Here is a 144,179-nt window from a genome sequence, read left to right on the forward strand (position 1 = left end):
TGCCAAAAAAAATCTATTCTTTGAGTTCTTTGTCCCATTCAATATAGTTCTATAAAATCTTCGCAGGAATGGGAACATTTTTTAAGCTTCATCTGACCATTCATCCATGGACAAATTGCATGTGCATAGCTGGAATTAGCATGCTAATTTCTGAAGATAAGATAAAAAGATGTTTTAATCACACAAAACCTATCTAATGTCACTTTTAAACCTTTGAAATAATAATTGCACAGATACTGCTGACTGGAGAAGCAGAAACAGAATTATGCCTCAAAATTCCCAGGTTTTTCATTTAAGTGCTAAAAACTTATTACAAAAAAATCATTCAGTTTTTTCAGTTACTGCATTGAAAAAAAGTTTCTGTTCTCTATTTATTAAAGTGACATACAAGTATTTCTAGAAACTGAAGAACTTATTACGAGGGTAAAATTATCTGATTCCATGATATAGGATCAAGTATCTGGAGATGAAATTGGACCTTAGGGCATTTTGAAAATCCTCATCTAAGACAACATATAGCTGCTTGTGTGAAAATAATGAAAAATATGCAAAAATCAATAGGGAAAAAAAGATTATGATTAGGCTGGCATGGAACTGGACATTATGACTTCACCACTATGAGAGATACACAGAAGAAACTCCAATAATTTGCATTCTTTCTTTTTTTTTTATGGTTTCTATTCCCTTCTGCCTCATCTATATCTCACAGTTCCCTAAAGTTTGTCAGCTCACTCTGCAACATTGCTGTTACCCCTCTAATTTAGTTTTCAAGTAATAGACTGAAGGATATTATCTCCAAGGAAAAGCATTTCATGAATAATTTAAAAACTCTGACTCCTTGGAATGCTTCAGTTTCTAAAGGGTCACGTCAGTGAGAACCCAACACCTGCCCCTGAACTGAGAGTTAGTCCTCAAAAGTAAGTCAAGCTGTAAAGCACATCCTGGAATAGAAAATCATTTCAGCTTCTTCCCCTTTCAAATAAATTAAAAAGGATTTTGTCTGCAGCTGAGAATGTCATTATCATCAAAGTCTTATTCTGTCACAGCAGAACAAGATCAATTTCTTAGAGACACTGCAGTAGGTTGGCTGCTGTATGTGGTTCTCCTTTTCCCTAAAGCTGCAAGCAACCCTTGACAAATTCACTTTGCTTGCTTATGAGTTAAAAATCAGGGAGGCTGCATGCTACAGCAGAGCAATATTTAAATGCACCGCTAGAATTTAGCCTCAAGAATGAAAGGAGGCTTTCTCTAGCAATCACTGAGGAGAAAGAGGGCCTAAATCCCACAGACTTTAAAAGAGGGAAGGAAGACAAAAAGAGAGGAGAAAGGAGAGCAAGATTCTTTCTTTACAGATGTGAGTTTAAGTATGAGCACAAATGCAAATGCAGATTTGTGTTTGGAGCTTTGCGGCTCGTAGGGGATGAAAAGAAAAAATTTTTTTTATGTGTATTTTTTTCTTTTTAATATGTCAGGAGTGTAACATTTCATCAGCTTTAAAATAATTATCTGATATTCTGGATACTGGAGGCTTCTTTAGCTAGAAGCCTTCTGAATGATTTCTCATGTATTACTTGAGGGGAATTATTTTCAATAAATCATTGTAAATCATTGCATTCCATGAAAACCTTTAATTTTGTAGGATGTTGAACATATGTTTGAAATATTAGTCCACATTGTTTATGCTTTAAGCTGGGATTTTCAGAAAAGACTTAAGTAGTTTGGTTACCCAAATCCTACTAAAACTCTAGACCTTAAGTTAAAATTTTCACCATGTCTAGAGAAGGGTCGTCCAACTTTCCTAAAGGATAGCTATGTATCAAAATGGTAGATGGGAAATTTAGTTGAAAAGCTTCGTCTCTCAAAAACTGAGGTTAGGCATGTTTCTGGCAGTAACTCAGAGAGAGAGAAGTGGCTCCCTGGGGACTGCACGACTCCCCTGCGGGGCAGCACTGCACGGGATATGTCGCGGGGTTGCTCAACAGGCTGGTTGCACCAATTTCAGCAGCCCTTGCTGTCTAGCATCCTCTCACATTACCAGCACAATCCCAAATGATCCATGCAGTACAATATTCAACATCCTCTGTCTAATGATTTCTGAATCTAAGTCTAGTTTTTGGAAAAGCTTATGTCGGTTAAAAAACAGTTAAGTCACTGATAGGCTATGGTGTTCTGTAATTGTTTGTTCGTCATAGGTGATTCAATGCTGCCAAATTGTCCCAAAGTGTCAGGTTCTTGTACTACAGATTTTGCAAGGCATTTTTAGAAGACTGCAGTGATTTTAAATAATCAAATATGAGGTGACCGGCTTGGGATATGAAATATGTGCCGCATGTGCCGCCGCTTTGTTCTAACAAGTGATGTGATCCAGGCCATTTGCTAGAGGTAAGCCATGCAAACACCCCCACATTTGTCTTTTTTAGAATTAGTGGTGAATTTTACCCTTATGAATGATGCAAACCAGAGATTTTGTCACTGTATGTCTACAAAAGATTTTTCTTTGATTGTCTGGACCGTCCTCTAAAATGGTACGTTGCTGAAGATATGCTCATAGATTAAAAAAAAATCAGCAAAGCAAATTTATTGTATTAAAATGGGGAGCCACCCATATGCCTCAGAATAATTATAGTAAGTTTTGATATTCCATTAAAAGAAGCTAATATGGGGAAGAATAAGAAGTAGAATGAACATGTTTCCATACAAGCCTATTCGTTGTTTGGCAGGATACATGATTCACACTACTTGCAAATTCTGATGCTTTGACTTTCATTTCTTATGTGGAATGTATTTTAAATTATTAAGATGTTATTACATTCCTGGCAGTGGCAGTTACATTTTATTATGTGTTGGGCCTTCAACCACTTGATATTGTAATGTGTAGTAGTTAATTAAGTCTGAAGAGTACATATTTGGTTAATGACATTTGTAGTTGCTGAATCAAGCTCCCTTCTCTTTTTCTGATTGGTAAGACCTATTCAGCTAAGAATTTAAGGCCATGCTAGTGAAACTCTGTCTGAATAATTGCTAATGCATATATAAATATATATATGAACAAAAGTATATATATAACATGTCATATATATATATGACAGAGTAGCTTATTGAGAATCATCTCCCCCCACTCCTCGCCCCTGAAACAATAATTAGGATTTGCACAGCAAGTCCTTTTTCATATGGTACAAACAGGGCTAGTACAAAAATTAAGATTCCTTCCTGCAAAAGAAATTTTGCTTAGACCTAGGCACTGCCTCCAGTCTTTTACCCTCGGCAGGACTCATTAACTTAAACATCATACTGTCTTAATACGACTTCAAGTTTACAGCTGGATCTGGAAAGCTCAGAATAGCTCAGAGAGAACTTATTTGTACCAGGCTGAAAACCAGTGAAATGAGATGAATACATTCTTTGGCTGCTCAGCAGTTTCCTCTGATGTCTCCCTGTGCAAGTTACCATTCCTGGAATGGGAAAAATGCATTTCATTTCTTTGGGGTTTTCGTGTGTTTATATTGAGTCTTTTTGTGTCCCTGCTTTCATGCTTGACTATTAGAATAAAGTGATTATGCTATGTTGTGCTGAAAGAGTTGACATTTTAAAACCTTTTTTTTTTTTTGATAAGGTAAATGCAGAGCAGAAATATTATTTGTAGTTCTGAAAAACAGATTTTATGACTTTCTTCTGTTGAAAGTGTTGAATGTTGACAAATGTACAAGATACAGGTTGATAAATTTTCAGATGATGCATGGGAGTTATATTACTTGTAACTATATTAAATAAAAAGTTTTCTATGAAATATGTTAGAAATATCAGACCTGAGAAAGGGATGTATTTCACAAACTATTGGAATAGCTTACTTATCACAGTCTAGAAAAAAGTTGTGACTACAGAATGTTCTTGGAAGCGCACTGCAATGATTTCAAATATCTATACTTCACAGGAATTTTGACATTAATAAACCATTGCATATCAGTTTCAAATTTCTGAAACAGGAGTTTGATTTGAAGTATAATTTTTTTGTCTGTATGTATATACACATGTATATTCTTATTTAAATCATTTACGGGCTTTAGAAATATTTTGGCAAGGTGATCTTACATCTAGGAAATTCATCTGTACTCCATTCCATTTCTTGATTTCACAGTTCTATGCTGATGCAGAGACAATATGTAGTTTCCAGGTTATTATACTGACACACTCTTAAAACAGTGGCATTGTTTTTAGCTCTGGATGAGTCACAGATGTATGTATTAATAATGAATAGAGGATGACCCGCACAAAAAAAAAAAAAAAAAAAGAAAAAGAAAAAAAAAGAAAAAGAAAAGAAAAAGGTAAGTTTTAGTAAATAGGAAGGAGATAGTCGGTGGTTTTGACATCCAGAAGGTGAGACATCTTGTCTGCTGGGTGCAACACATTGTCTGGAATTTATTTTAAAATAATCAGCCATGAAATAGTAACATGGCATTTTCATGTTTTTATATGAAGGCTACTGGTGTGTATAAAAACTTAACTTTTAAAGCTACTGTCCTATAGACATTCTAGGTTGTAGGGAATGGTATTATTAGAAGATTCTTAGAAAAGCAGGTTGAGTAAGTGTTTGTGCTTCTGGTGTCTCAGGTTAAAAAATGTTCATCTGTTCTGTTAAATATAACCTGATTTCAGAGAGACTTTTGCACAAGAGAAAAGGTAGACATTTTACCCTGAGTTAAATACTTTATGTTCATTTTACACTACAAGTCAAAAGAACAGGAACATCCCAATGATAATTCAGTAAATTCTAGAATAGCACATTTAAGCTTCACTGAAAAAAATTGCACCCCGGAATTGCTTATTCTTCTTGGTACACTATAGAGGAATCTTACAATGGCGAGTTTAGGCTCAGGTGTCTGTCACAGAGGAATCGGCGGTCAGGTGGACACAGTACTCAGTGATGTATAATCTAAAATTTCTTTATTAAGCACGATGGGGTGAGTGGGCAGATAGCACTTTCAGTTCTAGAATTCCTATTTTACAACACACGCACACACACACACACACCCCACACAAACCTCAGACCCCCATCCCTTCCAATCCATTTTTGACCGATGTCTTAGATGCCGGGCTATGGGGCAGCCTCTGTGGCCAGGTGACACAACAGGTCCTGTCTGGGGTCCTGGCTCCAAGTGTGGTTTCCACCTCAGGCTCAGCTTTCCACATGGTGTCAGACATCCAGTGATGACTTCCACTACCATCCCAAGAGACCACTGTTTTAACCATTTATTGCTTTCTAAATTAGACTGCTTGCATAAATGCCCAATGGTCTTGCTGATCACAAGCCCGTCTTTCAGACTTTCTTCATATCTAAGGCCAGCCCAGCTGGGATGACCTGGTGGTTGCCTGCCCCAAATGTGTTACGAAAGTGTGATGTTAGAAACAGCTACCTAACAATGTTCATCTATCGCTTCTTTGTTTTCCAGCTCATACCAAGTAGATTTATTTAGTTAGAGCTGCAGTCAAGATCTTATTCATTTGGGAATGCTCTTGGGCTTCACCCTATAATAAGTGTCTAATTAATACTGCTAATAATTAATATTTAGTAAGTTTAGTATTTAGTTGATATGAACCCACTAGTACTGTCATAAAACATAATAACATTAAAAAAAAAGCAAAAGCAGTAGAAAGTGAATGGATGAAACAGTTTACAGTAATACTTTTAGTGGAATATATGGATTAAATAAATACATATGTAAGTAGATGACAAACTCGAATCAATGCAGCTTTAGGTACTAAAAGGTGCTGCTAAGGAGTGCACATCTCCCTGAAGTCCTGCATTAAGCCTTTGCCTTGCGGATATCACAGAAAGCAGTACTCTGTCATGCTGGATGTTGCTTCAAATCACATTACTAACTAGTCATTATGCAAATGAGAAAAGTCTCAGATCACCACTAATGAGAGCTTACATACTCAGCTCACGTGTACACAATAATACTTGGATGCCTAAGTTTAGGTGTCTGATGAAAAGCTCTCCCTACAGCTTAGAATTATACCTTCCTACTTTTTAGTATTTAAATTTGCTCGAACACCTAACTTATAAATGTTCATACCTTATTGAAAATGTTTTCTATTTCCACATTATCTTTTCATTAATAATGAATTAACAAATTTAATTACAATAGCTAAATATGACTATAAATATAATGTATAGTATTTCACTGTCATTTTTGGTACTTACTTTAAATCTCTCTGCATACTGGGAGTATCTCAGAGTGTCTTTGCTGTTTATATATGGCATTTTTTTCACAATTAAAACTTAATCAATGATCCCTTTTTCTTAAATAGGAAGTTTTTCTGCCTTTAATACTGTTGTTTACATTCTTTTCTTATATAGTAAAACAGAATAAAGTAATTTCAGAAGTCTTTATAATACCATCAGATCAGAAGACAGGTGGTAAGAATACATTGTTTTAGATAAAAATTGCTTATCCATGTTAAAAAATTGCAGAAATACTATAAAGATAATTAACAAGATAAGGCCTTTCCCTTTATATCAGAGTTTGCTAGTAACATTGCAATATTGCCCATGAATTGAATATACTGCAATGCATTGCTGTAATGCAGCTGCCTCTATGCCCTCCTCTCATGGAGGTCTTCCTTTTCTGAATTCCTCAATTTTTCTGAAATTCATATGGAATTATGGATGGCAAGTCAAAATGACTAAAAAAATAAAAATAAATTAACACCTTTCTCCTTCCCCATAATTTTTTGCTCGTCTTCTGTAACTTTTCTGTCTTTCTCATATTAGTTTTTACATCTCATATATATCTCTCTATACGTTTTATAAGACTACACAGTCTGCTGTTTTTGCATTTTTTTGTTAGAAGTATTGCATAAGTTTAACCACGCACAGCTATGATTAAATATCAAGTAAAATATGGCTTTAAATAATAAGGAACTGACTGTATTAGAAAATTCTACTGTTTTCTATATAAAAGAAGTGCTTTTTCCTTCCCCTTCTCCTCCTGTGGAACACACAAACACAGACATAGACACTGCATAATTAAGCTTATTTCCATAAAAGAAGAGAATGGCAATGCTGACATAAATCACCCTTATATTTGTCTAATTACAACATCAGTATGACTTTCAGTGGTACAAGAAATCTAACCCAACCAAAATAGTCACTTCAATAAAGTTTTAAGTGAAGACCTGACCTAACACTTTCACTGAATCATCTTAGGAATGTTAACTGTGTAGTACTTCACAAAGATATGATTTACATATGAATTGTCTATATTTAACTGAATACTTACTACTAATTGCTAGCCTACTTTCCTGAAGCACTTATAATAACTGATGAAATATGACACTATTTATTTTCTAACTGCTTCACTGTGTTCTGCTGTTACTAAATCCTTATCATTTGCTCTATACATTGCATTATTTAAAAGGTTCTTTGACATATCTAATCCTCAAAGAACTAATTCACAAACAAATTTGCTTTTAACATGCTGCTATATATATAAAAAAATACTTCAGTTATTTACTGTCTGCATTTCTGTGTTCTGTCTCATAGACGGCTGCATAAGAAGTTCACAAATCTGGTTATACGACACTCATCTCTTCTGCTCTGGGGTATTGACATTTCTTGGTGGACTGACAGCAAATTGTAACTCCCTAAGCTTCTCATTAACTTTTAGAAGTTGATGATGTAAGAAATTAACTTACAAATTAGGGCTGTCTTGGTGGGCCATGAATTCAACTGATGAATACTACAGTATATAAGAAAAGTACTCAGACTTGCACAGAAAAGACTGTGCTAGATGTTACTTCAAACATTAACTGTGGCTAACATGAATAATAAACACCAGCGTTAGTGTTTTCAGTAGATATGGCATCCACATGACACTTTAGAGACTTTAGAAGTCAGTCTATTTTTCATACTGTATGAATTATATTTTCATTTGAGGCAATGCCATTATTAGACCTGTGGGCAACCATCAATCACTTTTTGATCTCCAAGTCATGGATCACTGCTATTAAGAACTTACTAGATTAGTAAAGAAAAACACAGAACTTCCATGGAGGAGATGAGATTTTACCTGGAGACAGCAATAAATGGACAAAGAATAAACATTTGAAACAAAAAAATCTATCAGAATACAAAACTCATGTAAACAATGCAAACTATTGGTTGCTGCTGCTCATTTACTTACTATTTTATTTATTTTTTCCTGCTTAGCTCATAAGCTTTCAAAGGTTTTAACACATAGGAGGATTAAACCTTCTGTTATTTCCTATCTTTTACTGTTAGTGAATTTAGCAATATCTCTTTTCATGATTAAAAATAACAAGAATAATTCATTTATCTTTATTACTGCTTTGGAATACTTATGTGTGGACAGCTGACTAAATGACTAGAAACTAAGTAATGCATAAATTAATATTCTATTATTTCATTAATTTTCTTCTTTAAAATGTTGTGATAAAGCATACATCTAAGAAGGGTTTATAATATTAGGACATTATTATATGCCTTGTATTTTAAAGGATTCATTACTTTTCATCAGTTGCATAACCTGGAACTAGCAAATCTGTATCAGAAAACAAATCTTGGTTTGAAATGTTTTCTTTCCCCTCTTTTTTTTGTATCTTCTGCCCCCTTCTCCCAAATAAAAAATGCTATTCTAAAAAGCTGTTTCACAAGGCTTAGAATGAACCACCAAAGATGAAATATGAAATAAAAACACAGGATAAACACTATAAAGTTACTTTCTCTGCAGTTTACATTGCATTTTCACTATATAATTAAACTTATTAAAATACATTTTTTTTCAGATATATGGTCTTTTTTCCATACTTCTGTATTTTTTCTCTTTACCTATTCTACTAGAAGCTATGTTGTTCTTTGAGCTCTCATTTGTGACACAATATTTGAATTCTCATCTGTGCTCGAATAAACTTTTTCTCATTCCTTCTTTTCTCGGTAACATTAGAACTGACTGAATGTGGTCAGGAGAAGCTAATGAAATTGTTGGGGAGACATGAGAAGAAAGGGACCTGGTAAATATTGGATCACTGCTCCAATTGTGTGGTTACACAGTCCTATTTTGAGCAGCGAACCGATATTTTAATCAAAAGAGTTAAACTTGTATTACTGCTGATGTTGATATAGCCTTTTTCTCTGGCCTTCCCACGGAAGAATAAATTAAATTGATATAAAATTACCAAGGTATTAACACAGACATATGATAATGCAATCTCCACTGTAATATAACACTCTGTTGAAGACAAAACCTCAGTTCTAAAATACTATGACACTCCAGTTGCCTTTCTCTTAATCTCCCTCTACTTCCTGAAGTATGGCTTAAGCTACGTACTCATTTAGGAAGCTTTTCTATCGGTTACATGATCAACAGCCAGGGACCATTTAACAACAGAACTGTTTTTTTACAGTATGAGTACCAAGTTCTTCATGGGATTCCTCTCATGAAACATTAGATGTCTACCATGGGCACATCTATATATGAACTAGTCACCCTTGGCTCCCTTTATAAATATTAGGGAAAAATAAATATTTCTTGAGCATAATCCCTAAGCTGTCTAAAGGAGGTCAGAGAAATCATGCCCTTAAAGCCTTATTTCTCTCTAATGGCTATAAAGGGAGCCTGAAATAACTAATTTAGATCTGGATATCTATGTTTGTTAGGATGAGACCCCTATAAAAGGCTGTCTTCACTGACTCTCTTCTGCAATAGGAACAATACTACCGAGCTTTCAGAGGAAAAATACCATTTATTTTACTATCTCGAAATGGGAAAAGTGTCTATCCCAGTTCTAAATTAACTATAAACAGCTGAATGATGAAAAATGGTGATTATTTTAAAGGGAAAATGTTGAGAGATGGCTGTCTTGTGGATAAGTGGCACTTTTTCTAACTCTGTGGAGAGAAAATATTTGATTGGAGGTTGGCAGAACATTAAAAAAATAAAGATTATCTTCAAAAATAATATTTAAAAATTTTGGTAATGTTTGGAAAAGAGAAAAATGGTATTTTAAGTCAAATTTCCACAGAAGAAAGACTTTTCTGTGAATTTTGAATATGTTTACAATTAAAAAATAGAACAGCTTTTACGTTGCATATAATCCTACCTAAATGTGGTCAGAGAAACAAATGTCAGCTTTGAATAGCAAAAAAAGAAATGCAAAAACAAAAACAAAAATTTTAACATTTGTGTCTTGAAGTGTCCTTATGTGCATAGTTTTAGTTCTTATCTTTGGAATAGCTTGTCCTTCTTGGGTAAGAAAAAAATCAGCTAGTCCCTATAGTTATTGTTATTCTTGCATCAATCTTATAAACATGAACAAGAACAGTTCTTATTGTCTTTATCGGATTATTTATATTAATGAAACTCACATTTAAAATTTCAAGATCTAAAAGTTTTTTTTTTCTCTCTCTCTCATTTCATTCACCTGAAATAGTATTATTAAAACTAAATCATCAAACATGTACATCTTCTCCAGCTATGGTTGTTTGGAGTCATATGTGAAGTAGCAGATCAGTTAATATACCCTCATAGATTTATTTTGACTGAAGACATGAAGGTGAAAAAACACATGTGTTTAATCTCTAAAGCATGTCATGTACATACCAGTACACGCTGGGTTCCAACTGGCTGGAAAGCAGCTTTCCAAGGCGGACACCAAGTTGAACATGGGCCAGCAGTGTGTCCTCATGCAAAGGCCAACAGATCCTGGGCCACATTAGGCAGAACGTTGCCAGCAGATGGAGGGAGGTGATCCTGCCCCTCTGCTCAGCCTTGGTGAGGCCACATCTGGAGTACTGTGTCCAGTGCTGGGCTCCCCAAAACAAGAGAGACATGGACTTACTGGGGCGAGTCCAGCGAAAGGGCACAGAGAAAATTAAGGAGTTGGAGCATCTGACATATGAAGAGAGGCTGAGACAGCTGGGACTGTTCAGCCTAGAGAAGAAAGTGTGTATAAATATCTGATGGGGAGAGTATAAATCAGTGTGTATAAATATCCGTGTGTATAAATACCTGATTGGGGAAGTAGAGAAGAGAGAGCCAGAGTCTTCTCAGCAGTGCCCCATGAACAGACCAGAGGTAAAGGGCACAAACTGAAAAACAAGATATTCTGTTAATATATAATAAAAAACTTTGTGGTTGTTGTTGTTTATTTATTGTGAGGGTGAGCAAGCACTGAAACAGGCTTCCCAGAGAGATTGTGGAGTCTCTGTCCCGCAGATGTTCAACACCTGACCAGACAGAGCCCTCAGCAACCTGCTCCCGTGGACCCTGCTCTGAGGAGGGGGATTGGATTAGACGATCTCCCTTCCAACCTCAATGACTCTGCAGCTCTGTACTAGAGTTTAACACTGGGAAAGCTGCTTCATAATGAATTTTTGGATTTAAAAAAACATATATTTCTCTCAGTGAAGATTAAATCTTGGATTTGTTTTTGTTTTTGTTTTGCTTTCTATTTTCTTTAAATCATTCTGTTTAACAATACTGCAACACTAATCAATCCTGATTTATTCAGCTACCGTCATAACTTTACAGCACTCATATCAAAAGGAATCACCAAAGAATGCATTTAATAATGGATAGAGATCAGGTGCTTTTATTATTAGATCCATTAACTGTCATCAGTCCTGCTGATCTTTACAGCATGATCTGTATGTAACTATGAGCTATTAATCTTTCTGAAGAGCTATCAGACGTGGGGTGGCTCTTCATGGTAGTTTCTCTCTCCTCAAGCTCAACACATATCTAGGGCTACTTGGAATAATGAGACGTGTTGTTTTCATCCCTAGACTAAAGTGTGTCTATACTAAAGTGTGTTAAGATCATAAATAGACTTGATTTTGCTGAGACTCCAGTCAGTCTAAACCGGGAAGGGAGAGTGGATTTGAGGAAAAATCTGGGAATAATATTTGCCTTTGATTCAGAACTATTTGTTAAGTGGTCTTAAATAACTTGACTGGAATGGTACAGATGTAACTCAGACAACGTACCCAGAAAGTATGGTATGAATCCTCTCCCATGCTAACATTTACTTGGAATTTAGACTGCTGCATTGTACTTTTTATTTGATTTCAGTTTAAAACAAAACTAGAGACAGAAACTAATACACAGAATACTCCTTTAAAAGCCATGTTGCTGGGAAAGTGATTCCAGTAATATTCATTTTGTTCTAGTTGTCTGTTGGTCTCTGAGTGAATTTCATAATTAGTAGCATTGCATAATAATTTTTTGGCTAATTTAGGAGGTAATAATCTGCTTTACATGTCAGATTTACCACATTTCTGATGCCTGCACCAAAATGGAATAGGTGGTTAATAGGAACTCCCCCACCTCTGAAAAAGGTGAACTTGGAGGCACAAAAGAAAAAATAACTGCATTATCTGGAAAACTTCCCTTTTGATATGAAAGTGGAAACAGTTTCTAAAGATGTCTGCCTGTCTGAATTTTTATATACATGATTAGACTTAATGTTGCTGGGATTTTATTATAATCTCTTACGAATGATGCTGGAGGACCTAGGTTTATTTACAGACAAACCATTATGATCTTAATTTGAAAATTAATACTTTTTTACAATTTCTCATACACTATACAAAATTAAAACCTAATAATATTATTATTAATAATAATAAGCCCTTTCCTCAATCTTCTTGGTGTCTTTTGAAGAAAAAGGAGATGGGTTTTCAACTACCAGATCTAGTCTCAGAGCTATTGTTGCTTTTGCAAAAAAAAAAGGGGGGGGGGAGGGGGGAGGGGAAGAAAAACCTCTTTCTTATGATAGTAATAACAGCAAAATAGCTATACTAATGATTTGACATTCATCATCAGTTTGCAGCATCTGCTGTGGTAGTTGGCAGTCCACTTAAAATGAATCCCAGGAGGCCAGCGGTGCTGGACTCACAGACAGTTAGTCATGGATATTAAACGATCACGAGAATCTCAGTGCTGCATAACTCTGGGGGTCATTGCTTGCTCTTGTACAGGTGCATGTTCTAGCACTGAATGCTACTTATACATAAAGAAGTTGAACTTTGGTATATTTAGACCTTAGAAAGCATTTCTGCCTGTTTTTAAGCAAATGGATTCGAGTATGCACAGGTAGGAGTAGGGAAGGGGTTATGGCTGCTGAAAATGAAACAATGCTGGATTTCATAAACTGAAAGAAGGCAGCAATTTGGAAATCTTTTGCCTTAAACAGGTAATCCATGTTGATATTAAAAACATAAGGGTATTTTATGGGATTTTGTAAAATGAGGACTATTGAAAAGGAGACAAAAAGGTGTGAAAGTAATTTTTTAGTATGCATATCTCTACCCTCCCCCCTTCCTCCCACAAGCACAAACTCCTCTTCTTTCTTTCTCTAAAAGAAAAATAGGTCATAATTATGTAAAAAAATATGTAATTATGTATTTGAAAGAGGTATATGGCTATAATAATGATAATCCAGGCAGAGAGAAATCTAATAAGGAAAAAAAAATAAAGAAAAAGCAGACTATGTAGCATGCTGTAAGCACACTTTAACAATACTGAATACCATTACTTTAAAGATCTGTTATATATATTATGCATGAGCTGTCAATTGTATTTTGGAATTAAGCTATATTTTCAACATAAATTCATGTTCATAAATTCATTCATTCATTTCATGTTGAAACCTGCTTATTTGTTAACAAATCCCCAAATATTTGGGTTTTCTTCCAAATATTTTGAGTTTGAGGAAAATATTATGGATCTGTATTTTTGGTTTTAAATCATTAATAACTTGGGAAAATGTTGTGTAAAGAAATTTGTTGTTTATTTTTCATTTTAGAATTTTAATTGCTAGTATTAAATTTTAGATGAGCTTTTTGTTTATATCTTGGAAGTGATCAAAATGATCAGACCCAAAAGAGGAAGAATTTCAGCATGCTTCATATCTCTGTCAAATAGCATCCCTTTTGTATAATTAAGGTAAATATAAGTCTAATATATATCATAAAAAGGAGATTCTAGGGAGTCTCAATCACACCACCTTTTATTTTAACACTATGTTCAGGATGATTAAATTTCCCATTTTCAGTTCTTGAAGGGAGTTGAAAAGGGGAGGTATTTTTATTCCCAGTTACATCCCTTGCTTGTAAAATTACAGATGGCTGATTTTCAAAGAAAATAAGAAATGTCCACTTAAACAATCAATCTGCAGCCTCAGACTATTATGATGATATTGGATAATAAGGGAGATTCAATTGTAATGCATTATTTTGTTTACATATTTGTTTCCTTTTATTGCTTGTCTTAAATTAGAAATATTGAGCCATTCCAAATTTTTAAAATAACTGTATTCTGTTTCAGTCTCCACCCTTTTACCCTGACCTACATTTTGATTACCAAACTTCATTGAATAAATAATTATCTAAGTAGAGACACAATTTAATATCAAACCCTGAGCACTGTAGTCTTCATAGAAAATCAATTCAAGTTTCAAAATTAATTTTGAAATTAAATATTGGGCTGTTCCACACCCTGGGCTACATTCCCACTCAGGAATATCATTTAACATTTGTGATATCCAACTAAAATACATCAGTGTTAGAGAAAAGGAGGGTCCTGGCACTGGGAACTTTTAAAGGAGTTTGGTGAGTTGGAATATAGAAAGTTCTGGAAATAGGTACGACAACTAATGATTTGTCTTTCTGCCATGCCAAATAGCTTGTGTTTCTTCATTCTTTGTTGAATTTTATCTTTATAAAGAATTTATTCGGTCTTATCTCAGTTTAGCCATCTGAAAGCTAGGCTTCTTGCCTAAGCTAATCAGGTTATTTCCATATTTCTAGTCTACGTTTGGGGAGAATTAGGCACTTCCATGATGTGGCTCAGCCCCTTCTGTGATGACATGCTAAGGCAGACAGGTCGAACTGCATTCTAAGGTACCTTTCTCTCTGCACCAAATGCAGACAGAAAATACCAGTCTTCAGTAAACAACTTTTAACCAAAAGTCGCCGTAACAGAAATCAAGCTCAACTTTCTTTTCTTCCAGTATAAAATCAAAAGCTCCACGAATATTTTTTGCTAGTGTAAAACATGTTCACATACTTTGGAAAAAGAACATGAAAGATTATTGGATATGTTCACACAGCTGTCTTGAGGTCTAGGGAAAATAGGTAGCTAGAGCATTACTGACTCTAAAACTTGCTTGCGACACTCTGTAAGTGCTTGGAAATGTGGCTTACATTGAACTCCATTTTGCTAATACCTTTCAGTGCTGAATGTGGCCATTTTATCAGTTATTAATGAATTAACACATTTGAACTATGTAACAGAAAGCATCATCCTCCCTTATAATTACAACAGAGAAACATCACATGTAATAGGATAAATCTGATGTCAGACTTATCCTATTACACATGCAAAGTACTAGGTATGTATATGGGTGCACATGCACAAAGAGCAGTAGGAGCATTGGAAAGAGAGTCTAAAAAGTGTAACTTAATATACCTCTGTATCTACGGAAAGAATAATTTTATTACTTTACCCTCAAGTTTAGAAATAGCAGCCAATGTAAGGCAGCTAATTAATATATGGCCTCAGGTTCCCACCATTGATCTGTGGGCCAGTTAGAAAGGTTTCCCACATTCCCCCTCTCCATTTTAAAATGACATTGATTATCTTCCTCAAGGCCAGAATCTTGTCTCTGACAAATGTAAAACATTAATAAAAAATTGTTCTTTGCTAGTTATTGAAGAGTGTGTTCTCTGTTTGATTCACACACATTAGTCTTATTAATAGTAGCAGCATTATGAGCAAGAGTATATGTCATAAAATACTTAAAAATAACAATGCCTGCAAATTTAAGAAAAGCCTGACTTTCCTCTTAAAAAGAAAAGATGCTATTTTACTCTTATCTCTCCATAGAGGTCAAGAGATGTTATACCCTTCTGTAGGGTAAGTGGGCAGAGAGGGAACTCATTGTAGTATATATATTCTTATTTGATATGTGAATTGCAATTCTGCATGCACTGAAATAAATTCAGGGTTGATGGACTTTGACCAGTAAAGGACTCATGCGATTGACTGCAGCTTTAGAAGCTATTGCAGAGCAAAGCTGGAACACAAATTTGCTTTTTTAAGAGTGAAATCACATTTTAGCACCCATCAAAACAAGGACATTACTCTGTACATGGAATTAGTTGTATCACAGAAGAAGAAAAAAAGTTTTCATTTTATCTTGGGGCTTTGTTAGTTACTTGCAGTATGCTTATAAATGGGGACTGCACTGCTACTTTGAAAACATTTTAAGAAAAATTGGAGTGAACTTGTAAAATTCTGTCACTAATGGAATCCATTTACTTTATTTTTAAACTAGTAAAAGCCTCTATCTGAATACTTTGAATCATGATAAAATTGTTAGCATAATGCTTAGCATTCATTATTATTGCTATTGTCATCTTTATTGATGTGGAAGCATCAAGATGCTGATCTAGCTATGGCATTAAAGCGCTATGAGTTGTGCATACATATAATCCCACCCCCGAAGATCTAGGGCATTCACTCTTTTCTGAATTCACAGGCTGCTTAGGCAATCGCTGAATAAAAGGGACATAATGCAAAAAAGTGGGAACCAGAACTAAAGCTCTATCTGTTGACAGTCCTGCAGCATCATGCTCTTCTTGGTTGACAGTCTCCGTGACTCTTGAATTCTTTGCCGCAGTATCACGGCTCCAACAGAAGCAAGGGGCAATTTTTGTTCCAAAAATGTCTTACTTTATTCCACATCAAGGAGTGATATAAACTATGGAGCATGTGACTGAGTATCTAATTCAACATCCCGGATTCAGAATGGAGTCTGGATTGTAGTTCTGAGACAAGTGCTTAAATCCATTCAGGAAACAGCTCTAACTGATGCAGTGGTTGTTACAGATCCCAGTTTTTAAGTCTAACTGTCCCTCATTTCAGAAATTGCAGGGTGTGAACTTGGACAACTACTCAACCTTGTGAAAGCCACTTCCAGAACTTCACACTTAAATTTTCCCTTCTGCAGCCAACAAAAAAACAACTACTCTTCGATGCTTGTAACATCTTCAAGGTCTTCAAAGACGGGAGATGGCTCAGGACTACAAACCGGTAGCTGACAAGCACTTTTCAAAATGCACTTGGGAAAAACTCAGACTAATGTTCTCAAGCATCTTTGAGCACAACAAGAGGACTTCAGGAGAATATATGAAGAGAATGCTTAGTTCCATATATTTCAAGCAGCACCTTCTTTTTCTAACTAATTTAAATGTTACTGTAGTTAAAAGAAACAGGTATCTGAATCTGGAGAAATTTTAAATAATAAACCTGCAAAAACACTAGTATTTTGGCAACTCTTTCTGTACTCAGTAAAAGTGTAGTGTATTTATAGCTTGAACCATAAATAGTAGCAGGCAATCAGAGTTTAGTGAGGGACCTGACATCACTAACTACTCAAAAATATCAGCACATCATTACTACAATGGAAATTGAAGATTCAGCAGAGAGACCAGGGCTGCTCCAATGATTTTGTAAAGGAAAGAAAGATTAACAGGTTTGGGTGAAGTAAATCTAAAGTTCACTTCATTAGCAAATGAAAATATTTTGGCATGAACCATCAAAGATGTACAGTTTGTTATGAAGTTTAGCTGGGAGTTATATTTATAGTGGTTACATCTTATGTTTGTTTTTAAGATCAATATTTGAAAATTAGTGGCTTGACTAGCATTATCTGCAATAGAACTATTCCAAATTTTTTACCATGTTAAAGATTCAACAGTATTTTTCCTCCTCCTTCTTTCTGTTTTGAAGTTGCATTTCCAATATGTTTTATTAGATTATCTATTATTATCATTTCTACTATTATACATTATCTCTATTCTCATATGACTTCCATTTACTGAGGTGGACAATGTAGAGTCTATGGATGTAAAATCTGAATTGCCTTCTCAGTTTTCTCAAGAAACTAAACTATTGCAATATATGAGAGACAGGATGCTTACTTAAAACATCTATTTTCTATCTCATTCAAAGATTGTAGAAACCTAATTCACCAAACAGACAGCAAAGAGAAGTAGGTGCCTTTGAATGTCTCCAGAAAGAAAAAAAAAAAAAAAGTCTGCTTTAATATAATATTTAAGATGGATGCTTAAATTTGGCAAACTAGACTCCTAAGAGAAAAAAATAAAAAAGGTAATAATGCTGATGGAAAATGTGATGACTTTAACTGGAAAACTAACAGGGGACGTTCCCTGGGAAAATCTTGCTAACTTGCACAATTACAGGAAGGTAGGCAGAATATTCAGGGTTTTTTCATTTGTTTTGTTTTGATTTGTTTTTTACTTTCAATCATATATACTATTCTAAAATATTGAGTTATTACTTCCATGAGGCAAGCAAACAATCCTTCCAAAGGTATTAACTGAAACCAACTTTAGGGAGTATTCATGTGAGAAGCACTTATACACAGAACTAGGCTTTCAGCCAAGTCTTTCTAAAATAGAGTCTTAGCATAAATTTCAGTGGGTGATAGATGCGACTACTATTGTGTCTTATTTAGACTGTCCCAGCTAAATAGACCCATTCAAATATTTGAATTTGCACTAGCTGCAGTGAGGTTCATTCAAACCTGGAGTAAAAGCAAAAAAGAAAAGAAAATCAAGCCATTTAAAGTAATTAAAAAAGAAGAATATATTTCAAACGAGACATGTTGTTCTCTGGGCCAGATTCTAACCCAGTAAAATTGAACAGATGCCACACAAAAAAAATAGATGTTCATTTTTGGTGATTCATATGGAATGTTCTTCACTTTGTTTTTATTGAAAGAGTTATGTCAAGTAAGTGACATTATATCATCACTGTGTAAGTTCAAGCATCCCATAGGTTGCAGTACATAGTGCTCCTTCATGCTGAAGGATAAAGTCAATTTACTAAGGCTGACAAAAAAGCTGTCAAAGCTATAAATCCTCAGTGGCTTAAACAGTTGAATTGCTTTTATTCCACATCTGTAGATGTGATCTAAAATTCATGACTGTTCCATTTTCTCCTCCAGCACTGGTACTGTAATCCCAATGAGCTTTCACTTTGAAAATGATAAATTCATATAATTTTCTTCATAGGAAGAAGAGTTCTTTCTCTCACCAAATACACTTACAAAGTTTCTGCATCAACCTTGTGCCTTGTGCCACAGCTTACTAAAAGACTTCAGCCCAGACTTGCCAAGAAACTTAGGTTTTGAGGTATCGCATTTTATAACACCAGTCTTTTAAACACATTTCTACTGACAAACCGTTGCCTTTACTTTCTCCTTCCTCTATTACATGTTAGTCATGTATACTTTTAGCAACATGTGGAGTCTAACCAATAATGAGATTAAACATGTCTGAATTGGATGGGAGCACATAAAGCTAGAAAACAGGAAATACCAAGGAGAGAATTGAAATATCTGAAACATAAGGGTTTTCCTCATGACAAGAATGTGTAAATCACTCTTCAGTCAAGACTTACAGTCTGGGACACACTACTTAATACAGATACTTATGCCCTTTCTCTCAAAACAGAACCATGATGAGAACTTAAAGTTGCATGACAAATTTAGCTGCTCAAAGACAAACTTTAATCTAGGTGATTTTTTTCAGGTACTTTTGACAGGGGAAAATCTTGTTGACAGCCCCAGAGAAGATCAAAGTGACATCCTCATCTCTGATTTAGATGGAATTTTATCTAACAGAGAAGATGGCTATGTAGGGAGGATTCAAAAAGACATGATCTCTGTTCCTGAGCAGAAAGACAAGTTCAAGCTTTTCAAAGCAACATACAGTATGCATTTGATTCCTGTTCATCAGTTCCTACCTCCATTTAGGTACTGCATGTCTATCTAGCTCCCTTGCTTTAAACTTATGATGGCAAGAACATATTTCTAAACTGCGTGGCATTTTAGTATTAGATTAGATTTTTGGCAGCTTTATATATAAACCCACCAGAAAGAATTTGGATTTATTACAAAAAATTCCATCAGCTGTGAGATGACTCTGCCACTCAAATTAAATCTCTGCTAACCAGCTTTATAGGTCTTTCAATAAGTATAATATATTGTTATTTCCAAAAGAAACTTCCAAGCATTTTTTTTTCTGGTTAGCCCCAAAGTGTGTTCTTTCTACATTTATAACTTGTAAGAAGATACAACAGCATTAAGTGTAGTTTTTACAAAATATTAAGGCAGAAGACCCCCAGGTGGTAGGGTGATTTATAAAAAACATTTCTGTTTTCTAAGTTTCTGTGAATCTGTGAAATGTTTTGTTATGAAAGCAAGAAAAGGAATTTGTAATTCAAATTCAAATTCATGCTAACTGTATCTTTTTAATTTTTAAGCAACCTCTGTTATATTTAGCTAAAAGATATGCAGCAGTTACTGTAGTCTCCTTGGCAACTAATGGATCTGAAAAGAAGAAGAAAAGAAGTACAAAACATATTATTTTATACATGAAAGCCTCTGGTTTCTGTTTATTGGCTAACTCTGTGGGAACCTGAAAGTGATCTTCAAGAGTTTTATCCTCAAGAAATATGTAGGATAAAACTTTCTTAAACTTCAATCCTAGCACAAAGATTTGGAAGCCTTTATTGGACTTCTTTTTATTCTACTGGAGTGCCTGCTAATGAAAATCTAAAAATTATGCAAATGCCTTAACCTTGACTATCCAGAAGAGGAAAAGTGCATGCTAGAAAAAAACAAAAAAACAAAATCCAAGAACCAATTGAAAACTTAGAAGATAAAAAGAAAGCATTTCAGTTAGTGTGGTGTAAAGGTTCAGAGAAAGATACGCAAATGGTGAGATTCTCAGGTATTGTAATTTCTATCTATTGAGATTCTGGACAGTGCGTGGAAATTCTCTGTTGCTACTTTTTCAGTTGCAAGCAGCTTTTATATTTTGATTGAATATTAAAAAAAAGAAAATTAAACAGCAAATTAAGTTTTTCACTGAGACCCCCCAGATCAAAAAGCCTATTGTGTGGCTTTCGCTGCCTTCAGTGCAGTTTGGCCGATGCCCTCAATGGCAGCTATCCACATCACAGATACTGTGAGACTGGTCTAGAGCTGGGTGCTCAGAAAACACTCGGTATGTCTACATGAAGGGGTGCGGAGTGGCACAGTTTGCTCTGCCCACACTCCAGCCTGGCTGCAAGTGTGCCAGCCATAACCCAGAAGCCAGAGGCTGCCTCTGTGCAGCACTGCGCCTCTTGGCAGGAACGGTTTATTAGTTGGGATAAAATGCTGCATACTTTGCCCGCACTCATGCACATAAATGTGTCTTCTCTTCTGCTCTGTGGCATTCCCATAACCCTTACTCCTCAACATATTTATGCACTGAGCAGACTTCTACACTTAGTTGACTTCTCAGGAAGCTTAGTAGCTAAATGACGCTAAATTGCAAAGCAATGACATGCAAAACCTGGCAGTGGAGCTGCTGTTAAGAGCTATCAGTCAGCTGCAGAGGTCATCACACAATTTATGTCTGAACAAAGCTTTATGTATGCTCACCAGCACTTACAATCAATAGCTGGGCTATTCAGAAAACAAACAAACAAACAAACAAACACAAGACAGCAAACCTACCGGTGTTCTTTACTCATATTTCCTGACATTGCTGCTGCTACATTTATAACAGTGCAGTTTCAACACAGCATATAAATTTTTATACTTTAGCAGTTACGAGCAGATAGATCCTCCTCTTATTACTTCATCAGGATGACTTCTCAGTTTCTCTTGTAGCCTCAAAATGTATCTATGCATGTCATCTGGCTTCTCTAGAGCCCTAGGAGAAAGGCAGAATCTTAGGCTGTTTCTTTTCTTTTCTTTTTTTTTCCCCTAAGTGACTCAGAATTTCATCAGTAAAAGCAAGTCAGAGGATCCTAACAGCTAGTAGCAGTTATAGTCCCCAGGCTAATAAATTTTCTTTTTCTTTTTTTCTTTTACTTCATGGTCTCTATCGTAATTTAAAATCTGTAACCTGTATGCAAAGTAGGCTGAGTATTTGGGACACAATCCTCAGAGCAGGCACATCTCCAGATTCTGCTTTGATTGACCTATATACACACAGGTATCCATCCTGCCACAACATATACAACCTTCATCCCATGATCTCCATCTGATTCTCAGATAATCATGGTATGCAATCCACCAAAATAGTTAGTCCAAAAAAAACCTATGTGTAGGTTTAAAAGATACCCTGAATGTCTAGTAATTATTGCCCCTGTCCTTTTAGCTACATCTGGACCATCCAGACTGAGTTTCTCTTTTTTGTTCTTCCTTCATGATTGTGCATGTCCAGAGCACTTGACTGCAATTTATGGACTTCAGAGAAACTATAGGCAAGAATGTACTTTTATTGTAGCATTGCATTGCTTACTTTTTTAGGTTGTTCCTGTTACTTTTGCAGGGTGCACCTTTTATACACCCATCACAGTATCTATTCCACCAATAGTATGCTTTGTCTGTGATGCTGGTAAGGGAATTGAGCATTTGCAGGCTCAAATTCAAACTCAGTCTCATTCCTATTTTAGTAAATACACATAAAAAATGGCTTGGCCTACTCTATGAGCCAAATAGTTTCTTCAGTTTGCTTTCAACTGCTCACAATTTAATATGGGACAACACATGCTGTTTAATTTAGGGCAACACATGGTAATGTGTGCTAAAAATGTTGAATAAAAAGAAGTAGCTGTTTGGGTTGTCTTTTTTTTTTTTTTGGTTGATTTGGTTTTGGTTTTCCACTTTCATGAGTATTGGATATTGAGCATACTTCCAAACAAATCCTTTCTGATCTAGCTTCATAGCTTTTCTTAACCTTATTTTTTTAAATTTGTTTTGATAAATTAATTATTTCACTATAACAAACTTATCTACCTGTCCAACAACAGTTGATGATCTTTTTAGTTCATGTGCATAAGTCATCAAGTGATTTTTTTTTCCAAGTAAAGAATACTAAGGCATAAATTTAAACATACGTTAACTGATTATTGATATATTATATAAAATCATAGCAATGAATGACATCTACCATTGATGTAATTAATATTTTTAAATAATTTTAGACATTTTTCTTGATGGAACTGTGTGTGGGTGAGGAAATTTGTTTACAGGAGTACCATTATACTTTGGAAGTAAAATTGTCCACCTATATAATTTCCAGAATATAATAAGCAATTTACTTTTTAGGAATAAGTATGTGTATCTGAAAACACTGCTAATATACTAGTTCTGAGGTAGATAAAGCCCTTCTTCTTCCCCCAGTGCAAAGATATCTACTAAAATGTAACGCTTTAAATGCAGGCTAAATAAAACAATAACAAAGGTCTATATGTAATATGCCAAAATGCCAAAAAGATGCACAAAGAAGCAAACAGAAATTAGTCTAATCCATGATTAAAAAAATAAAATAATCTTTTTAAAATCTTCATGTATACCTTTTTTTTCAGAAAAGACAGACAAAATCACCCTAGAATAGCAAATAATCTGAGAAAACATCTTTCACTTAGGAGAACCAAGTTCATGTCAAGAGAGATTTTGCTCTAACTGCCCCAAAGTCCAAGTGCCTGACAGACTACTGATAAACCTTTTACCAGGAAAATGTAGGACAGTGGAAAGAGATGAGTTTGTTTAAATAAAACACTATCCATGGATTCGCGAGGTCTGTAAGAGATCTGGAGCTGGTTACTGAAACATAATCACATAATGAAACATATTAAATATAGTCCTTCCCCCCCCCCCCGCCCCCAAAAAGTAAATAATCATGATGATTACTGGGAAATTTGGAATGTTAACATTTGCTTTTAGAAGCAAAGAGTTTGAGAACTATAGGATCAACACTGCACAGCTGGACAGCTTTGCACTTGTGAAGTGTTTATTTCCTTCAGGACATTAGATTTTGACCCCTGATAAAATGAAGACAGATGAATGGATCACCACTGGTAACACAGACTGCTGTTCTGAAAGATTTTTCTGAATACGGTATTTAAGCAACCAAAATGAGTGAGTATGTGTCGTGGCCCGAAAGGAGTCGTTCAGGATGACCTCCCTCCCCTTGGGACCAATGACAAAGTTCGTGATGCCCTTGGACTGAATTAAGGTGAAACAACACCAGCCAACCAGTTTTAAGATTTATTAAGGCATGTGGTCAAATAGGATCAACTAGCTAGACACGTCCCGTGTCACACGTTTCAAACAGATTCAACAAAGGAGAGGAAAAAAGAGAGAAAAAAGGGGAAAAGAGAGAGAGAGAGAGAGATCACCACCCGTGGATCCAGCGTTGTCCCGTTGGTCCTCTTCCTTTGGGAGTCTCGGTGGTGGGGGAGCTGAGAGGGGGGGCTTCCGTCTGGTTGTAGGTGGGTCCACTCCGAGTCTGATGATGTTCCGCTAACTCAGCTCAACATCCCCCGTCGTTGCAAACAAGCCCCACCCCCATTTACCCAGTCTGCAGTTTTTATAGGTTCTTGCCCCGCCTCTGGGAGGTGCTGCCTCACTTCCCATGCAGATTAGCTGTCATGCGCAGTCCGCCTTCTCAGAACCTTCCAGAAACGGGCTGGGGGCATCTGGGGGTCTCCTGCTCATGTGCAGATGGCAAATGAGTACGTGTGGTTCATGCCAGACATGCTGTTCCCCTAGAGGTGACCTTCTGCCCTTTTTCGCGCCCTTTTTCCCCCGTGCAGGTGCACGAGGTTGTTTACCTCGCGGATGGCTTGTGGGGACGCCAGCGCGGCATTGCCCGACGTGCCTTGGCAGCGGCGGCTCTGCAGCAGCAGCAGCAATGTCGAGACAAAACCACATTTAGTACCGGTTCTCTACAGTATGTTTTCGAACTACTCAAATACTTTATTTATTATGCTTTGAAAAACATTTTTATCAGTAAATATTCCACCATACAGATCATCAACACTTAATTAGGTTTATTTCATTTAGCTTTCCTTTATACTGTCCACCTCTAGAATTATCTTTTCTTAGGTCTATACTTCTAATTCTTCATAGGTAAATACTGTTTAAATGAATAAGAATATTTTTCCAGGATGTAATTTTGAAAATTACTGTAGCAGTACTTCAGACTTCATGTCAAAGTGCCTTTAATTTTCCTTAACAATGCTTCAGTCTTATCTCTGTAATGCAAATACATATCATGAAAGAGAATTTCAAACAATTAAATGACCATAACTACTAATCTCTTAGTTAAGGATGGCTTTTTAACCTCTGCTCTCGTAACCCCAGCATTGGTTGAGTAAAATATTTTCATACATTGTGTGTGTGTGTGTGTGTGTGTGTGTGTGTGTGTGTGTGTGTGTGTCCATCCTTTTCATTGCCTCAAGGCTGATTTTCTGAATGTCTCCATTTCAAACTAGGGATTTATGTCATATTAATACCACAGCTGCATCACACAATCCAGACTGAAATGTGAGTGTTGGATGGAAAAAAGTATGAAATGAATCTACTGAAACGGCTGAGCCATAGTTTGCAGACTTTCTTATCTTTCTCATGGATGTTTTTTTTTGAAACAAATACTCGTCTTGCTGGAGACATTTATTGTCTTGCCATCTTCCTCTGGCACCTCTCCATGCTCCTTATTACCCTGCAGGTTTTGAGGAATAATGTAGATTGAATAATGAGGTGTGAAGCTAAAAACAAACTTTAGTGGACATTCCCTGTCTACCTTCCCAAAGAGCAGTAATGTTGCTAATCAGCACTTTCAGAGTCTGAAACACTGGAGCGCACTCGGAGATGACGAAGCCCACAATGGAAACCATCGGGTCTAGGTAGGCTGGGCTTTAGAGCTAGGAAGAGCTGAGAAGAGAAAGGGAAGAAGAAAAGAAAAGAAGAAAACTAGACAAAGTGAGGTGGAGGCTGGTTGGTGTGCAGGTTACAGAAGTAGTGGTTGGTAAGGAAGTATCAATAGATGAGAGCTGTGAAAAGGAGAAAGCCATGGCATTGACGCTCAGTTAAAAGCAGGTAGGGGCCTCCACTCATCTCACTCTTGTCCAAGGGACTGTGAGGTTCATAAGAAATAATTTAATTACTTAGCAACTGCCGCCATTGTTTGTTTGGCTGAGATTTACAGCAGTCGTATTTTATGTTGGAAGTGAAAAGCACCTTGCCACAGAGCTGAGTGATCTGATATTATACAGGTTTTAAAATATGCGAATGGATATAACCATGTTAGGTTATTTATGCATGCATATATTGTTTGATGTGAATGAAGTGATGCAGGAAAAATACTCAAGGGCTCATGAATTTCAACTTCACATACTGTATATACATAGATATGTAAACTTAGGACATTAAATTAGTTTTGAAATTATAGTTTATATAGACTTGCAAGAAAGAGAAGACTCATATTTGGAAAATAATCTCTATTTCATCATGTTTGGAATAATTTCATCTTGTTTTTCTGGAATTATTAGAATCTGCTTTATTAATGTGGATATTTATAAAGAGAAGATGATAAGTACAATTGTGTACATTTTTCCCACTTGGAATAGTCATATCAGCCAAAATTCACAGAAATGTGAATTCTAAACTCTAGATTTATTTGTTAAACTCATGAGTGTTTTGATCCATAAAAGAAAATGTCCAGTGCAAAGACACAAACTACAGAGGATATTTAACTGCACAAAGAGAAAGTAATCACCTCATTTCATTCAATTTACTTACATATTATTGCTGCTTTTTTTTTTTTTGATGATGATGATTTTTGAAAATAAAAAACACAACAAAAAGTATGTGTCATAAATTCAGTTTCATGGAGCAAACTCAATATTGCATAAATTAATTAAAAAAAAACCCGCAGTATTAATTGTGAACTGTAAACTCATATCATCTTCAAATCAACTACAAAGTAAAGGAAAGGTTTTCAGAACTTGTCAGACTTCCGGTAGAAAACTTTCCAAAAGAAAATAATTTGAATTACCTGTGAATCATTGTCATTTATCTCTTATTAATGAGGGCTCTCAGCATCAAAAATGACTGTCATGCATACAGTATTTTAGTGATGCTGGTTTATATATGCATTTGGTTATTCATCATGCTCCTTCTACTGACTTTGTTCCTTTTTTTGTGTGTGTATATGTGTGTGTGTGTGCGCGCGCATATATATATATATATATATATAAATGTATATATTATATATTATATATATATAAGAGGTTGAATAGAACAAGGAATATTTATATATATCCATATATATAATCTCATACACATATATATATACACACACATACATATATATATATATTCTTTGTTCTATTTGAGCTGGTATTTCCAAGTGTATAACTGGAAATCAAATCCACTGAGTGACAGTTATGATTGCCTTAAGGGACCTACAAGATCACTGTTCCAACCAAGTGGAAAGGATTTGTGAGTCTACTCCACTACTGCTGCAGGACCAAATAAAATCTTAGGCTTCTTCATATTTTGTATTGGTACTTAAATGAAATGAATCTGTTTTTCTTCTATTGTCACTTCTTTTGACAATAGTTTGGGTACTAGAAAGTTCTTCATTACTTTATAATTCATGTAAAATGTGTTTTTTGCTTCTCAGACTTCTTTTCCTCCTACCAGGACGTATGACTTAAAAATTATAGCTTGGTTAGAAATGATGTATGGACAGAAGAGAAAGCAAAATGTGCAGCATGAAATGGAAATGTCAGGTAAAAACTACCAAACATCTCTTAGCATCGCTTGTGTTTAACTAGAAAGAGATATTTAGCAATTAGCATGTCACAATCTGTCATTTTTATTTGTGGCTCCGTAACTGTACTTTCTGTCTTCACACTAGAAGTTGCTCATTTTCTCTTATTTTATATGTCATTGCAGTACAGATACGTCACTGGCTAGAACTCTGTTTATGTTGGACATAGTTTGTTTTTCTGTGAAAGTATTGGCATGCAGCTTGGTGAGAAATGATGTGTGATCATTTCAAATTGATCATAAAACATTTCACACTAAGCTCACTTTAAAAAAATGACAGAAAGAAGAGTTCAAATCCATGCTAATCTTTTTTATGCACATGGCTGTCAGTTTGTGAATATTAAATGTTTCTGCAAAATAGCATAACTGTGAATAGAATTTTCTGGAAAACACTTTTCTCAGAACATTTTATAGTCACATTTGTTTAAATTATTTATTAAGTGATAATATTAAATTTTGTACCATTGCAAAATTAAATAAGGTATGTAATGCGAAGCATACCTTTCCAATGAGAGAAGGAGAAATAAATCTTACCAGCAATTTTCCTGAGTATAAAATCAGGACCTGGACTTCACCTGACCTGAGAGAGAGAGGAAGAGAGAAAGGTAAGAAGGGAATGGAGAAGAAGGGGAAGGGAGGATGGCAGGACAGGGCAGGGCAGAGCAGGGCAAGGCAAGGAACGCTGCAAATCCTACGTCTCAGAACAGAAAAGCTAATAGAAATTCTGAAAAATTAGCTAGTTTACTTTGCATTGCTACATTAGGAAAGAGTGGCCTTGTCCATGTCAGACATCGGACTAAATAGTACTATCTTCCTTAGCATCACTCTTACTACTTTGAAGTGTTTTGAAGAATAGTGGCTAATCAGCTAGTCTGGTTTGGGGGATTTTACAATTCAGATTTTGTTCCTTTAAAACTTTTTCCATGACTTTGAAAATTTATTTCAGAGATAGACGGACAGAAAGACTTGAACAGTCCTTAACTGTCACTGTCGGCATCTAGGACCCAAATGTAAAACCTCAGTTGCTAACCAATATTAAGGGGTACCTGAGTTTCAGGAATAACATATCTTTCTAGAAAGTGTTTTGTGTCTAGAGGCAGAATTCCTCAGACTGAAGTTTAGACATCTAAAAGCTAATTACCTCTCTAGTCAGCAAAGATCCATAGGTGAGATGAGCTGAAATTATAAAGGTGCTTGTTTGGATACCTATCTTAGGATGGGATATACTAATTTTGCAGATGCATATCTCTTTTCCCACTTAATATAAATATATATATATATAAAAAAGATAACTGACTGAGAGTAGGAATAAAAACAAAAAAATAACAAAAAAACCCCACTTCTGTTGCCTCTGTTGCTCAGATCCATATAACCATTATCAAAATATATCCTGATACGTTCTGTCTAAGTATTGGCATGCAGATTGGTGAGAAATGATGTGTGATTATTTCAAATTGATCATAAAACATTTCACACTAATCTCACTTTAAAAAATGACAGAAAGAAGAATTTGAAGAGTTCAAAGAGATCAGGTCATGCCTGAAATATACCAAGGAAGTATTGAAACCAAAATGCAGCTAAAAAGAAGAGAAGGTGATACTCCTTTTTTCACTAAATAACCTATAGCTTTCTTTATCAGATTCATGGTAAAATCACTTCTCTGCTAGAAGGGATTTCAAACTATTTTTCCTCTCTACTAGAAAATTGCAATGATGACTACCTTTCACTATGTTAAAGACTATCAGGGTGACCAGTAAAGTCTTGTATCAATAATTAAATATCGTTCATGCTCTTTACTAGATTTAGCCCACAGCCTAGTTGTTATGTATGTTTGCATATTATCGGATCATGGTAACTTTATGCTTATTTAGTGAATTTATAGCAAAGTGATCAATCGTTCCTCATAGATTTGAAAATGCATACTGAAAGTATCCAAATACCTAAAAGGAATATAAGAAATACCTTTATAGCCATATTGTACCTAGATTGTGCCTAGGTATACAGGGCAGGAGAAGAGATCTTAATGTATTCTTTTTTTTTTCTGCATCCACTTTGCCTTTTATGGCCCCTGGAAGTTTTGCTGCATGCATCCAGAGATTTCTAAGGACATCTTGGCTGCCATCATTCACAAATATAAGATGTCCACTATCAAAACCCTCACACACTATCAAAAATTTCCTACACAGGACCTTTTTGTCTTATGACGCTTTAAGAGTAGGTAAGATGCACAGTGGAAGCTGGCAGCACAGATGGTGTGCATTGGAGCTATGCTAAAGGAGTATGGTTCTCCTCTTTCTTTTCCATATTCAAAAAGAATACCTGAACAGAAGTCTGAACATGGACTTGAGTACCTCAGCACAGACATAAAATAAACTAAAAAACAAATATAAGCATAGTTTTGACAAACAGCATAGACAATCCTTGCTTTGCAAAGCTCTCTTCAGCTTTCAGACATATGGATCACCTTTGTTTTTCTTCATTTATTTTTGGTTTATTTTTAAAAGTGATCACAAATTGTTGTTATTTATTTTTAATTTCTAATTGAATGCCACAGTTAAGAGCTGTGATGCTTTCCAGCCTTAAGTCACATATGACTTTATTCAGCACTCACTCATGTGTGATCCAGCAACACTGTGCAGAGCTAAAAGTAGAGGCTAGCTAATGTGTAAGGATGCTGGAGCTATGCATGTTTGGTCAGACAGTGCTTGACAGTGTGTGCTATGGTTTTCAAAAGAGCCAGGTATGGAATTAGCTCAGCTTGTAGATCAGTTCAGGAGAATCTGATGTTCAATATGAATGCTGCAGAGGATTCTGTGCCTTCAAAATACAGGTCGGTAGTGAAATTCCAGAGCTGAGGGGTATAATTAACCATTATATAATAAAAAATATGCACATGTTAACACATCATTATTGTGAATACCATAGCATAGTAGCATAATAATAAAATCATTGAATCACTGGAGGAACCAGGCTGCAAAGATATCAGCACAGCAGTGCTCTGAGACAATTGGTTATCACTGCACATAGACTCCATTGAATGCATAATTTAGTCACTAATGCTAATTACCTTCCATTTTGGACTGTGTACACTATTTCACATACCCAACAAGGAAACTAGTTAATTATGGGATTTTGGAAAAGAAACATTTTTAGCTGAATTCAGCATAGACTTACAGGCTTTTTTTTTTTTCCCCAGGACATGAACGAATTTTAGCTCTGACAGACAAAACTGTCCTCCCTACAATTTAGAAAGCCAGTGAAGATAACATAAATATGTACACACCACAGCAAAGCAGAAAGAAATCCACTATTTAAAGTTGACTATAAATATTTCTGCCTTTGCAAACAACTTGTGTATATACAAGCATGCAGAATCCTCTGGTAACTGTATCAAAGCAAATGAAAAGAATGGTTTTGTTTTTCTGACATCTGAGTGGACTAAATGAATGAGTTTTGTATCCACCCAGCTGCATTTTGGACACAGGCATAGCAAAACTCCTAAACTCAATGGAAAACGTTTTGCCTTCTTTTATTCTGTGGACTGTTAACGAGGGAAAATGCATGAACTTTCAATATATTGAAATTGCATAAAATACTTCAAGATTCCCACTGACATAATTTAGGGATAAATAGATAAAATCAGATGAAGCTTAACAGTGTAATTGTCTAAGTTCATCATTAGGAAATATTTTCTGAAGAGTGAAAAAGATAGATTTCCTGTGAAATAGCAGAAATTACAGTAACACGCCTTTGTAGGCCTGAGGTATTATAGTGTATTAGTATCTTCCTTTGGTACTAAATATGAATTTGAAAAGAGCAAGCTGTTACATACAGGTAGAAAGCATATTCTTAGCTAATGGTTTCAGTATTGTTGGCTTAATTCTTTAACTGTATTTATGCCAATGCTGTTCTTTCTTTTTATTTCATTCTCTTTTCACCGTTTTTTGATTTAATTACATGCTCCTAGAAATAATAAGATCCTCTAGTCAGGCTGAATAGCACATGCTGTTTAGAAATCAATCTTTCTAAATAAATCTATAAATTTATCATTTTAAATATTCTATTTAAATGCAGATTATTTTTAAAACAATATTACTTCTTACTGCAGGAAATTGTTGGACCTCACGTTGTGCATTAAAACATAGAGCTATCAACAGTAATTTCAAATCAAAGGCAATGTGTTATCACAGTCCTACAGAAATAGCATCATCAGTACATATAGACTAGCGTAGTTACAGTAGTGCTTAATTGTAATAGCTTCATGACAAAAGTATTACGATTATGAGAAAGGAATTGCTTCATTTGCTTGGTCAACTGCACTGTGTTAATATTTCAAGTGGTGCAAATGTACCACTTCTGGAGTTACTGTATTTCATTTAAAAAAAAGTGTCTCCGTACAAGTAGAAATCAGCATTTTATTTTGAAAACAGACAGAATAAACTCAATCGTCATAGATAATGTTTAGTTACTTGCCTCAGGAACTCCTGACATGGTTGTTCTGATATTTCTGTTTGTTAAAAAGGTGGAAAAATGTACTTGTCAAATATGATATGAAATCAATAATGTTATTGAAATAAATACCAGCTGAGAAACTGTCAGCAAATAGGTAAAATATGAAAAACATTGTAGGATCTTCCCTCCATTTAAAAATCTTTGAGCTTAAATACAAGTGGGAGAGAACAAAAGGTTTTTCATATTTCTGGTCCACTTAGTTCCTCTGGACACAGGTGTATATCAATAATATAAATAATTATATATATAATAATAACATAATATTATAAATAATTTATATAGAATTTTACCGTGCCCTGTCCACAGACTACTGTAGATCATTTACACTATACCTTGTATAATCCAGCATCTGGAACACTTAGTTATGATTATTCATGCAAAGGAATTAGCCAATATTTTGTTTTTAAACATATTAAAAAGAAAGAATTTATGCTCTACTATTTATCTTAGGGAACTCATCCATGATCTATTCAAATAGAGAATTTTGAACTCATGTCTTCTAGCTCACCAGAAAGCACTCTAACTTCCAGCCTCTAAGGAGGAGAGGAGGAAGAAGGAGAAGAGGCACATTCCAACTGTCTGCTAAACCAACAATAATCAGAGAATGCAAGATTCATGAAGACTGAATAAAATTAAGAGCATGATTTTCTGTCTTAGTATCCATGTGGGCAAAGACTCCTAGAGTTCTGATCTTGCTGTTATGACTTTCTATTCATTTTAATTTAGGCAGAAAACAAACAAAAGAAATAACTTCATTTTTGCAATTAGGTTTTTTTATTCTTCTCAAATCTTATTTTATGCGTCTCCATGTTTTTTCAGCTACAACCTTAAGTAATAGAATTATTACCGTAAAGTACTCTATCTTTATGTTAAACATGCATAGCCAAACCTAGTATTGCAAGAGAATATTCTGCGGTTAGAAAATATTTTGCAATACTGGATCAGATAAAACAGTGAATTTAAAATGAAGTGCTAACTTCTTTAAAATCATGATAATTCGGATTTGCACAGAGGTGACTACAACAGACTTCATGTGACATTCTAAACCTAGTAAAATCGATAGTTTTGAAACTAAGTTCAAAGATTTTAGGATTTCATCTTGGACCTTTGTAGAGTATGAGCACTGTATCTTGAAAGCTCCCTCATGTCTTCTGCTGTGAGGTTGTGATGCTATTAAACTAAATACTCTTAGAACAGGTTCCCAAGTACTGAGGCTAGCTGGCACAGCACTATCAATGTTTATGCCAGTAAGTAATTTTTGTCTTCAAAACAGGGTGGCTGCATGAAAAAAATCTGTTGTGAACTGTCCTTGGGATTGTCTAAGTCCTAAAGTGTGCCTGAGAGAGAGCTTGCTTAGCACTCTTCCCATCCCAATACAGATACTGATTTAAAAATAGATAATTGTAAACAAGTTGTTAACTACGTGAAAAAAATGTTGTCAAGTCTAGCACCTGCAAGCAGCTAAACATCTGGATACTTCGGCTTTTATGATTAAACAGCTCTTTGATTTACTTTCTCTTTGTTTTTTAGCTGTGCAACACATCTAACTTAAAGTGGTTCTGTTTTATAGATTCATATATTTTGTAAAATATTTTATAATCTTTAATTTCTTAATTTCTGCTTGGTTCTGTTGAAATGGAGAAAAGTTCTCTCTATCAGACTTTCATTTTGGCAGAAATAGTCTTCTCACTGTTCTGGATATCAGAGATCTGCATTATTAATTAAAACAATCATTAATAATTTAGCTCATATATTGCAGGGAAAAACTGCTCAGTTCACGTGGCTTAAAAGAAATCAGGACTGAAGTGGTTTATTGATTTACTAACAACATGTAATTAACTGGCAATCAGTGAACTGTACATTCAGGCCTAATACCCTAAAAACCCTTCTACAAGTAGTCACAGGAAGTTCTAATCCCTGACCCACCCTCACAGAGTTGTGTGCACTCACACACACACACCCCCCCACACACACACCCACATCCCTCATACACCCCTGGCAGTGCCGATCCCCCAACCTGCACACCCTTCCTCTGGAAGACGTAGGTGCACCAGCATTGTATGCACCCCTGCTGATCCTTACACACAGCTAATGCTCAGGCCAGTGGGAAAACAACCCCTGAGGCCACAGGTGTACACCCAAGTGTATGGGTCCCCATGTGCTGCACCCATGCACAGTCACTCCACTCGCTGGAGCACAGCTGCTCATGGCATCTTATGGGGAGGCTGCTGTGCCTGCCCTGGGCAGGGGTCGTGATGCCAGGGAGGTGTCCCCTGGAAGTGTCAAGCCAGGTTTTGAGCTTCTTCACACTCCAAGATCTCTTGCCCTACCACAAATTATCATGCCTATTTTATACTTCCTTTCAAGCTGACTCCTTTTCTTAGCGGTCTGCTACTAAAGTCCTGGTTACTGTTTCATCCAGCTGATGGTCACCTTAAGCAAACCTTGTTATTGTAAATTTCTCTGCAGTGTTATCAGTTTGGGGGCAAAAATCCTCTCAGGCAGTTTTGGATATTCCATTCACACAGAGCTTACACTCACTTTCCTGTTATATCAGCATGTCACATCAGCAGGCTAAGTTACCAAAAGAGGGCCATGTACATCCTCTGACACTCATATATTGAGCTTTCCTCAAGTGAAGACCAACAGTAGCCTTGGTGTTCCACAGTGCTTCTTGGTAACGAGGATGATATTTGATATTTGAAAAACACAAAGAAATGAGACATGAACAAGCTACAGAAGATATGATTCTGTGCAGCCTTACCCTCAGGTTCTGTAGCAGATAATATTTCTAGCTCTAGGGATGAGATATGTTTTATCTAACTTTAGATGTCTACACTGTAGATACATAGATCAGAGCGAAATTTCCTATGTTGCCTTATGATCAAATAGTTCACTTTTAGGGTATGATTCATCTGACCTATTTTAGATGTAAACTTTAGGATGAGATGAATCCTGCTATAGCAGCATCCATTTCACTTTACTGAGTACAAAGAGATTGTCTGTGACTGCCTCTGGTGTAGTGGCTAAATTATTTCTTTTCCTGGATATCTCTATACAGTCCCCAATCCCAGCCAAACTAACCTCCCAAGCAAAGATGATAATGACATATCTATTATTTGTCCTGTTTAAACACTATTCAGTTTATTTTAAACAACTATTCAGTTTATTTAAACAACTAACCTAGTTTATTGATAACATATTGAGACAAGCAGTTCTGAAGACCGCAAGAGCGAGGGAAAATGGAAAGTGGGAATTCCCTGTCTGCAGCAGACATGAGGAAGGCCCTCACTGGAGAGAAGAAATTAGTTCCGCCTAGCAAGAGGAATTTATTTAATGAATGACTGATGGGGTAGGGGAGACGAGAGAATAAAACAATAGAAAAGAAGGTCACCAAAGATCAGTACTTGGACTCTCTTATAGCAAGACATAAAATATGGTCAGATGTCACTTACCTATGTCTTTGATCTGATGTATCCTGAACTTGTTGATAATAAAGAAACCCCTGGTGTAAGGGTTCCCTTGTCCTCCTCTTTGAAGGACCAACTGGTGGATGAACTGAAGGTGACCCCTCCATTGGCTGGCCATCTCATTGAATGGCAACAGCCATCTGGTGCAGTGCAACAATTTGATTCAGTTGTCTACATACAGACAGGCACCTTGATCTTGCCTGGTGGCCCAAACATAGGTGCTCAGTTCTATTTCAGATGCCCTAGAGTATCTGAAACATTCACAGAATCACAGAATTACAGAATCACAGAATGGTTGAAGTTGGAAGGGACCTCCAGAGATCATCTAGTCTAACCCCCCTGCTTAAGCAGGGTCACCTTCAGCAGGTTGCCCAGGACCGTGTCCAGATGGCTTTTGAATATCTCCAAGGATGGGGAGCCCACAACCTCTCTGGGCAACTGTTCCACTGCTCAGTCATCCTCACAGTGTAGATGATTTTCCTCATGTTCAGATGGAGCTTCCTGAGTTTCAGTTTGTGCCCGTTGCCTTTTGTCCTGTCACTGGGCACCACTGAGAAGAGTCTAGCCCCAACCTCTTTACAGTCTCCCTTCAGATACTTATAAACATTGATAGGCATCTGAAGGGAGGGTGTAAACAGGATGGGCTGGCCAACACAACAACAAAGTTTCTGGAATCTATTTGGGATAATGGTACTAAATACCTACATTTGTGCAACTGACCTGAGACTATAATGACTAGCTAGCTGAATCATTTTCTAGGCTTCTTTGACTCTACTAATTAGACCTCTATTGGCTATGATGGGAAATTAGACAACCAGTTTATAGGCTGCAAATGTAGGTGTCTTTATCTCTAAATGAACTAGAGTCCTTAGAGACATGAATCATTTGTTTAAAACTAGATGTTTAGCACTATATGAGATATCCTTTGGTATCAATCACATCTAGATAGCTACTTTTAAAATATTATATCAAACATACGGGAGACCCATATGTTTCTGGAGTGAAGTTGGAGGACAGATAAGAAACACTGAAGTATCTAAATGACTCTAATAGCCTCTGTTTTGGCAGCTGAATTGTCCCTTGAGTGATCATTTCTCCTCATTGATTCTTAGGGGATTCTGCTTGATTAGTGCTACATTTGATCAGACAAATCCTAGTAACATAATTTTCCTTGTAGTGTTATATTTTTGCACTTTAAAAGGACAAGACTTTGAAGTTTAAAATCTTTTCTAAATACCCATCCTGAGAGGGAATAGACACAACAGTGCCTCATGGAGCACTACATGTTGCATGACAAATAGAGCTAGTGAGAGATTTATAAACACATGTTTTTGTTTTGTTTTGTTTTTTTCTGATTTGATGAAAAAAATCTCTGTCATTCTGTAAATATGTTACAATAATCTTTATATTTGCAGACTGCTCCTTGGTCTGGCTGCTCAGAATTTTCATTTAGAGACATAGAGTTATCTGGTTATTAGGATCAAATTTCCATGCTACTTCTGAAAGGGACCTTACATCCACCGTAGCTTCTGTCCTTGCCAGACAAAGGCCTGGTCCAAATTTTGAGTAACACTGGCTCCATTTGTGCTTCTGAGAGTGATCCCTTTTCCCCAGGCCAAGTGGTGCAGAGGTACTAGGGCACATACCACTTGGAGTTATTCTTCTCTGGAAAAGAATGAACTTATCCCTGTGATACAGAAATTAATCTGAGTACTCTGGTATCTTAAGAATATTATTTTGTATTAGGGTTTTTTCTGTTATTGTTCAAAGTGTCTGAAATACTATGGAGTTTATGTTGCAACCCACCAGAGCGGCAGTTTCATAATATGAAACTGAAAGATAATACTACTTCTTTCTGTGTGTGATGTTAGAGCGTGTGTAAGTATCTGATAGAGCTAGGATAGTGTTGGAGGACTGGGTAGGGTGGAAGGAATGAGCCATTCTTGTCCATACTGCATACTGGAGCAGTCCCTGAAATGAACTGCCCCATAATTGAGGCTGATTTTTATTTTGGAGAAAACTAGTTAGTTCATTTAAAGGAGCAACTTAAGAATTAGATAGTATTTGTAAAAGGCAGTTGATCAGAAAAGCAGGACTCAGAAGTTAACTTCAAAGCTAAATAGAGGAGACTATGGTAAACAATATCTTCTTATACATATTCTGCTCCCTTCCCCCCACCCCCCCAAAAAAGGTGTCTTACAATTGTATCTTGTATTACAGAAGCAATTCTTTGCGCTCAGAGAAGATCCAGGGCCAATGGGTTGATGGACACATCTGTGCCAACAGGCATAGGCAATCTTATTCAGTGTGCCTCTACTTAAACGGAGTGGAGAGAAGTCGAGAGAAGCCACCTAACAATGGAGAGAAGCCAGCTTTAGGCTCCACATACATATGCTTTTTTATATTATTATTTAGCAGCATCAGCAAAACCATTAAGGGTCTTTTGTTGCAGTTTAGCTGCCTGTGTTCACAGCCAGCTCTTTCTGATATGGTGTAGCTCTGTGGCCTTGGATCAGATGCGAAAAGAGCTGTGCAAGAAGGTGCTGTGAGAAACCTGGTCCTGGGGCTCCCTTCCCTTGGAAGGCAGTTTTAAGGTGAGGCACTTGCTCTTGGTCCATGCCTGAGCTATGCTGCAGCCCTGCCTGTGCTCCCCTCAGATACTGCACTGACAGACACCCTTAGAGAGATGCTTAGTCATACCTTGGACCTGGCCCATCAGTTACTGACCTGACAACCTCTGAGCCATTGGCTGACCCTGGCTACCATGACCAGACTTGCTCTGCTGACCTTGTTCAGGTACCATGGGTCTGCGTGCCCTGGGGCTGTGAGCACAGCCCCCGACGGGCTTGCTGTCACCCTTGGCTGACGGCTCCCCACCTCTTCGGGAGCAGCCGCTGTCGCTGCTCCCTCACTTCCTGCCACAGAGTGATTTGCAAGTTTGAAAGTTGCACAGTAAAGACACAGATCACAACCTGTATTTATTAGATCAGTTATTAATTGATCTGTTATTAATTTAATCAATCTGTTATTATTAATAGCAGTAACTGTTAACACAGTACATCCAATTATTCCCTCTCACAGCTTAGACACAAACATGCACTCTTACTCATACGTCTGGACCCTCAGTTGACAGGCCAAGCAGTTTACTCAGGAGTAGTGAGGGTCATACAGATGTACCAGTGGCTTCTTGGTAAGCGTTCAGAAAGTCCCTCACTGAGTGCTATGTTTCCTCAGGTGCATATATACAATCCTGTAGTCTTTGTCTGCACATAGCAGCCCAACTTCTTGCAGAGTTACAAAATCTTCTGTTGATGCTAGTGTGTGCTGGTGGCCTTGGACAGGTTCAGAAGATTACTAGTGTCCTGAGTTTATCAGTTCTTGCAAATTTGAAAGGACTGCTAGTTTGTGTTAGCTAATCAGTTCCTGTGAGACTTTCACACATTACCCCTAAGCACATAACTTTCCTTTCTTCATACTGTTGTTTTCTGGTAACTATTTCTCCATCAACACTCATAGGCACTTACAGAACACATTCACACAGATTGGTACCAAAGGAGTCTTAATGATGACATGGTAGTGATAGACATTTTAAAACAGTCATTTTGAATACTGTAACATCCTGGTGTCTTGTAATTCAACAGGGGATGCATATTCTTCTGTATATTCACTCACATAATTAACAGATCTTTAGCCTATATGATCTAACTAGTCAGAATGTTTCTCTGGCATGCCCCTAGATGATTAAGTGTCTGCAGTGACTGCAGAGCAGACACCCATTGTCAAGGAAGAAAATTGGGAAATGTAAACAAAAGCCAAACAGCTTTTTCTTGAACACGTCTGATGATCAAGGAAATCATCTCTGTATCTAATATACTGCAAAAATTGTTGAGGCATTAGAGTTAAAAGAGAATGTTACTTTTATGATGCTGAAAAGGTCACTGACATGCCTGCTGCTTGAATGCTGCCCTGACAAATATGACCTCCTTAGGGCAAGAGTTTAATTTTTGGAAAATGTTTGCATTCATTCATTTATAAAATCATCATTCTTTGTGCAGTGTGTTTCTGGTTTATCCCTTTCATCTCACTCTTGGTCCACTTTTTTGCTAAACTGCCCTGTTACTTCCTATTTCCTGCCCAGCCATGAGAAATAATGGATTAGACAAAGATTTCAGTGTAGGAACTTGAATACTATTTCTAGTCACAATTTGGTTGTCATGCTTAGCTGAGCTACTGTTTTCAATTCTTTAACACCAAATGTAAACAAAGAGATGATACCGTAAAGAGCCAATGAACAATTTTCTTCTTGTGAGACGTTATATCATATCATATATTTAAAATGCATCTGCATTGATTAAGACATGCTTTTCTTTGGAACATTTATAGAAGTAAAAGTTACTGAAGAGGGAGTAGTACTCATCTTATTACCACTCTTTGTTCTTGTGGGTATCATGAGAAAGAGGAGCATACGAATAAGGGAACAGTGATTTCCTACAGACTTCAGAAACATCACTTTCTTCATTATGTACTGTCCAATAGCAAGGTCACTTTCTTTGACCACAATCACAGCATGACAGTTTTCCATGCAGGAATAGCACTAGTGTTGAAAATCCTACTATGTGAGTCTGAGTTTCTTCATTTTTTTATTGATTTTTTTTCCATAGGTCAGAGTCAGCCTCTATCTATTACTTTGGAACACCCGCAAGTAACACTTGTATTACAACAAGTTGCCTGATAGACATAGTTATGCATTTTCTGTCCTGCTTTTCATCCTGGATAATTTGATCACTGCAGGGCATGTCTAAGTTGTGCATAATTCTACAAGCTTTGAACAACGAAATTTACATGACAGAAAGCAATTTTGCCTTAAAAAAAAGTATTAAGAAAAAATAATATGCAGTAACAAGACATTCCCAGATGATTGTTTATTAAAGGACAGTGAAGCAAATCAAAAGAGGAAGAATTTATGTATTTAGGTGGAGGTACCTTCCTCAGTTAGTTACTTTCAGTTATGGTAAAGTGAGACCCAGTCAGTGCCCACTGCTTACTCACTTTCATGTGTCAGGTAGAACATAGCGGGGGGTGAAATGAATTCATCTTTCTGTCTTCAAGTAAACTAAAAGCAGTTTTAGTCTTCCCATGTGGTCATTTGAGGTGCTTGTCATGTTCAAGCTAATGATATCAGGCACCCTCAGGTTGTTTAAGTATTCATGAAGTAATTAAATTCTCATTAACATATAAATAAAAGAAAACTGAAAACAAGTTTAGGAGGCACCTAACATCTGTTCTAATGCTTTTAGGTATTAAAATGTGCCACATACAGAAGGAAAAGTGCATTCTGTTCAGGGAAGTATTTTGCATAGATTATTTATAGAAACTGTAATTAAACTGATTTGGCATATTAAGTACAGTTAACAGCAAAGCATTATTTAGGTAGTTCATGTGTCTCTGCCACCTAAATAGGAAATTAAAATTAGGAAAGGGAGAAGTAAAATTAATTTTTGTTTGTTCTGAGATCCCGATAAAATTACCAGAACAATTGAAACAGCACTTCTTTAGAATTGGATAAATGCAAAATCTCACACCACAGGCATACTTCCAACTTCTCATTCAAAATACATTCTTTTTTGAACAATAAAATATTACTGAAATTAAAAAAAATCTACAAAATAATTCCTACATTACCCTGACATCTCTTAAAATTCTGAGTCTTAATGCAGAATTAAATTGCATGACTTGAGACTTTAGTTCAGACACAACCTTGCATTCTAGAATCAATTTATCCTTCTAACATTATTTTTTCCATTCTATTTTTTCTGCCTTTAGCATAAAATAATTTGTCTATTATATAAAATATATTATTCTAAAAATATTAGGACAAATACATTTCTTTTACCAGCAACATGTGTCTCTATTGTTCCATATCATGCCACTTCAGCTTTTTCTATGATAAAAGTAGCCAAATAAACTTTAATAATCTTGTACCATGGGCTGAGATAGATAGGCTGACAAGCAGCAAACGAGAGAGAAAAAAACCCTCAGAATAAGTTAAAGTAGTCATTCCATCAAACAGAGGCAGTTGTGGAAGAATGTATTTCTGAAAAGTAAATCTTTCAAAATACAGCTTTCCAAGTGCAATATACAGAATCAGCTGCATTCTTTCTTCTTGGTAATAACCTTTTTCATGTTTTTTCTGTAACCTATATTAAAATGTACTATGCAGTGGTATTAATTCATGGTGCCCTTATTGATATAGTAAAAGACACATAAGATGTATGCTTATGTTGCCCTTACTTTTAAAGGAGGGGGATGTACACTGAGAAATTTAAATTTCCTTATTGTTTCTTTTTTTCCCATTTAATTTAAAAAGCACTATTTTGTGACTCATTCAAATTCTGCATGCTTACCATAGCTTCTCCACACTGTGATGCCTACTGAGGGAAACATATGCCAATTACACAATGTGCTTGGTGCATGCTGAAAAGGATGCACTGCAAAAAAGAGCACATAGACCTTCCTGAAAGAACAAGATAAACATATTTTTTCTCTTTTTAACTGTGGCAGACAAAAGGCAAGCAACTCAAAAAGAGCTGCAGCCAGTTATCATTATACTCATAGGAAACTATTATTCATTTATGAAGAGTGCTATTCACCACTGGTAGCAACAGTTAAAAGCAATACGTGAAAATATTATCTTTTTTATTATGTTCAAAACTTGTTGGCCAATCAGGACCACAAGACTTCTCTAATTAGCAGAAAATATTTTTTTCTTAAGCATTATAACTGTCAAAAGAAACTATCTTCTAATCAAATATAGAAAACATCTATATGCTCCTATTTGTCCAAAACCCATACTGTAATGAAGACACTAAAAGAAGTCCAGATGATTGCTATCCTTTACTGGTAAAAAAATTAGTTTGGCCATCTCTAAAGCAGAAATGAGGACTGAGCTTCTACCTGCCTCTAGGACAAGGAAATTAGGCATTCCAAGGCTGGCTTCAGAGAATATGTGCCCCTGAGCAATTATCTGTGCTTGTCTAGGTATCTCTACTGATCTTAGATTATCTCATAAAACACACAGAGAGATACTGGATAAATGTTCTCTAATCTTTTTAGGTACCTGAAGATGGAGAGGAAGCTGACAAAGTCTACATCTGTATGAATATAAAGCATAAATACGGGCATAATCTCATCTACGTGTGGATGTGTGTTGAACATGTTGTTGCATGTAGTCCTGGTTCTAAATTCCAGCTTATCTTTTATTAATATCAGTTATGGCACTATTTTATTAATATCAGTTACAGCTCTATTTTATTACAGCAATATTCATGAATAGGCTTTCATTCAAAACTAAGGAATGGTGATTCCAGGGTACATTTTTGTTGCAGTTGACTTAGTACTTGTCAACCACATCAGTTAAGTTTCATAAAAATGCTACCAGTATCATTCAATGTATACATGCTGGTATCGAAAGAAATTGGCTTTAGTCTTATGGTTGTCCAGGAATACACAAGAGTCTACAGGATTTACAGCTCTCTTCACAACTGACAACAAATATTCTCAGTGGAGGTTGAGGTTAAAGACTCATCTGTCTCTTCAGTGCATCCTCTACTGCCAGACACAGTTACACTGAACTTTGCCTTGATCAAGAGAGTAAGTCATCGGTAGATCAAAATATACATTCAATGGGCACATCTACTTTGCTAAATAAAAAAGAGCCAGCAACTGAGCTCAAACATATATACTTGTTAGCTCACACCCTCACCTTGCTTTGGACTACTCCAGATCTCTCTGAGATAAATCATTTCTAGAGGGGTCAGCTTAAATAGTGTGAATGAAGTTAGTTCACACCACCTGGCTTCAAAGCCAAGACTGGTTTGTTTTTTTTTTTTTTTTTTTTTTTTTTTTTTAACCTTGATGAAATTATACAACTTTTTCATTCCAAAATGGAACAAGATATGACAGGGCATAAAAATATTTCAACATCTCTCCTTGACCTGCATGCCTGGACCAATTCTGAGCACATCAGTTTCATATAAACAATAGTCAGTTTATTGTTTCAAGCAGAAAACATACAGATATCAGATATCAAACATTTCAGCTCACTTTTCTGTGAGTTTAAATGCTTGGCTTAAATTTAGATTCAAAGCATATTCAACTTGCATGAACTCTCATAAGCTAAAAAATAAAAAAAGATTATACATTGTGCAACTGTACGGTAGAACTACTTAGCTGCATATAGTTTCATTAATATTTGTTGTTCCTCATGTCAAAAAATTGAAAAGGGAGGAGAATTAGGTTCTGGCTTCTGAATCTCAAAGCCGTGATACCAATTACTGATGAAACAACCATCACTTTAGAGATATTCAGAAGTGCACTAATTTGCTTTCCTACTGTCTAATGGAGCTACAGAGCAAATTAGAATAAAGCAGAAAAAATGTACAGAAGGCAATGATGGATGGCATTTGCATTATGCTTAAGCACAGGATCTGTTCAGATAGTAGTAATGACAGTCGTTATAGTCTGATAACTTTCACAAAATTCCCCTGGTCATGTGGAAGGTAGCACAAGACAATGCAATAAAATTTTTTTTCCCCCATCTTGAGCAATAATAGCATTTCCTAAGGATAACTGGGAATATGAAACAGACGTAGCTTTTATTCTTTTTTCCTGAGTGTCCTAGTTATTATCCAGATGGCATGTTATCATTTATTTACTATTTGAAAATGTTATCAACAGAATAACAATTTTAGAATTGTTACCATCACTGTTATTATAAAAGACCGAGAGTGATCAGCTGTGCTTATGCTTCTTGGGAAAACAAAACCAGTAAGAATAACAAGCAGATATGAGTCTACATATTGATTCTTCATTCCTGCAGAGAATCTGCTTAGAAATATGTTTCTACCTGCTCTCACCAAAAAATAAGAACAGTTCAGGCATTTTCACGTTTAAAATTTTTCTACATCAAAATTTTCCAATCTGTGCTGCAAAAGAAGTAAAGAAAACCCAGCTATAGAGCATCATATGTTTTCCTTCAATTGGCAGGCTATAACACCTTTCTAGTCCCAAGGAATGGTATCATTGGACACTTTGTACTGGACTATTTTCACATAATTTCTGATGGTAAAGTTTTGGCATCCAAATCTCTAGCATTGGGAAGAATCTGGTGCCTCCACTGGATGATTCAAAGGAGGTAGTTTGGATGCATAGCCTAGGATAAAATAAACCAGTCTCTGGTGGTGTGCATGTTTTTATTTTCTATAAACTTCAAGATATCTAAGTTAGGATGGATGGGTCTGATCACTGTGTGTCCAACCTGAGACAGCCAATTTACCACAGTTCATTTTCAGTGTTAATTTCTATGTTGGGAGACTGACAGATTTTGTATCAAAACTAGGTAAACACAATCGATCAATGAAAGAATTTGGAGCTTTCCTTCTAAATTCAAGAAACAAATTATGTCCTTCTCTCCAGTGGCTCTTCTGTCATAATTCTCACTGCTTTTCCCTTTCTCATCCTGAAAATGAGCAGACTGCTTCAAAGTAACAAGTTCTCTGTTTCTCCTAGTTTATTGGGTGATAGGGAGCACACATTTTTCCTTTCACTACATCAAAGACTCTTTTTCTCTCTCTTTTTTTTTTAATCGCAGGCCTTCTAGTCCCCTGAAGCCCACTGAAGAGTGCCAAAACCAAGCCATGACTATGATTATGTTAATCTAGACAATAAAGTTCTCAGCTTCCCTGAAGTGCCTTCATTTTCCTTGTGCCCACATATGAAAGCCCTTATTTCATGTTTATTAGTTTTAGGGCTGCTGCTCTGGGCTGTCAGGCCATTTCAGCAAGAGCTGTGAGGTGTAGTCTTGGCAAACTGAGACAAATGTGGGAGAGGAGTTAGGTGTAAGCATTGCCCCCAAATCCACCTTTTTTCTAACCATTATTAGTAAATCTTTCTCAGCTTGCTTTCTGAAGTTTTTTTTTTTTAGAGTTCTGCTGAACTCTGAAACTTCCAATCTGTCTTTTCCAAATTTTAGACCATATCACAATTTTTCCTTTTTACCTTCCTATTAAAGCTCAAACCTAATAATTCAATTTTCTTTAATTCTTTTGCCAAGAATAGCTTGTAAATGAAAGTTTTTGCTTACTCAATAAAGCATCATAGTATACCAAACAAAATGGAGAAAGGACTGGTAGCAGAACAGCATACATGGGAGGAAGAAACATGTAGGTGTTGACATCACTGGAAGTGCTAGACAGAATGAGTAAGCAGCAGCCACAGAAGAGCACAAAAAATGAAATTGTCATAACTGTTAAACTTTAGAAGGCTTTAGAAACCACTCTGAGAACAAATGCATATATATAAAGTATAACATATTTTCTCTTTATTTGTTTGCTTCTCTTTGTTTTTCTTAAACACACAAAGTACTTAGAGTTTTGGAGTAACAGACTTAAAAAAATTAAAAAAAACTGTAAGCAAGATTATTTTTAATGAGAAAGAGTTATTTTTTGTTTGTAGAATGTTTAGGTTAACAAATCAAAAACAAATAGATGTAGCTTAGTTGACCTTTATAATAGCAATAAAATGGCTAAAATTCAAAATGAACATTAGAGAATGACCCATCAGTTGAACAGATTCACAAAAATTTTCTTATTCGATTTTAAATAATTAATGCATTTTGTACCAAATACTAAATGAATGGTGGATTATTCCTCTATCAAAATCTTCAGGTCATGACTAGATGCCTTTTTGGAAGGGATTTTAAGCTCAAACACAAAGTGTGGTGATAAATACTAGAGTAAGTGGAGGAAATTCTGTGACCCATCTTATATAGGCGGTTGGACTAAAGGATTTAATATTCCCTTTTGGCCTTAGAATCTATTAGACTGTGGAAATATGCAAAAATCAAAGTTCCTTCATGAATTATTTCCAAAATTTAAGAAAGAAACAGATAATTAAATAAGTACATAAGATTATTAAATTATATCAACTAATTTCTCTCCATTCACCAGACTGACAAAGACTTAGGATGCTAGATTTCCTCACATTTTCAAATATACTGTTTTCTCTTCTCTAGTTTGAGAAAGAGAGAAGAGTTTAAACATTCAATATTTTTGCAAGACATGAACACCTTCATCATTAACATAACAAGCCATTAAAGAATAAAACAAATTGATTCTTTAAAAATTGTTAATCTTCACAGTAGCTTGTTTAGTTTTCCCTTCTTACACCATCTTAGTACTTAGAGAGTTATTGTATTTTAAGGTATATCGAAAATTTTTTAACCCAAAGTAGCCCATAAAGCATAGGGGAAAAAAAAAAAAGAGAGAGAGAAAACTAGATAAAAAATAGATAATAAAATAATCTAAATGATGAGCAATAGTACTTTATCTGATTTTTTTAATAGAAACAATAATTTCTAGCTTATCAGAAAAGTTGAAGGAAAAGATGATAAAGTAAAATTGGTGAGAACTAAATGAATCTTTACTTATAATTTGTTTATATTTCTTCAAGAGATTTCATAAATAAATTTGCTGACTTTTGTCCCCAGGTCCATAGTTATCCACAAACTACTCCTAAGGAGTCCATGTAAAGAAAAGCAAGAATGACTCAAGAAAAGTAAGCCTGATATCCATAAGTATGCATTTACTATGAAAGAGTGAGCTTTCACTAGGAGGGATCCACAAATTCAAAAGGAAAAGAAATTAAAAGTTACAGTTCTTACAGAATATGTGTAGAAGTAAAGGGTGACTGATAACTGGAGTTTATTCTTTCAAATGACATTTATTAATGCAATTCATTAAGGAAAGGGTACTGTTATTATCAGTACACAGATGTAAAAAACCATTTGAGAATCACATTATAAAATCTAGATTTAATAATGCGGTCAAAATGCAGCGGTTACCTGGCAAGTATTATCCCTTCTATTGCTCAGATTTTAAAAGAAAATAATGTACATCAAGCTGTAATTTTCTTTCAGAAACAATGGAAACAATGCCAAATAAGAACTGCAACATATTCTGAAGCTTGTTAACAGCAATAGTAGAAATTTTGACTCAACTTCATTATTGCTTCTAATTGCTCAAGAGAATAAAAACACATTTACTGTCTATTTGTCTTCATTTCAGAGAGCTCTGATCTTTCTGTCAATGCTAAGATTCTTTTGGACAGGATCATTTTACATTTAGCCATTAGGGATGTGGCATTAGACCAGCTACATATAAGCAATAACTGACTTCAGCTCACTATCATGAAATATTTTAACTATAGCACCAACCATTTTTTTCTGTGTTAAAATGGAGAACAAATTTATTAGAATGCTGTGTTGCATGGAATCATCAAGAGAACCAATGAAAAGGTGCACTAAATCTTTTATGGCTTTGTTTTATTAAGAAATATAAGATACAAAGAAAGATATTGCCTAGTTTTTTCTTGTTTGTTTGCTTGTTTACTTTCTGCTACCAGGGATTCAGATACAGATGCAGATTCCCCCTCCCCCCAAAAAAAACTTCTTTTGTCATCTTTTTAAAATACTTTAGGCATGCCAAGCCTTAGAGAGTTTGCTTAATGAACCCAAGAAGATTGTGATGAAAGCTCAAAAAAAAGAGAGTCATACTCAAAACTGCATAATTTCTAAATTAAGAGAACATATTTATGCTGAGTAAGATTGGGACAGAACTGAACAGAAATCCATGCATCCTATTCAGTCTTACCAGAGAAACTAGTAGAGAATCTATTCTACATCTTATGCACACAAAAGAAGGAAAAGGATTAAAAGTAAAATTGTATTAAGTTAGGGCCACATAAGCAAAATCATCCTTAAAGCATGATGCTTCTTGTTGTTGAGTACGTTCTGCATGGCAAAAGATTAGCCAATATTTTTTCTATCAGTAATCTGACGATTTCTAATTTCTGTCTTAAGTCACTGGAGGTAATCTTTGTTATTCTTTGTTTCTGTTGGAATTGAACAATGGAAATGATATTTTCTTTTTACTTTTTTAAATCAATCTATTTGCATAAGACTTAGCTGAAGATATTCCAGCAATATTCTTTTCTACCTTTAAATGAATGCTTTTTAAATTTATTTACTTTGAGATAAAATATATGTCTTGGGCATTAAACTTATTAATATGCCTACCTTCATTTTACTCTACTTACTAAATCCAGATTACCAAAATCTCAAATGATGCCGGATTTTAATCGGATTCCTTAATTTTACATAAATGAAATAAAGTAAAACACAAAAAAGAAAAAAAATGTATTAATGTATTAATGAAGAAAAAATATGTCATTATTGATGCTACGTAACCCTAAATGAAGCTATACGACATGCAGTGAGATAAAGAATGTGTTGCAGACTCATAACTGCAAAGGATCTTGCAGTGCCATCTACACTGTAATTATATCTGAAAGTATGTGTTTTTTCAGCTATATGCTCTTGTAATGTATCTAATCAAAATCAAAATACATGGAGAACACACCATGGACCTGAAAGACGTAAAAGAGTAATTAGAAACACATTATTCCTAAGTATCTGAATAAATGAATGGAAGATTTTTTTTTTTCCTCAGGGAAAAAAAAGCTGTTCAAGGGGCTAAGGGGATGAGTCAAATTTGTCAGAGGAAGGCTCAAACATCCGTTTCCTCACAGTTCTTAGGAGAACAGGACTATCATTCCTATTTAATAGAAACCCTTTTATATTACACAACAAACATTTTCTATGGACATCACATATAGTCAAAAGGAATCTGTTTTTTCTCACTTTTATGAGTTATATAAGTACAAAAAATCTGCTAAAAATAGGCAATGTAGCTCTAAGGCTTTTCACAATTATTTCACTATAACTTCTGAATGATTCTAGGATGTAGTATTTTACTTTGACTGTATATGAGAATTTGTATGTAAAAAGCTGATCTATATCCTCTCCTATGGCTTTTAGAGAGGACTGAACTGACCTTTATTAAGAGTGACTTTGATATACTTTTATTATGCTACCCTATTTACACGTTGTGTTATTATTTTCATATGAATACTTCAGTTATATTGGAGTTACGCTACTGGGATATACATTATTATCTAACAGTCCAGTAGCATATGTCAATGGTTCATGCAAAGATATTTCTTGCTCCCAAATGCAGTAAAGGTAATTTTGTATTTTTCCAGTGTTTTAGGCCAGACCGATACTGAATTTGGGAATCTCTCATTTCATTGCCACAAGCAATTCCTTTTCTATAACCACTTGCATTCTTAAACTTCTTCTAAAATTTACTCTTCAGAATTCTCAAATTATTAATGAGGTTTGTTGTCACATAGATTAAACTTCCTATTAAAAAGCCTTCTTGAAAATATCCACACAAATAGCTGTAGAGTGCTCTGACAGTAACAGAAGAGAAAATATAAAACTAATTTTTCCATTCTGCTAGAGTATATTTTTAGCTACATAAGCAAGCATTCTTACTGTGAGTCTTCTCTAAAGAGTACAAAATGTTAAAACTTATTTATCATTCATGTTCTGATGAATCAGGATGAAGAAGCACCAATAAGAAGTTGAAGGGCAGCAATCTATATAACTGAAGGCCCAGGGTATTCTTCCAAACAGGTCCTACAAAGTGAAGGCATAGAGAAATCTGTGCCAAGATAAAGTTGGCTGCAGCCATAAATGGTATGTTGTTTATTTTAGCAGTTGTGAATGGCAAATATCACAATGTCCTTCCCCTTGAAATACATTCACTTTGAACTTGTGCATCTATTCATATCTCATTTCATTCTACCTGTAGCTCAAAAGCAATTACCAAAATTTTAATCTTTCATCAATTCAAAAATTTCATTTTTCAGGATTCCTTTCAGCTCTTAATGTGACAGATGACTTTATATCTCTTTCATGACAAACACATACAAAAGAAGAAAGAAGAAGAAAGTGAAATATGGGAAGAAACAGTTTCCTTCTGCAGTATCTTCAGTTTTTCTCTGCAATATCTTCAGTTTCAGGAATACCATAGGGTACAGAAAATATTATTATTTTTGTTGTGCCAGGTTTGTCACACAAAAGATGTCAAAAAATAGTTTTGACAATGTGGGAGAAAACTATCAAACTAATATTATCTGAATAATATAGTTAAGCTGCAACAAGCATACCTTCAAAAATTTTATTTGAGATCTAGGAAAAAGGGAGTCATTAGCTTTAAAAGAAAAGTCAGATTTTTAAAGCGATTATGAAATTTACACTTTGAAGAAGAGAGGGCAGACAGACACAGCTCAAGAGCTTTGGAGGCTAAATAATTTTGCTAGACTGAGGTGACAGAAATTGTTTATTCCTACAGCATGGATCATTTTCTCCTGTAGTTCTGAACAGCAAATCCTCACCTTCTACTGGTGCAGAACTCCTTTGTTATTTCATAGAGAAGAAATGGGATATTTAGAGTGCCACCTATTGCCATAGGAATAGCCTTTTCCAATAACGGTAGAAATTTAAAGCTGTTTGTCTATGTTCTGTTCCTTTCCACACTTTCTGTGTTAGCAGCAGATTGTGTCTCCATATATTACCATTTGAGCTCTTTCAGATAGTTTGGAGAGAGACTGATGGGTATAAACTTCTCTGACAGAGAATGGGAAGGGGTTTAGTAGCTATGTAGGATGTCTATGGATGACACCAAACTGTGCCTCAAGATCCCATACAACTGGAAGTAGTAGAGGACAGAGGCATAGCAATAAGGGGAAGACTATCCATGGTACAAGAATAGTAAGTCTATTTTTTTCTCAGTGATCAAAGGTGATGGATAGGAACTGTGAGATAACAAGGATAAAAGATGCAGTGTCCAGAAGAGGGCAGCATCATTAGATTCAACCAATGAAATCCTATTTTTAGGGGTAAGTTTTACCTCATGTTAAAACATTTGTTTTGTTGCTACAGAAACATGGTCAACTACATCAGGATCTTTGAAAATTGTTCATCAGGAGTCCTTCCCGTTCACTTAGGTCCATTTCTCATAATCACAGTTCAATTCTGTTTCCTCCAATAGTAATTTTACATAACATGTCTACAAGATGAAATAATTTTCTATCTTCTAACTTTCCACAGATAATGTATGGTTCTAAACCACAGAGGGAGTCAAATTCATACAACTTGGTCCCATGCAGACATAAATACCTTTTGGCTAGCCATAGCTTTAAAATTCACCTAATCTTAATAATATAAAGAAGGACTGAGGTCAATGTAGGTGACTACACCTTTCATGGATCTAGATGAAGGCTTAAACGAGTCCAGTCTCCTGAATGAGGATGTAAACTGGAACTGAAACTGAAACACAAAAATCCATTTCTCAGTTCTAACAGACATTTCCTAAAGTATGTAGGTACTTCCCTTTTATGCTTTAAAATTCTCCAAGTATCTTGATACCCATCTCCTGCCTACACAGTAGCTGGATCTGAAAATTAGATAGTGGGATGTTTAAATCTCTCTTGATGACTGACTTGCCATAAAAGCTCTAAGAGGTCCTTTCTGCCAGTCTGAGCTCTAACACATTGCTTTGTCAGCCAGTATCTTCTTTTAATGACAAATGTAAAAAGGACTTGTCTGTCTTTTTATGACAGTCTGATGGGAATCTCACTTTATCAAAAAATGGGAGACCGAGATTAAGTCACCGTCATTAGCTGAGAAAGTTTAAAATAAATATCCCATGTGGAAATTTATCACAAAAAGTACAGTCTACTCACAGAGAAATGGCAAAGCCTACATGCCATACTTCCTGGCAGCTGTGCCAGAATGCAGAAAAAAAAAAAATTAGTGGTGTTTAGGGAAACCACCATGATAATGGAGGAATCTGGAGTATGTATCATCTTGAATAATGAATTACTTAATAAATCCACACCAAGTATGTAGGACTCCTGGCTACATGTTCACAGCCATCATGCTGAATCCCCCTGCTTTGATAGCCTGAGAAATGTTCAGCACAAAGATGTTTAAATTTCTTCTCTTGTCTGTAGATAGAAACTTCTGTTGCCTTAGCAAAGTATTGATCACATGCATGTCAAATGGCACAGCACTGGCAAGGAAAAGTTTATCTTCTAGTATTTAAAGAACTTTGCGGGCAGATAGATGCTGTGAGTTTGAATTCCCTTAAAGAATTTAGAATGAAGGAATGTTACAACCAAGGTACGTATCCCACTTTTGGCCAATATTCCATTGCACAGAAGGGTCATTTATGAAATTAAGAGTAATGATAGTAGCTGAGGACTTTGAAACACAAAACTTCAGTAGGTATTTTTTTGTCTCCTACTGCGATATTATTACATTTTCTTTCACTGATAGATTATGCTAGTATTCTTACATCTTTTGAACTTTGAACTGAACAGAGCATGTATTTACTGAAATAGATAAAGCTGTATTTTTATTGCTTGACTCTTCCCTTTCATGGTATGTTATTTTCTGCAGAGAGAAGAAAAAAAAAACCTACCTATATATCCATAATATTAACTATTTAACAAAAGAAGGATTAAAGTGAATGAAGTGGATACTATAATCATTTCATCAAACAGCTAATAAAAATTTGTTTTCCACTGAATTCATTGTCCCACTTGGGATGTAACAACTCCCTATATTTTTGTTGCTTTACACTTACCCTTTAAAAGGGCTTTTGTGTTCTCCCTTTCTCTTTTTCCAAGAAATATTAAAATCTCCCATGTTTTTTGGAGGTCCTTAGTATTATACAAAATGAAATACTTCAGGCTATAGGAATATCTCTTTTTCCCTGTGAAATGCCATTCATATTTTGCTGAGACATAAAACATGAAAAAAAACAGGAAAGTAAATAGGCTGTAATCATACATAGTCTCAATAGTACCAGAAAGGCATAGACTAATCCTCATTTCAGTTCCTCAGGAGAAAGCTTGTCAGCCAAAAAGAGCTGAAGAAAGCACTGAGAAGTAGAATTTATGTGACCTAAATAAGTTGTCTAACAGGTGCGCCAGTTACAGAGTGTACCTCAAGTCAATGAAGACTGGTATTCTGGAGAAAGTTGCTATTTCTGGTTCCTTCTTCACTCTTTAGTAAAATGAGATGTTTACCCCTAACCTTTTCTGTTTGCTATAGATCTGGGACACAGTAAGGATTTTAAGATCCAAAAATTCTTAATGTTCCTTGTAAGAGAGAGATGATATAAACTGGTCAGCACTCTTCCCAAATATCAGAGGAACATTAGGTGAGAAAAGACATTAATTCTGCTTTTAAAACAGATTTATAAGCTTTTCAAAATTTTACCCTAGCCCCTTGAGAATCAGGAACTGCTATCTACTGCATAAATGCATACAGTCTAGATATTTCCTCCAGAAGATGTCCTGTAGGATTTACCAAGGATTTCTGTGTTGTTTCATGCTGTCTTCCACTGAATTCAAAGATAGTCATTTGCCCTTCTTGAGCACCAAATGGAGATGTAGAAAAAAGCCTTGCTGCATTTGTATCTGAACAATTCCTTCTGTACACCTTACTTTATTTATCAGATTGCAATCTAAATGTCTAAAAAGAGAAAGAAGAAACATCGCAGAAAGTGCTTACATCCATTTCTTTTAGACACCTATTGTAGGATGTAGTGTGTGGGGGTGTGGGTGTTTGTAATACAATCAGAGAGTAATTTAAGTTCCAAGGGACTGTGGAAGCCATCTAGTCCAACCTCCTACTCAAAAGTAAGGCAAACTCAGATAAGGTTGCTTGGGGGCCTGTCCAAGGATGAGTATTCCATAGCTTCTGTGAGAAACCTGTTTCAATATTTAATTATCCAATACTCAATTATTCAGTTATTACTGTGATATTTTTCCTAATTGTATTGTCCAATTCTAATTGTAGTATTCCCTCTTGCAGTCTGTGTCCCTGGCCTCCTATCCTATCACTGTGTACTTCTGAGAAGAGTCTGCCCCCATCTCCACTATACTTTCCTGTTATAGATAGCAATACAATCCCCTCTGCTTAATTTTCTGCTGAACAAATCCAGCTCTATCAGATTCTCCTTGTCCTTCCTGTGTTCCAGCCCCCTAATCATCTTGGTTGTCCTCTGCTCAACTCAGTCTAGATGTCAATCTTTTTCTTGTGCTGGGGGACCCAAAACCAAACACAGCATACTAGATATACTGAATAGAGAGGAATAGTCATTCCACTTGACCTGCTGGCTACACTTTTGCCAATACATCCCTGGATGAGGTTGGCCTTCTTTGCTGCAGAGGCACTCTGCTGACTTATGTTCAACTTGTCTGCGAAGTCTGCTATTTCCTTTTCTGAAAATCTGCTTTCTGGCTAGATGCTATCATCCTCAAACTTGCTGAGGGTACACTTCATCTCACAATTCAGGTCATTCAGCTATGGCCATGCCTTAGCCTTTTGTATATCCTTTTGTCTCTAGTCCTTTGACCCATGATTGCTGCTGCCAGCATTGCCATAAGACTTTGTCTGTCTTGTTTATGAGTAACGAGTCTAGCCTAGAAGCTTCCCTCATTGGCTCATCAGTCATCAACATCAAGAAATTTCCTTTGATGCTCTCCAGAGATTCTCCTGGATTGTCCTCTGCCCTCTGCCATGTTGCCCTACTAGAAGATGTCAGGGTGATTACAGTTCCTTAAAACCACAGCCTGCAAATGTGAGGCTTCTTGCTGTTGTTGAAGGTAGTCTTAATAAGTTTTTCTTCTGTTCATGTGGTCTGTAACTAATAACCATCATGATGCCACCTGTGTTGGTCACTTTTCTGATCCTTGCCCATAAACTGTCAACTCGTTGGTCACTCATTCCATTGCAAAAAACACAGCTGCTTCTCCTTTCTTTCCCAGCCTGTTCTTATAAAAAACCCGTGTCCATCCATGGCAGCATTCAAGTCATGCAAACTGTCCTACCATGTTTGTGGTAGGACATGGTAGGACTATAATCTTTGCAATGTGTGTATGTGTGTAAGTTCATTGATTCTAAAGGAAACCTATATGTCTACATTAAATTAACCATCTACTTTCAGATAGCTAAAGTTAAGTGAAACAAAGTCTACCATTAATGGCTTCAGGATTTTTTAAAATGATACCCTGTACAGTTTTGAGGAACCTTAGCACTGCAGTATATGTTAATGAATAAGCAAAAACTGTATAAGCTGTATAAAATAAGCATAAACTGTACTTGAAGAAATGAAGCAAAAAAAAAAACATTTATAAACTTCAAATTCTAATAGATAACAAGCCTCAGGACAGTAACACCTGGAAGAAATGGAAGCACACTATGTCACAGGCACAAAGGTTTTTATAATTTCTGTTCTACCACCTATCTCAAAAATAGCTCTGCCTGCAAACAAGTTAATACTAGTTATAAAGACATTATAATAATAGGGCATATATTGGATAAATATTTTATTAAATTTCAAAATACATATTTTGCACACATAGTGAAAATGAAAGGTGAGAAAACAAAGGACGAGAGAGAACAGGCAGTGTTACACTCAAAATCTTGTTATGGGCAAGAGGGAACAAATCATATACATATAACCAAGGATGTAATGTTAGCTTAATTAAAATCTTTCTATGGAAGGTAAGTATTAAAATCATCTACCAAAAATACAGCAGTTACTACTAGACCATTTATATTAACACTATCCAAAATAATAGAAAAAAAGGCCTCATTAATAATAATACATTTAAAATTGTTGTACAAGAAAAAAATACTAATATCACCACTTTTCATCCAGTGTTATCCAGTATCCTCCTGGGCCCTAAGGTCGACAGTACCTGTCTTCCTCAAGTAAGGAGGTAGCAGTGTCCTTGACCAAGTTCTTCTCTGTCTCGGGGACCTCAGTCTTGTGGTCTGCTTAGTGTTATTACAGTCTGCTTCTGTTTCACTTGTTCCCAGCTAAAACTTGAAAGTTGTGCAGCAGCCTTCTCCAGCCTCAGATGACACTAAAGGCTATTCTTTGTTATGCAGTGAAAACCTTGGGATTTCAGACCTTATGTGGTATTCCGAGGGCTTTGGCTACAATGGGTCACGCAATATCACATATAAAGCCTACTATGCCCTAGCAATGGCAAAAATAGGGCTAAAATGGCCATGGTGCTGTTAAAAAAAAGGGGGAGGGGGTGTCAAACCCCCCCCCCCCCCCCGCCCAAAGCTACTCTCTTTGGGCTTTTTCCAAAAAAATACTTAAGTACTAGGTGATGCAGGGTTTAACAACTCTAGCTTCCAAAATAAAAGCAGAATATGGGTAGAGATTTCTTAGTTTAAATTTACCTGCAAATTGTTATAAATTACAATCAATTGTTCCTGCAGTAAATAAATAAATTAATTAATAAATAATGAGGAGGAAATAATGTAAGGTGGGTTTGTCTGGTTGCTGTTTTTTGTTTTTGTTTCTGTTTTTTCCCTTCTTTGCCTTTAAAATTATGAGGAAATGAGGGAAGGAAGGCAGGAAGGAATGGAAGAAGAAAGGGCCCTCCCTTTCGGAAGGAGCGAGGGAGGGAAGGAAGGAATATCATCAGAATTTAGTGGTGGATTGGACAAATGGAATATTTATCCCAGTGTCCTACTACCTGTATTTGCCAGTAGGATTTGCTGTACAGAATGTCAGGAGTGTGGAATAATCTGTTCATAAACTTGACAACATGAACTGATCTATTTTTTTACATTTTGTTTTATCTAAGGGAAAAGGATTAGGAGAAGGGGAATTTATATTTTGAGAAAAGAGGGAGAAAGTTGATACAACATATTATAATTCTGGATGCTTCTGCTGGCACATGAACAAGAGCCTTCCAGCCTTTTGCATCTGAAATATATAGGAAATCAGTGTCTGATTAACTTTGTATATGTTGTAAGCATTTCACATTATCTCTCCTCTTCTCTTCTGGGAAATGCCTGAGACCTGGAGAGGAATCCTGAATTCTAAATTAGGGACTACAGCAGAATCCTAAAATCAAATCCTAACATCACTTGTTTTATAAGTTGTAAAAAGTTTCATTCAATGATAATTAAAAAATGGTTCTTTGTTTGTCTCCATCTATTTCCACATGACACTGTGACACACTATTCATTACACAGAAATGAAAGCTGCAAAGAATTAGCAAGCCAAGTACACAAAGGCCAAAGAGTCATTTCCCTGGCAAGGGAGATCAAGCAAGAGCATTTGGAAGAGATCCTTCTTCCTGCTCATGTTTCTCTTCATTGTTTAATAGTTTTCCATTTGAAGAACTGAATGATAAGTAGCTAGCTTAAATTTTAACAAGAGATCTATGACAGCAATGCTGAAAGCTTCATTGTTGTGTGACTGTAATCACAAAAAGCCCTTTAGTGTTTGGGCTGTCGTAGAAATAGTTATGGCTACAATATTTTTTAAACTCACTATTATTAAGTACACAGTTTAGACATTTATCAGAAGATATACTGCAAAATTGGGCTCAGAATTTTAAATTCTTTTAGTGAAACAAACTGTCAGGGGCTATGCAGTTCTTGTTCTATACTTCTTTCACCAAAGTGGTCTGAATATTTCATATGAACTTGTGAGGTAAGGAAGAATTTTATTGGTGGACAGTAGAATTGCACTGGCATAAACTGTCAAATCCAGGAAAGGATTTAAACAAAATTTTTATTCCTAAATACAATATTGTGCTCTAAAAGCCCCTGGTCAGCTGCTATCTAACACTGGAGGTGTTTAGATTTCTTTTTGTTTACTTAAGTTGGGATTAAACTTCTGCACATGTTCACAGTTGTTTTCAGCCATGATAGGTGCAAGACTGTCTGGACCCTGTCCTGCAGCTGAACCTGATCAGGGCCCAAATTACCAAAAGAATCCATTTTACAAAAATATCTAAGAGCTAGCTCAGATCGGGATTTAGGATTTGCTTAGACTGGTGGATGGCATTGAAGGTATGAAGATATGAAGGCTGAGCATTCAGGCTCTTGACATGGAGGCTTCTTTGATCAGCCTGCCCTGAACTGGGTATCGGAGGAAGGGTGTTGTGCCCACCAGAGGCAGCATATATCCAAAATTTTTGGGACTTAGAGTAAAGAATCTGCCTATCACCTGGATGATGCCTGTCAGCTGAAACCTTTGCCTTGTACAAGGTATTTTGCTTCTGCTGTATTGCTTTATGTTTTGTCTGCTCTATTTTTTTCTACTTTAAAGTCAAGCATGTGTCCCGATCCAATATTGGGAGGGTTTCGTTACGATCCCAAGGACGAGATTAAGACGCTATAACCGGTCAAATATCGTACAACCTCTTAACTTTATTTTTCACGAAGTGGGGAGAAAAGGTGGGGGAAGGGTGAAGGGGAGAGGGGAACAAGGGCAAGGGGAAGAGATAGAGAAAGTTGGGAAAGAAGAAAAGAAACTAGCTACCGCCACTCCGAGTCCGATGATGTTCCGCTGACTCCGTTCGAGATCTTCAGTCGTTGCAAGCCTCCCCCGGCGGCAGCGGCGGTCATGGCCCGGCCACGACGAGCGTGGAGTTTGGCGTGCAAGCGGCTGCTCCGCGGGGCTCCTTCTTCTCCTTTATTCACACAGTTTGCGGGTTTTATAGGTTTTTGCCCCACCTCTGGGAGGTGCTTCCTCACTTCCCATGCAGATTAGCTGTCATGCGCAGTCCGCCCTCTTGGAACCTTCCAGAAACGGGCTGGGGCCATTTGGGGGTCTCCTGCTCATGCGCAGATGGCAAACGTGTACGTGCGGTTCATGCCAGACATGCTGTTCCCCTAGAAGCCGCCTTCTGCCCTCCTTGCACCCTTTTTTTTCCCCTGCATAGGCGCATGAGGTTGTTTACCTCTAAACTGTGAAGAAGATGGTTTCTTTAGTTCGAGGCAGGATGTTCAATGCCAGGAAATGGCAGTGCAGCGGCAGTGTCGAGACAAAACCACATTTAGTACCCGTTCTCTACAGCATGTTAGCTTAAATCATAGATGTTATGGAGCCAGACTGGAGTCTCCACCCTTCAGCTGGGTAGCTGTAGACACATGTACTTTCCCTTTCTCTTTTTTCCCATCCTGAGTTAATTTTGTTCTGCTTTGCTTTGCTTTTGTGCCACTGGCAAGGCTTTAAGAAGTAAAATAAAGAACAGCCTCAGATGGTTACCAGTATATCCTGTAGTGTAATAGTTAAGACGTTATTTATTCTGAGGTTGAAAATGGAAGTTTAAACTTCTCAGATAGCAACCTCATTTCTGGGGTGAGTGAACTAACCACTAGAAACTCTCTCTCTTATCTTAAAAGAAACAAAGTCTGTATTTATGGTAGCACTCGCAGCTGTGAAGTCCAGTAAATTTACGCCGCCCCCCCCCCCCCCCCCCCCGCCATGGCCAGGATGAGTCTATTTAGATCATACCCCTAAGTTTGACAGTTCTTGCTTGCTAGCTTTAGGCAGATTTCTGTGCAACACAGCACCTGCTTGGATCTCATTCTGAGGTGTCTGTACCTCTCACTAGGCATCATATAAGAAGCCCATACTCCTAGCACAGGGTTTTCTATTGCATTTTGAGGAGCTGACATTTAAAAGTTATAGGCTGACAATCTCAAAATGTGGGTGTGCATATCTTTTAATAGATCAAGTCCAAAATCATTTATTTAATATCATAACGTCAGGCAGTCTGTTGCTATTCCTTTTTTCTTCTTTGTCCGATCATAGGAATTTTTTTCTTCCATCCAGGCTCCTCATGTTAAGGAAGGCAAGGTTAATTATTCCAGCAATTATTCCAGGGAGGTATAGGCTAACAACCCTAATTATTATTGTAGGACCAGTTAGCAGAAACAGAGTATAAGGCCATCCAGGAGGGAGAGATAAAAATAGCTCTCTGGGGGAAGCTCTCAAGTGAAAGATGCTGTGCACTCTAAGGTATGCAGAGTTCTTGGTGCTTATTTTTTGTATTGTTTTGTTTTCTACGTTGCATTGTGTATAAGGTATGTTTGCAGTACGGCTCTTTCCCATTTAGAGATATAAAATAAATTACTTATGAAGTTTCCTAAAGAAAGGGAACCCCCGCCCCTGCACTCACACACGCACGCGCACACACACACACACACAGGCACACACACCTAGTTTTTTTGAACAAACAAGATCCATTGCTCTGTTAAAGCCAAACAACAATGGTATAGCAGAGGAATGAATTCAGATTTCCAGAACTCTTCTCTAGTTTTCTCTAATTTTACAAGAAAATTGTCCTTCTTTATGAAAATACAGTTAGTATGTGTCAAATAATTGCTTTTCCCCTAAGACAATAGTGGATCTCACTGGGTTATTTATTAGCACTATTGGGGAAGAGCTTTTAGGCTCTACTGGGCTCTGTTGGGGAAGAACCCATTACTCTTTAATCTGATGTATTTTTTGCTTGGATGAATGCAATCTTTCTTGATCAGAGTTCAAGTTTCTTCTCAATGCACCCTCTGGAATAAAGCCCATCTGTTACAAAAAAAAAATAGGTGTTTATATATATAAACAACACTACTAACAAAGAACTAACAAAGAAGTGAACAGGACATTATTTTTCTATTCACATATTTCCAATCTGTTTTAGTCAAATTTGGTTTCCAAGTCAATGTTACTACTCTGCACTAGTATAAGTGGTGCTGCCAGAGGCCTTTTGAAAACACTAACCATGTATCTCATCAAATAGGAAATACTAGGAACCTGGATATGTTTAAAATTCTACCCCTTTGCAGGACAAAAGCTCCTGAATGGACAGAAGAATATATCTATCCAGGGACAAAAACTCATATTCTTCTCCTTCTGGTAGCTGTTTATATATATGTTTTGAAATAACTTAAAAGTAATTTCAGTTTATTTTACAGTATGACTGGAGGAGGTGCTTCATTTTTATATACAGGAAGTGCTAACAAAAAGCATATACACTATAAAGAGCATATGGCCACTTCCTCACTTTCATCCAGTGTGAGCCTTGACTAAGAGGTAGGATGGGAGCACTGTTAATATCTCCTGTTGAAGCTGTTCCACCAGAGAGAACACAGAATTCATTTTGTTTAGATGCATAAGAAGGAAGCCTGCAGTCAATCTTAACCTAGAGAATAGACAGTGGAAAGTCTGGACTTGAATCTCCTAAAGCACTCAACCTAAAATCTCCAAGTGTTGTAGTTAGTAAACTAGTTACTAACTAGTTAGTAAACTAACTAGTTTTCAAGGCAGTTGTTTTAGTAAGCAGATAATATATTAAAGTCTGATTTAACTACCCCTATCTCTTCAAACAGTATTTTAAAAAGCAGGAGCTACAGCTGAATTTTATGAGGACTTGATTCTGTTCATGTGAATGGGGTTTTTTTTTTTTTTTTGAATTTATGCCTCAGAGACAGCTAGTTCTGGATCACAGTGGAACTTAGGCACAAAATTTTGGGCTGTTCAGACTAGGAAATAGAGATAAAGCAGATTTTCTGGAATCTGTAGAAAATGCAGATGCCTCTTTATTTGATCGAATGAATTCCAGTGCCTTCAGGGTAAACAACTTCTCTGTTTAGTTTCTGGGTTTAAATTCTGTTGTTTCTACACTAGACTTCTCATAAAGGAGTGTAACATAGGATGTCAGCAGAGGTGGAGATATATCCTAGAGGAACTGACTTTGGCAAGGCTTTTGGCACTGTCTCCCATAACATCCTCATCGACAAAATGTTGAAGTGTAGATTAGATAAGTGGACGGTGAGGTGGACTGAAAGCTAGCATAACTGTCAGTCTCTAAGGGTTATGATCAGCACCACAAAGTCCAGCTGGAGGCCAGTCAACAGTGGTGTACTCCAGGGGTGGATCCTGGGACCAATAGTTTTTAACATGTTCACTAATGACCTGGACAATGGGACAGGGTGCACCCTCAGTAAGTTTGCTGATGATACAAAATTGGGAAGTGTGACGGATACGCCATATGGTTGTGCTGCCATTCAGAGATACCTTGACAGGCTGGAGAAATGGGCAGAGAGGAACCTCATGAAGTTCAATAGAGGGAAGTGCAGAGTCCTGCACCTGGGGAGGAATAACCACATGCATCAGTACAGGCTGGAGGACAACCAAGCTTTGCAGAGAAGGCCCTGAGGGTGGACAAGTTGAACATAGGCCAGCAATGTGTTCTCAGGGCAAAGAAGGCCAGTGGCATCTTGGGCTGCACTAGGCAGATCATTGTCTGCAAGTTGATGGAGTTGATCCTTCTCCTCTGCTCAGCACTGGTGAGACCACACCTGTAGTGCTGGGTCCGAATCTGGGCTTCCCAGTACATGGGAGACATGGACATGCTGGAGCAAGTCCAGTGAAAGGGCACAGAGAAGATTAAAGGATTGGAGCATCTCACTAATGAGGAGAAGCTGAGAGAGCGGGGATTGTTCAGCCTGGAGAAGAGAAGGATCAAGGAGATCTTATCAGTGTATATAAATAATAAATGTGATTATGTGTGTGCAAAGAATATGCAGCCAGACTTTACTGAGTAAAGGATAGGATGAGAAGCAATGGCCACAAAGTGAAATACAGGAAATTCCATTTTGGGGGGATGCTCCCAGCTTCCCCTCCCCAAATCTGGTGCCAGTTACAAGCAGTCTGCATTCCTGTGATTTACACTCCAAAAGGGAGGAAGTCAAGAGTTTGAGATAAGGCCTGCTTGGGCATCGGAAGGATGTCAAAGCTTTGAAATAAGGCCTGCTTGGGCACCAGGACCCTGAGAAACAAAGCCTTCTCTCACTTTCTTTTTTTCACTGTGAGGGTTGTCAAAAACTGGAACAGGTCACCCAGAGAGGTTGTGGAGTCTCCATCCTTGGAGTTACTCATTCCACCCCTGGACACAGCCCTGAGCAATCTGTTCTAGTTGAATCAGCTTTGAGAAGATGTGTTGGACTAGATGATCTCCAGAGATCTGTCCAGCCTCAAGGATTCTGATATTTTGTGATTCTGTGAATGCATAACAACCTGACAATTCAACAGATTTAGCATTGTTTAATCCATTAAACAATCCCCTTAACTAATATCATTGTTATATTCAATGATATATTCATTGTTGTTGTTATATTCAATCTACAAGCAGGCAACTATTTATAAGAAAGTTGAGGACTTGCCAAATTTTCTCCCACAAAATTAAATCTTGCAGATTGGTTTTCCTTTACACACTTTTTTTTCCAACAGTGAGCTCTCATCCAGAGTACCTGTTTCAATCACTAGACATCAAGTCATATAAAATAGTAATTCTTCATGAAGGATGACTCTGACACCTCTTGATCATAGTTTAATAACTGGAGAGGTCTAATGAATGAACGGGAAAACTTAGATGGTCAAGATATTTTTCACCATAAGCAAAAATGAAGTGTATCTGTATTGTCACAGTTTATGAAGTGATATGACATACATAGCATACTACATGGTTAAATGAAATTTTAGATTGTGCAAAGTATGGTAACACAGATTAGTGTTTATGAAACACTGTGTAACCTAAGTGTATTTTGATGGTCCGTTCCTGTAATGTGCACAGCAGAAAATGTTAGTATATGTAATGGCTTAATATTTTCTGTTTTCTGCACATAATAGAAACTTGGTTAATGTGGCATGACAGCTGAGCTTTCCTGCAAGTATATACTTTGAAGAATGAGATATGCTCTCTGCTCCTTTGCCCCTCACTTTGAATTGGTCCCAAATTCAACTTCTCTTCAGGAATAAGAACTAATGACTATGGTGTATGTTTTCAGTTTCCTGAGCAGCTGTCTGATTCTCTTAAAATATCCCAAAGGTATTAACCACTTTCAGATCTTGCATCATTTCCTCTGTTCCTGGCAGGACTTTCTTTAAAACTTACCCCCTAAACACTACTTGGTAATGTTTCATGAGTTTTTCATTCACTCTTTGGCATGCAAAGACCTTAATTATATCCCTCTGAACCTCTGGCATAGGTCCAGATACTGAGAAAAGAAATAGCAGCAAGTTCACTTAAACAACACCTCCAGTTCAGCAGCAGCAGTATAAAAAGTGGTAAGTGGCTTTTGCCTAAGAAACCATGGTGAGATGAATTTTGTTCACAGGTATGGCACTGTAGCCCCACTGAGAAGTGAATTTGGTCTAACAGTATTTGGATCAGAGAGAATATGTTTACAAGTTTTTCAGCTCATGTGTAAATGATGATGAAGTAATAATTAGGTAAAAAAATATAATGGTGAGCTTGGAATACGATGTGCAGGAATCTGATAATACTTATATTCTGCTTATGAATCTAAAAGAATGAATTTTGGCTGGCTTTTTGTGTATATGTGCAGAGAAAGTAAAGAGTGTGATACCAAGGATTATAGATAGAAATGCAGTATTTGTGCATATGATGTCCTGCTCTGACTTAATTGATATCAGTACTTCCAAAAATGGAAGACTCAAGGAAGATGTGAAAGCATGGATCTTTTTCATGACTCTGTGGAGCTGTGCGCCTTCTGAGGGAGGCAAATGCCACAAATTCTTCAGTGATACAGTGGCTTTGATAATTCTGTCCTGTTTGACTCCTCTTGAGGATTATCCTGAAGAGTGGACTTCTAACGTCCAGACAGCAGAACTGCTAAGAGCACAGTACCTATGTATCACACAAGTATCATATCCAGCAAAGCTCTTGTAATACATGCTCTGCAGCCACTGCTGAGAAACCTACTATATACTCAACATAACCTCAGGTACCTTTTAGCATCCATATGTTTTTTGTTACTACGATGGGTGTTCCCTCAGTTGGCTGGTCATGTCACTGAGTAAGATCAGCCATCAGCTAGTGTGCAAAATGATTGCTAGCTACACAAGAATCCTGCATATCTGTGGCTCAACAGTTTCTTGTAAACAAGCCATTCCCTTCTACGTGAATGTAGTGTGGAAGAGCACCTTTCCATGAAGAGGTATGGAAAGCGTGTTGGAGGCAAGACTGCACATACTTTCTCACCCAGTGTCTTATGGAATAAGACCAGAATTAGTATATTCATAAGGAGCCTTACTTTGTTGTGGAAACTGGTTGCATTTCCTCATTCTTTAGAATACAATCCTCATAAGACATTATACCTACTGCAGGGTTTTTTTTGTTTGTTTGTTTGTTTTTAACTGATTCAGTATTAGCCTGGATCTTATGAGCACACAATCTCTCACTGCAGGAAAAGTCTGAAGTGTAAGGGTGTAAGGCAGATAATGAAAATCTTAGTCCTTCCTGAGACTTAGATTTATGAATACTACTGGTATTACCTAGGGCACCCCTAGACATAAGGTAGTTCGTGGACTTGCTGACTGTTGTGGATATTTAGATTATGCTGTTGGAGGGGAAATTAACTACTTTTCTAGTTCTTTTGCCCCCACTCACTCGCAAACACACATCCACACAGTTTTTAATGCTGTCAGTAGTGTTTTATTTTTGAAGTACAGAAAATAAGGATACTAAAAATAAAAAATGAGAAACACAGCAGGAAAATGTGGGTATTTGAATCACACGTTTTTCAGCAAATCAGAAATGGAGAGAGGACTTTGTGGGCAATAGCTATGCCCTGTGGATTGTCTTCCAGTATATCTTAATAAGAAAGTGTAAACTGTGATAATAAACTGATATAAAAATGCGTTTCCATATCATTATTTTTCATCTGCAAATCTAGTTCTAATAAAGTAGAGAGCACTGGAATTACACAAAGAAGAATCAGGCCACCATACTGTGACTTCTTGTTTCTCATCTATGTTACTATGGGAGAAGCTAAATTTCAAGTTAGGATTTGTAAGCAGATTCCATGAGACTTGTAATATGGCTTTTCTTTGTATTTTTTTACAACAGATCATTTCAGGAGCTGAGACATTGAATACATCCAGACTTGCTGCCAACGTACAAAGAAAAGATGTATGTATTTATTTTTATTTAAATACACAATTATTCCAAAGAGGGTTTGAGTTTTCACTGCATTATCCAAAACACCATCACACCACAGTTTAGCTGTCAGACTTTCATGGAGAAGGCTACAGCTGTTATCTCTAATAGTAATTATATGAATAATACATATTATGCATTTTCGCAGTTATATGAAAAACTGACCTAGATAAAACCACACAGGAATTGGTGCAAGGCTAGTCTAAGCACCTGTGCAGTGTAAATAGAGACATTTGTAAAAGCAATTTTTAAATCCACTCCCACATTCAGCCCCCCAAATGGTCGATTTGTGCAATGCTGTTCGTCTCATACAGTATATTTGAAAACAGATATTTTCTTTCTGAAGCACAGAGTACAATCTCCAGTTGCAAGCAATAATTTTTTTTTCTTCTAGAGAAAAAAATCCTACAGCACTCAGATTGTCTCATAACAGTGAACAAATCAGTAGAAAGTGAAACTCACCCATCTTCGCAGAAAAGTATAACACCATGCAGCATGCATTTAATTATGTCAGTCCATCAGTAGTTGGACTGTGGACAACATCTGACAAATTGATGTTTTGATGTCTGCAAAAAAGATGCTTCTACCTGAACTGTTATCTAAACTCTCTTTACAGTCAAAAAAAAAAAAAAAAAAAAAAGACGACGACGACTTCTAGGGCATACACGACTTATTTTAGATATTTACCTTAGAATACAATTAATTTTCTAAATTTCAGGTATCTAAGATTAGATGAGATGAATGGTACTTCATTTGTAATACTCCGTACTCATAATTTAAAAAGCATGCTTGTGGCTTTCAAAAGAACTTCTACTGTAAGTGGTGCAAGTAAACACAAACACACACAATACCTAAAAAAAAAAAAAAAAAAAAAAAGAAAGAAAAAAGACTGTCTTGTTGTGAGAGGCTTTATGTGCGGAATATGCTCTGAGAATAGCATTGGGGCTTGTCAGGGGGTGTAAATCCACTGGCAGATTCAGGCCGTAAGCACTCAAACAGGGAGAAGTTGCTAGGTTTGGTCAGGGAGCCGCAGGAGGAGGCTGCTCCACGAGGTGGGACGAGCTGCGAGCCAAGGCAGACCCCAGTGCAGGCCGTGTCCTTGCCGACAGGGTGAAGTCCCACAGGGTCTGATCACAGTAGCGCTAGTGACAGTGACAGGGTCCATCAGCAGTCCCAGAGAAGACAAAGTAATGATTCAGGTCTGGAATCCAGACAGCAAATATGGACAGCAGGAAGCTGGCCTGTAAGCTGGGCTACTCATGGCAAGGGTCTGAGGATCATCCAAGAGGCAGGGTCAGCAGCAGACAGGAGATAAGGTGGCTTTCAGTGTAGGCTTAGACCACCCAGTGAGTCAGGACAGCAGAGGACAGGGCTGAACATAGACTACAGCACAGCTCAGGCCAGGTCTGTGGGCCAGAGCTTAAATGTCCCTCCTGGGCCCATGGGTAGATGGTCGGGGTGAGGGTCCCAAGTAAGGCTGGTCAGGGCCATTAAGGACTATGAGTGTCCTCGGGGCCCTGATAGATATTACAGAAGCCATACCCTTCATCTGGGAGGAAGGTTCAGGGTATGAATGTAGGATGGGCTTTTTCTGTCTGCCAAATGTACTTACTTTTACTTGTCTGGTATTAACTTCCAGGAAATACCTACTTTATAAGTATATAAGTATGTAAGTATACAAGTATACAAGTATATAAGTCCATTTATAAGGAATAATATAAAAGATAATAAATACCCATTGATTTACCTATCAATCCATTTTCACTGGAAAATAATCATTGCTGCTCACAGAACAACACTTTCTCCAGAATTTCTTAAAATTTTTGTTTTAAGTTGAAATGCATAGCTATTAAAAACCCATGTGTTACATATCCATGGAGGAGCTCATAAATACAGCAGTTTAGCACAAATGAATGTAATATAATTTTAAACTGCTAACTTTTAAAAAAAGTTAAAAGGAAAAGGAATATATATGTATTAATGTATTGGGAGAAAGGCAGAAATGGTGTGTAATAACACTGATTTAGATAGAGCTTCTCCAGTTTACTTCTGACAAGAAATTAGCCCAGCATTTTCTACAAAAATGTAGGTTGCTTTCTATGTAACTTGTTTGTGATTCCAACTTAATATAGCACAGGATTAACTTTCTTATGAGAGCACAATCACCTAGCAACACATGCTTCATGGCCTACAGCAAAAGCAGAAAAACTTTTCTGCAATAATTTGTATGGTTCTAGTTGTTTTGTCTTACTTAGGAATTGTATAATTTTATATTAAAATTAAAATTACTTATAGTGCTTCCACCAATAGAGGTACACATAGCACCATCTGGAGATATAAAAGTAAATTTTTTTAAAATGAAATACTATCAGCCAACCAGTGTACAAGACGACTTTGCAATTAACAATTAGTGTTCAAATTATATTTTCAAATGATAGGCTGTAAGAAAATCACACATTCTTAATTGAAAGCAAATACTTGTTTAATGATGATTCTCTGCATGACTTTTCTAGAAATACATTGATTGAGCAGCTTCTGACTATAATTTGCATTATATGGCAAATTATTAAGATAATGACTAGATTACGCAGTATTTAATGATATTCTTAAAAGCTCCTCATATTGAGTAGAAATATTAAATATCCCTTAAATAACATGTAGGATAAACACAGAAATTCAGGATGGTAAAAATTAGTATGTAGTGTTATTTCACTTAAGAAAGCACTCATCTAAGCATTGCTTCTAAAATCTGTAAACATGCACTCAGGCACAGTGGTCTGAAAAGTATTTCACATTCTTCGAAGATTTTAGTACTTTCATTTTCTGAAAAATAAGATATGATTAGCGACTATTCAACTTATGTTACAGGCAAGATTCACAGCACTAACTTTTTTCAGTGAAGGAATCAATCACTTGTATCTTTATAAATCACAGCTGTAACTACTGTACTGTATTGTAGTGGTTTTGACTGTGCAAGTCTGTTTGCTCTACTAAAGTCAATGGGTGATAGGAAAAGGTAAAGACAAGAGTATGAATTTTAAGCCTTTTTTAATATGACAGTGTAGGAGTGAGCACAAATGAAAATGCTATTACTTTCTTTTCCTCCTCTCAACTGCTATTTTTCTTAAATGATGAAATATTTCAACTAGGACATTTCAGAACAACTCCTCACTTTAAAGAAAAGGAGACAGTTAATCAGCATATTGAAAAAAGACAAAAAGTATATATAATTATAAAATTTTGCCTTTATGTTAAAGTGTTATATAAACTCCTATGGCTAGGTCAAGATGTTTTTAGTTGTGTTAATTCAGAAAGGGAATATAATCTAAATACATTTTTAATATCATAGTACAACAGTCTCAAAATCCTTTCATACTAGTATACAAAAAATATGCAATGAAATTAGTGAAATTATATGAGTGTAAAATGAGCACACTGAAAGCAATGTTAGACCCTAAGTATTTTCAGGAAGAAAATCTATATAGAATTTGAATAATAATGCAATCTATCAAAATGGTTCCATATATTGTAAGAATACTGATAAGAGTTAATGACAGCATTTCTCCAAGTCTGGAGCTATATCCTGTAAGCAACAGATAAAAAAAGAAATTTGCCAGAAGAGCTGAAAAGTGATAGCTGAAGTGTATATGAAGGTCAGATACAGATTACTGATGTTTTAAAATTTATTACTTCGAGGTTTTTCTTTTTATCACACACAGTGTGCTCAGTAATATGCTATTGACAAGAATCATACAGCACAGCACTGGCAATCAGTGAAACACAGTAAGTATTTTAGAATGAAAGTTGTCATCATCTTTATTTGATTACGTCCAATTCTAATTCAGGCTATATACTTGAAAGTAATTTATTTTCCAATATTTTAATCTGCAATCCTAATTTAACGAGATTACTGGGATTCCCAGGGATAGTTTCCAGTTTGGTTTCACGTCCAATCACTAGCATAATCATGGAATTGACTTCAGAAAAGTTTGTGACATTAACATTAAATGTAGTATTTTACTTATCTAGAACTAGATTCATTGGTCCTGACTCAAGTAGTTTAGGACATACCTCAGAAAAAAATCATTAAAATTAATCTAAAGGAGAGCGATAGAGTCTGATATTATCATTAGGGTTTTGGTTATTCACTAAGGCTTTCAGTAGTTTTCCTAGAAAGGCAGAAAACAACTCCAAGGAGTTATTCAGATATTCTTTTAAACTGCATAGGATGAATAATCCAGAAGAGTCAGCCATTTCCTCTGCCCCTTCCCTTCCCTTCCCTTCCCTTCCCTTCCCTTCCCTTCCCTTCCCTTCCCTTCCCTTCCCTTCTCTCCCTCTCTCTCCCTCTCTCTCTCTCTCTGTCAGGGCACTTACATCACTTATTTATATTACATACCTCACTTTCAGATGACTGGCACTAAGTCACTTCCTCTTATTAACAGATTCATGACTTATCATAATTGTCTTACCTTATTTTTCATGAACTCACTAAAACATGAAGTTGTACTAGCCTCCACTAGCTTTAATGAAAGTTATCTGGTATCTGCCTTCAGGAAAAACACAAAATCACAGGAAAAAAAAAAAAAATATATATATATATATATTCACTACTGCCCTGAAACAAAAAATGAGGCAGAATGTTAACTATATACCTATCTCTGTAATATCTAAAAGCTAACAAAATGAAAATATTAGCTTCAATGATTTGAGGACATGCATAGAAAAAAGCAGCTTTAGCTTTGATTCCTAGGTGCATTTTAAATAGAAGGAAAAAAAAAAAGATCATCTGGAAATAATGCTTTTTTCTTTCTAAAAAATACAAGCTAAACCACACTGAAATATGGACTGTGTCTTTTTTTCAGTTCTGTAGGTTTACCATATGCAGTAAACATTAGTAAGTCTAATTAAAAGGTGTAAAAAGTGTTTTTGCTAATAATCTGTCTTATGATTTTCAAGGATCAAATACAACAAAGAAGATAAATAAAAGTTACTCTTTGACCTCCCTTTGGAGAGCAGAAGTGTTGTGTACAGAACATATCAGTATGCAGCTACAGCAGGCCTCATTAGTTTGCCATCTGCCATGGCGGATAGATGCTAAAATGTTGTTATTGCAAGGTTCATTGAGCAGTAAAATTATAATATTTAATATATATATATTTTAAGTAAAAATCCCTTGAAAGAAAGCAGCTGCCAAATGATGACTGAGGCTGTGATCCCATTAAAAAGAAAAGACATCAAACAAATAGAAGAAAATTTAGAAATAGTCATGTCGGCCTTAGCTCCCAGCTCCTGTAAGAATGCTAAGTGGCTATAGAGATGAATGAGTAACTTTTTCAATAAGGTGAATTTTTCTGCAAGGCAATATTTAAATGACACACAAGATAGTAGGCTTTATCCTAGTTATTTCTGTTCTAGCACATCTTCGTTGGTCACAGGGTAAAAGATTGGAACTGTCAGAGAAGTTGTGGTTGTGTTTCATTAAAGAAACTTTTCTGGGCTACTTCTATTTGTCATCAGTCCTAGGAATTTCTTCATGAAGAAAGGAAAATTAATAGCTAGAGAGAGTCTTGATAGTTTGAATAGTCATCTCTAAAAGTGTAAGTATAGTTTGGGATTTTTTTTTTTTTTTGGTTTAGAAAATGTACCAATTGAGTCTTCTGCCTGCACATACAAAAATATAAATCATGTTTTTCATTGGCAGACTATATCTTTATTCACACTTAAATGTTTCATACCCTATGAGACCACCTTATTTTTCAAACTGAAAGGAAAGCATTTTCTCCTTGCTAAGTGGATGTTCCAGCTGTATAACTGGAAGAAAGCTAGCTAGGTCTTGTTGCTTTGTTATTTATATAACTGTAGCTTGAGCTCCCACCCAGAAACATGAACAAATTAAACCACATTTCCTACACCCAATGAGCTAATTTTCCGTACTAACAATTAATGAATTGGTTAGCCTAACAAACAATATTTTATTAAAGGGAGAAAAGAAAAAAAGAGAGGAGAGGAACTAGGGAAAAACAATATTTAATTTCTAAAATAAAACTGTAAGCAATTACAGTCCTATTTGCTGAGGCAATGGCTAGGTCAGCCACTCTTTCTCCCTTCTGCAGTAATACATGACTCACAGAGTGGGAATGGCAGGTCTTTGTGTGTAGCAAACGCCTGATTAAAGCTCTCACTGATCTTGTGGTGTGAGTTCCTTCCACACAGCTACACACTTCTGCTAGCCATGCTTCACTGTGCCCCACTAACCATTCCTCCTGCCTCGCTCACGCACTAAGTCCTGCTAGCCATTCTCCATGAGCCATCCAGTTGCTTTGCTAGGCATTTCCCACTGACTGTTCTCACTCAGCACTTTGTTTCTCGCCATTCCATGCTCTACTGCCACCTCTCCAATACTGTTAACAGCTCCTGTTATTTTAGTTCTGGGGTTAGAAGGCATGCAGCATCGAGCACTAAGCCCTATTGCACACAGAAGACTAAAATACTATCATCTTCTGCTTCATAAATTGTGTTACAGGATTCTGTACACTGGCCATTATAAATTTGTTTGGGCTGATGAGAGAAACTGTAGAGCCTTTCCCTAGCTGAATGTCAATTCACTCAGAATCAGAGTACATGACTGACTTCTTTGTAACTTAATCTTTGTATTTTTGAGAGGAAAATCCACATATCAAAGAAATTGGCCCACTCTTTCTTTCATATATGAAACTCTTTCTTTCATATATGGAACCACAGGAGTGAGTGCATTAGCAATGCTATAGAGGTACAAACAAGTTCAGCAAACAAAATGCAAAACTTCTTGGAAAACTTTTGTGTAGTCTCCAGAACAGTAACTATGCTGAATTTCAAAAAAAGCCCACAAAAACAAACAAAAACCCAAGCCCTGTGAATTGGAAAAATAAACTTTCCATACACCTGAGATTGGTAAAGTGTATTACCTAAATCATTTACTTCATTGTTTGCATATCAAGTTGGAAAATTAATGCTTGGTGATAATTTGGATAAAGAATCTTTGATCATATGGATTTGTGTCACATTTTATTCTTTATATAAACATACTAAATCCAGACAAACTTAAACAAAAAATCAAGGGGATGTACATATTTTCAAATTTTACCAAATTGGTGATTTTATCCAAAATGGGCTTTCTTCAGTTTGCCCATTCTGGAATGGGCATCATTTACAATACTGGGATTTCCAAAATCAAAGAAGATAAACTGTGGCAGTTTTGCATAGGTTCAGATCTCTGAAAACTAAAATGGACTGTAGATTTTCACATTCACTCCTAATTTTAAAAACATAGGGTTAATAAAGTTTTATATAAAGTTAGTAACTTTAATGATCTTCATTGAATAGAATACATTTAATTGCTAGCAAGAGTGGGTGACAAACACTGACAAGAGGGAAGAAAGAATATTGCTATTGACTTCAGTAAGAATAATTCTTTCCTATCAGTACTATACATTAGCTAAACAGATTAATGTTTTCCTCTAGACACTCATCATTGAACAAGAGGGGCTCAGAGCTACTCACAGACCTCATCAGTACTAAGAAAATTGGACATGAGAACGATAAGCCCTGTGAGCTGATCTATTCTTGATTTTACAGATCCCTCCATTTCATGTGTATCATCTGGAAACAGGTGAAAAAGTAGGTTTTGTGATAACTTATAGGGAACCTACTTATTACGGTTTTGTGTGACACAGCTGTTATTTATTAGTGAAGTAATTTACAAGACAATGCAATCTTTATAGCATACATTTTGTGAGTTACTGTGACAGTGTGCCATTATTTACACTAGAACTACTGACTTGAAGTACTTAAGCCTATCATGAGTGCTATGGAAAATATTCTGAGATCTTTCAAAAGTGGAATAAATAAATAATAACCTATGTCAAAGTGTACTTTTTATTGCAGCAATTGCAACAACTTAAAGGATTATGAACCTATTTTTAGTTAAAAGGTGTGTAACATAAAACTGAAATTAAATATTCAGCAAGCTAAAATATGTCTTTTTAATGAATACAATAATATCCAAAAACATAGCCTTCATCACAAGGCAATATAGTGTTCACCACAGAAAAGAAAGGTCTATCTTAGACTGTAAAATGTGACATTGACTAAGAGTAACTAATGTTGTATTAGGAATTTTTTAACTATCTGACTGTAGTATTTCCTAAAAAGTAGGACACTGTTGCTCTAGACACTTAGCAAATACAAAACAAATTATGGTAGCTGTCTAAAAGAGCTTACATTGTAATTTGGAATGAATATTAACAAGAATGTTCAACAGACGAAATACTGAAGAGGAAAAAATGAAGGCAACATTGACAGAGATAAGGCAGGCCAATTGCTGGTTCCTTAGCAGTCATTAGCATTGTGAATTCCCACTAAGTTTGGAGAATAAGCTATCTCTGATAAAAGTATGGTAACTGTCAAATCCATCTGTATCTTTTTCATTATTTATATATATATTTCATTATTTCATCATTTAATATACTGCAAGTTAAATTTCTTTTGTCTTCACGCTGAAGTTTTGTTGCCAGCAGAATCTTTCTGTGCTTGGCTAGTGTTGCTCAGGGAGAGTATGACTAAACAAGGTTAATGAAGTATTAAGCAAGACTGATCCATCTTGTAAGAAGCCAGAGTTTAAGAAAAGCAATCTCAGAAGTACCACTGCACAATTTTTTAAACCACATATATACTTTATGGAGGCATGGATTTACATCAGCACTTCCTGCAGTGCCATGTGAACTTGCCACAGTCAGGTCTTCACAGATGAGCAGCCATCATTTTCACAGTATAACGGGATTCATCCCTTATCGCTGTCCAAATTACAGGTTATAAACGTATGTGTGCATGAATATTGGACAACTCTCAAACTACTATCTAAGAGTATCAACATTTTAAAAAAAGATGTTTGTCCATCTTCTTTGCAATCTATCCTAGCATACTGAATGAAGCTAGGCAACAAATTACACTTGCCTACAGCAAATGCAAGATACATGATTAACTCTCCACAGTTCCAAAAACTTGGAGAAGAAAATAGATATTGCTATACTGGAACAAAGCAATACTCTTCATAAAGGTGTTTTGTCATTAATGAGGAATAACTGACAGGAAAGTTAATGCTTATAGGGAAAACAGTTTCTTACAACAACTTGTAATTTTGCTCAGTTTAGTTCCTGCAGAAGAGTTGATAGACATTTTAATCTTAGTTTAACCTGTTCTCTTTTTAAACTTAGGTATTTGCTTTGGCATCTTTCAGCTTCACTGGAAGAACAGTTTAGGATGAATATAGCTTCTCCAGCTTTTCAATCTTGCAGCTGTAGCCTAGCCTTTACAATTTATTTTTTTACTGTAATGCTAACCTACATACTTTCAGGGGGGCGGGGAAGTAGAGAGAAAGGGATGGGATGGGAGCTTCTTAACTAGAAAACTCTGCCAACAGATATTTTCTCTTCCCCTGGATACATGATCGAATAGTAAATGTACAATAGGGCAAAGTTGAGCAAGGCAAAGTTTGAAAGGAAAGGTCAAATCTTTCATTAGTCTAACTGACATAGCTTCCAAAAAACAGTTAGGCTTCTTAGCTTAGAAGCTCTTCCATCTCTGATACAGAGGTAGCAATCTTTAAGCTGGAAAACAATGCTGTATGCTATTGTCTTTCTGATTCAGGGGGCTATGTGAAATTTTCCTTTTATGCCTCAGCAGTTTTTAATTTTGCTCTTTCAGTTTCCTAAATTGTATTTAATCTCACCCTGTCTCTTGTTGTTTACTGTGCATATTCCCTCTGTTAGCTTTGTAATCTGTTCTTGTTTTTCATGATTCCTATTTGGCTTGTTGCAGCCTTGCAAAGGTCATGGCATTTGCTGACGTTCTGTCACTGTCAAAAATGGGTTGATTGTGTCATTATCACTTCTGAAATTTAGAAATGAAACTAATGCATTGCTCCATGTTTTCCTACGTATATCAAGTATGTTTCCATGATATTCAATATTTAAAATCTTATTTCTTAGGAAGGCAGGGGCCAAAAATAACACTAAATGAATATGTAATAGCAGACTGAATCCAGAAGTAGCAGCTTCTGTCATAACATGCACAACTCATTAGTAGAATCTGTTGCAAAAATTATATGATTTAACAGGTCATATTCTTCTTCTCGTAGGTTGCAACAATCACTTTTTTGTCTTGAATATGTTTAACGTTCTTATTTTACAGCTCTGTTCTTGTTTTTCAATGCATGAAAATTGTTTATGGTTAGCAAAGAAAATATGTTATTGGTGAAAGAACAAAAGCAAAAATATAATAAAAAGCTTTAAAATAATTTCAATCTTATTAGTCTGAGTGTAGCTGTAGTCTGCATAGCTCCCTTAAAGAGTACATGCATCACGAGTTTAAGAACAAGGAGTTCCCACAATAAAATATAGATTTTGACCTAAACAGAACAAAAGATGATACCTAGAGAAATTAATATTTTTTTTCTGACAGCATTTTAGCAAATTAACTGTTTGTCGACACAGTGGGCTAAGCTGAAAATGTTTTGTAATTGTTGACTCTTGGACAATAGAGATGACTTATAGACTCATAGGAAAGCAAGACAATAAAACCAAAGCAAATGGAGTTTTAGCGTGGACAAAAGAAGAAACAAACGAACAAAAATCTCAGATGCCTCTGTCAGTTTAACTGTTTTAAGTAATTTGAGCCCAGTTTTCAATAGTGCCCATTGTACAGATATAAATAGGTGAAACACAGATAACAACTAGTTACAACACAAGATCTCATTATAACAGAAAGTACATACGTATGTGTTGTTTATAGTTAAAATGACAAAAAAAGCAATTTGAGATAGTCAAAACTAAAAAATGCTACCAAATTAAAAATTGTAGCCAAAATAAAGGCTGTATCACCTATAAATTATAAATGAATTAATAAGGGTATAATATCAGCTGGCCATGAACACAAATATGAGCATACTAAAATAGTAACTACTAATGGTAACTAATAACAGCACGTAAGTACTTCGCAACACTGTGATGGCATAGCCAGACACAATCTGTAAGAATTTCATGAGAGACACAAAATAGCATGTGCAGCTGCACATCGGAGGCATCCAAGTGACAGAAAAACAGAAAGTTGCCTGACATAGGACAACATAAACCCAATGGACTGCAAATAGGCAGAAAATGACTGGCAAAACTGAAAACAAGACAGGCAGTATCAGGACCCAAGCAGACCCTCTGTTTCTGAGAGTGGGACAACAGCATAAAAGCATCAGTCATATGCGAGGAAAATCAGAGAAAAAAGAAGACAAGGCCACTGCAGTTCCAGCTTCTCTTGTCAAAGAGCTCTCAAGCATGATCACCTTGACCTCTGCAACTAAGAACCACCACTGACCAGTCATCAGTGCTAACTGTACAGCCATTCAGAAGTGCTCTGTTAATTAATTAATTTGGTAAAGTTTTGCTTTAAAGCTTAATAATGGCCTAATTTGTCAGTCTTGTAAACACCCCCAACACAGTGATCTCTATCTCCCTAATTGATATATATAGTAAGTTTGTATTTATGAACCGGGATAGATGTGACAATATTTCAAAGCTCCCACTGACTTCAGTAAGAGATTTCTATATTCGGTAACTTAGAAACCCTTTGATGCTTACATTTGGCAACTGCATTGTAAAATGCCAGCTTTTCTTCTTGTTTATGTAGCTAAGAACTTCAGGTTTCATTCAAAGGTGAAACAGTTTTTCCTATGATTTAATGGTTTAGGGAGCTGTACCTATATTTAACCAAAGACGTATCGGTAACAGTCCATTTTTTTCCCAGTATATTATTTTCCATAATGCTAATGTTAGAGGGTTCTTACAGAGCTAGCTCAGAAGGCGGAGATGCGAGAAAAGTTTAACTCTCTCTTCATGAGGTTGGCCATTATAATTTTCAAGAAAGCTAAAGGAGGCAATGATGCTAGAGGAAACGTGAAGATTTTCTATATAAAAATCTTCCCTAATAGTATCTTTCTGGAGAATAGTATTTGCTTCTCAACTTTCACAAAATAATTTGTGAGGTACATATATAAAACCTGCTATTTCCCAAAGCTCTTCATGGAAAGCAATGTATTTTGTGCATAATTTTGTTTATATAAAACAACAGATATACCTATCAAGAATCACAAAAGAAACATTAATATTAAAAAATCAACTTGTGAATGAAAATGATGACCATACAGTAACACATAACTGATATCAACATCATCATTACAAGTGATTATGTAATTAAAAAGGGATTTGGAAGCACCAAGTGTGTTATAATTGCTAATCTTTGGGTTTTTTTTTTTTTTTTCATTTTTCATTTCAGGTTATGTTTAGAATCAAAATTAAAGAGTGATACATTTACAGAACAACTGATAACAAACATATTTACAGCTATGCTTCATATTTCAGCCACAAAACTGATAATTTGTTTCCTATTCATTTAACATGTCTAATGAGTTCCACATGTAAATCTCCCACTGACTCAAAGACACTTGCAAATGCCAATTTCTCAACTAATAAATGACTCTACATAACATCTTGATTTGAATTAGAACACTAAATTCAAGTCATTTTATCTACAAAGCACCCAGTTATATTGCTCTGTTCTGGAGTCAATAATTACAGTACAAAGTAGCACCTGTTTGTACCTTAAGTGTTTGTACTAGCACCTTATTTGACTGGGTGTAACTAAATTGCAGTGGCATGCTTTTTTTTCTGGAGAACTATATTATTTACTGATTCAAAATGTTATTTCTCTCTTCCTGTAGACAAATTGATTCAGAAAATAAAATATCAAGCTACTCTTGAATAATCAGACATTTTGTTTTCTTAAAAATTCCTTTATTCGTCTTGAAAGTAATATTCATGTTTGTGTCCTTGATTGTTAGATTGTGTTTGCAACTGCCAGACATATTGAGGCTGCTAACAAATGTAATTCAATTTTCAACTCTTCTTGTCTGATTTTGTCTTCTGCAGTATTATGCTTTTGCAACAGTATTTCCTCTATTACCCATTAGCAGGCTATTAAAATAGCTATGTTCTTGAATAAGCATAACAGACATGAATGAAAATATTTACACAACTTGTACTCTGCTGCATTACAGAGTTGAGCATACTCAGCAGGGAACAATAGATATTCATTTAACAAACATTTATAATCCCTTTCTCCATGGCACTCAAAGAGTCAATACACAAACAGACAAAATGTCATGTTTAGCACTTCTGCTTACTAAAATCAGTAAAGTCATTTTAAAAAATATTTTTTCTCATTAACAGTTTACCCTCCTTCAGAAGATTAAAGAAATCAAAGACTGATTAGGGTTTAAAATAAAAGCCATTCGGTATTCTATCAAAGTATGCAATATGACAATCTGAAAAAAAAAAAAAAATCAGTACTGTTGTTATATGATGCTGTGCACTAGTTTCATGGCCTGTGTTCTGAATAATAGCACAGAGCTAAGCAAATAGTTCATTCAGTTCAGCCATTACAGTTGTCATTCCAGTCAGAGCACCCTCCTAAGAAGTACACTTCCTTCTTTAAAGATTTCATGCGAGTTGCTGCATTTTGTCTTTTAACAGTTCAGTTTTACTCTGTTTTGTTGTTTTTGTACCAGTTTTTGTTAACTTGGAAAGGTCAGAGATTATAAATATATATTCTCACTGTATAGGTTTTCAGATGTGAAACTCTACAATTCCATCTCATATGATTGCTACTTAACTACACTGAATGGTATCTTAGGCATTCTTTGTATCACATAACTGCAAGATTTCTGCCTCTCCTACAACTACGCAATTGACAGCAGACTGAATTTTCCCTTGATTCTGAGGCCTCCATCTCCTCCTATTCTGGATTTCTGGCATAGTTGTCTTGAATCTATGTCCACTTCACATTCCAGCCATTGCATTTTTACACCACTTTATGAGAATCTGTGAACCAATATTTAGCTGTTTGTGGGAAGTGGCTTAAGGACCTTCACTCTTCTGTTCTAGAGAGCTGTTAAACTTGTTTGAAATTCCTCCATGTGCCACTTGGTTTACAGAAGTGGAAGTTCCACAGATGAAACTAGTATAAAACGAGTGTGTGCTCTGAAGGTAGAAGTTCCACAGCACTTAGAAGAATTTGTTGTAAATGGACATGTTATTGCAAGGATAAGCAACATAAGGATAAGAAGTTACAAAAAATAAATGTGGATAAGCAAGTCAGTAGTAGTATTTTTTTGATAGGAAAGGAAACAAAAACAATTATTTACATACTTTGAAGGAAAAGGGAGGATAAGCGGAAAGTTAAGGGCTTCAGTTATCAGACAGGAAATACACGGGGGGGGAAGAATTTCTAAGTATTTCTTTTGCTTCATTGTTCACTAAAAAGGACTCTTGTGTGAAATGATTAAGTATGTTGGGACTAGATGAACAACATGAGAGAACAGACATGAACACTGTTAAGATGCAAATGAAAAAATACCTAAACCAAACTACAGATCAGCAGGGCCAAATTAAATCCATCAGAGAATGTCAAAGGAATTAGCCACTGAATTTTCATAGTTAATGGCAAATGATTTTAGAGAACTCCAAGGACATCCCAGAACTGCAGATGAACAACTTGACATCAGTTATAGGAAAACTATCAGCTAATCAGAGATGTAATATCTGAATATTGATTAAATTTACTGTCTTAATAAATAACTGCTAGCATGATAAGGCACAGAGCAAAGCAAATGTTACAATTCAAAAAGATCTTATATATTAGATACAACAAGTATCATATATGTGATCTTTCTTGCCTAATGAATACATTTAATAGAATAATTCAAGATCGTGTTATAAAAGCTACAGCCAGTAGAAAATAAAAGTGTGTATTCCCCCATCTTATAAAGATTTGACAGCAGCTGTTCCGAGTATTAACAGAAATTGTTAATATCTCCTTTCAGTACTTTAAGTATGTCATGGTTCTAATAATCCTTAACAAGCCAACACTCAACCTTGAACCCATTAACTGCTGGCCTACCTTCAACTTTTCTTTTCTCAGTCAGAAGGATAAAATAATAGCTGTCAAGCTGTAACATGTATGCCTCACAATCAGAGGTCAGCCAAGAAAACAGATAAGAGCACTAAGACATGACTTACTTCTGGCTATGAATACTTCAAGTTTATACTGTTAGACCCATCTGCAGCCTCCTGAGCATTAGATACTGCTAATCTATCTGTGAGGCACAACAGAAATAGCTGTTAAGTTAGTCTCTTCAGCAGAAGTCAGCTGATGGTGATAGCTAGCTATTGCCATCTACAAAAGGCTTTTGCCTGCAGTTTTCCCAGATCATATTCCCTGCTTCTCTTCCAAATCTGTTAGGTCACTGACAGCAAGATGACATGCATCTTGTTGCCAATATTAGACCAAAGTCATTCATTTATAGAAAATTCTCAGGTGTTATAAAAATATCTGATGTCAAAAAATTGATCTGCATAGACAATCTCCTGTGTACATTGTAGAAACATTTTTATTTCAAAGAATTTATTGTGGGTCAATAAAGATTGGACTGGAGGAGGCAGAATCAAATGAATTGAAAGGAGAGCACTGATTTTAACAACTGGATAGCAAATATATCCTGTATTTTTATCTGCAAAGCCAGTTCTTTAAATTTTCCAAACTTCCCCTCCAGCTTTCACCCGGCAGAAACGGAAAAAAACACCTCATCTTGTTTCTTATGAAAACAGTACCCAAACATCATGTGGTTAAGACAGCAAATGGTGATAGCATCAATTAAAGAATTCATGCAAAATCCAAACTAACTTATTATCTAATGTGCTGTGACATAAAGGACTGGTTTTCACATAGTTATTCAAAATGATCTTTATCTTAGGCCACATGCAATTGCATCTTTACTGGAATTGCTTGTGTGAGCAAGGAGATCATAAACTGGCCAACATTATTGGTTGTATAATTTCCAATGGTGAGTAAGTTTTAAGAACTTGTAATTTTGTAACTTTCACCATCAGAAAAAAAACATTGAAATGTGTTTGAATAACTATTTTTATGAAGAACTCAGTCATTTCCAGTTAAAATACAACTACTGTCAAATTAGAATGAAAAGTGTAAGACTGCAATGCATTTGATCTGTCAGGCCAGTGTCAAAACTACCATTGATTTCTCATAGAGCAGGATGTGGCAGACAGATGAGTGAACTTTTGCCTTAAACATTTCTTGGTACATAAGGTGCAAGCAAACCATAACCCCGAACAAGCCATCTGTTCCCGGCAGAAACAGGACTGAGCTGCTGTGCCCCCCGAAATGGTCTCCCTGTGACCACCCAGGACACACCGAGCCTGTGCTGAACCAGACCACGATCGGGCAGAGACTTTGGGACCTGGACTGTAAATTATTGCTGCTTAGCACAACTTCTATAAAACTTGCTTAGCATGAGTAGCTAAATTTGCTGAAGCCTTAGGCTGCACTTAGATAAAATAATGACCTTTTACCTAGTTCAGTAAGAAAAGGGCCTGAGAGCTGGTTCAAACTGGAATGATAGGGAGTTGCAAGCAGTTTGCATTCCTGTGCTTCTCACTCCAGGAGGGAGGATGTCAAGGCTTTGAAGTGAGGCCTGCTTGGGCGCCGGGACCCTAGGGAGCTGGGCCTCCTCTCGCTGTTGAAACAGTGCTGATTAGGGGGGATCTGCACTATCTCGGGGTCTGGATTATATTCCCTTTGTCAGAACCTTGAGAGATAACACCTACTGTCGCTGCTGGGTCAGTGCTAATTGCTGGAACAACATCTCTTTGTCAGGGCCTTGAGAGATAAGGGCAGGACCTGAGGAATAAAAACGCATCTGTCAGCAGAAACCGCAACAGTAAACAGCCTACCTAGGGACAGTGATGAGATCCAATAAGGAGCAGGAGACCCCAGACCTAAATATTACTGTTGGTCCAAACTACCGCGTGAGGGGTGGAGAGCTTAGATTGGAAAGTATAATTGCCCAGGGATTTCTTTGTTCGGGGTCCCTCTTTGGAGGCACCCAGCTTGAGCTGTAACTACTACACACGTGTCATTACAACTTATTTATTTAATTTGCCTTGATTTGGCTCCGAACTTTTCAGCGGGAACCTATAGTCGGACCCTGCTCGAGTTGTAATTACTGCATGTGCATGGCTAAAATTTACACCCAAGGTGAAGAGGACCAACGGGACGCCGCTGGATCCACGAGTGGTGATATCTTTTTTTCTCTCTCTCTCTCTTTCTCTCTCTCCCCCCCGTCTCTCTCTTTCTCTCTCCTCCCCTTCACCTTTCCCCACCTTTTCCCCCCACTTCGTGGAAAATAAAGTTAAAAGGTTGTACGATATTTGACCGGTTTTAGCATCTTAATCTCGTCCTTCGGATCGTAATGAAACCCTCCCGATATTGGATCGGGACACAGGAATATGTAAGGAAATAATTAATCAGTGAATTACATAGAGGTATGTAGGTACTCTGAAGTGTATTCTACTAATCATTGTGCCACACCAATTACACAGATTCCAATAACTCTACAGCATTTACGGTGTACTGCCTTTGTGTTTGTGTGCACCTGTGCGTATGTATGTGACCCCCTTTGACTCCAATGCTTCTTCTTCATGATTTGTTCTGACACAAAAATCATGATTTATTATAAGTCTTGTTAATGAGCAGCCTGAGCTAGATGAAAATTAATCATTATAAGTAAGAATGAATTATATTTTAAAACACTTTTCCCCCTCATTTGTAACTCTCCCATGCAGATAAAGTGTCACTGTTCATTATGGTATAGGAAATTGTAGATGAACTTCAATATTTGCACAGTCCATTTTATTTTTTTCAGCAGCTATTTTTCATTTTTTACAGCTAGAAGAAGCAGTTTTAGAATAATATTTCTCAGTTATACTTGGAATTGCCTAACTAAATACTGGTAGGATTGTCACATCTAAGGAAGATAGGAGTCAGTGTCACTGAACTAGCATAGGTCACATCTTGACCAGGTTAAAATCAACTAAAATGCATATTTATTATTTCTACTACCTCAAGAGGGAAGAGGTGTCTCTTATATTGCTAGGAAGCAATAAGCAAGGGAGGTATGTTCACAGTACATTTTAAAAGTAGAATATTAAAATTTTTAAAAAGGTGTAAATGGACTCAAAGAAGCAAATTTTCTTATCCAACAGCTTTGTTTATTCACTGCTCCAACCCTTTGCATTTATACATTATCTAAATGGTTTTTCCCTGCCTTTTCTTAACTCAGTTCTCTCTAACCTACCCTCATTTTCTCCCTGTCAGTTTCTACCCAGTCTCTGTGTTGATCAGTGTTATAAAAGTTAGCGTATGGACACAGAAACAATGTGGAAAACAGAAATACAAGACAAAGATTTACCCTTGCTCGTGGCTCAAAGGACAGATACCCAACAGGTTCCACGTGCTCCTCCACAGTGTTGGCCTTACTGAGATGATGTGAACAACCACAGCAGTATCACATAGTTGAGTGGTTGAATCAGTGCAAACAGAAACATGAGAGACCTTTTAGCTTAGTAGCATGCATCGTGAAAGTCAAGCAATAGTTTCCACTGGCAAACAAGATCAGAGCTCTCCAGAAGCTGAAGATCAGTGCTAACGGTAACAATTTGGTTTTGGCACTGCTTACACTTCTCTTACAGTCAAGCACAAGGCAGCTTCTGAAATTGGTAGTTTATCGATTAGAATTTGGGAATTTTGGAAGGGTTGATTTATTTAATGTTTTACTTACTGGGAAATGGACCTAGCACATACATGGGACATTTTCTTGGGATGAAATATGGAGGGTATATATAAAGCCTGCAGGATTCTGTCACAGATCTAATGCAGATGTATAAATAAGGAGGTAGCAATATTTGAATGCAAATAAGAAGGTTGGAAGATTACCTATCAAAAATACTGGGTAGCTGAGATATTTAGGACTGGTAGTAGGGAGCAATGGATTTTGACAAAGGAGCAGATGGATTTTTTGTTGATATGAGGGGGAGCTGTCAAAATACCAGCTGTGGAGAGAAGGGAGGGTGACCAATTAATTATTTGTGACCTCTTGTGGCTGATGCCAAGTTCCGTTATTTTTCATTTACAGAGGTTTGATTCTCTGAGAACCCACAGAGGAAGGGATTCTTAAAGAAAAGAAAAAGGGGAGGGGGGTACTCTACATCTGGTGCAACAGGAAAGCAGTTGTCTTCCTCAAATAGCTGGAGACAAAGGGAGAAGGAATAGTGACCTGCACTATTAAGAATCTTTGCTGGGTACTTCCCACAGGAGCTCAAGTAATCAAGCTGCAGCTTAATTAAGCTACGTTCCTCACATCTTGTCTTTCTTTCAAATTTGCAGGGTGTATATTTTCTCCAGTAGGCCACAAGACAAAATATTAGTAGACACTTTCATAACAAACCATGTACACAATGCCATTATTGTCTGGAAACTAGATAAATTGTCTGATAATGCACTAGAACCATTATCAGTAGAGCAGCAAATTATCTGAGTTCAGGACAACAGACACCTGTTATATAGGGAGGAGTGTTTAAGGAGTAAACTTACAAACTGGAACACAATAAGATGATATTTTTACCTTTCTAGAACCAATTATATAGGACAGTGAAGTAACACTTCAATAACTAAGAATTTATTCAGGGAAATGGATGGAAAAACATCCTTAAATAGGGAATAGTTCAGTAGAAAGGTGATAAACTAACATTTCTTATAAAGGACAGACTACTCTGGGTATGAGCCAAAGTCCTCTCACAATTCCTAATTCCTTCATTGTGCATCTGTTAGAAAAAAAAGGCAAATGCAGTGTTGTAATTGCAAACATACACCTCCCTAAGATCACACTGAGTAGGACATAAAGTCTATGTCTACCTAGTGTTTCCACTGAAATCAGGCGTGCGCTTTTCAAATGAATCTCCCAGGAGTCCCCATTTATGTGATATCTATATTAGCAAATAGTATGGAACACCCAGGAGTTGCTCTGTAGAGCAAAATAGTTGCAGCTGAAGATCTAATATGCATGTTACAAGTGTTGTGGAGGTTTCATAGGAAGTCAGTCACTTCAGACTTACTCTAATCTTGTCTGGTGAACTGAAAAGACCATTAGTGGTTGTAGTGCATCTTCTGGTACACTTTCAGTATAAAGGAATCGGTTCATGTGTTCTGAGACTGTCTGTGGTGCAAGAAAATGCTCAGTAAGTGGGCCATCCAAACAAACAAAAAGCACACATACCAAAAAGGACCCCAAATCTACGGGTATCATGTGAACATTAAACCTCAGGACCAGTTACTTCACTTTACAGTTCCACTTCACAGTTCTTCTATTACTTTTTACTACTTTCTGAAGTAGACACAGCCACATGGAGCAAATGCTAACCAGTAAACAACAGATACTATAAAATACCAAAAGGTATTTTGAAATACCATCCCACCATAAGAATGAAATGCAAGCAATCTTCACAGCATGTAAGAAAATCACAGCATGCACACAGGGTAATAGGGCATATGGGTGACTTAAGGTCCACAAAAACAGTACAGCTACTTTATTGTTAATGATAAACAAGGGTGTGCTAAGGACCAATCCCTGACCCCAGAAGCAAGTGACTTACTGACTTGCATTCAATCTGCTTATGGTAGCTTCCTTTATAATGGGTTGACTTCTCTACTGGAGCCAAGATACAAGATGTTGAGGTGTGGATGACTGAAGATCTCATGCTCACATGTTGCCCTCTTTGATTACATAGTACAGCTTTACCTTAAGAAAAAGTGCTAGGAATTATTCCAAGGTCCAGTTTCCCAGCCTGAGCCTCTCTTGGTTGTAGACCAGTAAAGATGGTTTTCCCATTATTAGTAAAAGGTCACTGGACTTGCTTGGCCTGTGCTAGTTTTAGCTTGTTGTAACTTTCCCTACTGATTAGAGAATTGCCTAATTTGTGAATTGCCTGTGAAAACCACCTATATTGAAGGTCTGAGGCATATGCATACAAAACTTAGCAAAATGTACCTATACGAAGAGCTGGATAAAAGAGGGCATTATTCACAGAAGATATATATATATATATATATATATATATATACACACACACACACACACACATATATATGTTTCTCTTTTTTTATACCTGCAGTTCCTTTAGAATAATTTTGCAACTTCTAGAAAGTCTATACTTATAATGTATGGAAACATCTTTTAAGAATCTTTTAAGAGAGTTTTTTTTTTTTCTTTGTTCATGTATGATCTTTAATCTCCATATTCCTCAGAAGTTCTTGGCACAGTAGAGGGTTGGGTGAGAGGCACTGGTAGAAAAGATTTGCACAGGTCAAAATATTTGTGAATCTTCTTATTAGCTATCTTAGCGAAATCTCTGATCATTGTACTCTGGCATGAAGCAAGTTCTGAGCTGTATATTTATCCCCATGTATTGCATTGAGGAAAACTTTAATACTGAACATAAGATACCACTAAGAGGAGCAAATACTGAAATTACAGCACCTGGAATTCAGCTAAGCAGCAAAATGCTTGCGAGAGTATATTCAATCAGCTGGTATTCTAGAAAACTTACGAAAAACACCAGCAGGAGAATACAGAAATTGAAAAGGGAATTTACCTAGCTAGGGATGAAACTGGAATCCCTCTTTTCTTTGCTGATGAACTAATAATGCAATTTGTACAATTCTCTGAAAAACTCATGTTTTGTTGTTCTTTTCAGTGTTTTCCTTTGTGTATCAGGTATAAGATTTTCATGCTCGCAAGAATCATTTCATGAATTTCTCACATTTGTACATGGTTGAAATGCCTTTTTCAAGCTGTTTTTGTGTTGGAATCCCTTTCATCTGGATATGTTGCTCCATCTGACACAGATAACTGTTGTACACTTTTTCATTTCTTTTTTGTCTGTCTTATTGTGCTTTTCATTCCACTGACTATAGCTATTAGCTAGACCAAAAGGCTTCAGTTTACTGAAAGCATTACTTGTTTCTTCACATCTACATATGTCAATTGTTAAAATTTAATACAATTTTTTTATATAAAAACAAAAGAATTGTTTTTCAAGTTATAGCCCCAATGTTTTTTCCTGTAATTAAATTACAGAAAGAAGTTCATGACCCTGAATTTTCCTGCATATATATATTTCTTTTCATGCACCTGATGTCTGCTAAAGAACATGAGCCTTTCTAACACCAAGTATCTTCCAGGATTTGCAAGACGAGGACAATAAGGACACTAGTGCACAGCCTGTAATTGATTGTCCAAGTTGATTGTTCTTTTATGATCAACAAATGCCCATAGACATATTGTGCATATTGTTTTATATTGGAAAACTACTTAAAACTTTTAAAAGAACAAACTTCAGACTTTGTAACTTACAGTATAAAGTCATTCTTTAGGGTATTTGGCATTTTGTGATTTGGATTATGTTGTTTAGTACTCCCAAAACAAACATTTTGATATTGCTGATCTAGATTAAATGACTCGGGGGTGGTTTTCTGTTATGGTTCAGTTGAATCTTTTGGCTAGACATAATGAACTGACCATAGCGAGTATTTGATATATCCGATTGATCATGTAAGATTAGTTATATTTTTATCTGTTTCTTGATAGGGTAATATGGCCTTCTGTCACTAAGCCTCCTCCAAATGACATTAATTTTGTCAGAGAAATACTTTGTCGAATTATGAAATAAATTTGAGGAAATGAAATTAATTTTCTGCTGCCATCAACACCACCAATATATTTTCATACATGAGAATAAAATTCTATAGTGTGGATATAGTCAAAGAGAAATCAGTAAGTAAGTGATTAAACTATGACAGTGCTCTAAATATATTTTCCTCTCTATTCCAGATATATCTAACCCAGATATAGTTGCAATAACGTTTATTGTTAAAAGTGTATTTCAACTTATTTTCTTGATCCAAATGGTAATTGTAGTAAACACAAATGTTTAAAACATTTCTAGCTCTTAACAATATAAAGTGATAGTAGTTCTACCATGGGTTACATTTTATGCTAATTTTGAGCAAATCTACTTGAATGCAGTGGAGGGGAGCTTTACTGAAGTTATTCCACAGTTGCTGAAGCCTGCTCCAGGACTAAATCTGGCTTTATAATTATACATAGTTTGGTCCACGGTTTCATTAAGTGGGATCCTGAAGGTCCATTCCTGCTTGTTAATTTCTTAACCCCAGTTTGGTATTTTGCTAACTGACTCTAATAGCCAATTCTGGCATTTTTGTAAAGCTGATTGAAAAAAAAAAAGAAAGAAAAGAACCCAAGACTTCAATCTACTTTTTTAAACCACCTACATTACGTACTTTACCTGGATTAATAAGAGATTTGCAATCTTCCCCAAAGGTCATGAGCAGTTTCACGATATTCACTTTATTGTGTGGAAAAGGAAGAAATATTTACAGTTGCAGCTCAGCTGACATAGCCAGGGAGCAGCAAGGGTGAAGAGGTGGGGAGCCATAAACTGCTGCAGAAGAAGTGGGGAGCCATGAGCCGAGGGTGACAGCAAGGCCTCCAGGGCTGTCCCCTCAGCTCCAGGGCACACAGATCCACGGTACCCGAACAAGGTGAGTAGACCAAGTCTGGTGATGGTAACCAGGGTCAGTCAACAGCTCAGGGGTTGTCAGATAAGACTGTGGCAACGAGGTAGGTCCAAGGCCATTCTGGGTAGCCAAGCCAGCTGGTCAGGATCAAGACCTGAGCGCATACGTAGCTCCCAAGACAAGGGCAGGGGTGGAAGGAGAGGAGCCCTGAGACCTCTCCCAGCACTTTCTCACAGAACTCTTCTCACCAAAGTCTCATCCAGGATTGCAGAGTTGTGTCATTCCAGAGCTAGCCTAGAGCACAGGCAGATAGATCGCTGAGAAGAGGTTGCAGAGACACTTGACAACTAACAGACACCTCAAATAACAAAGTAAGATTAAATATTAGCCTCCTCCCCCAAAATTGTCATGAAGGATAATACAAACCCAAGGAAACATAAAGAGTTCTTAATTTCTGCTCTCCCGTATTCTAAGAAACAGCTAAAGCTGTGCTATGGTAGTATCCCAAAAAGAGGAAAGGAGGACAGGCAGGTTGCTTTACAAATGCTGTAACATTTAATTTGCATTGAAAAGAAACTAAAAGACCTCTAGATGTCCCTTGGATGGCAGTCATAAGAGCTGCTGTTGAGAGCTTCATTCAGAAAACTGTTGTTCCTGAGAAAGTCCTTTCTTCATTCTTGGAGAGACGCTCCTCAGAAGCTGGGAATGATTGATGCCAGCAAGCATTTATGTAGAACTACATTTTATTATCGTGCTTTTCTCAATAATTTTGTTTTCAACTTTTAAATAAACTTTCAAATAAAAGCTAATCTTTTGTTTTTGTTATTTTCACCCTAAAAATGCTGGATGTGAGTCCACCTAATCAGACAGATCTGATGTATGTGTATCTTTAGCATATTGTCTCTAACTGAAGTGGCATGTGTGCAGGTAACAGCCTGAAATTACAGCCATCTAATTGTGATTTGGGGAAGTCAGAAGCTGAACTCTGATTTTGATGCAAGGATCACTGTGAAGTCTTGACTCCTGAGGTGTTGGATTCCTGGGGAATTCTCTTCTGTGTCATGTGTTCAGGAACAAACTAGCACTGTATCTTGAGGGAGAAGGAAGCAAAGAGGCAGCACATACCTCTGGACAACCCACAAGATTTTTTCAGATATTATTCATTATGAGTAAAAAAAGGAAATCTCACACCATTGATAGTTAACTCATCTTTATTTAAACCAGCCATTTGAGAATGCATAAGCTGTTGAGTATTTTCTCTTAGTAAAGTCCTCTGAGAGGGCATCTGACTGTGCATACACTGAAACAAGTAATGCAGTCCTCAAATATTAAAAAAAAAGAGAGAAACAGACAAAAAATAAAAGCTATTTATGAAACATAGATCTACTTGCTCAGGCCCAATTTAGCTCACATTATGTTTTATTTAATCTGATGCATCATTTTTATTCATTTTAATTATGGGAAAAGTATTCTGAATGGAAATTTGTTAAAAATGAATGAATACCTAGTTATGCCAATGTCCAGTTTAACTCACTCCACTTCTAACTGGCTTGCTGTTAAATATAGCTCATAATTCTTTTTTTAAATGATGATAAACTGCAGTTTGAAAGTTTTTAAGCTCTAAAAAGACTAAAGAAGTTATGCTGACAGTGTCTCAGTATTTAATGATATATAGCACAAATTTTGGCGAGCTAACAAACTAAAAGAACTAGAAAACCTTTAAAACATGGTTATTGATTCATATGCCATGCTATATAAACACTGAACTGGCACTTTAATCTATCATTTTGTTAGAGTCCAACTAAGCTGCTCAAATAAATACATGAGCAAATCAGCAACCTTTATAAACTCTTCGGAGCTGTAACTAACCTTTCAAAATACAATTCTAATACAATTTTACTACAAACATGCTCATTTGCTCAAAAAAATGCCACTCCTTACTCTAAGGTTTAAAACATAAATCTAAACAGTAAAGGAACGGAAAGAGTGCTGCTTCTCTTGAGGTGTGTTCTCTGTATCAATTAATTACAACAGGAAGTAGGCAAGTCCACCAAGGCAAGTTCCCCATCTTCTTTATGAATATAAATTATGCTTCCATTTTTTATTCTCCTACTGTTTCCAAGGAATAAAGAAAAAAATCTAGTAGAGAACTTCCTGTGTTAAGGACTCTAAAAGAAATCATTAGCTGTCTTAAGCTTTTTGCATCTCTCTCTTAACCTGATGATTTTTTTTTTATCTTTACAACAGTAATTGAAACAAGTGTTTGAAGCAAATATAGGTCATTTTTAGGATACTTATATATAAGTGATTATTTTACTCAGTACCAACTTTATAATCATATCAAATCTTAAGAGTCTATTCTAACATATTTCAAAACATACAGAATGTGGTTCTGTTCTACATTAAATGACCATCTTTATTAATCAATCTATTTTTATCTGATTTATACAGAGAAAGGTAAGACAAGGACTAGGTGTAACTTTCTTTGAATTACTTCTTATTATACAAAGCAAATGTTTTAACAACAAAGTGCTGATAAATGTGAAGGCATCTGTCAACCTTTGCAGAAGAGCTTTTCATGAATGTAAAAGCATAATAGGGTATCATAAGGAGCTAATAACATCCTTTTATAAGCATTAAGAATCAGCGTGGTTGGAACACAAACATTTTTCTGCTCTCGATGCCACACATCTTTTAAATATAATAAGAAATGACAAGAAAGACTCAGACAAAGTTTAGAAATGTTCTCAGGCCTAGGATGTTGCTCAATTCTCCTCTAACATTGCATAGCTGCATAAAACTTTGAACACTTAATTAAATTCAACTATTTAAATTAGATTAAATGTTTATTGTACACTAAATACGTAACCTTTTTAATAAGATTTAATAAAGTTAAAAAAGTAATACCAGCCTAATCTAGTTGCCTTAAAATTAACCCAAGCATGCCAGCAATAAATGTGCTTTTGCACTGTAATTGATAAATTAAACTTGCAAAGAGCTTGCGGATTTAACTGGTGTTTAACAAAATAACTGTAGTAGGTTAATTGGATATCAATTAATTGCCAAAAATTAGCATGTTAATTGGCATTTATTTTAGTATAGTGGTAGTTATCTAGTCAATTGCTAATTAAAATACTTAAACTATTTCTTTCAATTCATAAGAATGAAATTATACTTTTATTACCTACTCCATTTTTGGTAATGACGTGGCAAGTAAATTTATGTCCCTTATTTATTGAACCTCAGTAGTAGCAACAGATACTCTACCAGCAGTGAAATACTGTTTTATTAAGAGCACACTAATAATGTGTCTTTGACATTGTGTATATTAGAAAACTTAACAAAATCTGTATTTCCCTTTGGAGCCTGGGGTGATTGGCGTCACTTCTTTCCTCTCGTTGTGCTTTTCTCTTTCTTCCGGTGTTTCTTTCTTCTCTTTGCTGTTTCTTTTCCTCTCTGACAGCCCCGGCAGCATGTAGGTACTAACATGCTACCACAGTTTCTACCTGCCATGTCAGGGCCCCGGCCCAGGGTCTGGCTGCAGGGTGCAGGCGGCCCCTTCCCGACATAGCCCCTGGGAGGCTCCGGCAGCTCGGCGGGGGGAGGCCGCGGCCAGGCCCGAGCCGGCCCCGGCGCCCTGCTCGGCGTTGCCCAACGCCCCCCGCGGCCGGGGCTGCCCCGGCTCCCTCAGGGCCCTGCTCCCTCGGGGCGGGGGGACGTGCCCTGGCGGCCAGCACTGGCCTGGACCAGCCCAGACCAGCCCCGCCGGCAGCCCCTGGCACCACACCGCCAGCATCAGACAGTCCCTGGTCCCCGCGGCGCCGTGACATATATCGACATTTCTTTTAATTTCCCTGACAGTGTCACAGTTGCTGTTTTATGTTAAAAAAAAAAAAAGCCATACAGAGCAACTAGAGCGCAGCAATTTTATGTGAACTGGGAAAACGCATCTTGGTTGGCAAACAAATTTTAAAAATACCTCATTGATACTAATCTCTGGTTGATACTAATCTCTCCAACTGTAGTGCAACATGAAACCCAAACATGAACAGGAAGGCGTTGGACAAGTTGCACTCCCCCTGAGAAAGAAATTAAAAACATGACTCTCATCACCGAGCTTCCTTTGCCTCTTCCTCGATTTTACTTACCTGAGATACCTGCAAATTCCTGTTCAGTGTCTTGCAGCAGCTGAATATATATATGAATATATATATGAAGATATATAATATGTATAATGAATATATATATGAAGAGAGCCTTCCTGTTACTCATCCTTACCTCCCTTCTCTTTTACTCGCTCTTCCAGGGAGACATAGGGCAGGATTTTTTTCTTTTCTTTTTATTTTCCCCTCCCTCAGCTTGTTAAATGTCTGTTTATAAATCTTCACCTTCCTGAGGGGCTCCAGGGTTGCGGTCCTGAGTCGTGGGGACCCTCTCCTTGCCGTTCGAGTAGGAGGCAACGAGGACTCTAGGCTGCGCGTGTGCGCAGGAATTAATATTCACATCAGGCTTCGAGATTTCTTCCATGCCTCTGTGTAAGCGTGCTGACTCTAAATGCCTTTTTTTTCTGGATGTTTTCTGCCTGAAACCCCGTCCCAAGCAGTATCTCTCCCCGCACATGCAGGTTTCCCTATTACACTTGTAATACATGCACAGAAATGTGTGAGCGTTTTTGAGACTGTATTATACTTCTCTCTGTGAATGCTGTAACTAAATATTTTTCATTACTATCACTGTGTATACATGGGTTCATAGTCACAATAATATAAGATACCCATCCAGAGCACTACTGTGTTTCACTGAATTTATTACCTCTCCCCATTCTTGTACTGCTTTGCAATGGGAAGGTAAAGGGTAGTGAATGACAAAAGGAAAGGAAATGGCTTTACTTGCAGTCTTTTTTTCTTTTTTTGTCTGTAAAATAGGAGTTCAGATACCTCGAATGGAATAAGAAATATAAATATTTCATTTTGAAGGATGAATATTTTATTATAATTCATAGTATGTACTACTGTTTAATAATTCTTTGGAAATGTCTCTCTTAATGATCAAAAAAATAAATTAAAATGTGACATTCCCCAGCAATATAAAGAAGTAGAACAATATTTATGTAACGACGTAGTAGAAGTTGAGTAGGAAAGGGGAGACAAAATAGTGCCTTCATTTCCCAAATTATTGGGGTATGTTCAATGTCCTACATCGTACAGAATGTTAAACTACATGACAATCCTTACTATTTACAGGTCTGTCCTTTTATAGTTTTTTGAATCTGCTTTCTTAGGGCTGGCACGTAGTTATACTATGCTGTACTATATACTAGAAACTCCAGTGTCAAAAGAGTGTTCCTCCTGCTGTAGACTTTCTTAGTCTACATACATCACTCTTAATTAAAAATTAGTCACCAAACAGTCTTACTGAAACTGTGAATAAGTCTGTTAGACAATGCAAGTTTTGGAAGACAACTGATGCTATATGTGGAATGTTATTAGAATATTAAAATGATTTCCATTTAATACTGGCATTTAAGATAGATATTAAAAAAAAAAACCCTGAATTTAACCATGGTATCTTGCTTATTTAAAAGAACTGTAAATGAGACATGGTAAGAAGTTTGATTATTACCAAGATTTGATCCCATTATCCCAATTTAGATTACATTATCTTCAAAATCTCTTGAAGACAGAACTTCTATTCTATCAGTGTTGTGATTCTAAACCAGTGTAATTTAAACATTGAAGGGTAAGAACAGGTAAGGATCTGTGAAATGAGCTAGCCCTTTCAGCATTTCTCCCTCTTGCGATGTAAATGGCAAATTTAGAATCTGTTTAACCTGGAGAGGGTGGGTATATTCCCCCGCCCCCACCCCGGGTTTTGAGTGGGCGGTGGGGGCAATCTGAAATAGTAAAAGAGAAGATGCCTTAATGCAAATTTGTACATCAATTCCAAATTTAACCTTTTGGCTTCTAAATGCAAAACTGACAATTTAGCTTCTCCATGCATGATGCACAATTAATTTTCTTATCTAGAGATTTTTTCCCATTGACTTGATGTCAATATAAATAATGTAAACAAGTCACATGCATGCTTGCTGTTAATAGCTTCATTGATGATGCTTTGATTTTTTTTTATTTTTATTTTATTTTTGATGAAGCACCTAATCTAGATCAGAGAAGACATGGCCTTTCATCGATTAGCAGTTAACTGCCTTGTGTTTTTCTCTCAAATTTGCAAAGCTGCTGACCTTTTGGAGTAACTGTCAAACATGTTCCAGAAATATCTTCATGCAAACACTCAAAAATGTGATGTCTGAGCATTTCTTCATTCACGTTGTTGAGAAAGGTGAAGAGAAAAACATACCATTAACAAATAGACTGCTTTATTAGTTAGATCACCTTAACTCTTGAACACTTCTCGTGCTGGTGTATGCAGAGACATATGAAATATTCAGTATCCCTTTACCTGTCATTTGCTTGTCCCTTGACATACTGTGTTTAAGTCACTTGACTGCTGGGCTGAACTACTTAGTTCTCTTCAAGAAAAAATCAGGTACAGGTCTAGGGGGCAGTTCACTTCAGAGAGTGCTTACAGGCAAGGTTGGTTAAAGATTCAAGTTCACCCTACAGAGTACTCTAGTATTGTCTCAATAGGCTTCTGATATATTTACCTTCTCTCATGCCAAGGCCTAAAAACATGTGACATGTCCTAAGTGTCTTACCTAAAACAACACTGTCACAGTTTTCTGGCACTTGTAACTGCACCCCTCCTTCCCCACCCTCCATATATACATTAAAAAAAAAGAAAAAAAAAAGAAAAAAAAGGTCCGAGAATCAAGTATGGCTGCAAAATCTCTTTTTAGGAGTGATGACATTTGAGCATGACCATTTCACACTGCACTGCTCTGCCAGGGGCCAGGAACACTCCCTGGGATACATGCATTTATGACATGCCTTTATGAGCTAGGTGAAAAACAGGCAGAATGGTACCTAGATTCCAAGGGAATTTAAGAGTTAGCTGGATCTATGACAGAAAGAACTATGGCATCTGCAGAAGTTCAACTCCAGGCATTAGGAGAGTTTAGAAATAGACAGTGTTTATTTAGCATAAGTATTGTCTGATGAAGTCTGAGTCTGGAGCTCAAGGATTGTAATTTTGAATTCATGCACAAATAGTTTTGAAATCTCATTTAAATTTTGAACTCTTGTAATCCATTCTGCTACTCTATTTAAATTTTGAACTCTCCAATCCATTCGCTTATAAACATATAATTCCAAGATCTTTGCCTGAGCTGTTTTTCCAGACCTCCAGTAATGGAGATTCTACCACCTCTTCAGGAAAACATCTTTCTAAGAAAAAAGTGATTTTTTTTTTTTTAATGTTAGTATTTCACTGAAATTTGGTATCTCAAAGATAAGCCCCTTTTTCATGTCCTAGCCACTAAAACACCAACACACACACATGCACACACACACAGGGTCTGTATGTGTAGAGAATCACCAGTGACATTAACAAGAGTAACATCTGGCTTTACATACTAGTGTTGCAGGACTGCTAACTTTTAGCAGAACTGAGCTAATAAACACGCATAATTACCTGAGGATTTTGATGAAAATGTGGAAACCTCTCTGTATAGTTTTACCTTGACTCAGAATATAAAGTTGTCTAGATAGGTAGAAATTTACATGAAAACTCAATATCCAGTGTAGCTCATCGTCAGTGGTTGTCTCTAACTTAAACAGCTGGTTTGTTTAAATTGGAAAAGGTTGGTTATCAGTAAAATAAAAAAGATTTATAAATAATATCAGTCTTGCAACAGATTTGAATTTTAGATTATTATTTTTAAGATTGTACATCTCCTTGGAATAAGGATGACAATTTAAGTACAATTTCTGGAAAATAAATACGTGTATCTTAATCATTAAAGCGTTGCTGGGATCCTGTGTTAAATTTCATATGGTCTTCCTTCTCAAGTCAAATGCAGTGTTTTGAATGGTTTACTGAGGTAGTTAAGTGACATCTTACCTTTTTTGCACACAGTTCATTATTGAAACACAATAATCTTTTTCAGAACAGCTATATATTAAGCAGAAATGTCACAGATATGTATACTACTATGCATGTATTATTCCTGCTGAATTCATGGGAGACAGTCACTTTAACAGAGTGGTTCTACTGGTTTATGTGAGTCTGAAATCAAGATATAAGCCGTAGATGTGATACAACTGAGACAAATAAAACTGGTAAGAAATGCAGTGGAAACAGAATTACATAAAAAGAAAGCAAAATAAAACAAAACAAAAGTGTGTGAAGTTCATTAGTTCCTCTTATTCTGCATTTAAAATTTATCTAATAAGAATTTATGAAGGTTCTACTTCTGGATATTAAATATAGCAAAATTTGCAGAGTCCTCATTTCAGTAATTTAGCAATCCCTTGGAGGCTTTATAACAAAAGTTTATAAGCCAAAATATATTATTGGCAGTTGGTTGGCACTTAGAACTCCAGAAATGCCATCTCTATTTATATGTTGGCTGATATACCTAGAAGCCTGAATTTGTGCATGTTCAACTATTGTCTTTGAGAGATCAACAGAACAGCTTGTTATTGACCTTGGGAATATGTTTGAGTCTATCACTTAATTGCAGTGTCTATGTGCTTCTTGAGCTACTTATTTTTATAATATATATAAAAAATATAATATAAAAATTGCATTTTTTCTTGGGCTAATTATTTTTAAATGCAGTTATTTTTGTTGGCAGGAGAGAAAATCTGTCATTAGAGGTAATGTTTGTTTATTGGACTGACTGGCATGACTAAAAAAAAAAATCAGCCAAGCTTTCAGGCATTCAAGCCTTTCTTAAGGTCTGAAATAGAGGCAGTAAATTTAAAAGTGAAGCACAAGGTGAGAACAATAGCTCAGAGTTTATTTAGATACGTATCAGACAATCTCTGAAAGAAAAGATATTTTATGTGGAGAAGAGATGAGAAGACAAGAGAGGAAAGCAAGACATGGAGAAAGGGAGAAATTAGAGATAGGATGATTATCTCCTTGGGCAGAGAGAGATGCAGAGGCAGTGTGAAACACAGGTTAGGGGGAGAGCAAAAGTGCATGAGTAATCGACTATAAGACAAATCTATTTTAAGTTGGGTTTTTTTTGCACAGGCTTTTTCTGAAAGAACTTCTTTCCCACTCTAGAGCTGAGAGACCAGCTTGACTGTTTCTTTAAGAAATACTTGTACTTGTGCCTTGACAGCTAATAAATATGCTATCAAAGCATCTCAGCATCGCATAGAAGTGGTCCATATATGCAATCTGTGGAAGAAGTCTTTAACAGTCTTTAGAAAAAAATTGCTGTCTGGGTAAAGACAGCTTTCAGGATGGTTTTGATAAGATGAAATAGGTCTTTTATTTCAGTCTGATGACTGGCTATTGTAGGCATCTCAGGGGTCCCTTGGTTATAGAAACTGAAAGTAGGTAACAATTTCTGGTAGTGGGAGACTAGATTAACCAATTTTACTTGAAACGGATGATGAAGTGGTCTGATGCTGTCTTTGAATTGTGACATGCAGAGAAGTTTAGTTACAGCCTGAGTTTTACTTTACAGTAGGCAGTGTTAGAAACTAAACTGTTTGCAGTTTTAATCAGAGTAGGATCCAGACTCAAACCTTGATCTTACTGGCCTAAATACCTGTCATGGCAGTTGAAAATTTGATGCTGAATAAACTTGCAGAAAAATTGCACAAACAATAAATGGGAAAGGGGTTTGGGTGGTTAGAATGTAAAACACTATTTTATATTGGCTTTTTCTTGTGTTGCTTATTTACATAGTCAGATTGCTAATCATATTTTAAAAAAATCTAAAAACAAGATTAATAGATCAGCAAAGGAGATCAGCACATAAACCCACACAATAAGGGTTACAAATAAAGAAGCACATTCTAAAATCCTTGAATAAAGAAGAAATTTGAAAGGGAGGATTTCTGTGACCCTGAGTAGCAAGGACATACTGGTCATCTGATCTAGAGAGCTGCTAATCAATAGGCTAATTATTTGGATAATAATGGTATTGGCTGCTCAGATCTCGTATCTATTTTGGTAAATAAACCTCTGCCTTGACAGACAAGCTGTAGTCTTGAGTTTTGGGGAAAGGGTGGTGATGGGTTTTTTGAAGATAAAAGGACATCTTAGAAATCTTCATTGGAAATAACAAGGATAAAAAGGTACTGAGGGATAGAAAATAAATGAGAAGATTAATGTTTTTAGGGAAAGAAAAGCATTTTTTATTTGGAGATCTTTTAGAGTCTTTTTGAACTGATGTTTTAATGGGTGTACGGACAATTTAAGATTATGGCTAGCTGCAAAATTTAAATTTGATGTCCACTAGTCATAAGCATGTCAATATTTCTTGTATTTGTGTGAGGCATGCATGCTTGTGCTTGTGCCTTCATTTTATGAACTGAATGAAGAAATTGAAAGCTAAGAGATAGCAATTTTTACTGATTTCAAGCACAAATCTAATAACATTAATAAGTAAGAAAAAACAGTGCATCATGAAACTGTAATTGTTTTATAACATTAAAACAGTGAATTGAATTCTGTTCTTTTTAGTTTTAAAATAATACTTAGAGAGCTTTATACGAGTTTTCTCCATACTGAGTCTTGGTAAGAATATCGATAACAAGATTTAGCACAAAGTCAATGCATTTGCATTGAGAAGTATTGTGGTCCGATTTTCACATGCATATGCAGATACATCTGTGAATAGCAAACAGTAATTCTGTAAGAGTTCATGTTACATGTGTGTTGAAAATCTATATTTATAGTTAAATAGACCATTCCAAGCAGATCATGGGAAAATCATTCAGTAACGTGGTTGAACGGTACAACAATGGCATTGCCATAATGCTTCGTGTGCTAAAGTGTGTTTGAAATGTGGGTGTACAGGTTTTGTTTGTATGCTTCTCTAAAAGATCTCATGCAACATCTTGGGAAGGAAAACAGATTTTCACTACTTAAACAAGTACGATTGTCAGGAAAGGGCTAAGAGCAAGTGGTATAATGATTTGTGGATTACTTTTTTTTTTTTTTTTTTTAAGTAATTGTCAGTAATAGAACAGCTGTTTCCTGTGCACACTAAAGTTCAGCCAAAAGGATTTGTCAAGCAAATCAGCCAACAGAATATTTTAGTAGCTGATTCTCAAGGCGAGAAAAAAAAAAAAAGAACTGTGCTGGATGCTAAACGTTAAGGAAAACATTGGAATAATCTTATCGTTATTAGGCAAATTGGAGAGGGAAACACTGATACAATAATACCCAAGTTTTGAATGAAGGTGAAAAGATTTCTGTTTTCTTTCCAGCTTTTTGATCATGGAATTTTTGGTTTTCAGGAAAAAAAAAAGTCTACTGTTACAGTAAATAATTCTGTGTACAGTAAAAAATACTTCTAAACTTTCGAGGGTCCAATAATACCAATTCTTGAAAATTTGTATTTGCATTGAAAAAATATTGTTGCATACATCGTTTTATGTGCAGTAAACAAGAACAATTTCTGCAACAGCAGAATTAATATTGGTCTTAATAATGAGGTATACCTCATTACAATCTGAATGACATCAGTATGCAACTTGCGTAACAAGACAATGACTTTATTTACATGTCTATGACTATTCTAAAATAGGAGAGGCACATCTCCATTAAGTATAATTATAAACAAACAAATGTAGTACAATCAATTACAAATATTGGGCCAAATCCCAAACTACATGCTGGCATCAAAAAATGCTGATGGAACCTGGATAGATGGAATTTAACAATGGTAAAGCTAGCAAAGTCAATAGTTCAATAAAATGGACACAAAGAAAAGGCACAGATTCAACGCGATCTTGCAAAATGTGTGATTATGCTGTGGAATCACAAAATAAAATAATTACTGGCCCAAGCATATCACATGGTGTAGTCACATGAAGAGAATGGGTTGGCTGTGTGACTACAGAAATTAACTAGCTGCCAAGCTATAAAGCAAAGGAAAACAGGGGGCTTCATTAGAGAAGGTGCTTGTAATTATTATTTATGTGACACCACAGGTGTGCAGTAGTTATAACAGATGCCAGATTAAGTTTTGAGATTACATGTGGGGACTAATTTGTAACCCAAGTTTTCCTTGCGGTAATAACAGTTGGAGAAAAAAGCTTCTGTTTTACCAGAAGGCCAAGGGAGTAATAAACTGAGGTAGTTTTATTACATATGGGTTGTTTTCTTCTTCTTTTTCTGACAGCTTTTTGTCTTCTGATTCCTACTTGCTCTGTTCTGTGGGGTTTTTTTACTTAAACTTTTATTAGTGTTTGTGAAGACACACAACAACAGCATTCATTTGAACTGTGTTATCCCACCCGTGTGATGGATTTTTCTTTTCATTCTACTGTGCAGATCAGAGCTGCATCTATAATTACTCAAAATTAATGCATTCAATGCAACTTTTGTGTAAAAAGTGCCTAATAACACATGCTTTTCTTATATTTATTAAACATTCAGAAATGCCTCTCAGTAAAAATATTTACTGTTATTTGCTGTTATTTACTGGTTTATTTATAAATAAAAACAAATGGTATGACCAAAGATGAAGAAAATACATTTAAAAATCCAAACAAGTCATTGCTTTTCTTTGGTGTAATTTGTGTTTCTGTATTAAAAACCCATGTAGGATAGCAAATTCTAGGTCAAGGTCTAGGTCAAAATGATGTTCTTCATCAATGATGTGCCTCAGAACAATGGTCCAGGAGTAACAGTTCAAGATATTTCCAGAAAAACATCTCAAAATATTTTAAGTCTGAATCTAATTGTGGTATAGCTCTGAATGTTCTATACTTGCAATTTAAAGAGTATCATTCAAGTTGAGAGTTAATTTGTCCAGCTTTCACTTAAAGTCAGTCAACAGAGAGGTACTTTCACATGGTGAGGTGGTTCATCTAAAACTTAGGATGACTAGATTTCTCTTTCTTATATGCTAATTAAAGGTAGGTTACTGAACTAAATGGACAGGGTGTCTTTTGGGAGACTTTCAAGACATTTGCGCCTTCACTGTAAAAGGAAATTTGGGCACTTTATGAGGTCTGGATCCATAGGCAGCTGTAACACCTAAGTTAAATGCAAAAAGTAGATTAATTAGTTGTTGCTCATTATTTACTTATTTTCTTCTTCCAGTTCTGTAAGGATTTTACCTTTGTATATAAATATATATACATCAGATACATTGTGTATTTACTTTCTTTATTGGAACTGTCTTGTTGCGAAAATGAATTTGTACATAGCATAGTATCTTGGAGTATTGCTGTAATAATTTATACTGCACGTATAATATAACATTGCGTATACTTTCAAACATATCAAATAGAGCTATTCTATTTAATTTTAAGACTGCAGAGATAAATATCCATTAAAATTGTATCTAGTGTCTGAGGTCAATCTAATGGTCACAGTTAATGAGCTGTATTTCTAATGTTTTCATTAGAACCTATTTCTGCCTTTATTCCTAATCCAAATGCTGTCAACATCTATTGACTTCAATGGATTTTGAATTGAGATAATATGTCTTACTTCTGCTTGCACTCAGTTCAATGGATTTTCCTACCAAGATTGATGGGAGGAGGAAAAATGCTGTAAGCATCTCCCTACCAAGTGTTTCAGATGCATAAGTTTTGTGTAGACATACCTATTATCTGCTTGGACGTCAGTGCACTTGTGGGAAGTGAAGAAGATGCCTAGATGGATGTTGAAACTCCAAAAATGAAAGCTGTTGTTGGAAATTGTGTTCACAGAACTTTATAGTGCCTTTGAAATTTCATCTGCCTTCTGATCTCCTAAGATTACCATTGCATGTGCAGTTTGACAACAGCTATTTACCAACAAAGAAATTATTTTCTGAGAATAGAAATGGAGCAGAGAGAAATGGAAGAAATGGAATACAGCACTGAGTGAAGCATTTTTGAATTTAAAAAAAAAAAAACTGAAGGCTGTTTTAAGGAATCTAGTATTATGATATTATTGTATCTCTGTTTAAACACCTAAGCAAACAGATCTGACAGCACTGACTTTTAACAGTATTTGATATTCTAAACTTCAATTCATTTTAGTACTTGAAAATTGTATTTGCAGTCACCTCAGTTTGGTCATCTACACATATGTGTAGAAGAGAACCTAATACCATGAGAAACTCTATGGTCTGTTGTGGCTGGTAGATATGAAGTACTGACAGGTTAGGACTTGATGGCTGGTAGATATGAAGTATTGACAAGTATTGAGCCTTTTAGGACTGACAGATATATCAGGATAGCATAGGTCATCTCAAATAATGCAATATTTCTATGTTGAGGCAGTTGAGCTGACCTCTAAAAGTTTAGCCATGTAAATTATTTTTCATATATTGAGAAAAGAATAATATAACTGAGTGAATTCATTTATATCACCAACATTCAAAAGTAAACTCTATACTGCTTTTACATCATTTGGCTAGATCTTTATTTTTTATAAATTGAAAGTCATTTGAGCAAGTACTTTACTGTCATTACCCTCAGTATGACCTTTCTATGGACATTCTTTTTTTTTTTTTTTTTTTTTTTTGGTTAATATCTGGTCTCAAATAAACACTTTACAAACTTGACTGGAGTAAGAGGAATGAGGAGATCATAGTGAGGGGTATGGATAAGAAGTTATCTGTAAATATTTAAAATACATGCTTTTAGAAAGTGGATGCATTCTCAGAGTGGATCCTGGGGGCATAATTAGGAAAATATGATAAAAACAAACAGTGGAAAAAAATGAATATTAAGATAAATCCTTCAAGATTAGTAAGTTCTGTTAGTCTGTTGAACAATGGAATGAATTCTCTAGAGAAGTAGAGGAATTTTACAACAATTGAGTCATTTAAAGATAGAATACTCAGGCTATAATTTAGGGAAGGGACGTTCTAGGTGACCTAATAGATCTTTCCCCATTTCTAATCTTTCTCTCAGTGGAATGGCAATTATAGTGACTGCCTATATATCATTTTAATTACATTGCTTTAAATTAATGTAACAATGCATTATTAAGCAACTAATTGTTTAAAAGTATTTATACCTATATTTACTTTATACTTACATTCACTTTACTTATGCTACACCTTATATTTATATTTAAAGTACAGTTTCCTTTATTCTATTAAATAATGCTTACTTAGCTTAAGCATAAAATATTTTTTGCTAACACCCATAATAATATTCTATTGCATCTGCATTTATTTTCTGTTTGATTCTTTAAGATGGAAGGCTGCTTGACCCAAGGAGGTTAGAAGGATAATAATGAAGGTGTATACATCCATAAAGATTGTATACAGATTAAATGTGCTACTAGTCAAAAGAACTAAACACTACAAAAATACTGAAGGATTGAACAGACATTATTTTTATTCTAGACATCACTGTTCATTATTCTAATGCAAAAAAAATCCCAGATGAGATGTTTGCAATATGGTGCAAATTATTATGGCTAGACAAACATTATAGAGACATGTTTAACAGATGTACGTATATAGTACTTTGTGCAAAGCTAGTACCTGCGTATGTTTGCATAATATCGGTTTTTGAGAACACAGGCAATTATTTCTGTAGTATCATTTAAGTACCAGTCTCATCAGAATTAGATTTTAAGGCCTACTTTCAAAAAATGCCTTGTAAAGCAGTGACCTGGAGCTAAACAAATGGTTCTTACATCACTGAAAGAGTTGCACAGCCTCATTATCACTTTGTACAAGATTATCACATTGTATGATATTTGGTACATCAACATTTAGGATTGCATATGATTTTCCTTCTTTAACATGAAATCTCCTTTTTACACATTTTTACAATATTTGTTTTAACAACAACAAAGTGAGTTTTTATTTTCTTTCTGGTTCCTACTTTTTTCTTTAAGCCTGAATTTTTTACAGTTGTGGTCTGATAGTCTTAAAAAAGGTACTGCCTGATTCAGATCAATCAGGTTATTTCTATTAGTATTTACTCTTCTCAGGTATTTACAAGAGTTGATTGCAAACCCTTTATTAAAGTAATATATAATTACTGAGTTGAATAGTGAGTCTCTTGAGGTGAGGAGCTGTACAGCACTGGGAATAAAGATTGGCCTTTAGTTAAATAGGCCTGAGTGTTACAGCTTAATGATCCTGCCCTTTACCAAGGCTTTGTATTAATGAACCATAAAGTCCATAGCAAGTCTCCCACTGACTTAATTGGTAAGGGTACTTTTTACGCCTTGGATATTTAAAGCTTAATCTCCTTTTGAACACACCCTAGGTTAGTACAGCTAGCATTGCTGTGGTTTACAGTAAACAATCATATATGGTAGGTACCATTTGGCCTTCAATGTGCTACTCAATAGTCAATACTTTACTACCATGTGCAAAAGTTTGCTGCTACAGGAAAAAAGTGTGATTCAACTAGCACTGAAAGTATTTCTGATGTATTAATAATTTTACTTTTGCACCAAAACAACCTGGGTGAATGTGTTGAACTTTGAACTTCGTTCATAATAGCATTCCTAATCACTTTTCCTTTTTTTATTCAACGCTATCAACATATGTAAGGTCTCATTTTTTTCCTTAAAATTGTTTTCTACTAATATTCTGGAAGAAGAATAAATCTGTATCTGTATCTCTCTGTATCTGTAGCTGTATCTCTCTTTTCTTCTTGGAAGAATATTCCTATTGAATTCTGGCATTGCTGCAGTTTATTTTTCTGGTTTTGCTTCTGGGTATCTTAAATTAATAAGGAGGTTGATTGACTCTTAGATTTTACTCTTTCACAGTTTCAGTAATATGTTGTATTCATTATTTTGCACATCCTTTTATACACTAGATTTTTGTTACACTTTTTCCTTCTGGTCATTCTGGTTTCTGTCTTCTTGAGATTTTTTTTTTTTTCCCCCTCCATAGTTACAATTGCAAGTCATGTACAAATGGGAATGATAAAAGCAAGGAAACAGCACTGGGAAATTATAAATTAAGTTGAGACACCAGGTATCCAGAACAAGAATGGTGTAAATGGATGCAGATGTACATAAAGAGAAGGCTTGATATTGTAAAAATCCTTCAGAGAATTCTAAAAACTCAAAGAGCCAGTTGCACTAAAACTCTGTCGAAGCCAAGGAGGAGATTAATAATTTTGTCCCGTTCTGTGGGAAAAGGAGATAGTTTATTCTGAACATTCAGTGAATGACAATTTACTCCACCTTCCTTCATCATTAGTACTACGTTTTTCTATAGGACAGCTTGTATGCAGAAGTGGAAGACATCTCTCAGAAAATACGGCCTTTTCTCATTATCACTATATTATGCTTTAGGATAAATAAAAAAAGGAAAACCTATAGGAAACAGGAGTATACTATTCTAAATTTTATATATTCACAATATATACAAATATTTTCACAATGTCATGAGAGATGATTATAGATTAACTCTACTTTTCTTTTAATTTTTATGTCATATCTCTTAATTTAGATTAGTAGTCTCAAGTGCAATGTTTGGGATATTAAATCCTAATTTTCTCCTAAGTATTAAGCATATAAAGAGTATTACTAAACCACTGCTCCCATGATATTTAAGGTTATTTTCCTATAAATAGTTTTCGGATGGTTTTTCACATTCTCCACTGCAGATACATTTATTTTTTGCTCAGACACAGTATTTAAGAAGTTGTTACATGGAAATATATAATGAGGGAAAGGAGAAATTTATTGAAAATTAATGTCTTTAAAATCACAGTTTATCCTGGCGTGTATAAAATTCTGATGAGCAAACTCTTACTTTATAGTTAAACTTAATGGAAGGTCATTATCAAAACAAGCAATGACAGCTCCCAGCTAATTATTGATTAATTATTAATTAATTTTGAATTCTGTTCTACTCAGTCTGCGTGGTAAACCAACACTGCTGACAAAAGTTCAAAGGGTGATGGAGCCATCCTATGGATGGCTGCTTGAGCTTCACTGTGCACATGGTAGAGGTGATTCCATCTGGAGTGACTTTATTGGATTCAGGTAAATTAGTAAACTAATTAGGGGCAGGCTCAGCTTTAATTACTACATGCACCATACATTTCTTTTATTATTTTTAATATTGGCTCAGGCCAGCTTATCATTCTCCCAGGCAATGCTTGGAGACAATGGTTTGGGGATATTGTATGGCAGGAACTGCTTCCACTAAATAGGTTTGATGGAACTATTCTACTGCGGAGGAGAGAGTTTTGCCGTGTGGGCACAGGTTGTAACTCAACACTCAGTGTGGGACAGAAATGCTCTGTATACTGCTTAGTTTGTTAATATAGACACAGTTTTAGATATTAAAGACTCAACAATAAAGGAAGTTTGTAACATGTCACAAATAATAAACATGGATATAGCCTAGCCATCTTTTTAAATAAAATGAAGTCTGTGATGAAGGAGGAATTGACCCAACCGACTAATTGCTTGCAAAATATATAGTCATTCATGGAACCTCCCTGTACCTCTGCCTCTCGTGGCCTGTGCACCAACCAGCTAAATGCCAGTATGTTAATTTGACAGTATGGAAGAGAAATCATAACCTGATATATCGTTAGAGTAGAGGGTTATCTCTCTTCTGACTACAAAGACAGAAGTCTTTTTCTGTAGACTTTCAGAATAAAATGTGATTGAAATTCAATATTTAAAGGAGAAACACAGAAAGAATGGTAAAATGATTCATAAGCATGTTTGTTCTTAATCTTGTTGCATTTCTCATCTCAAAAGGACTAGTCAAATGAATTTAGTATAATTTTGACTAGGATCTTGTCTTAAAACTAGCAGGCATCCAAAAGTTTTATAGTAAGTTTCTGCAGTGTTAGCCAACAGTTTGAAAAGGCCATTTCAGAATACAGTTTTCTAACTTTTATAGCGTTGTCTTTGATCTGACAATGAGTGTATAAGAGTTTGAATGTCATATACACTGAAAGGGTGAATTTTTTTCTTTATTTCTTTTAAGAAATACAACTATGGAGTGTAACTTGTGCTAACTTTAAAACCTTAAATAGTTTCTTTCTGATTTTTTTCCATAATTTACTTTTTACATGTTTTGTTATAAAATTAGTAATCTTAAGTGACAAGGGATTAATAGTACCAGAAATGTCTGTTAATCCAGAGATAAGCTCCAGAAGTGGAAAAAAAAATGGAATTCCCAGAACTGTTTAGCTAATCCACCCTTACAATGACCTAGACAGACCAGCATTCCCTCAGAGAATAATTCAATTTCTAGGAGGCAGTTGTGCTAAAATATATAAGATTTCTGCAGTATACCAACATCATAAAGGACTGTTTCCAAAAAGAAAACATCTGAGACAAGCAAGCTGCTTTTATTTATAGGCTAAACCATAATTCTTTATCATATCAGCAGCATCTTTCAATTTATCAGAATATTTGTCTCACATTTATTATTTTAATCATTTCATATGTTTACTAGTATTATTTACTTATGTAAGCAACATTCATCATAGATCCAAGGAGTTCTACAGTCAGTCTTTTACTATATTGAGCACTTCAAAGAGAAGGAAAAAAACAAATCACCCTTCATCTATTTGTAAATAAGGAAATTTGCTATCTTCCCTTTTCCTCAGTAGTATTTGTTGCTTTCACTTTCAATTCCTCTATATACCATCAAGTATAATTTCTTCATTCATAGAGCAGTACTCTAATTATCAACAGTGCCCCAGCAGAGGGAAAAATAAAGTGTAATGGTAGTGCTTTTCATTATAGTTGAATATAGTTTGAAAAGGTGAGATTGGAAATAAGGTAACAGAAGCCTATATGAATTCTGTATTATAAGGACTAGGAAGCTGTAAAGAGGGAAAGTGCTTGAGGAATTATTCCCACATAAGAGCACATCACAGCAAACATGACTGAGTAGCATAAGAATAAAGAAAAGAACTTAAATTCACTAAAAAGATTTCACTCAAAATCTTTATAGTCTTTTTAAAAACAAAATTCCAGACTAAAAAGGAAAATTATGCACAAGAAATCATTTGAAAACAAATCACGTGTGAAAAAAGATGACGATTTAGTGCACCTCCAAGATATTAGAAATAGTTTCTTCAGTAAAACCAAACATGCCACATTGTTTGCACCAGCTAAGAACCAGTAACACACTTAATTTTTCCTTTTTCTTCCAAACTTGAGAATTATTTTAGATTAAGAGAAATACAATAGATTTCACTGTTTTGTTTTGTTTTGGTTTGGTTTGGTTTTTTTGATACAGTGGTGGTAGAAATTCATACCATTTACTTTAGGTAGCTAGTTTGAAGCTCTTAATGCACTTCTTAACTGTCTCATGGTACCTTGGGAATTTAAATCTTAAAAATTCTGGGATGTGAACACTATTCCTCTGATCTGTCCCTATTCATTCAGTGTAATTTACAAAACCATGCAGAACTCTCACACATATTAATTCAGGCATGAATCTTATTAGTACCTACAGCTGAATCACCTGAGATTTTTAATGCTAAAAACTGTTGTGGCTATGTGCTCAAGAGGCAGCTGAGAAGGAATTTGAGTCACTAACTTTTGAAAATCCCAGCTGTGTTGTGAGATTAAGGTTTTTGTGGAATTTGGTCTGGAATGTAGTTGGAATCTAACACTCTCTGACCAGCTTCTTTTAGATATTTTTTTATAATGTTTAATATCAAGTTTACTTATTTGAAAATTTTTTTTGAAGATTTATTTGAAGATTTTTGACATTACATGGGTTTCTGATTTCTGATACTGAAATCACAATACAAGTGGAAGTTATGCAAAATATAGCAATTGCAATATACAGTTGAACCACAATACAAATGTGATTCCCATTACCGGTTTGTATAGTATGCTCACCATCATGATGCTGGGTGTCCCCTGTCACAGTGAAGGAACATGTGGGTTGAAACCAGCTCGATCTCTTCAAAATCCTTTTGTTAGTTGTTCAGTTTCTGTAATCTGCATGTGGCTGAGCCACATATACACTTCCCCTAAGGTTGGTCTGGCTAACTCAGGGAGACATTCACATTCTTTTGATGAACTCTGGGAGAAACATTTACACCACCAGCTGATCCACTCAACTGACATAGCCATTTATCTGAAAGGAAGACCATCCTCTGGTCTGCTTTGTGTCGTTCTGCAACAGCCGTGGTCAGCTACATGGCTTAGCTGAACTTCATGGGCACTTTGCCTTTGCCCACCTCCTCTGAACCTTCTTCCATTACAGGGGTTTATCGGTCAGTCACAAACATGACGGCTCAATTCTGCATTTAAATGAATGAAAATCAATGTCACTGAAGCAGTGTATTTTCTGGGGAAAGTTCTGGCGTCCTTTCTTAACAGAACATATTCTTATCCTACATATTATTAGGATGGCGTTTATGAAACTACTTCTCAATAAGACTCTAAGTATCAGAGTTAGAGACAATTTTGAGGGTTTTTCCCTTTATTTTTTGCCTTTGCCTATTTTTTCCCTGTATTTGATGCAAATCTCAAGGAACAATATGGAAACAGACATGTAATAGAGCAAAATACAGTTCATGGTATAATTGTATAGTATACTATTATAGAATATAGGAAACTCCATTGAAATCTGAAACCACTAGAGAAGACAACATATGAGACAAGATAGACTTTAAAAGTTGTGTTTCTATATTCCCCAAATTGTATTTGTGGTGAAAAGATGCCAAAAATATTTAGAACTTTATTAGTACAAAAGAATTATGGTAAGATAAAAATAATTTTAAAAGATTCCTAATTATTTCATTCCATACTCATTTCAGAATGTTTGTTCCATTATGTCATAATTGTATCCTTGTTTTTCTTGCTTTTAAAATGTCTTGCATTTCACCCACTTTACTTTTTCTTCTTCTTTCAGGAGGCCATTTCTCCTCAAGGCACTGACATAAAGGTCTAGGCATTTTAGGGTACCTAAATCAGCAGCCCTGGTAATGGCAGATCACGATGTTGCCAACAAACAAATGGCTGTAAATAATGCATAAAGAATGAAAGCCCTTCTGTCTTATTGCTGTAGCCTGAAGTACCTCTCTAGGCAATCCATCCATTTACCAATTAGAGAGTACATTTCAGTTCTTTCGTATTAACCTGAAGAACAGAGAGTTCATCTGAGAAATCGTTAAGCTTTCCTGTAGATAGTCAAAAAGTTCTCCATTCAGCATGAAAAATCAATTATGAATCTTTCCATGCATTAAAGAAAACTACAGGTTTCAGTTTTCATTAAAATACTGAGGGGAGGGGGCAGTTAAAAAATGAGTTCAACTACCCTGGGCAGTGAAAAAAAAAAATGTTTGTCTATGACATCTATTTGTACACAAAAGTGCCCCCAATTTTCTACCTAATCAACATTAAATGCTATGAATCTGTGATGAAAAAGAGAAGAAGACACAGTCCATATCAGGTTTAAAATGACAAGTGACAAATCCACATAGTCAACTTTAACATGAAGAATGAGCTTTGTTGCTGCCTCAGTGCTACCAGTCAGTTCATAAAGGAGTAACCCAATGGCTTGGACATTTCAGCATCGTGGGGTTTCCTATTCTAAGACTGTATTGATATATATTAAATACACTTATAACATCATAGAAAAATACAGCTGCTATAGTTGTCAATATTTGCCACCATCTTTTTATCAGTTTCATCACTTAGAGTGTTTATCAAATATATAAATTACTTACAGATAAGAGTTCAGTCATCTTTCACATCTGGAAACTATGTAGGTCATGATAAGTAGGATTCACTGGACTAGACATAGGTATCTAACATCACTTTGTGCTTCCTATGATATCTATACATTTTTATTGTTCCTTTAGTTTGAATCAGAAGCACATTTTTGGAGTGAATGGCCTGATTTTTTCCCCACTCCCAGTGCTGCTATTCTCATTGTGAAGTAGTTTTGGTATGTGCAAACTAGATCCCTTTTGGATGCAAATAAATTTGATGTTTTTCAGGACAACACCTGACCAGGCTTCTTCCAACTGTTCGCATTTTTTTTCAGCCCAGGAGAGTGGACCAGAACTGTTTGCTCTCCGAGTCCGTTATGCCACCACACTACCTCCCTTACATAGACGTGATGCGAGATGTCAGGACATAATTTAACAGAGTTGGCAGAGAGGTCACAAAGATTACAGAAGATCAGTGCTTTTCTATAATGGCAACATAGGCCATGCAATATATCACCGACTGCCTGGTATGGACTACATGACTGTGAATCCAGCCCTGCAAACAGAATAAGAAGACAATAAAAAGAAAGGCTACCATAGCAATAAAGTAATACTGAAATAAGATTGCAGATTCACAGGGGTATACAGAACCAACCATCAAGAAAAGCTGCTATTCTCCTTCTTCTACTGCTATCTGTTACACCCTCAGATATGATTTCTTCTTCCCAGGAACAAGATGTCTTCACACCATAGAAATGAAAGCCAGTACAGGTGTAAAAACATTAAAAGATCTGCATTATGGATCAAAAACTAGTTTTAGTTGGCAGAAGAGTGGGCTTTTAGAAAATTTTGATTTCACTCTGAATGGTCATATTAAATTTCAGATAACAGACATCAAGAGAAATACCTTTCATATTTTAAAAGCATTGTTATGCATTGTCTAGTAAAAATGTTGGGGGTGGATAGTCTTTTTTTTTTCCTCCTTAGTTCACTTTAGGTTCCTCATACTAAAGGTGAAAAAGAATAATAGTTGAGATACTATCAGATTTTAGTGTCTTTTCTTAATGATTATGTTGATCATAAAAAAAGGTTTCTGAAACAGCAAATTCACTAAAGAAGGGGGAACTGACTTTTAAGTTGATTGAAAAATTAAAATTTATATATACTTAAACAAAAACTATTACTTTAGAAGCTGATACACTACCACAGCTGCCAACAATAGGAAGACCTTTTGTCAGGAGCACTTAATATGGATCTCTTTGCTATGCAAGTCACCTTGGTAGAAAATCCATTGTTTATTTTGTACTAGTCCAGTAATTCTAATTGATTTGTCACCACTCTTTCAACTACAGCTGTAGGTGACTGTTTTTTAAACAGTCTTCTCTTTTTAATAAGGCGATAACTTTACAGAAGATATAGAAATAGCTCAAGCCATGTATTTAATTGAAAATGAGAGATTTAGCAATGCAAATAAATTTTGCCTTTTTGCTCATGCATTCTGAAGATTATATATAGATACCTATAAAGCCCTGATCAAAAAAGTCTTTTGTCCAATTTCAAGTGCCAGAAGAACAGAAGGCTTTAAACAGATCCACTTGTCTGTACCATAAACAAGATGTAAGCACTGTCAGACCAAACTTCCAATATTACTTGCCAATTGGCTTGGAGGTGAAATAGTGTTTTGTCCTGTAATATCTTAGCTTCTAAGCCTGACAGCCAGGGTACAAATAGGAACCAAATATGTCTTTTAATTTCTTTTAAAAAAATATAGTGAACATTTCAACTTTGAGAAGTACTTTGCAAGTGCCAAAATAATTTCATGGAAGTTATTGAACAATTATCAGAAACACGTTTTACTTACTACCAAGCTATGGCAGGGATTAGATAATTACCTAGAACAAAATGTCTCTATGAAACTAAATACTGTAACTTATTTTAAAAAAAAACAGTATAAGAGCAAACAGTGTTTCAAAGATCTGTGTGATGACAAAGAGCAGGAAATTTGCAACTTCCTAGCATGCAGGGAAAGAAAATCATAAATAGCTAATTATTTGCTTAATTCCTTTCATGGAACATACATTATCTTTCAAATAACAGACACAGAAAACAATGTCTTAGTTCTGCTATACGAGAAAATAAAACACCGTGTGAGAGACCTTATGTGCAAAGTACAGATACCTTTACGCTGAGGAAGTCAGCTCCAGATGACTGTGGTGCATTGGAAGTTGGAGGAGTTTTTAAGTCTTCCACGAGGATATACAGTAAGATGACGACACATAAAGCTTCACACTGCCAAACATTTATTTTCAATAAAGGCATGCTTCATTCTTTTATTCTGCTTTCAGGACAACTATATTAATTTAAAGGTTTTGCTCATGGATTGACTGACATTTAGCTGTTCATCATCTTTTAATGCTAATACCAATTTTATTGCTGAATCTTGATTTCAAAAAGCATAATTCTGAGACCATTATATTCTCTTCTCAATTCCTCTTTTATTATCATACTAACAAAATGCTGTTTACCACATCAATGCCATAGAGAGATATATTTCCCACCTGGGATCTCTTTCAGGATGCTGTTCTTCACCTATAAACTCCTGGTACTAAAATAAAATATCTGTGTGAAAACTTTTTAATATATATATTTGTCCTCTAAAATTTGACCTCTAGTAAAAATTATCATATATAATTGCCTATTCATAAATCGAAATCATCTTTAAATGAATGGTTGTCAAACGGATAACAAGAAGTTGACCATTTGCAGTGGAATCAGAAGAAAGTCTGTTGATAGGCACATTTTCTTCAATTTTTCTCCTGAAACTGAACATATTGAACATGGCACAGCATTTTACAAATTGGAATGGTCAAAATTGTAGCTGACCATTAGGGACTTGCAATGCAATACGAACCAAGTCTCCTGGCTCACAAACTCCATTTAATTTCTCTCCTCTTCCCGAGAAATATATGTTCCAATACTTCTAACTTGTGACCCTAGGGACTAACTTACCTGAAAGTCAGAGTTGAAAGAGGTAGCAATTTAAGGCGGTAGCTCAATAACTGAGGCAGTTTTGGAGTTTGACAAGGAAAACCAATGTGACAGTCAAAGAACTGGACTTAGATATAATTATTAAGATGAGACAGCAAAACCACCAGAAGAAGAAAAATGAGAATCATGGATACAAAAAGATATATATAGCAATTTAAAAGTTATTTGAAACCATATTCCATATTAGCTGTTCTGAGCTGGGAGCACATTTCTCAATTTATCCTGGCAAAACTGTTCTTTTTCTGCATAAATAATAAATATTCACTGGAGCACCAATTTGAAACCATTTTACTAGACTCATGGGACACACTTAATTCTTCAGTTCACTTTTAGTTGTCTCCTAGGTTTCTGTGATATGTTGGATAGTGGTAAGAAACTGGCAAACTTGCAGTTGTCCATACATCTCTCTGATATTAAATGCAACCAAGAACTATATTGGTCAACACATTGTTTTTTGCCCTTAGAGACAAACTCAAGAGATTATTAACTACACACATATATATAAAAAGCCTGACTGTATTCTGGATTAATGATGTACATGAAAATGAAACTTCTTCTTTTTCTTCATACTCCTTTATATACTAAAATCTAGGTGATTGCAACGATATTGTTAAAGAAAGTCTGTTGTTACAGTGTTATAACTGATAAATGGGTTGTTCTGCCATTATCTTTTTTGCTTTTTTTTTTTAGAAGCCTAGGATCTTTTATTTAATTGTAGTGATACCCACGCTTTGTTTTATGTAGCAAAAGAAAATCTAGTAAAATTGCTCCAATCTTTTGTTTAGGTGATTGCTTTGCTTTTCTTCTGTTTCTTAGCTAGGAAATAGAGTTATTTTGTTCCTATGCTTTGGAATACTGTTTTTCAGTAATTCCTTATTTCTTCACTGTCTTCAAATATCAGTGGTAACTTCATGTGTTTCAATCACTGTGAGTGAAGAATTCATGTGTTACCCAAATAATTACAAGCCTCAGGAAAAGAAAGGAGGAAACTAAGTAACCCACCAATGATTAAGGATAACTTCACAAGAAATGACATGTGAGCTGATATGCCAGGCGCTGTATCTGTGCTAGCAGATGATCACAAGAACCATTAAAATAGTTGACAGTCATTTCCTTATTAACCTTCAATTAATGGATTACTCTGAGAACAGAGAACAGTTCTATCTTGCTATGTACTTCCGCACATTTGCTATGTTTTTTGTACACTGCCTTTACATAATGATAGGTTATTTCATTTAAAGAACAAATTTACTCCATTACACAGAATTTTTATTTTTTTCACTGTTGAAATGGGACTAATATTTGGTAAGGACTAAATATTAAATGCTTCAAAGTGTTATACATTATAAAGACCATATATAAATTAGTTTAAAATAGGTCTACAGTGAAAAATAGGCTATCTTGTCCTCTTTAAATTTTTTATAATCTCAGGTACAATATTCTCCTGCTACTCAGTATTTGGTAACCATTATGTTGTTGCCAGGAAAGTGAAAAGAAAGCAAACAAACAATAGCCATAATTTATGTATGGATCTATTATGTTTGTGCCCAATTGCTGTACAGCTACATAATTTGTGCTGTCTATGCTGGCAAGTTTTCCCAACAAACTGTGTTCTGGAGCTGTGTTGATGGCATGTAATTCCATCAGTGATGAGACTGGCATAGAATAAGCAAAAACTGTGCTGGCTTGTGCCCTGAAGAGAGAAAAAAATAAAAAAAGAAATGGAGGGAGAAAAATCAATGCTAGTCAAGAGTAAAGAACAAAATACCCTTTCAATGGAAGCTGTTTTCAAGCTTCCAAGATATTGTAAAAAAATGAAGAGCAGAACATTAATACTCCTGACCAAAAATAAAAAAAAAGTGTGCATTGGGGTGAGGGTAGGGGGTGAATAAAAAGGTAAAGTTTAAACAGCCAATTCCTATTTCTTCTATGGATAACCATTACACTTTTTCCACAGCTTTACATTTCTCCTTTATTCTTTCTTCCCTCTGTTTCATCTTCTCCCTCATGTCTTCAATATTAGCGCTATAACTCTGCACTGAGACTTATTTAAAAAGCTCACAACCTATCTCTTTATATCTCCCTTAGATCCCACCTACTTTGCTTCCCCTCCTTTTAGCTGCCCTTCCTCATCCCATGCCATCCCTTTGTTATTAATCACATTTTGACCTGGAATACTGCTTTCAGATGTGCTTTGGCTTCTCCTAACTTAAATAAAAAAATTTAATTGCCTGACCTCACTACCACTTAATTTCTCCTTGGTCTCATACTTTTCTCTGCTTTAATATTGTTCTAATTGACTTTAACAAAGATAACTCCTTTGGGTAAATTTAATTGTGAATTTTTAGCTTTCATTCTTTTTGACCTATCTTTTCTTTTTAAGATTATTGACACACTCTCCTCTCCAGGAAGATACTAAAGTTTCTTCATTCTCCTTTTACCTATTCAGATACTAAAATAGCTCCCTTTTGAAAATATATTTTCAGTGCCCTCCAAAAAGCTTCTAAAAAGATGAGTTGCTTCAATGTATCACAAGCTATACTAGATTTGCATGTGTGTGTGTGTGTGTGTGTGTGGCTTTATAAGGTAAAGAATAAAATGATCACATTTTTCCTCTTACCAATTAATCGTGTTTACCTATAAAATGGCATGTTCCTATGCACATTAAAAAGTGTATAGGAAGGAAGTCTGTCTCCCAGATTTTTCATAATGCAAAACTATTTTTGAGAAATTCTCATATAAGTACTAGCAAATCATAATAATGTCTGGCAATATCATATGTTTGACTTGTCCATTTTGCAATTAAATATTGATATACTGTCATAGAATTTTAAAAATAAAGTCAATATGTAGAGATAGCAGATATTACCATTATGTCGCAAGAAAAATTATCTGCTCCAATATTTGTAAAAAAGCAACAGAAGAAGGATATAAGCTTTTTCTGTTTTTGAAAGTCACTCCCAATGGCAGAGAATGATCTCGTTTAGAATAACACTCTCTGAACCACTACTGCTGGAGTCAATTGCTTATGCATTTGACCGCTAGTTATAGTAGCGTATTTGTACATCCTGCTTTTTGTTATGTTTGACATAGTACTGGATGCTGTGGATGGTCTGATGGCAGTTTGCCTTGTAAATATCAAACCAACTCTCTAAACAGTTAGGTAAAGCTTTGCCTAAATCAGAAGTGAGACATCCAGCCAAAAGGAAGTGGAACACAGAAACGAGATCTTATTATCAGCACCAAAATTAACCTCAGCCGAAGCACTAAAATATACATATCTATAGCTGTTTTTTCCAAACGTCTCTACTTTACCAAGCATATATGAGGTCTTATTGCTTCAAAATATTTTCACTGGAGCTAAGAACATCCTAGGTCCAAACTGTAATGGATAATAACCTGAAGTGGAAAAAACAAGCACAGAAGATAAGAGGAAATTTAACAATTTGTGTAGCATTTTGTCATTCTGACATAGATTTCTCTACTTTGTTTTTTTGTATGTGTTAACAACTTCAAAGTGTTGATGGGTGTAATCGGGAAGTAAGATTTTTCAATACTTTATTGCTGCTTTTCTTATCTAACTATAAAAGGTAGATCTTTAAAAAGATTGATCACCTGTAATCTAATCAGGAAGACATCTATAATTGTGTCTACATTTAGTGCACAGGATGGGTTGCTTTCAGTGATTTTTTTTTTTCTGTCTATATATGGAGCCATGTGGTACTCCTGTGAGTGCACTGGGATGTACTAGAACTGAGGCTGAAGTCCTGCCCAGGGGCACCATCTGAAACACAAGGTAGACACAAAGTCCTACAGCAATGTGTGCTCATGCCCGGCAACTGGCATTAATTTCTTTGGCAGTAGAAACATGATGTACACATGCAGTGCTGGAACTACAGTGGACCGCAGCAAATTGAACCCCAGCCCTTCCCTTTTTTCCATACCAGTCACTGATTTATTTGTATTCTCTGCATGCCTGTCATCAACACAAAATAACCTGTGCCCTTAAAGTTGAGCCTTGCTTTAGGACATGCCAACTACATTCTCAGACCTAATGGTTTTCAGCAGTGTGGTATTTATTTTATGAGCAACTGCTGTTAAAATACACAACTATCCATAATCTGTGATACTATCCATAATACATGATAGCTTTTCTTAACATGAGACTTGCTTTGATGGGCATTTTCTGAGTAGGTATAATGGATTTAGCTCTGCAAAACAGGACCACAAAACAATCACTCCTATTGCCATGTCTGCACTCCAAGGGTAAAGCATTTATACATGACTTGAAAGACCAGAATTCAGAGTGCTCGTCATCTTTAACTTGAATTCACTTAGTTGATTGTCCCAAATATCACACTATGTTTTTTTCTGGTCTTTTTTTAAAATATATATATATATATTCAATATGTTTTATTTCCATGGAATAATCAACAATTGTTTGGCCAAAGCAAGAATGTGCAGCAGTGAAAGCATTCCTTGTTAGTAGGGAGGATAGTAATTTATCACAGAGACCAGGTTATAATCCCAAATATAACTCTAACTATAAATAGAAATATATAGAGATATAATAGAACTATAAAGAAAATAGTAAATAAAAAAGTAAAGAAAACTTTCTCCCGTTATTGAATTTTGGAGTCTGTTTGCTTTTTATTCAGTGCTGCTACTATGGCTTGTTTCTAGGTGTTGCACTATTGGGAAAAAACCTCATTTGCAGATGTAGCATTTAATACTATTATGGGCCACTGGTTATGAGCCATTAAGCATCTGGAAATTATGCCACTGGGGAAAAGGAATTCTTTAAAAACAACTTTAAAAACAAAGTTACACATAGTTGCAAGGACTACACCTGAAATATACCTCTGCGCGCGCACACACACACACACACACACACAAAAGTTAAGGTTTTGATAATGATCAATATGAAATGAAAATATCTCATGGCAAGGATCCTACCACCATTATCCATTAAATAGATAACATGCTGTAAGAGGCACAGCTCTACTAACAACATCATTTAAGTACCAAAATTTCAACCATCATCATTTTCCCTACACAGTCTTTGGGTTAGATTTATCCATGCATGGACAGTCTTGACTTTTTTCTAATATAAATTATATTGTGTAAGCAATATGTATAAACATAATAGCAGGAATTCCTTTAATTCTAGTAATTTGTGATCACTAATAATATTGGGAATATATTTATATTATTTTTGTTTTAGATATTTTGGATTAACTTCATCAGATTTATCCTAGGATCTTTTCATGGCTCTCAGGAATACTTTGGTAGCATAAATAGAGGGAAGCTCATGGCCTGGTTGTTTGTGCTAAGGTGATGTGATATGATTCCTGGAGAGCTCTTTGGTTTTGGCTGAATCTGTGCAGGTACTCTAATGAGGTAACAGCCATATCTTCACCTTAAATAATAATGGAGATATGATTATCTGGAGAAGTTTTGGGCATGGGAACACCAGTACCTTATGAATTATCCAGGCAAAAGACCAGTAGAGTTGGGAAGAGGAACAACAAGTATTGACACTTGTACCAAGCAAAGTGGCATATGACATACAGTTTATTTCAGAGTGATGAACAGCACTGAATATAGCTCCCTGATGACATGCACTTAATGGAGCTGTTTGATACCTACCACTGGGCTCTGGCTTTGATAGTATCTTAGCTTCCCATGCAGGAGGTTGAGCTGGAATCCTAAAAGGTTTAGTTCTTAGGTTACTTTACTGGTTGATTCCATTTTACTATCATTCTGTGACATGACAGGACACTAAAAAGGAAGATAGGATCTTAGATCTTTTTTTAATGTTCACTTTGGTGCAAGAAGTCAGCGAACACAAGCTTTGTTGACCTGCTTCTAGTATGGTGTTATTCATTCGAAGTTGTCATGAGCCAAGGGCTGATTATTAGTATAATTAATTTGCCTTGGGAATGAGTATTCATTATTTAGGTCTGATTATTGTCTTCTGGCTCTAAGGACAGAAAGTTAGGTGATGTCCACAACTTTTTTATGGTTGTATATTACATTTTTAATTCTTAACATCGTCGTAACTTACATGGTCTGTAGCTATGTATGTTCTCTTGATGCTATTCTGGTCACCCACCATGTTGTTACATTATATGGTAGGTGTTTTTTTAAATTGTGACTTCTTCATCAGCTTTTAAATATCAAGATAGATCGCCTTACCTGTGTTAGGGGGAGATAGAACCCAGTAGCCTGATAGAGGTGAGGCTGCCACAGTTCCATCTCCCCATGGTGAGGCTGAACATGTATTCCCAGCAGGCGCACACACACAAATACACATTTACAACACATATATACATGGCTGGCCACACAGATCAGCACAGACAGACACACTCAGCACTCACACAAACACAAGCAGCACCAACGGCCTCATCCTGTTCCCCTCCCTGGCTGATCAGGAGGAAGATCTATTAGTAGGAAATATATACATATTACATATATGTAATATATACATATACAATATATGCATATACATATATACAATGTGATATGATAGTGATCACTAGTGATGGCACACTGACATGCATACCCTCCCTCACAGCATACCCTCTGGTTGCTGGCACCACAGATACACAGGCCTCTGTGACCTGGGATCCCACTCCTGTTGTTGGCACTGAGACCTCCATATACACACATGCACACACACGAGAGAGCCCCTCACCCAGGAAAATAATTGGAAATGGAGTTTAATGAGAAGACAGGACAGACTGTGCTGATCAGGTGGAAGGCATGGCCAGACAGGCATATTGATGAGCCCTTGCTTACACAACTGGCCCTTTTTATCCCTTATTCCTCTATTTTCCCATGTTTGTTCCTTCCTGAACCACTTTGATCCCTCCCTTTACCTGCCTTTGATTCTTCCTCTAACCATCCCCTAACAACTCTTGTGCAATCCCAAAATGCTCTTCCCTGCATGCCACAGTGTGTCCTAGACGCCTCGGCAGTGACCCTCCTCAGTCAGAAGAGCGCTCTGGAGAGCAACCCCCATTGGCTCATGGTGATGGGTCTCACTGCTGGCCCATCAAGCTGATGCTCCCCTAGGACAACCCTGGGAGGGCTGGGTCAGGGGCTCATGTCTCTGACTGGGTTATTGGGGTCGCCCCTGCTGTTGTGCCTCTGCGCTTCTGTATGTGTGGAGATAAGTCCTTTAGGGGTGCATTGATCTCTTGTGTTGGACCTGGGAGTAGCCGGGTCAGGGTATTATTTGGGTTCCGCCACCTGCCATTGTTCCTCTGTGCTCCTGTGTGTGTGTGCGCAGGTGAGGTTTTTATCACATAACCAAACAACCTGCAATGTCATCACTTAAAAAAATAATAAATTGAAAACCTTGATGCATATCTAAAGAATTTATGATGTATCCAGAAGGTAGAATGTCCTCAAGAGTCGTTTCGTCAGCAAATAATTTTCAGTCTTGACTTTGATTTAGGATGTTGGTTTGCCTTTTTTTTTGATATATTACCAGAAGTTTTTTGTTTGTTTGTTTGTTTGTTTTAGAATTATGTGATTTAGGCACTTAACATATTTTTTCTATAGTTATTCTCTAAAACTAATTTCAAAACTTTGATCAGTCCTCAGCAATGGTTAGTTAAGAGCTGAGTAAACTATATTGAATATTTAGTCTTGTTTCTTCAGCGTATTATAACCAGCTGTAGCTGCAATGATTAAAATATCTATCTAGCCTATTTGACCTCCAAATGACTTGCTAATATAAAATGTTAACACTTTCTTCTCTATTTTAATTAATCTTTATGTCCTGATGGGGAAAACAACTGAAAATGATATCAGATGATTAATTATTTTATAAAATATTGCTTAGGAAATCAAACTGTAGTACTAGGTTTCACAATATAACTATAATAATAATGCTAGTCTTTTTATGAAATATCTAAAACATTTAAATATTTTTTATAGTGACCAAATGAAGGAGGCAAAGTCAAATAATGTCATAGAACGTTGATAGCATCAATCATTTCTAAAAGTGACTGAAGCTTTTGTCATTTTACAAATAGACTGACTTGAGGCAGCCATTTTGTGAAATAATAAGCTTCATCGTATGAGAATAATGCATATAAATACAAGTTTTCGGTACCTGGTTCATATATGATGACTAAATTTGGCATAGCACAAATGTTAAATTACTGGGATGACCTGAAAATAAATATAACAGTGTATTTTTTTTATTATTATAAATGCCTAAATATGTGTATAAATGCCATATCAGTATAATTAAAGAAAAAAAAAAGAAGAAAAGAACTATGTACTTGACCTTCTTTATTAGCCAGCTTAATATATGCTTCTCATACAGAAACACAGGTTTTCTTGGATGTAAGTCAGGACAGCTTTTCAGCTGCACATTGAGAGTGCAGAAATAATCATCCCGGAATGATGGACACAATGGAGACTTAGCCAAGAGAATATGTATGCAATTGGCTGTGTGATGTTTTGCTCAATTCAGCCTGACAAGAAAATTCTTTAAAAATGGAAAGAAGTTGTTTCTGCCAAGAGATAAGGTCTTCACAAACCAAGTGAAACTTTCTTATAAAAATTTGCCATCATCTATTCCTTATGCTTACAAAATACATCTTCATTGCAAGGCTGGAGAAGAAAATGAATTGTACATGAAGTTCTGGGTAGCACATGACTTTTGCAACCACATCTGCATTAGGAATAGAATTAGACCTATATAATCAGCTCATTATACTTACTGGCTTATTCTACATAATGTAAGAAATTAAAAGATAAAATCAAGGTAAAAAGAAATACAAATATATCCACAGTTATACAGCTACCTCAAAATGCACTTTATACATTCTCTCTCATGCTCCAAACTTCTAATTCTAGCAATTGGAGAAGTCTGACAAGTTGCACTCCTAGTAATGTATGGGAGAAACTAATTTAACACAGAAAGGAAGTGCCAGAATGAAGTGCCTGAAAGTTAATACATAAAAGTGGTAAATAACAGAGTATCTCAGTTCACAGGCAGAGGAGTTTCTGGTGCGATGTTCCAGCCCATTTCATCATAAAATAAGAGCTGTAGAGGGATATAAATTCACTTTGAAGAAATAGAGATGGAAATCAGACAACATATCAAAATTGTGAGTGAGTATTTCAAGATGCATAGCAGGGCAAAAAAAAAAAAATCTACTTTTAATATATAGCTTGATGTATTTATGAATGTTGTTGCCTTGAAATGCAATGTAGTAGACTTAACTATCCCAAAGATCCCTTCTTGGGTTATGGTCCCTTTACCCTTTGTGGGGCATGAAGTAATTTAAATGCTACTCTTCTGGGCAAGAAGAACAGACATCTACAATGTTTTATATTTTTAAAGATTTTTTATATGTATAGAGGATTTTTTCTTCTCATATATATGTACTAGGAGCATTACATTTCCTTTAAACATTTGAGTGAGAAAATAGCTTGAATTTTCACACTTTCCTCTCAACACAGCCAAAAAGGAGTATTTGCTCCACAAAACCAAGTTTCATTGTTTTATTTATCATTTGCCAATGTCTTTTGTCCTATTCCCTTCCCTTCCTTGTACTTTTGACCCACAACCAGAAAAATAAATCAGATCTCCACTGAGGTCTCATTTCTCCTTGTAGGTCCAACTGACTTTTAAAATAATAATAAAAAAAAGACTCTACAGCTACAGTCATGCATCTGTATGGTCTAGGGCTAGTGGACTGTTGTAAAGGCTTATTAAAGTTGACATATAGATCCAGTTGCTTTCCTAACACTACTGTCATCTCAAATTTTAAAATTTTCTTCATAATTTATTTTTTTCTTTTCTTTTTTTCATTTGTCAAAAACCACAGAATATTACAAGATAGATTTGTTGATGCAACATCCCTTATGGAATGTATTTGGGGCTCACATTTTTCTTTATTGGTTGAACATTTCAGCTGATAAACAACTCATATAATAGAACACAGCAAGAAAATCAAACTTTAGAACATCTTGCCAAGAGGTAAGAAATTAGGGCATCATGGAAAATGTTCTCTGGAAAGGGACATCATCCAACTGAGGAGAAACTGAGATATTAAACTCTCATGAGACACAATAACAGAATTTCTAAGTGGAAATTTGCACATTTTCTTGTTCCCTTTTCTCATTTAAAATCAATTTTCAGTTTAGCATAAAATCCATCAAAAAATAATCTCTCCTTTACATACGTTAAATATTGACATCTCTGTGGGTGAAATAACAGTTGCAGCAGGTTCATGTTTTACACTTTCCCAGGCTTACTATTATTAGGTTAAAAAAGGAAAGGAAAAAAACATTCTTTTTTAACAGAATGCTAAACATTTTAAAAAACAGATCCATCTTTGAATGTGAATGACTTCCTGACTCTCCTCCCCTCCCTTCAGGAATGTAACAGTTTCTCCCTCTCTACCTTTCCAGGCAAATTTCCCTTTTGCTCTTCGGAGACCTGCTTTACTTCATTACTTCCAGGAAAGAGCAACCAGCTGTGAGCAGAGTAAGTAGAAAGCAGAAATAGAGTAGGCATCCTATCAGAATGCTTTTATACTCTTCCTTTGAGAACTTTCTTTGATGCTTGAGTATTCCCTATTATGGGTCTGGGTGCAGCAAATAAGTCTTAAGTTGGCACTGTTGTGCACAGGCTAGCTGCACCGGGAAAAAGGCAGCACAGAATATGACTGTGCAATCTGTATCTTTTAAGGAGAAATGTTATTTAGTTTAAAAGACACAGAGGGTCTTTTAATGTGACCTATCTTAGATACCTGTTTTAGGAAAAGATCAATGGCCCTCTGCAGTTCTTTGCATTGACCTTCAGGGAACCATGGGTTCTGCTTCAGATTTAGGCATCTGATGCTTAGATATTTAATTTACAGTTATCCTTTTAATTTAAAGGTGTTTAGTGATGTTCCTCACCACAAATATTTTCCTGTAAATGTGAAGGATGGAAGGCTTAGGGAATGTCTGTTAGTCATGAAACAAACACTAACGTTCGTCTTTACTAGACTGAACTCTGAAATGACCTGTTATAAATGAGCAAAATTCTTGCATTTGATGCATTCACAGGTGAAGACATTCTCTATTCTCTTTTCCAGCCTCTTTCTGAAGTGTAGTAAGTGGATAAGTGAAAATTAGGTCCTGAGTCTTCATTTGTATTTATATAGGTGAGTGATCTAAAAAATAAAACAAAACAAAACAAAAAAACCCAAACAACTAAAGACATCTATTTAGACTCTCTTCACAATCAGATTATTGACACATTTTGACATATCAGCCAATATAAAGTGTTACTTTTCACATTTTTTCTTGTCTCAGGTATGATTTCATTATGCTGAAAAAAGAACGTGAACATGTTGGTTTTGTATATAGCCTCTTTTATGCCATCACATACATCATTTAAACTAATAAGATGCACTTCTCAGTATGTGTATTGCATCTATGAAATTAAAGTGATAGCTGTATAATTACAGTCTATTTACTCAGTTGTTAAAATTAACATTTTATGATTAAAGGAATTAGTACCCATTCTTAAACTGTGTAGTTTATACATTTGCTAAGAAACTAAAAGACAATTATGTCTTATGAAATGGTATGTTCCTAAGAAGATAGCATACTGAAATACCACTAAAACCCAAACATAATGATAAAGAAAGAAATAAAAGAATCCCATAAAAGCTGCAATTGTATCCATTTGTCTTAAAGATTTTATACTTCTCCTCCTTACCATGATATCCAGGCTATTCAACATCAACTCAAAATTCCTAAGAGAAGATGGTAAACAAGGAAATCACAAAATAGACCATATTGTTTGCATTGATTAAAACTAGCTGAAACTGAGAATTTCTGTCTTGCAAAATTTTGACACTTAAAAATCCGTCTTCAGTCTCAAATGGAATTAAAATCTTTTTTGAATTTTTTTATGTCAGGTACACAGTTTTTAGTTTTTAAAACATTTCAATAATATAGAAGGTCACTATGAAAAAAAATCAGTTTATACAGCCATTCTCAATAAATAAGTTTTGGCTTTGTATTACAATCTTATATAAAAGACCTCCATTAGGTCTGTACAGAGGCATCTATGTCCTTAAAGGAGGTAATCATTAAGCAAGAATGTCATTACTCACCTTCATTGATCTGAAGCCTGGACCCTTACAACTTATCATATCGTACAGTGTCCTGAGTTTGTGGATCTCATCTGCTCATGGAGTTGATCTGCTTACTGAAAAAGACTTTATACCAACTGTCTACACCATATGCACATCTGTGATAAATTAGACTGGCAATTTATTTGTTAGGAGGGTCTGTCTGCAGTCTTGAAGGGGTTAGGCACCCTAGAATTTGTTTATTTGTTTGTTTGTTTGTTTTGGGGCGGTGTCAATTAATAGAAGACAAAGTTCTTCCTTTATATGCACTCTTTTTGCCCTTGACTGAAAAACATACATATCCTGTTCACCCCACAGCATTCAGGTATGAGGCAGGGTAGATGAAAATTCATTGAAAATCTTATGAAATTCTCACTAAACTACACCTTAGGAAAGAGTGAGATTTTCTTGAATCAGACACTGTTGAAGGAGTGTGTTCAAACAGCTGTTAAGCAGCTCTCCCTCAGCAACAGCTCCAAAAGTAGAAAGGTACTGTCTGATATTGCAGCAGGTGGATTTAACAGAATTGCTTCTTGTGCTGCCTATGTTACCAGAGAGAGTTCTGTATCTGAGAATGCAGACCAAAAAGAAAATTAACTAATATATTTTTTTACTATTTTTTTCACAGCACTTGCCTTTGCTTTTCTACTCAGGGTTTCTGCAGGATTCAGGGATCCAGGGTTTCCACAGTTACCAAGATGTCAGTCCAGAAACAGCTCTTTGGAAAAGCAGAACTACCTCCAGCCTTGTGAAATGGTAGCGTGGAAAGTACAGCTACTTCTCTTCTCATCAGCAGCAGCTAAAGTCATTCAAGGGTACCCAGTTTACTGGGTAAAGGCTAAAGGCTGAGTGGCAGAAGGCTAAAGGGTACAGTGGCAGAAAAGTGTAAAACTTTTCGCTACATTGACAAAACTTTCAGATCTGAATGTCTGCTTGCAAAACAGGGTCTTCTGAAAATAAATAAATAAAACTCCACCAGCCAACATTTTGCTCTTGGTCTTGTCTCTTAGTGAATTGCAGTTCTCTCCTGCAGCCTCTTTTCCTAACTATTCTTGACTCCCTGTCTCACTTCTGTCCATTCCTCAAACTGTTCCTTATAACTTCATCACTTATTGATCTCTCTTAGCAGTAACTTGCTTGCTAAACCAACTTAACTGGTCTATAAAAGAAGTATTCAGACAACACAATAGTGATTGTCTTGATCTTTTCTCTCTAATGTTTTCCTTGACTAACATCATGGTGAGGTCCTGTGCTGATCACTACAGGAAGGGGCAGACAGGTGGAGGACAGAGCCAGATCGTTGCTCTGGGAGTGGGAATTAGTTTGAGTGGCTCCAGATAACTGGAATGAATTATAAGGATGATGAAACATGCAAAATTGTTTTCATACCCTTCATTACATGAGAAAGGATCTTGCTGAAAATGGGCACCTGGGGGTCTTACTTGTCTTGTCAGGTGAAGAATTTTGATGAGAGCAAATCAGCTAAGTGGTGATAATGACTATTATTTTGTCTTTGATCACGTTTAGCCACTATTCCTATCCCTTCTACTGGAGGCCTGGATGACTAGCTCAGACCACAATATGTAATGTGAGGTTCATCTCCTGTTGGAATTGGACATGCACCTCAGAGCATGTCTAGTTATCTGAGCTTACCATTGTCATTAGCAGAAAGAAATAGGCACTTTTAGAGTGTTAGCCATCTACCCAATACAAGCATTGACTTTAATTTGAAATTAATTGTAGCATAGAAGTACTTCTCTTCATTAACCATAAAGGGAATCTTGGATTGCTAATTCAAATGCAGGTGCAGTTTATTCCATCTGCAATGCCCATAAAGCTGAGTGATATGAACCCTACCCTATGACTGTCTTATTTTCATTTTCAAAATGTAAAACAATTAAAAATATAATGTTCTATAAATGTAAAGCATTTGATTAAGTAATATATAACATGACTCTTTTCTTTATTTTGCTGAGTTTTTTTGAAAATTACTGATTACTGCAGTAAGAATATTCCAAAACAACCTTTTTTTTAGGTCATTTACCCCAAATAAGAACATACCTGGTACAAATCCCAAAGGATATTCACCTGTTCAATGGCACAGCATGATCAGGTGACCAAACACTCCCAGGATATTTGTTAATCCAGTGATCAGACTACTCATTTATGAGACAGGGAACCTACTTTCAAATCCGTACTGCAGATCAGGTAAGGTGTGGAGTGGAACTCAGATCTCTCAGAGCTTTAGTGAGTGCCTCTACTGATCATAGATATTCTCATGGTCTTTGTTGTTTTTTGTGAGTAGCTACTTTTTCCTTTTGGGGCACTGGATCATCCTTTCTAAATTCCCTTTGCTTATGTTACCAAAAAAACAGTTAAAATAATCCAAATTAAAACAAGCATTTTGGTTTTGTTTAAAAATGGTTTGCTTGGTCCCCAAAAGAATTTTCCAATTCTCCAAATGAAAGTAAAATTAGTTTAAGTTAATCCCAGCTGTCTTCCTTTATTTGAGTTTTATTTACTTTTGTTAGCTTAGTTGTTGTGATCTGCTGATAAATACTTAAAAAATTATTTCCGCAAGCAAGTTTATAATATCTGTAAATTCTGAGAACACAAATCATTCATTAACCTGCATCGGTGGCAGCAGTTCATACCCACTATCAGCAGGTGTGAGATAGGTCAGAGAGGAAAAATCAGTATCTCATATTTCTTATATGAAAAGCCTGGTTTTTTTGTTTGTTTGTTTGTTTGTTTGTTTTACAAGCTTTATTTGCACTGGCAACAGAACTATTTGAAGAGGACTACTGCTTACACATCGCAGCAATTCTTCCTTTGAAATTGCTGGATGCCACTCAAAAGGAGTCAAGAGTTCAAGACTTAATGTTCTAATAAATGTGTACAACCTGAAGTGAGATATCTGCAACGATACTGCACTGTCAGTAAAGTGAATGCACCAGATATCCTATACTTTACAGTGAGCAATTTCAGATCTCATCTCCCTAAAGCACTCAAAGTGAAATGAAGCTGAATAGAACAAATCCTGATTTTTCACATTTACTGTTATTAAAGAAAGGAACAAAGTAGTGCCAAGGGGAATAAGAGAATAAAGCTATGGCTATTCTGTTGTGAAGAAAGTAAATTAATAAAACTAACCTCATTTCTTTTGTACATGCTTTCAGTAGATGCCCTGGAGAACAATTTCCTTTATAGGAAAGAAGGGTGGGGAACAGATGATATAGCCTATTGGTATAGCTTGCCTCAGTGCTATTGACAAACTATGTGTGTCATCAGAGCTAATAGGTTGCCATATTTGTTGTTTGAGATATATTTTTATATATATTTGACTAAGTCCCTTAACCATTTTTTTCCATAACTTTTCCATAATCTTTTTGGAAACTTTTGCAAAAACATTATATTGAGAAGCAAGGTTTAAATCCAGCAGGCAGAAGATTCACATGATATAATGGGCATCATTCAAGACAGATCATTTTGCCTAACTAATCATCATAATATATTATATTTCAGATTCATGTGAAATATGGAGTCCATCTTTAGCCTTTCTGGGCATGTGCTAAAACAATTGTGCTTCAAAGCCTTTGAGCATTGTGACAAACTGAATCATCTCAAGTTGCTCATATGCCACGAATCTGATTCTTCATTTCAGTAGCTATCGGAGTGATGCATGGGCAAATTTTATGGATTTGTTCTACTTAGAACAGATCAGTTCAGTCTAAAGAAACTAAGTGGCACCATCAAATGGTAAAGGAGAGGAACATAATTTCACTACATATATGGAACTTGAAACAGAGTTGTTCACAGAACTGGTCTAGATCTAAATTTTACCCACAGCCTTCCTGGAAAAAAAAATCCTCAGACTTGCAGGCATGCAGGAAAACTAAGATTTTTTTCCGATTAGTAGATGCAGCACATCCCTCCCAATAGGCCTAACTAGCCACTTTTACCTTCTCTCTGTTCCTTTAATAGAGAAAGAAGAGACCAAGAACTTTCATTTTTTTATCATCCAGCTTTTTCAGTGGAAGAATGAGTTCTCCACTTATGATAGGGAGTTCTGGAGGATAAAATCAACTGTCTCATTCTTAACTAAGTATATCGTTTGACATTTGAGCTAGGTAGGAAGTAGTTTGTAGCTAATGCATCAGATAAAATCAAAACCTTTCAAACAGAAGGGAAAAAAAGAGAGAGAGAGAGAGAGAGAGAGAGAGAGAGAGAGAGAGAGAGAATAGATACTTAGACCTGTAATGAGACCTTCAGGCTGAGTCCACATGAATATTTCAATTTGGAACAAGAGTGTGCTTTTGAAGCAAATCTCCTGACTCAACTGCAGTTTGCCTCACGGAGCAGTCTCAGTATGCATGAACTGCATTCTTTTCAGAGGAAACTAAACTAAAAGATGCACACCAGCACAGTACCTGAAGCCTCATGCCAAACGCTCCCAATACTCTCCAAACAATCTATTCAGTCTTCAAATCACATTAGAGATAGTCTGTATAAAACCTTTAAAACTTGTACAGTGTGCATGCTGGGTGCTCACACCAATTAATTTAGATCTCCAGACTGTGCTGCACCACTTGCTAATGTGTATATAGCCTTATTTGATATAGTTACTTAGAATGCAGGATATATGTTCAAACCATTATTTTGCATAGTTCAAGGTAGGAGTTTGAACTGCTTGTTTGGAAGCACTTTGGCTGCCGGGTACTAAGAACCATGTCCTTTTCTAGTAAGAAACTCCATCCTTTCTGAGACCTGTAAGACCACTGCTACAAAAAAGTTTCAGTGATAGAATTTTGTGGAAAAAATTTCTTACTAGCTTCATTGCAAATTTTATCAGAAAATAAATAAATACATAAAGGAATGAATGAATGAATTTATAAAGGAACCTCTTGGACATTAAATCTTCTGCAAATATTTTAGAGGTAAGAACTGCATTAAAAATAAATAAATGTACATGGTAGAATATATTGAGAACATATATGCAATAAGTTATTCTGTGAAAAGGCAAGGCAGTATGTATTAGGAAATATCAGGAGCACAGCTGATTTTCTAAAAAGAAAGATACTGACTCAATACTGTCAAATTTTTTGTGATGTTTGTAAATTTACCAGTTGGTAATCCATTTGATATGTTCATTATTGACATTCTATAAAGGTTATATTTTCAGCATATTATTTCATATCTAGTTTTGCCTCATTACTGAGTCAACTAAGAAGAGGGACTTAACTGTGCTTTATCAGATTCGAAGGCCATAATAAAGGAGAGAGATTATAACCATCACAGGACCTAGTCCACACATTTACTTTTTCTGCATCTCAAGAATAAAGCATGAGATCCTGTCTCAAGCAATTGTCAGAACCAGATGCCTTAAAAGAAGGTGCAAGAATGTGGGAATAGCTGATGGTGGATAGTGTGTCCTTTTCCTAGATCCGCTCCTGATCTCTGACAGTCAGAAACTTAGATATATCCAACAGGTAAATATTTAATATTCAAATTTGTTGCAAGTAGTTATTATAACTTATAATTTGTTAGGCTATTACATATCCAGGCCCTTTTGTGTTGTTTTGAGACTCAGTTATCTCCCATGACAACTAATTTCATTGTCTGCTTATCTACAGTACAGTGTGATGTATTTTTTCAGTTTTGAACACCTCATAAATGCATAAGTTGGCTGATACGTATAGAGTTAATTCTTGATGTTCACTCTTGTCAGAGACACATTTGTTTGTCAGGATTTATTTTTCATAAGTATATTGAGAGATTTTAATTGTGTTTTGTATTACAGAGAAGTATCATGTGCTGCTATCTTCTTTGAATATATTAGAAGCTATTCACTTTTATTCTGTTTCACTTATTATTTTCCTCAATAAGAATTTTGAGGTTCATAATTGCACTCCTTTCACATCTCAAAAGCTCTTTTTTTTCGATGTTGCTTTTTTTTCCCCCTCCCCAAATGGTTCTTTGGTTCTCACAATACCTTACACATGAGTTTGGAAATTACTATATGGACACTTAAGCAATGTCTTCATCATATGCTCAGGTCCCTTTCGTGAGTGCATTTGCATAAAATCCTACAGATCTAAATATCATAATAATATCGTAATTCAGGATTAGACAGTTTAAAGACAAAAGCACAAGTTATAAGTCACTGAAATCATGGTCTGGTAATTGGGGTACTCTCCCAGGTTGTGGGAAAACCAGGTCAGGTTCCTCTTCTGCTTTGTTGGACAGAGAACTTGGCCTTACAAGCCAGATGAGCTCTGATTTCTCTCTTATTTAACAGAGGGCATGGGAAAATATCAAAATCTTGAAATTTTTCTACAAAATAATTTCTTAGCAGTCTCTGTCTACACTAGGAGTACTAGATTATAAGTAGGTCTGTGTTCTCATTTATCTGGAAAGACTCCCAGATGAGGGAAACTGGCAACACTGGAGCAGTCCTTAAGGCATGACTGTCCATTTTAATAACCTTTTTTAAAGATAAAGTACTTTTATTACTTGTTCTAGACAGAAGTATGAAATTTGTCTGGGTTAACATTACTGTTAATATTATCCATTTAAAAAATCATCTACCCATGTTTGACTTCTGAAGAAGAAACAACACTTCTTCCTACTCAGATTAAAACTGGAAACCAGAAATCTTTACTAATTTTTCCATTCCATTCCCATCCTTTCCAGTCTTCATACAACTCTGACACATTTTTTGAACTGTATATTCACCGTCATGACAAGCAATCCTTTTGTAAATAATCAATTAATTAAAGACTAAATCATAAATGTACATATCTGTGTATACATATATATATATAGAGAGAGATGTATACACAAAGGAGTATTTTAATTCTGGAATTTCCTAACTTCCTATATGCTACATTAAAAATGTTGCTTTCATGTTTTTCATTTCATTTAATTCAAACCAACACATCAAACATACCTCCATGAACAAGCAGCACCCTATGTTCAAATGACTCTTATGTTCCACAAAGACAGGTTTGGCAGTAATAAATTTCATGAACCAACTTTGAGTATCCATCATATAAACTGATTTGATTTCAACACAGCAATTTTCAAATCTGCTTACCCACAGGAGAAACTTTCTAAATTATCTTTGATGATAGGGTGAAGAAGAAGGAAAGTAGTATCATAGGTGACTGAGATCCAAATGATAAAGTAATTTATACAGAAGATCGAATGTAAGCTAATTATCTGCACTCAAAGGGCAGGGCATATATAAAGAACAAGCATGGGATGTTCCCAAGGAAGAATTATGCCAACAACATGCATTAGTCAGAGTATGTGAATGCATTCTGCATGCAAATGGATTCTAGGTTTACCTAGTCTTTAGAAAGAACAAGTGATAGTAAACTACCTGGTAACAGCAGTAGAAAGGTTATGATGATGGTGAGATCAATGATTGATGAGGAAATGTATCAACAACTTTAAAAAGAAAAAAATAAAACAAGCCATTAAATATATACATATACGTGTGTGTGTGTGTGTGTGTGTGTATAATGCAAACAGAAGGAAAGCAAGCAAATAAATCTCTCTGAATTTTGGCAAAAGTAGCTAGATATCATCTGAGTATTGTTGAGGATCCATCTTGATATTATACAGTGAATGTATAAACACAAAATACAGTGGTTGAGAGAATGATATTAATTCCACAATATCTTTCTTGAATTTCAGCCAGAGCCTCAAGCCTGAATCACAGCCAGATAGATACACTGGGAAAGGAAAGATCCTTTATCCTTTTCCACTGATGAAAAAGAACCATAATAAACAAAGGGTATTAGTATACTGAATACAGTCTTCACAAGTAGATGTTTGTTTTTTTTTTTCTATAAAGATATATGATGGATGACTTCTAACAGAAAACTTACATCCATGTTCTTTAGAAAAAAATATAAGTAGGCATGGCATGCTGGGTCTTCATGCTTGAGAGGTGTGAAACGACTGTTGAACGCACATACCTCTTTTTTGTGTTGTTAACAATGTTCTTTCTTCTGTTTGCTCTAAAAATGACTATCAAGAACATGATACAATTAGACAGTTTGGGACAATTCTTTTTTTCTTTCATTAATTCATGATTTGACATTCATAATCTCTCTTCCTGAACTGAAAACAAATAATCTCCCCTGTAATACATGAATAACAGTATGATTCAGAAAGAAAGTAAGCCAATTTGAGACACTTTTAAAATTATCTATGAAACTTGCCGCTATAATCTGAATTTCAAAAAAGTTTCTCTCATTTACTAACATCTCATTATAATACAGAAATATTTTCTCTCGGGTTTTGATCTGCATATATTACAAAGAGAAATTTACTTTTACATTGTATTAGTTGTCTTTCATTAGCTAAGTGGATGTACTTGGCATATTAGTTTCTAGAAAAAAAAGACAAGATATGGAGAAAAACACTTGAACTAAATGGATAACTTTGTATACATCACTAGCTGTTATGTACTCAGAAAAAAATAATTGGGAAGCTATTGGAAGGTATTTTAAAACAGGCATTTTGAAATTGTGTTGCAACATAATTCATATTACTAACTAAAGTGGCATTAAAAAAAAAGTTCCAACTGCATTACTTAAAGAAAAGGGTAAAAGCTTCAGCTCTGCATCACACTAGATTAAAATACAACCTCCTTATGAAATTACCATGAAATTGAGTTGAAGCACATGCAGAACTAAACAGATTGCTTGGAAAGCATTCAGCTACAAATCTGTTCTTTTTCCAGGCTTGCTGAAATCTCAGCTGATTTCAAGGAAACTAGTTTCAATTATTTGCTCTGCTGTTTAAGCAAACCATATCAAAGGCTACAGTGGTATATATCTACAAGAGTTACTGTTGACTGGTGAAACACAGGATATCAATATTTCTCAGGGGAAAACAGGAAAAAGGAAAGAAAAGAGAATATGCATCAGCTGACACACAGGTCTTAATGGAAGAAATTATACTCAGAAAAGATTCACTGACAGTGTTGAAACAGTGCAGTTAAAGGGACACAGCCCTCATATAAAATAATATCACTAAAATTTTCTTAATGTACTCAAAGCCTATCCTTTTAAAGATAGGATAGATGGAGTGTATTCCTACTTTTATCTCTACTTAAAATAAAACAGTAAGAGAAAGATTATAACCATCACAGAACCTAGTCCACATATTTGCTTTTTCTGCCTCTCAAGAATATACGTAAATTGGCGTTTATGCTATTAAGTATATGGGAATCCACAAAGACTGAAGCCACAGACCACTTGCTAGCTACTCCATTGCTAACTTGTAAGTGAATATTGGGGCTGGGCTAGATGTATTTTCAGTAGGAAAGAGTACATGTTTCTTCCATCCAGCTGAACCATTTCCAGGGGAATCAGGGGAAAATATTATATGTGGTTATCTGTCTATAGCATTGCTTTGATAGGTTCACCAGATGGTGCTGTTACACATAGGCTCACACCTTATTTTTCTTAACATATGTACAATTTTTAGCTTCAGAAAAAAATCTGGAGTTCTGGTTACCTGACACAATTCTTTTGAAACTATGTATAGTTGTCAGACACTAAGGAATGTTGCACTTACTGCTGTCTTCTCTGAAGCTAATGTGAATCTTGAAATACAACTGTTCCACAGTAGCCAAGCATTTGGGATGGATGGCCTTTCCAAAAAAAGGAATAACCTGCCTACTTATTGTGATCACATCTGTTCTATAACTGATAAACACCTGCAGATAGAACAAATATGACTATTTTCACACTTTGCATCACTAAATTCATCTTCAACAAGAAATTGATTTCCAGCATTTCACAAGGTACTGCCGCTTAGCAGAAGGATGGTGATATAGCTGATCATAAAGATTTTTTGAAAAGGATAACTGACTGAATAACAACTCACACTCGTATTAATTACTGACTACTTGAATAGGTACTATTATTCCCCTAAAATTGTTTTCCATTTTGAATATTATAGGAGTTCTGCAAGGAGCAGTATCTAGACTATCAAAATCAAAATCCATACTGGAAGGAACTATTAGACATTATGGATATTATCTTAAAAATGAATAGCACAGACTCTTATATCTCTCTATCTCAGTAAACTGGGAAGTGGCAACAAAAACTAACACTTGTTACCACTAAAACAATCAGCATGTATCTGCAGTTGATATTTACTTCACACTAACTTCAGCATCCTATGACAATGTGTTGAAAAAGTCAATCATTTCTGCATTAATAAAATGCCAGACAGTTCTGTGTCGTTGGCAAATTGTTAATAAAATAACCAAAATGTATGTTGGTTCTTCTGTGGTGTATCAACATATACTGAGCTTCTAAGCTGACACAAAAGCTCAGGCCAGTAGGTGAAAGCAAAGGGAGGTGTAAAAAAATGAATGAAGTGCTATTATTCTCAGTAGCTATGGAACAGGCATTTATTACAATAGAGCTATCTGACATTCTGCTTATCAGGGTAAGGGTTAAGTCTTGTAATTCAAGAATCCAGGGGGATGCTTGTATACATGTAATTTTAAAAGTAGATTTCTTTGTCTTTCTTATCTTTTTTGCAGTTATTATTTGTTCTAAACTAAGTCCTGGAAAGTTACAACATACACTTCTGTGAACCATTAGCAAATATGTGAGGGCTGGATTATGTTTAGAAACTGCTGGCATGCTTTGTGGAACTGCTGCTTTCTAACCTACAGAATGTTCAGTTTTTACTGTTCATAAATTCAAGTCTCTAACACTTATGGCTAAAATCAGCATCATTCTGAGAGTAAGGCATAGGAGGATTGTGCATGTCTGAAGAAACATTTTTATCATAATGTCTGCTATGGCTAAAAGCATATTGCTTCTTGGTGTGGCCTTTTGGCAAGTACATTTTAGTTGATCAAAGCATATAACCCTCTTTTAACTTTAGAATAAATGTCACTTCCTATGTCTCATCATTGACTCATGAATTCTAGCAGCAAATTTTACCAACATGTCTAGAAGACAGATACTAGATCGTAGACTTTGTGGGAATATTTTAGAGAGCTCAAATATAGGATTGATCATCCCTGGGATATGAGGAGAAGTTCATTCCTGCTGGACACAGGTGTAGATATAGACTATTGCTGTTGCACTCCATTTTTCTTCTGTGTTCTTTGCATGTATAAGCTTTAATTTTTACAAGAAGTCCTCTCATATGTATGTATGTATGTATATATGTGTGTATATACACATATATATACAAAAGCAAAATGCTGGGCTGGCCTTTAGATTTCATATTGAAGTCTACTTTGACAAGAAATACAGAGAAGAGGAACAAAGGTACCTGCTCTTCTTTTCTAATTCACAGTTGGTATTCACAGAGTCAAACCAACTGTCCATGCCTCCAGCATGTTGCTTAATTACTTTCTTTTCTGGGCAACATTTGAATAGCTCATATGATAAGAAGTCTCTCTGTTGGGAACTATTTGTACCCTGACTCATTCTTAGCATTGTTCCTACATTTATACCTGATGATTAACAGGGATTTTTCCAGATAGCCACCCATGTCATCAGAAAGGAGGCCTTCCAGACCATTCAGACTTGAAGTCTTTTCAATTCCATTAAAAATATCCTTTGTTGTGAGTAAATGACAGGCTATAATCATCAGAGGAAAAATGAGTGACTGTATTAGGAGATATATTATGGAAATGCAGATATCAGCCAATCCTGTCAGAATACATACATACACACACACACACATATTTATATGTATGTATATAAACTATAATAAACAAACAAATGAGTCAGTTTAATTCTGTGATCCCCTGACATACATCATCCATTAAAAACATCCACTTTAAATGTTTCCTTTCTGTTTTTCAAAAGCTGTTTTTATATATTTCATTCCATACTGACGATCCCAATATGGTATGTAAACTTTATATGAGCTTATAACAGTAGTTCTGCCACCCATTAAAATCTGTGATCTCTGGATAGGAAATTTTATAATAGAATTTCACTCTTATGTATGTGAGCTAATATTAGAGAACTACGGACACAGAGGAGAATGGGTCAGTTCATTTTTGCTCTTAAAACAGGATTGATAGCACCTATTCTATTTGCAACAAATGTTTGTTCTAACAGACCTCCAGCACTAGAACTCCATGATGTAAAGTAAATCATTCTACTTTTCTAGAAAGTTTTCCTAAAATCTGATCTTAATCTTCCTTGCTATAATTGGCATCCATTTTTTTCTCTCTTTTATGCCTTGGACACGGATAACTGCTTTTATATTCATAATCTTTGGTGCAGTCTTCTCAGTAACTGAAAATTTGTTTCCCCATTCATTTTCTCTTGCTTAGACTAAGCAATCCCTGTATTACACCTATATTCCTTCTTGATGCAAATCTGAAATGTAAAACAGTGTCAAAAAACTTTAAAAAGTCATATTAGTTGAATGACCAAATTTCCCCCTTTTCAGTTATGTTAAGGTGAAAATATAATATAATTTTCTTGAAAGTATTCTTAATACAAAGCCTAGAGGCAAATATTTGACCTATAAGTCATACATGATAAAGTCATTTGACATCTGAAATTTTACACTATGCCTGAATTCTTATTTCAACAACTTTGTTAGTATTTCTTGACTGGACTGGGTGTGGATTTGTACTGCCTTGACAGCAAATTCAAAGGATTCTTGTCATTAATATCCTCAAGAAAACCTTAAAATCTACTGTTAAAAACAATACCTTTCTTCACCATTTTATTCTTTGTAATGCCAGAAAATGAACCTGAAACACATGCAACATCAGATTTACAGATAGGAATATTTGAAGATTTCCCCCAGCCCCCATATTATTCCAGACATCATAGAAAGGCTGATGGCTACTTTTTAAACTTAGAACTGTAGCGTTATAAATTTATCAGTGAAAATTTGTCAAGAAGAGATATCTTGCTTTCGTTATTGAGCACTGTACACTTAGCCCTGAATCAGGACTGTAGCTTGATGTCTCTATAATTTCCTTTAACATTTGTTAGAATAAAAAGGTTTCCTTATCAGCTCATAAGAGTCTCCTACTGAAAATCTCCCAAACATCTACTTCCCAGGTGCCAAACCTAGCTAGCATATCAGAATTTAAGCTCACAAGTGCTTTGAGAGGCAAGTATGGCTTACCATGCATTTTGAGGCAATTTAATACAGGGAATATAAGGTGCCTTTCAGTCTTTCATCTTTATCACCTCTTCCTTTGTCACAAGGAAAACAAGCTTTGTAGAGATCCTTGCATGTGTTTGTGGCAGCAGAAGAAAAAAATGTTGGAAACAACTTTACCTTGTTCCTAATTTTGTTTCACAGCCGGTGTGCTTAGTATATAGTTATATCTATTTGTCAGAACAATTAAGATGGAGATAGGCATTGCCACAAGAAATTAGTCAGCTGATCCTCAGCGTTGTCTAAGGAAAAAGAAAAAAAATCTATGAAAATTTAGTACTTCTCTTTTCCTTTACCACTGATTTCATTTATTCCCTATCAAGAACAGTCAATGTCCCAAAGAATGTGCATTGTAATAAAAAAAAAAAAAATCTAGTGCATGGATAAACTAATCAGTAAAGGTGACAGAATTACAATAATAACAAGAGCTTTCACTATGGACTTCCTCAGTGGAAAATACAGATTTTCAACAAGGCAATCACTAGGAATAATCATAGCAATCATATTTTATCAATCTTCTTTTCTAGTGTTACAAGCAACTTTCTCTGTCTCATAGCACATAAATGTAAAACACTGTTTTTAAACCTGTATTTTAAGCAGAAACATGGAATAATGAATTGGAATCCATTGAAAACATATCGCAAAAAAAGAAAGACTTGTGAAAAGATTTTAAAGATAACAATCCAATCATAGCCTGTGTGGATTTTGTAGGGAATAAAATCCTCTGGTAAAATCCTGACATTACTAAAATCAATGGAAGGTTCAGCACAAATTCCAGCAAAGTGGTATTTTTCACCAGTTTGAAATCTCAAATATAGGGCTTTGTTTTAGATGAAACTGTGACAATTAACTGAAAGAAATATTGGTTATACCTTCTAATTAATTAAAAGGATCTGGGAAGGATTACTTCTCCTTCAGTACACTACGGAAATATTTATATGCCTGAGTTTCTAAAATGAACCTAGGGAGTGTTCACCAGAGTTCAGGAAGGTGTTCCTTTCTCCCTGAAGTTTATGAATATTTAGAGGAATTTCTGTTCTTTGAAAATTAGTCTTATATTAGATGTTGCAGTAAATGCAATTTCTAGTTTATAAAATATTTTGTGTGAAGAACTGAAGAAAGAATTGAAGAAAATTGAAGCATTAAAGAATTTCCTGAAGAAAATTATATTTTTCAGTGTTCCTGGTTGGATTCACCTAACAAAAAAATCTAACAATACAGATCGAGCTGAAAATTAAAAATATTTAAATTATTATATTATTTATGATATGCATGATTAGTCTTCAAAAACATTCCTTATGTTTTTTGTGATATTCTTTCAGTATGTTGCTTTCTCTTTTATTTTCTTTCAAATCCTACTTCTGTACGCTTCTTTAATATTTCTTACTGTATTGAAAAAATACTCATATGGATATTTTCTAGAACTTCTATAATTTTGTGTAATTAGTTTCGAGAAAGCCTCTCGGCACTTAAAAGAGTGAAGGGAGACAAATATCAGCTCCTCAGCTGTAGAGAAATAAATATTCCTCTGTCTAAATTTATTGGGAACTGAAAACAAAAAGGATTACTGCATGTGACCATAACACAGTGTCAACATTTGTAATTGTGTTTTACTCTAACAGAAGAAATGCTATAAAAGACCACTGCATAGGCAATTGCCTATGCATTTTGCATAGGCAAAAGGTATCTGAGCATTCTTACTGCGTGCCTTGGTTCAGTGGTTGTGCTGGCCATTTACAACATATTGCACTAGATATTTCTTCATTGGCCAAGGTGAATTTGGTATATTTCTATGCATTTTCAAATTATATTTTTAAATGATTTTAAATGATTCATCTTTTCTCTCAGTCTTTCCATCTGATAAGCCTGAATTCACACACAACACACTGGAGTTACTGAAACACTATTCCAGCACAGCGGCATGCGCAGCTGTAGTATCAGTGCTTAAAATATGAATCAGTTGTCGCAGTACATCTGCCAATTTAACTACAAATTATGATACAGTATATCATTTTTTGACTTGTATATCTTGCTTACCCCATTTAAAAGTAAAAATATGGATAAATAGATAGTACTATTTAATTTATTTGGATTTCTCCTGGTATTTTAGCTATGTTTTGGTCCTATTTTCTCCTACAGTTTCTCCTACAAAATCCTCCTTATTAGCTATAGGAAATATGTTTTTCTTATTAAGCTTCAGACCTTTTCCTGAGATGTGATGGTCTTAACTAAACTATACTGAAGCAAATGGACAGTTCTAACTGCTTTCTGTGGAGTATTAATTGAAAGACCTAAATATAATGAAGATTGATTTTTGTAATATCTTCCATATTTAGAAGTTGTTGGGGACCAAGATAGAATGACGCTGTGCAAGACAGCAGAGAATCTTTAAAGTAGAAAGTAATGATGTGGTAACTATGATTCGTGGCCAGGATGCGTGCACGTTAGTTGCCAGTGATCATGATGTGCCTTCCTGCCTACATACCAGCAGTCACAGTGTGCCTTCCTGCCTGCCTGCCAGGGGTCAGGATGTGCCTTCCTGCCTATCACAAGATGCCACAATGCACAAGGAGATAGGCAGAAGGAAGAGGGACTGGGCTTGATTGCTATGTAACCGGCCATTGTGTTTTTCAATAAAGGATCTTTTGCACTACCCTACCTCAGGTCTGTGTCGCCATATGCCACAAGAAGTGATGAAGAAAAGAAGATAAGAATAACTTCTTACACACCAAAGGGGCTGTTAGAATTATATTTTATTTAGACAGCTAACAAAGAAAGAGGATAAAAAACCTACCATGAAGTAAGAATACAACTGACAATGATAAACTGGTTTGGTCAGACATTTTTGAAAAATGCAGATCAGATAACAAAATAAACTTGAGAATCAGAGTAACAGAAATGGCAGAAAATTTAGTAGTGTAAAATATAGGATCATGTAA

Source organism: Dromaius novaehollandiae, chromosome 1 (genome assembly GCF_036370855.1).
Source record: "Dromaius novaehollandiae isolate bDroNov1 chromosome 1, bDroNov1.hap1, whole genome shotgun sequence".
Lineage (NCBI taxonomy): Eukaryota > Metazoa > Chordata > Aves > Casuariiformes > Dromaiidae > Dromaius > Dromaius novaehollandiae.